This window comes from Acanthochromis polyacanthus, chromosome 21 (genome assembly GCF_021347895.1).
Source record: "Acanthochromis polyacanthus isolate Apoly-LR-REF ecotype Palm Island chromosome 21, KAUST_Apoly_ChrSc, whole genome shotgun sequence".
NCBI classification, from domain to species: Eukaryota; Metazoa; Chordata; class Actinopteri; family Pomacentridae; genus Acanthochromis; species Acanthochromis polyacanthus.
In genome coordinates, this window is record NC_067133.1 from 27222437 (window position 1) to 27365716 (window position 143280).

The 143280-nt window shown below is 40.3% G+C and overlaps 7 protein-coding genes across 14 annotated transcripts in view; 4 read left to right on the forward strand and 3 right to left on the reverse strand.

Moving 5' to 3' along the window:
• Positions 1-804: 804 nt before the first annotated feature.
• On the forward strand, positions 805-28921 carry usp7 (ubiquitin specific peptidase 7 (herpes virus-associated)). 5 transcript variants are annotated; one of them, XM_022213594.2, is made up of 31 exons: positions 805-1261; positions 5317-5421; positions 6218-6416; positions 8168-8306; positions 8690-8778; positions 8888-8996; positions 9429-9559; positions 10122-10176; positions 10259-10339; positions 10739-10829; positions 11042-11124; positions 11673-11782; positions 12838-13015; positions 14136-14280; positions 15447-15577; positions 16783-16917; positions 17508-17609; positions 18023-18128; positions 18551-18643; positions 18787-18854; positions 19093-19193; positions 20058-20211; positions 20626-20693; positions 21444-21552; positions 22323-22400; positions 22527-22627; positions 23570-23669; positions 24199-24318; positions 24418-24489; positions 24957-25047; positions 27821-28921. In XM_022213594.2, the coding sequence occupies exons 1-31, from the start codon at positions 1174-1176 to the stop codon at positions 27925-27927; spliced, it is 3339 nt and encodes a 1112-aa protein (XP_022069286.1). In that variant the 5' UTR covers positions 805-1173; the 3' UTR covers positions 27928-28921. The 5 variants fall into 5 exon arrangements, with proteins under 5 accessions (XP_022069286.1, XP_022069284.1, XP_022069285.1 ...); XM_022213592.2 differs by having other exon boundaries at positions 1035-1261; positions 21450-21552; XM_022213593.2 differs by having other exon boundaries at positions 1035-1261; positions 12838-12994.
• A 3489-nt stretch (positions 28922-32410) lies between these two features.
• si:ch211-157c3.4 (Lipopolysaccharide-induced tumor necrosis factor-alpha factor homolog-like) lies at positions 32411-40586 on the reverse strand. Its single transcript, XM_022213596.2, has 5 exons — positions 40528-40586; positions 36005-36054; positions 35538-35645; positions 35234-35435; positions 32411-33429 (listed from the first exon to the last, which is right to left on the reverse strand). Exons 2-5 carry the CDS (start codon positions 36048-36050, stop codon positions 33312-33314), a joined length of 474 nt encoding a protein of 157 aa, XP_022069288.2. The 5' UTR covers positions 36051-36054; positions 40528-40586; the 3' UTR covers positions 32411-33311.
• A 14981-nt stretch (positions 40587-55567) lies between these two features.
• slc2a6 (solute carrier family 2 member 6) lies at positions 55568-69543 on the reverse strand. The gene is made up of 8 exons (XM_022213595.2): positions 69179-69543; positions 66739-67010; positions 65624-65720; positions 61910-62009; positions 60767-60960; positions 60373-60548; positions 59904-60199; positions 55568-57454 (listed from the first exon to the last, which is right to left on the reverse strand). The coding sequence occupies exons 1-8, from the start codon at positions 69230-69232 to the stop codon at positions 57126-57128; spliced, it is 1518 nt and encodes a 505-aa protein (XP_022069287.1). The 5' UTR covers positions 69233-69543; the 3' UTR covers positions 55568-57125.
• A 2804-nt stretch (positions 69544-72347) lies between these two features.
• LOC110964771 (pentraxin-4) lies at positions 72348-79538 on the forward strand. Its single transcript, XM_022213586.2, has 4 exons — positions 72348-72571; positions 73773-73951; positions 74631-75592; positions 77189-79538. Exons 1-4 carry the CDS (start codon positions 72446-72448, stop codon positions 77866-77868), a joined length of 1947 nt encoding a protein of 648 aa, XP_022069278.1. The 5' UTR covers positions 72348-72445; the 3' UTR covers positions 77869-79538.
• Positions 79539-82496: 2958 nt separating this feature from the next.
• LOC127531601 (uncharacterized) lies at positions 82497-100619 on the reverse strand. Of its 3 annotated transcripts, none has more exons than XM_051941279.1 (19): positions 100244-100619; positions 94903-95273; positions 94718-94787; positions 94427-94530; positions 93981-94344; positions 93765-93832; positions 93438-93650; positions 93227-93292; positions 93002-93130; positions 92690-92764; positions 92484-92564; positions 92242-92319; positions 92068-92145; positions 91897-91980; positions 91398-91484; positions 90104-90171; positions 82922-83039; positions 82673-82804; positions 82497-82594 (listed from the first exon to the last, which is right to left on the reverse strand). In XM_051941279.1, the coding sequence occupies exons 2-19, from the start codon at positions 95020-95022 to the stop codon at positions 82526-82528; spliced, it is 2004 nt and encodes a 667-aa protein (XP_051797239.1). In that variant the 5' UTR covers positions 95023-95273; positions 100244-100619; the 3' UTR covers positions 82497-82525. The 3 variants fall into 3 exon arrangements, 2 of the variants coding, with proteins under 2 accessions (XP_051797239.1, XP_051797238.1); XM_051941278.1 differs by having other exon boundaries at positions 82922-83045; XR_007938736.1 differs by lacking the exon at positions 82497-82594 and having other exon boundaries at positions 82782-82804; positions 82922-90171; positions 100244-100423.
• A 4877-nt stretch (positions 100620-105496) lies between these two features.
• Positions 105497-130803, forward strand: clcn7 (chloride channel 7). 2 transcript variants are annotated; one of them, XM_022213587.2, is made up of 25 exons: positions 105497-105748; positions 107098-107175; positions 110678-110743; positions 111306-111371; positions 112044-112176; positions 113666-113775; positions 114212-114292; positions 114665-114727; positions 114819-114902; positions 115141-115234; positions 116500-116564; positions 116779-116895; positions 117008-117062; positions 118108-118168; positions 119940-120081; positions 121207-121300; positions 121450-121637; positions 123432-123483; positions 123598-123725; positions 124873-124958; positions 126037-126169; positions 128192-128251; positions 128330-128506; positions 128624-128704; positions 128836-130803. In XM_022213587.2, the coding sequence occupies exons 1-25, from the start codon at positions 105635-105637 to the stop codon at positions 128920-128922; spliced, it is 2415 nt and encodes an 804-aa protein (XP_022069279.1). In that variant the 5' UTR covers positions 105497-105634; the 3' UTR covers positions 128923-130803. The 2 variants fall into 2 exon arrangements, with proteins under 2 accessions (XP_022069279.1, XP_022069280.1); XM_022213588.2 differs by lacking the exon at positions 107098-107175.
• An 11031-nt stretch (positions 130804-141834) lies between these two features.
• The window catches only part of LOC110964775 (uncharacterized), a 3542-nt gene continuing 2096 nt past the window's right edge, over positions 141835-143280 (forward strand). The window contains exons 1-2 of the mRNA XM_051941520.1: positions 141835-141979; positions 142066-142353. Coding sequence (XP_051797480.1) covers positions 141883-141979; positions 142066-142353 — 385 coding nt within the window. The 5' untranslated portion in view covers positions 141835-141882. The remainder of the gene's footprint in view (positions 141980-142065; positions 142354-143280) is intronic.

Here is a 143280-nt window from a genome sequence, read left to right on the forward strand (position 1 = left end):
AGCACATCAGTTCGTTCCCATTTTGACACAGCGCGTTATGCAGTTCAAATCATTATAAATCAATGGTCAAGGCCCACTGCAGCACCAAGAGGCCAAGCCACATATTGTCATTCCTGAAATTTCTATTCGACTAATAACTGTTGTTAGTACTTATATTTTATTTCTCTTGTGTCTGATACACACGCCCGCTCCATGTGAACCTGGCCGGGGATGGGCTCGTGTTTGGATCTCCATGCGGATGTGACATTTCAGAAAGAAGAGCGCGACCGCCATTTTGAGATTTACCTCAGACTCAACACATCACAAACCACGGGAGGAGCGGGTCGAGAGCCGCACAGCTCATGCTAACATTGTATGACCGGGCACATTCCTCACAAGAAACGAGAGGTTAGCTTGGAAATGCAGCGAGGTGCCGTGTTTTGTCGTTTATCGTGTTAGGGGCAGTTTGGGGGAATTGGTTTGTGTCGGGCCGTGGCAACTCTTGTCTCCGTGAACTTAACGTTAGTGCTATTCCGTATTGGAAACTGGTTTGAATGGATAGCTTTTTCCTCCGCTCTCCCCCAGAAGAGGGACAATCGGAGGAGCACACGGACTGGGGATATCGCAGGCAAAGTTGTTGAATGTGTGTCTATAGCAAATGAGCCTTTGTTTTCATTGTTGTACCTATATCACCATTTGGCTACCTAGTGTCAGGTAGCTTAACGCTAGCTACAAACAGGGTATTTGTTCCTCAAGGTGCAAGTCGTGTTGCGAGTTCTCTTATTGCCCCATATTTCCCGGGGTAAAGCAGGGTTGATTTAGCTCATTTCAGCTGGCCTCCGTCTTCGGAGCCCCAGTCCATCCATCCCAACCCCCGCCGTCAGCCAGCGACTCGCACCCACCAAAGGCGCCGCGATTGGGCGAATAGCGAGCAAATACGTCCGCGTTTCTCTACCCGCTCCCCCGCCGACCTCCCCTCCTCACTCCCCGGCGCTGACAGCGGACAAGGCCGAGGTCGCGACAGAGCAGGCCCGGCCGCCGAGGCTCGACCTGTCCACCCCACCTCCGCATCCCACCACACCTCACCAGCAGTCCAGAAACCGGTTCCCCACCGAGCCGACCCTGGACAGGAACGAGGGTAACAGAGATAGCAGGGAGCACCGCATCACAACCACAACAACAACAGCTGCCAACATGAACCACCACCATCACACGCAGCAGCAGCAGCAACAGAAAGCCGGCGAGCAGCAGCTCAGTGAACCAGAGGACATGGAGATGGAAGGTAAAGTAATTGCTAAAGAAAAGGCAAACTGATTCTTTTCGACATTTATGTCATACTTTAACCGCTACACGAGAAATGCACGGACTTTTATTTGTGCAAGCTGCGCTCGACATTACAGTAAACACGAAGGCCTGAAGCTAGCTAGGATAGCCGGTTGCATTTTTGCTGATTGTGCGTCCGTTGCAGCATACTTCTGTGTAGCTGACCTCATTTTGCGTTTTAAGCAAACGGAGCCTTTATTTCTCTTCGTATGTTTGCAATATTACATTGCTTTTAGACTATCCTAAAGTACCGGCTGTACTCATTGATAGAGATTTGCCCCAGAAAGCATTCATTCGGATCGGTGGCTGTATATCTAAATAAACGGCTCAATTTGGCTCGCATTCGTTGCCATGCTAAGTTATCCGCTGCTGTTTGCCAGATCGTCGCCGTTTAGGATTCGCATGCAGCCACCGAGTGCCGGACTGACTGACTGTTGATAACGTAAATGTTTGTAAACAGTGTGGTTGTTAGTCTCGCAATTAACATGGATCCATCGCTAGGTAAATTACCGTAATCTTGCTACTTTGACTTCACTCCGGGCTTTGGGTTGATTTTGACAGTTATCGTTGCATGCGGTCATCATCAAAGTTAACTATACCGCTAATAAAGTGGCAGTATTTGTATTAGTCTTGCTGCTAACGTAAACTACAGCCCGTTTGTAACTGTTCGACAAACGTCAGCTTATAAAAAATGGTGTGTTAGCATCGTGTCTGACCGCTTGTTCATTAAATGCGGGTCTGCAAAACGGCTAAAAGTATCGGTTGATCGCAGGGTGAAATCTGTCAACCGGTCCGCTAAAAGTATTGTCAGTAAATTTGACATGTTGGTATTTTCTTGTAATTACGACACCGCTTAGTATCTGTTTTACTACCCAGTGTGGTCTTTAAGCTTGCAAAACGCAGTGCTAGCGGGACGGCTAATCGTAAGCTAGTCAATTAGCTCCAATGCTCATATCCTTACGTTCATTCGCTAGCTAGCATGCTAGTTAGCTGGTCAGCTAACGCTCACGGAGGGGGTGTGTGGCGTTCCAAAATGGTGGCTTGTATTTTGCATAGTTCGATTTTGGCTATTGCTCGAATGTTAGGCCTTGGATATTTGCCTCGCGTAAATGAGCTTTTTTCTCTTGTCCGTTAACTCTGTCTAATTGTATAATCTGCCACTTCTTATTGTTATTAATCTACCTATAATTCTTGCTTGCTAGCTGGCACAAGTGATTCAAGCTAATGTTGGCTAATAAAGGCCTGCAGATGATTCTGTGGCTAGTGTTTGCTAGGTAGCTAACGGGAACGCAGATGCGTCAATACCGATTTGCTAAAGTGCCTGTGGTATTACATGTTTAGCCATTCCTGTAGAAACAATGGCAATCTGAAACACCCAAAATAAATAATTCTGTCGTTTAGCTGTATATTCGTGTTTATGTTTGGCAGTATGTTATGTGAAACGTGTGGCAGTGCTGGCAAGTAACGGTAGTCGCCGCTGCGGTAAGCCAGGCCCGCACTGGAGCAGCGCGGGGATTTGCTGCTTCATTGTATGGAAGACCAAAAGGCATGGAGCTCGCCATTTTTAATGATCAGTGTTTTTGTTTGTTCGATTTGCAGTCAGGGCCATCTTTAAAGCGTGTAGCAAGCTTTTTGTACACAGAGGACCTGCAATACCAGTATTTTTATTAAGTTTTTACTGATGTCAACTTTAGACCGAGTAGAGGCTAGTGGGAGCCCTCAGCTTCACTGCGTCATTTAGTCCCAGTGATTTTATTATCTGTTCTCACACATAGTGTTGCTGGTTATTCCTGCAGCGTACAATAAATGAATGATCTTACACAATTATAAATGTATTTAAATTGTCGAAACTGTCCCAGGTGATATTTGTTTTATTTTTCAGACTTTCATTTTAATGCTGGTCTCAGTCATAGCAGGTGCATTTTCCAGGCTTCCTCCCCTTTAGCTGCTGGTTCACCTTTCTTGGGTTCTCCCTCAGTGCACTGCAGCCTTACAAGGACAGTGAAAACAAGTTGACATAATAAACTGCTCACTTTTTCGGACTGCTTGCAGCAACACACTCACTGCACTTCCTTTATATAAGAGGCTCCACACAATTGCAGCAGTTCATCCATCACCTGGTCTGCATATTTCAGTCATTTTATTCCACAGTACTGTAAATAGGATGCCAGGCTTTTCCTGCCACACAGTCAGCCTTGTTTTAACGCCTGTAATGGCTCTCTAAAAATGTAATATTAATATAAAACACACATTTTGCCATTTGCCAAGTTGCTTCTCGTACAACCTAATTTCTCTAAGAGGACATTACTAAAGAGTGAGATTAGCATTGTATTATGTTTTTAGGTCAGGGTTTAATTTTGTCAGTATTATTAGTACCTTATATTGTCCGGGACGTTGTATGCCTGTACTCCATCGGTCAGTGTTCTGAAAGTAGACGACCACAGCTTAGTGTGGTCTGATGCACCAAACTGCATTCTAGCCTCTTAGTGCCAAGTCATTGTAACAGGATGAACTGTGCTGTTATAACCTTGTTGATGTGGGTTAAACACACATCTGGAATTGTTTTTCCCTTTTGTCAGCATAAACTTGCTTCATGGGACAAAATTATGCATGATTGTAAAACCTTTATTTGCTACTTTCAGTCCAGAAGGCTGTGGACTTTACAAGATCAGGAGAGATTAGAATGCTTTCTTAAAACTTCTTACTTGAATGGATATTTGTGTTAGTGTTTTCTGTTGAAGGTCACTGTTGGAGCACAACTGTGGTGCTTGATGTAAACGTATATTTTTAAATAATCTGTTGAGATGGTTGTGATTTTTCCCTTCATAGTTAATGTAACAGTAAGTTCTACAGTACTACTCTTTGTGGCAAATTTTAAACGTACCTCCAGCCCAGACTCTTACAGATTTCACTGATGGATCCCAGTCGTCCATACCTCTCAGGATAGACTAACACAGTGGGCGGGACAAGAAGTTGTCATGGAGTTGACTGACAGACCCCATTAGCAGGGTGTAATCCACTTGGGGAAACGAGGTCAGTCTCCTGGAGGACTCGGTCAGTAATGTTACCTGGAGACTAGACACACAGTTTATACTGTGTCTGTTAGCTTAGAGGAAGACAAGCAACACAGATACACTTGAAAGCGTTTAAAATGGAGTGACACCGCAACACATTTGAGAACCTACTTGAGTGTTCATATGAATGCATTTATTCGTCTCAGTTCTGGCTTCTGTAGCATCATTGTCATCGTCACAGAATCCAGGCAGATTTCAGTCACTCCTTGAAGTCAACTCAAAGCTTCTTCTGATTCTGTCATTAGTGTGTTTTGATAGATTAGTCTATGTATTGAGCTATCTCGTTTGACTGGCATAATTGCTGTCCTCTGTGCGCGTGTGTTTTGTTTGAACGATGACTTGCAGCTTAATCCTGCATTGTATCCATAATTACCCAGCCTACTGTGGTGTTTCATGGTCTTTGTTACGCCTCACACACAGACACACATTCTCTTTCTGTTGCCCCCACTCTGTAATACACACAGATTGGGAAAGAAGACTCGTCATGCTGTTTCAGCAGGGTTTTCCCAGTAAAGGGGAGTAAAACTAAATGGGAAAAATAACTTGAGTAATCTCCTATCAAATTTTCTATAATTACTGTAACCAAGCGAAGAAACTATAAGACCAAAACATTGCAAGAAAATGAGTCTGAGTTCAAGTTGGATTTTTTAGAAGAAAAAAATAATCCAGCAGTTATTGCAGGTGGTGGATAATAATGGGTACACGTGAATTAAAATGAATGCAAAAGTCAGATTAAGCCTTCTGTGTGACATTTTATTGCTCCTGAAGTTATATTTTGTTGATCTTATTAGGATAAATTTCGAGCCCATGAATTGCGTCCGCTCATGTCCAGCAATTAACAATACAGAAGCCACAGCCAGCTTTACTGCAAATGGACAAAAGGCCTACTTGCTGCTATCATCCATACAATCTCATCATATTGTTTTCTCTCTCTGTACAGCTGGGGACACAGATGACCCTCCAAGAATCCCAGCCAATCCAGTGATCAATGGGAATGTGGCCATGGCAGATGGACACAACAATACAGAGGAGGACATGGAGGATGGTAAGGAGGATGTGTCCTTTTAAAAACACTTTAAACTCTAAGTTGTTTAAAAGTGAAAGTATTAGGAATGTAATGGAACACAGAAGTCACATTTTGGCATGTTTCTTGGTTTTGATCTCATGCTTCAGCATGTTTTTGGTACAGCTGAAAGAAATGCCAAAAATTACATTCATAAGTGTCTAATTGGCTATACCACTGACTGTTAAAGTAGAGGAACTGAAATGCTGTCAGTATCAAAAAATAAATTACAAAAATGTATGACACAAACATCAGTAATGCTCAATCATAACTACAGTCAAGACAGCAGTAAGACTTGAACAACCTTTATTGCAACTGACTGCAAGCTTTGAATTTAGCAAAGTTCAGCCTTTGTGAGCCCCACATGGTGACCGGCTAGTATGAACAGAAGTAGGAGGTCCTTGCAGTCTAGGAGGGCCAATTGAAATGTGTTTTGAGATAACAATTGTTGCAAGGTACAGGACTGCACAGTGTCACAGGATTCTGCTGCATCGCAGTCCTCAATTTTCAAAGCTAACCCCACTGGGATCTTACAGCGGAAGACAACAACTCTGCAGTACCAGAACGTATGGGGTGGAAGTCAACCTTTAGAATTTCTAGGGTGTGACTAGACCAAAAAACAGTTTGGACAGTAATTGTTTGGGTAACAGGGCATGCCACAGATAGGTGTCAGACTGGACTGAATGTCCTGCAAATCATCAGGTCATCTATTCTGATGAATTAGAGGGAACCTGTACTCACTGTTTTCTTGTTTTCCTCGCCCTCCATCTTTTCACAGACACTAGTTGGCGGTCAGAAGCGACTTTCCGGTTTGTAGTGGAACGCTTCAGTCGTCTGAGTGAGTCGGTGCTCAGCCCGTCCTGCTTCGTCCGGAACCTTCCCTGGAAGATAATGGTGATGCCACGCTTCTATCCTGACCGGCCACACCAGAAGAGTGTGGGCTTCTTCCTGCAGTGTAACGCAGAATCAGACTCCACGTATGTGTCTTTGTGGGATGTGGGATTTGGGGTTAGCTGTGCTGTGCCATGCTGTGAACAGCCAGAGTCAGCTGAGATGTGTTGGTTTGCTGCAAGTGTTTTTCCACCTCACAGTTGTACCTGAGCTACTAATGAATCTCTGAACACTGTGATAAAACATATTATATTTCCTTCCTATAATGTCTTCACAATAAAAGCATCCCACCATTTTTTTTAGTCGAAAGCTTTTAGTGTGATGCAGCAGCATTAAATATTCAGTTTACATCAGCAGGAATTTAATGCAGCTCCAAAATGACTAAAAATGGTCTGATTAGTGAAATACTGCTGATATTTGAATGTACAAACAGAGATGCACGAGTAAAACTAATGTCCAAACCACAGAGAGTTGCGTAGAAACAATCACAGCACTGATCTTAACACAGAGATACATAACAAACAGATTTCTTTCTAGTCTCCAGCACAGTTAATGTGCTGAGGACAGAGGAGGAGCCTGGCACAGAATGGCCATGATTTTCCCTGCTATCTAACAGGACAGAAGCAGTGCAGATCAGCGGAGCTATCCCGTGCTGAGGCTGCAGTGGAAATGCATGTCATCGCGTTTAGGCATAGTGTGGTCACTGGTCAACCCAGGCCAATAGAAAAGCCCTATTCATGTATACAGTCTGAACTGAGTAAAATTTGTAAATGTAGCCTTTATAATTAGCTTAGGATTCATTTTCTGTCTGCATAAACATACTGGAGTGTGCTATAGAAAAGCACACCCACTGCTTGATGCTGCACTACTACACATCATTCTGGCTATTGTGTTTTGCTTCTTGAGGTTTTGGTTTCATCAGTGTGACATGTAGTATGGTTTGCATCATACCATCAAACCATCTTCCAGTTTGTTACAGCCTCTCATGTGCCTTCTGGCAAACACTGGCCCAGATGTCAAATTAGTTTTTCAACTTTGTTTTTCTCTTTGCCACTGTACTGTAAGCTGACAGTGGAACCATGCCTCTTTTAAGTTGGCATTACTCTACTATGAATAATATGCAGTCAAGCTTTCCCTGATTGGTATATTACAGTAATTTTGTCCATTTGTTGGGATGTGTATGCTTAAACTGAGAGCTTTTGCACTCCTCACACATCAGTTGTCACAGCTTGATTACACAAACGTGATCTTCATGTTGTTTCTAATGTTGTTGATGAGCTGTTGATAATTCAGTTGTGTTGTAAGTTATTGTGCTTTCAGTTATTTTTTTTTTTAAATGTGTCTTTGGTTTACATCATTTTTTTTATTTTTATCAGTGACCCTGATGATCTATTCTGCCAATCAAGTAAAAGTGCTTTTTAAAGCCTCAGGGGCTCTGTAGTAGAAATTAATTCTTTAAAGTCACTATTAAGTGAAATGAAAGAAAGTAAAACTGGAAATTGAGGTCATATCATCATTCCACATATTCTTTTTTGCCAAGTAACTTATTTGGCTTGCCATTTCAAACAGGTTGTTGGTCTTGTGCAACATCACAGATGTAATGAGTCGTGCAATTTACTGATGTTTGCTGAACCCCCTCCCACAGTCTTCTAATGTGCTGCTTTGAATAATGCAATATGTCGAAGAAGTGTTCAAAACGCACATCATTCGGTAAATAGTCCAGTCAAGGAAGAGCAGTTGTTTATGAGAGGATAGTAAATTGTTCAGATGTGTCCTGTCTTAGCGCGTTAATAAATATTTAGCAACTATTTTAAAAAATGTCTTGTTGGTGTTTCAGGTCATGGTCTTGCCATGCACAGGCTATGCTAAAGATCATCAACTACAAAGATGATGAGAAGTCATTCAGCCGCAGGATTAGTCACCTGTTCTTCCACAAAGAGAACGACTGGGGCTTCTCCAACTTTATGTCCTGGAGTGTAAGTACACAAAATGATCACAATTAATGTAGAAGGTCTATTGAAAATAGTTGGATGATTATTATTATTGTTGTTGTTAAGATGCAGTTTTAGGTGGGACAAAAATCAATCAGAGAAACATTTATTTGGCTGTGGAGGCTGATAGAGTTGATACACACGAGAGACACTGTCAGCAAAATGCTTGTGTATTTTTTGATTGGTTCAATAAAACAGTGCTGTGCTAACAGGGTTGTTTTACTTTTTCACAGATGTATGCTTTTTATATAGAGTTTGTTTGGACCTCTCTGTGTTGTTTTCATAGTGTCTTAAATAAAAGCAAATGAAGCATTTATTTCTATCCATTGTTATAGATATTAACTATCTTGGCTGATATTGCATTTTAGGATGTGACTGATCCTGAGAGGGGCTTCATAGATGATGACAAAGTCACATTTGAAGTCTACGTCCAGGCAGATGCTCCACATGGAGTGGCGTATGTGATCTTTTCTTCCTGAGCTGTGTTTTATTCCCAGTCCCAGTTTACATTTTCTCTGTTCTGGTGTTATTTATTGCCCTAACATCAACCTTCTCTCTCTAACCAGCTGGGACTCCAAGAAACACACAGGCTATGTTGGACTTAAGAACCAGGGAGCAACCTGCTACATGAATAGCCTGCTACAGACACTCTTCTTCACTAACCAGCTACGGCGGGTATGGTTTCATCTTGTGCTTTCTTCATATAATGTAGATAATGTTTTCCTTGTCTGCTGAATGCATTGACTTTAGCTCATCAGCTTTACAGGTGTTGTATGTCGTGTTTGTACCTTTTATTCCAGTTAACATCAAATGCAGGCAAAACGTTGTAATATAATGTCTCAGAATGTGTGTTATACAGTTTATAATACTTTATTACAGCTGCTGCCTTTTGCCATTGATGCCTTAAACTCACCGTGATCTCAGTGTTGTTTTCTGGCCTTTAACAATATCACCCCTGACAATGTGGGGTTTTTGTGTCAAGATATCAAAGTTTATTTATAGTAAATGTAATTACAAAACAGTGAAAAATAGTCACTTTAATCTAAGAGCATTACTTTCTAAAACTTGTAATCCTCATATGTATCCTCATGACTGCTCTCTTCCCAGGCGGTGTACATGATGCCCACAGAAGGAGATGACTCGTCCAAGAGTGTTCCCCTGGCACTGCAGAGGGTTTTCTATGAGCTGCAACATAGCGACAAACCCGTTGGCACCAAGAAACTCACCAAGTCCTTTGGGTAGGTCAGGCTTCATTTTGACCGCATACCTGTCTTATGTCATAGCAAGGACAGAGGCTAGAATGAATAGTAAAACTAGCATTTAGCGTGGTATCATTGCAACCTTTTTTTTCTAGTGTTATTCTTGCTGCTCAGAACATTACAGAAATCAGGGCAAAAGTGAGATATTTGCTCAATTTGAAGCGATATGTTTGCTTGCAGCTTGATTTGTCACATTTTGTTGGTACAAATTAAACCTATTTTCACCTGTTCTCTGTCAAGTGCAATTGTAGGTGAGATTGTAGCAATGACAATTTGAAAAGATAAAGGGTTGTAGTGAGGTCAGGATGTAGGTTGTTAACTGGAGTTCAGAGTAAAAAAAAAGGTAAATAACAATTAAATACACTGAACACTGTTTATTTGTCTGCTGCTTCGATGTCAGCTGCTATTGCTGGCACAAAATTGATATTTTTTGCAAAGCCAATGCTTTAAGACTGAATCTTACTTTTGATAAAATGTCAAATAGAAAATGCGGTTGCTATATATAACTGACTTCCTTGTTTTGTATGCTTCTTGTGTGAAGGTGGGAAACACTAGATAGCTTCATGCAACATGACGTGCAGGAGCTGTGCAGAGTGGTGAGTTCCTTCATAGACTCTTAAAGAATGTGTTTGCATGCTGAATAATTACTGACATCCTGTGTGCATGTGTGTGTTCCAGCTCCTGGACAATGTGGAGAACAAAATGAAAGGCACCTGTGTTGAGGGCACCATCCCGAAGCTCTTTAGAGGAAAGATGGTGGTATGTTTTTCCCCCCTTTTCTTTGACTTGTGTGTTTAGCTCTAGCTATTCTTTGTGTGTTATGAAATGCTACTTTGAGTATTGTTCAACTAGACATGAATCCTGTCAGAGAAATTTCTGTTTCTGTACGTTGAAGTTAGGGTTTACACATTTATATTTCTCTCAGTAATGTCAGAGCAGCATGTATCATGCAGTACATTTTGTAAACCGAGTGATGACTTCAATTAGTCTAACTTAGCACAGGATGTAGCCTGGAACAAGGTCAGTTTAAGAATAGAAGGAGGTTAAATCAACATGTGACTCTCTGAGAAATCATGTTTATGACTTGCCTGTTGTATCATACAGTCTGACCCCTGAGTGTTTATGTGTGTGTTGTTCTGTTTCTGTGCTGCTCTCTAGTCATATATCCAATGTAAGCATGTGGATTACCGGTCCGAGCGGATAGAGGACTACTATGACATCCAGCTTAGCATAAAAGGAAAGAAGAACAGTGAGTAGCAACCATCAACACAACAACGGAACAATGCTGCTTTTGCTGTGATTTTTCACACAAGTAAAAATTAATCAGTTGATACCAATTGCATCTCCTGTTTTCTGTTAGAGTTTACTGAAATGAATCTGTGTTTTGACCTCTAATTGGATGTCTTTGTTATTAGTATGGATGTTTTCTTGACATCTTCCCTGTTCTCTGCTTATTTCCAGTCTTTGAGTCATTCAAAGATTATGTTGCAACTGAACAGTTAGATGGAGACAACAAATATGACGCCGGAGAGCATGGCCTGCAGGTAAGGCTTAAAAATGATTGTAATTAATGTATTTGTTTCCATTTATAGTTTGTCGCTTTTGTTAATTGTTTCATTTGCTTTATATTATCGCCACTGGTATTTAAGCTAATTTGAACTCAATATTTTAGTCAAATCTCATCATCTTATAAAGCAGGACTCTTCTGACAATTTTTATAAAATTTGAGAGTAGTCTTCAATTGGATAACCTGTTGTGCAAACATTTGGAATGTCCAAATACCAAGTTGGAATAGCTAGAATTTTTCCATTTGGATTTTCTTTAGTGGCTCCAGTCCAATCTCTTCCCCCTACATAGATATGGGGCTCTAAAAGGAGATCCTGAGGCTACCCTGCCTTCTGCTAGCAGAGAGGAAGTGTCTGTGTTATGAAAAGAATACAAAAAATGAGAAATGGGTAGCTATTGTAAGCATGAAAACTGCGTCATTGCGTTGTTAAAATGAGCGACTTCAATTTAAAAGAGTTCGTAGTTGGTGAATGAATGTCAGCGGGATGTCCTGACCAGATGCCTGATATGTTTGTTTGCTATGCAGGAAGCCGAAAAGGGAGTGAAGTTCCTTACCTTTCCTCCAATCCTACATCTGCAGCTGATGAGGTTCATGTATGATCCACAGACTGACCAAAATATCAAGATTAACGACAGGTAACGCACCAGGATTCACTATCACTTAACTCTCTGTTGCTACGTATTCATTCTTTTTTATTATGCTTCACTGATGATGACAGTCACATTTGAAGACTATGTTCAGTCAGAGGCCCTACGTGGAATTGCGTATGTTGTCTTTTCTCTGAGCTGGAGTTTCTGCAGAGGTCCCAGTTTGCATTTTTATTCTTCAGCTTTTATAGTTTATTGCTCTAACATGAGCTATCTCTCCGAGCCATCTGGGAATCTAAGAAACACACAGACTGTGTTGGACCGAAGAACTTTTGCTTGAAGTATATCATTCCTTTCACACTCAGTTACAGTGTGTCAGTGGATGGTGCATTTTGAATAATTTTAGAGTAAGTCTGATCCATATAAGCATACATTAAATGAGGAGTCTGTTATCCAAAATGGGACTCTATGAAAAGCATGGCCTGACCTCCTGCTCTCTAGACACTGAGAGGAGAAGTCACTGAGATTGTTTCCTGTAGGCTCGATCATCCTTTGCACAGCTTTGTGGGAGCTAATGGCGTTTTCATAATCCCGACAGAATAATGTGGCAATTTGAGAACACACACCAACCATCAAGAAAAAACAGTTTTCCTCTGTAGCAGCTCTGCAAACTGAGTCATCCTTGTGATGGTGCCACGGGCACCTGGGCCCCGAGGGCTTTGTATATCTATACACTATGTGCACACACACACGGAGACATCCAGTGTGTGGGTGGGGAATGGCAGTTGATTTGCATCATCTTTGAGTTTAAACTTGCTTTCTTTCTTGCATTTTATATGCTGCTTATTGTCTAATATTTGACCCTTTGTTCAATCATCTATCTACTTACCCCCTCTTCACATTTTTTCCCTGCTGTCGCACTCTTCGTCTTGATTTGCCATTGAAATTTATTTTGCCTGCCATCCTCTCTTCCCAAATCTTTCCCTCCATCCTTGTCTTTTCATCTTCCCTTTCTCCACCTTTTAACATTTCCGTTCAACTGTCCCTATCATCCTATCCTGCTCTGTCTGTCCTCACTGTCTCCCTCCTCCTCTCCTCTACAGGTTCGAGTTTCCAGATCAGTTACCTCTGGATGAGTTCCTTCAGAAGCCAGACTCCAAGGACCCAGCCAACTACATCCTTCACGCAGTGCTAGTGCACAGTGGGGACAACCATGGCGGTCACTACGTCGTCTATCTTAACCCCAAAGGAGACGGCAAAGTGAGTGTCAAGGAACCAATAGTGAGAACAATTTTTTTTATGCACCTTTCACCAGACATTTTGTGGGTTTTGGCGGGATTGATGGGATGCACACACTACTAGATCTAATTTTAAGAGACATGATTTTGTCTTTGCTTTGGACTAAGCCTTGAATACCCTGCTTCTTTTGATTTGATTAGGTGTCCTTCTGCACTGATCTTCACTGGACATTAATAAAATCTTAAAATTATTCATTGTAGTAGAGTTTACTATGGTATCAGGATATCAAACCCCACAAAAGAAATGTTTATGCAGAATGCCACAAAGGTCTTTAAGGTAACAGCTAAAATTATGAGTATGCAGAAAACCTCAGTGTTTGAAAATGATTTCTAACTACAGCTGCATACATCAAGAGTCAAGATACAAAATAAGTACCTGCCACTTTTTAACTGATGAGGCTTTCCAAAAATATACAAAGATGGTAAAAACCCAGAGGATCTACCCACTCAGATTCACAGAGGAAATGCCTCATAGTTGACAAACAAGCTTCCTAACAGAAGGGTATAATACCACCTAATGTCAAAATAAGGAATGTTTAAAGACCAGTGCTCAGTTAGATATGTGGTAGGATAAATATTACTATGTCAGAAATGAGTCATCACAAATATCCAGTGTTAATCTCTGCAGAATGCATGTTACATTCTTTCAGCTTCAGAGTTCAGCCACTGTATGACCTGTTTATTGCTATAATAAATCTGTAAATCTCAAGAAGTGCTGTGTCACTCATTTAAGTACATACAACACCCTCGGCCAGTCCCACTCATCTAGGAAACTCCTGACTCTCATATACATGCATAGACTGTAATAATCCTCCTTTTATGCAGGGGACAATGGGAGGTTTATGAGTGTTATAACATACAATCAGGAAAGTCTTTTGTGGGCTTTTAGTAGAATTTAACCATTGTTAAATAATTGTATGCATTTGGGGTCGATTGAAAGCATTTTAAAATGATTTGACATAAATGGTTGTCTTAAGTGTTCTCTGGTTTTCTCTTTTTCTTTCTCTTCTCCCCTCTTTTCCTTGTCCTCCTGTGGCTTTCTCATCCCTGCCTTTGACCCCATCCTACCACCACCATCCCTCTTCATCCGTTTCTCTCCGCAGTGGTGTAAGTTTGATGATGATGTAGTGTCACGGTGCACCAAGGAGGAGGCCATAGAACACAACTATGGTGGACACGATGATGACCTCTCAGTCCGTCACTGCACCAACGCATACATGTTGGTCTACATTCGCGAGTCCAAGCTCAGTAAGTAACCTACTCCCTCCCTCTGCCTCATCATAAAAAAAACAAGTGGCCCCAGAGAAATCGTCCCATAAACACACGAAAGGTTCCTCTCAAACACCCCAGCTAATGTGCCATTAACCTTCAAGCGACCGACTGGGGTCATTTATGACCCCAGCCATATAATTATATTTGCCATTTTCATATCTTTTATCCGAAAAATGTTTCCTACCATGAATTTGTCAATCTACCTGTCCTACAGCTGCTCATAGTTTTTTGTAGAGATTGGCCAACTGGTGTGACAAGGATAATGGAAACTTGTCTGGGGTCACTTATGACCCCAGAAAGGTGTATAGGTTTTTCACTATTGTAGGCCTTAGTTTTGTTTATTTATTTTTATCTCTAATCGCTATATTTCAGTGCGTTGCAGTGCACTATAGCTGGTAGACCTACATTTTTAGCCACAGCTGCCCTGGGGCAGACTGACTGGCTGCCAATCCACTCCTACAACCCCTCTGACCACCACCAACATTACACAGCATACACATTCATACACCAGTGTAAGTGGCAGCACTGGAGGTAAGGTGGGTAAAGTGTCTTGCATTGGACCAAAGGTTCTGCCCCCTGAGCCACAGCCGCCCCTAATCTAAATACTTCTCTGCATGTTACATTGCACACATACAGACAAGATGTTTGTGCAGATTTTGTTTTTATGTACTTTTGATTTACTATTGAGGAAACAAAAGGAATAAAGTTTTAAAAGAAGTGGCAGACAAAGCGTGTCTAAATAAATGTTATTGCGTTCTTACAATGCATCATATTGTTCAGATGGTTTTACTTTAGCTCTGAGTCAAAAATGATTAAAATCCATGAATAATTACAGAAGGTTATTTTAGAATATCCATCTTAAAATGCAGTGGAGTGGAATAGGTAAGAAAGCACAAAAAGAGGCACTAAAGTAGACATTCCTGTGTAAAATATAGTGGAGTCATAAATGACCCCAGTTGGTCATTTTAGTCGCTAAAATAGCTTGGTCGCTTGAGGGTTAAATACAATACCATTTAGACAGTATGAGGGGTCAAAGAAAATTTAATTCCCCTTTCATACTTGTGTGATTATAATAAACTCAAATGTTGCTGTTTCACATTGTTTGCCATATAGTTCTCACTTTACCGATTTCTGTATCCCAGGTGAGGTGCTCCAGCCGATGACTGATGTGGACATCCCCCAACAGCTGGTGGAGCGTCTACAGGAGGAGAAGAGGGTGGAGGCACAGAAGAGGAAGGAACGCCAAGAGGCTCACCTCTACATGCAGGTTCAGGTAAGAACGCCAGAAAGTTTAAGTACTCTCAGAGACTTCAAAGAGAGTTACAGCTGCTTGTTGCAAATAATTAGTCTTTACAATAATGTGTTCATGAAAAACCTGTCAGCAATTACATTACGGTGCAGTAGGAACTATACCAGGAACATGAAACTTCTTGTTTTGTTGTTGTGCTTACAATGATAGATAGATACTTACTTTATTAATCCCAAAGGTAATTCAGAGTAGCACTGATAGTAGCTAACAGACTCTGAGCTTACATACTGTGGTGTATATGAAGTGAAAGGGTGCAATTTCAAACTGAGATGGGACTTCATATACGGTTTCATCGTTGGATGAAAACTACCATTTATCTGACCAGCAGATGATGGTATGAATATCTAGTATCAAAGCGCGTACCTTTTAAAATGAGCAGATATACGTAAGTTGTTACATGTAGGATATACGTAACTGCACTTACGTCATTTATATTGGCACATAGAGGATAGTCCAGGTCCTGGTTGACAAATAGCCAGTTACTTCTTTTCATAAGATGGAGTCAGTTCTTCTTTTGTCAGACTGAGTGCAACTTCTAAGCAGCAGGCAGAACTGAAGGCTGCAAATCACTGTGTGGTTGAGATGCAGAAAAGAGCAGCGAGTGATAAGGAAACAACTTGTTGAATACACAAGGTTTGCCTTGTTCAGAGATGTTTATTGCATTGACTTTATTGCTTAGTCAAGTATTAAGTCAGCACAAAGGTTCATTTCTCTCATTCTCTTTCCTCTGAAGAGGTGATAAGAGTAACATTTATATGCTAGGGTGAGGATTTGTAAAACCCCACTGTGCATTTTGCCAGTAGGCCACCAGAATAGATTTTCTATTTAAGCAATCTCTGCAGTGGAACTCCTTCCAAACAAAATGCACTCTGTAGTAGTTGTTTCGGATATGACAAAACATTCTGCTAAGATAAAAGTACTTGGTTGGTAACCTACAGCTAATGTCTGTTTGATTAAAGCTGTCAATATAAAGACATTCCTTTTGCTGTTTTGATGTGTGACATGCCGAAATACATGCAGCAATAGGTACTTCAGGCCGTTGGAGCAAATGTCAGACTATTGTTCTGTGTTTTCCCCTGATGCTTTTTGTTCTCTTTTTGTATTGTTTTAGTTCTTTGTCTAGTTTCCCTGTCAGTCGCTAAGATTGTTCTTCTTCCTTCTCGACATAGATGGTGACAGAGGACCAGTTCTGTGGTCATCAGGGCAACGACATGTATGACGAAGAGAAGGTGAAATATACAGTCTTCAAGGTCCTGAAGAGCTCCACGCTGCAGGAGTTTGTCCAGAATCTCTCCCAGACCATGGTGAGAGACTCAATAATGTGTGTGTGATGAGGACAATTTGAAGGATGTGTGCTGAGAATTCCAGATTAACCAAGCTGTAGTATAAGTCCGCTGATTATTGTCTGTTGCTTGAAATTTTTGAAATCTAAATATATTTTTAGAAGGAATTTCAGTTCAGATTTGATTTAAAAAATTCAGTCGCCTATGCCCATTTAGGTGGCTCACTGAACTTGTTGAAGTAACCAGCATAAAGCAGATTTAAGTTTTCTTGAGAGTAAATTATCTTTAGCCACAAGGAAGTGATCTTGAGCAAGAGTAGGCTTGTTGACTTTCCTGTTTGCCTGCCATGTTTAATCTAGACTGCCAGTCTACAATACACACACCTTTACTCTACCACTGATCATTAAGAAATTGAGGAGTGCCTACCTCAGTGGCTTCAAATTTGGACTAATGAGTAAATAACAGTAGAAATGTTTTGCATCAGAGATTTGTGCCTGGTTTGCCTTTTCCTCATCCTGTTGCTGCTCCCACATTTTTGTGATTATTTTTTAAGTGCAAATTAAATCTGAAAATGAAGAATTTTTAGAAACTCACATGTTGATGTGCTGCAGGGTTTCCCACAGGACCAGATGAGGCTGTGGCCCATGCAGGCCCGTAGCAACGGAACTAAGCGACCCGCCATGCTAGACTACGAGGCCGATTGCAACAAGTCGGTGAGTGTTTGTGCCCTGGAGACCTGTTTGTGGGTGTGTAACCTGTGCCGATATTTTGGTGTTCAAGTTGTTCCCTGTCAGGTGACAAACATAACTCTGTATCTCATTATGGTGTTCATAGTACTCGTTTTGGAAATGAAAGTGCATTCATTGAAATATGTAATAATGCTGCCACTGTTACAAAACATGTAAGATGAGCGTAGTGTTTTCTGAAATGAATCCTCTCTTCCAGTAGTTGTGCATTTATCCCTTAGCAGTGCATCAGCCCCTTAGCATACATGTATTACTCATAAATACATGTTGGACACTAATCTGTACATATGTGCCACTCTTGTAAAATGATACTGTTGTACACCGAAGTTCTTGGTATCATTACAAAACCATTTAAATGCTTGTACATGTTTCTGTTTCAGATGATTGACTTGAGTGACAATGAGAACCCCTGGACAATATTTCTAGAGACAGTGGATCCAGAAATGGCAGCCAGTGGGGCCACGTTACCCAAGTTCGACAAAGACCGTAAGTTCTTCACGTCGGCACTCATTCAGTTTGGTGTCAATCTCAGCAGTGCCTCATACATTTAGTTGATTTCCTGCCTGAGCAGTATTTTTTCTCGAACACCTGTTCTCAAGGTGTCAGAGTTTTTCAGTCCAATTTGTGAGTTGCATTTAGTTTGTGTTGGCACAGTGCAACTTGAAATACAAGAAATGCTGCTTCGTCTGTTGTGATTACTGGCCTGATACTTCCCTCATGGTGGGAAAAAGTGATGGAATGCAACAACAGTAGTTTGGGATTTTGTGTCACGTCATAGCCGCATAATTTTAGCTTCCTTTCTGTGTTTTATTGTTTTCAATATTAATTGTATTTCTACCACATCTCACAATACTGTCACTTTTTGGTGATGCCTGCTGTGTCTTTAATGATTTTCTCTCTGTCTTTAGATGATGTCATGTTGTTCTTGAAGATGTATGACCCCAAAACCAGAAGCTTAAATTATTGTGGACATATCTACACACCTATATCCTGCAAAATAAGTAAGTAGAGGCAACATTGAGTTCTGTATTAAGCTTAACCCATTGACTTTACGCAAGATAAAACCTCATGAAGTTTCTCTCTGCAGTGAAATACTTTAAATTTCAAGATTAAATGATTTCTCTGTTCTTCTCTTTGTAACCAGGAGACCTGCTGCCAGTCATGTGCGAGAGAGCAGGTTTTCAGCAGGAAACTAGCCTTATCCTCTATGAGGTGATCTATTTATGTGTCACTCAACTTGCTGGCACATTCCTCTCTTTTCTCACTTGCTCCTTCACACTCTCAATTTCTTCTAATCTGGTAGACAAGCTTTGTCTCTCAAACTCTCCTGTGCACACTTTCATATGCAGCATCACTTTCCCCCCCTCTCACACCCTGTTGTTCACGTATACTTCATCAAATGTTCTTACTATTACTGACTACATTTCCCTCGGTGCTTTGTGTGTTACAGGAAGTAAAGCCCAATCTAACAGAGCGGATACAGGACTATGATGTCTCTCTGGACAAGGCCCTGGATGAGCTCATGGACGGGGACATCATTGTCTTCCAGAAGTAAGTGTTTGTGCATTCACTTCACTATGAGCAGTGTGAGATCATTTGTATCACAGTATGTTTCAGGGTAGTAGTAATATTTCACTTTAGTAGGATCAAATACATAGATAATGTGGACTTTTGTCTTGAAGTTGAAGGCTTATATGACCGTCTTTTTGGAGAAAGGAAAGGAAGCATATGCTCACAGTTTTTCATTTCCTGTCCATCATTTTTCTAGTGGTAACATCTGTACAGGTTAATGTGCAGTGAGTTTCCTTGATGTTTGGTTTGAAAATAACTTGTTTTAAAGAAGGACAAACATCTCATAGGACAAGCATCTTTCTCTATGTGTCATTTAGGCTAGTTACCCTGCCATGTTAAATGTCCTTAATATAACTCATACAAACCAATATATCACGGCTCTACACAGTTGAAACAGCAGAGAGACATTCAGACTAGGACTTAAATGTCTCTGGACACTTTGATATTTCTGATGAAATACAGAGAAACAACAAAGAGAAAGGACTGGAGGGGGGATTACGAGAAGTGTGTGTGTGTGTGTGCTGTGCACATTTGGAGGAAGATCTAGGTTAGAAATGTTCTCCGTACAGCTGAAGAGCTGTTCATTTTAAATATTTTGACGATGACATTCAGTGCTTCCTGAGTCGCTTTGTAGCTGCTGCTTGTGTCTCCCAACTTGCCTCGACCTACTTCTGTTCTGCTCCCTCTGTCCTTCACCTTCATCACTCCTACTACCTTTTCTTCCATTTGTCTTACTCACAACTATCTCTGTTCTTCCTTCTCATCGTCTTTTCTCTCCTTTGCTGTCAACACTGCACATTTTGTACTGTAAATTATATTTTCCACCTACCTCCATCAATGCAGGGACGACCCAGAGAATGACAGCAGCGAGCTGCCTACAGCCAAGGACTATTTTCGGGATCTCTACCACCGGGTGGATGTCATTTTCTGTGACAAGACCATCCACAACGACCCCGGCTTCGTGGTCACGCTCTCTAACCGCATGAACTATTTTCAGGTACAATTTTTTGGAACACTGACTAATTATTTGAAGTTTTAGGAAAGAAAATAACAGTGGGATTTCAATGTGTTTGCATCAGCTCAGGTAAAAGGAATAAAAGAAACTGAACTTTCAAACCTAGCCTAATATTTTGGAAATTATTCTTTCATTTAAACTTACACTGATATTAAGCCAAAACAGGGAAGTATCTGGAGAGTAGTTTTGCTAAAAATGTGGGATTTTGGCTCTACATTTCAGATGCATTCATAGAGTAAATATCTTTCAAAAAGATGCTCGAATGTGCCAAGTTCTCACCTTGACGTATCATGAATCTTGTATCTAGATGCCTTTTCTCCCCTGTTGACATTTCACTGAATCCTAAACAGTCCTGTGGTGTTGCCGCTTCTGATGTTCGTGTCGTCTGTTTGTCAGGTGGCCAAGACAGTAGCGCAGAGGTTGAACACAGATCCCATGCTGCTGCAGTTCTTCAAGTCACAGGGGTAGGAGGCTTGTCTCATCAACACACACAAACACACAATAAGTGCATGATGTATGACTGTAATAACACTATTAACAAATAATAGTCACCATCTTTTGTAGCTGCTGTGCTCACTGTAAGTCAAGAATGGATAAAATATGTTTTGAGCACATTCAGTACAACGAAACTTTGCTAAAAATGAAGCAAAATACAAGGATGGGAAACACGTAATTGAGTAACTATACTGTGTTTTAAACAGGAATCCACTGTGATGTTGTGATTTTCTTTGACAGACTTCATGATGCTAAAGATGATTTATGGTGTAATAAATATGACAATGTTTTTTAAGCCTGAATTTTTATTGTATTTACAAATACCTAAAATATTGTCTTCTTGGCTTGTAGAGAGAAATACATTTATACAATGTGTTGTAATTTTCATGGCTTGTCAGGTTTGATTACTTGCGGTTGTTAGTAGAAATGTTGCGTAACCTGTCCCCCCCACCTGTCTTTGTTGTTTTCCTCTTACTCCTCCCTCTCTGACTCCTTCTTCTCCTCTCTCCTTTCCTCTTTGCCTCTACACCCCTCTAAATCTCCTTGTCTTACCCTGCTGTTCACCTCCCTCTCCTCCTGTTCTCCTCTTATCCACTTGTCTGTTTTCTTTCCTCCTCTTTCACATCTTTTTGTTATCTCCTTTTCTGTTTGTTTTCTCTTTCCATCCTGCTCCCCTCCCCTTTGTTGTCCTCCCCCCTGCCTGGTGGTGTGGTGGCCAGGTACAGGGACGGTCCAGGGAATCCTCTCAGACACAACTATGAGGGAACGCTGCGGGACCTGCTGCAATTCTTCAAGCCTCGGCAGCCCAAGAAACTCTACTACCAGCAGGTAGGGATGGCTTGCCAGCTGTAGCCTTCTCAAGAGTTTTGAGTTTGTTTTCTTTCCCACATGCCCAAAGTTTTGACAGAGAGTAGTAGTTTGAACAAGACAGCTGCTGCCAGCCCAAAGGAGAGCTTAGTGTCTCGAGCAGCTCATGTAATGTTTGCTTTTCTCATTTTGTTTTCCACTCTTTCACGTGTTGCTCATCATCTTTATTTTCTGTAGTCTCATTGTTTACCTTTCAGTTGTTTTGAATTCATATCAGATTATTCTTTTTGTGTTCTGCTTTGTTATTGTTCTTGTGGGGGTTTTTTTCCTAAACTATTTTAGGTCATATGATGGCATGACATCGGATAGGGAAAAAGTGGGCCTTGCTAAAAATGTCGGTTGTGACCTTTTGAAACAATAACTCATACTGAGATGTAGGAGCTATACTGTTGTCATATTCCTCCATTGAGGAGTTTTCTCTCACCAGTCCAGCTGCTCTTCATGATGTGGTTTAGTTTGCTGTAGATGGTCCATGCTGTGCAAAAAAACACAAGAAACCATAGCTAGCTTTGCAGCATGGCTTTCTTACTACAGATATTCCCATATAAGAAAGATACAACATTCCAAAGAAGACCGGCCGTGCACTTAATATCTTCTGTTACAATATTATTTTCTTAATAAATCTGTTGGTATGTCCAGCCTCATAGTTGGTTTAAGGTATTTGTCTGTAGTTAAACCTACAAGAATTATGAAGCAGTATCTCATTTTCTCTCTCTGCTGTGTGTCCACAGTTAAAGATGAAGATTACAGACTTTGAGAACAGGAGGAGTTTTAAATCCATATGGCTCAACAGCCAGTTCAGAGAGGAGGTAACAACCACACACACACACACACACACACTCTCACACACTGACATTTTGGCGGTATAAGGTGGAGTATTTCATGTCTGCACATTCAAAGTGAAATGTTGAACTGTGCACATATGTTTGTTGCAGGAGATCACCCTCTACCCTGACAAGCATGGCTGTGTGCGGGACCTTTTGGAAGAATGTAAAAAAGCAGTGGAGCTGTCTGAAAAAGGCTCTGAGAAGCTCAGGTATCCACCCAGCCCGAGCATGCGTGTGTGTATGTTGTCATGTTTGATGTGTGTTAGAGAAATACTGCTGACATGCCTCCTGTCAAAGCTTACAATCAAAGCTTTTTGCATACCAACTCTGATTTCATTGCCGCCACGGCTCCCTGTAGTGACAGATGTCCAAACTTATGGAAAATTAGCATACAGTGGCATATGGTATATCAACCTCAAAGAAAATTTACCCCAAACATTGTCATTCAGTTTCAATCAAAGGCGAGCATGCCGGTTTTGTTGCTGCTACAGCCCAACTTCTAAATGACAGATATGCATTTTCTCGCATGAACGTGTGTTTACATGTGAAAATAACTGTCGCATTGAAGCCAACTGCTGGGCTGGTTGTCTAATCCTAGAGTATTTGAAATCACTTTTTCCTTGTAGTTTTTCACTGAACTCAGCCCAGAGTTCACCTGACTCTTTGATCGTTAAGTTGTAATTTTTTTCCTACATCAAGGGCCACATTCTCCTCAGCGTGTCTTGGGTACAGGACCAGTTCAGACAATGCAATCATGTCTGAATTTTGGAAGAATTTTTTGGGGGATATTTTACAGTTAATCTAATCTTACCCATATGCAAAATGTGATTCAGGACATGGAGGCATTTTTAGAGAAAATATGCATGTTTTTAATTAAAAAATGGTACTGGTTACTTGGGCTATTTCTCCTGTTCATACCCTCACAGCGACTCAAATCTCAGGCAGCAACCACAGCCTCATCTAATTTTTTATTTTTTATTTTATTTTGATGGCACTGGGATTTTTATGTCAGCCTCCAATTATCATTTTTGAATAATTCCTGTGTTATCCCCGGTGTAATGGGATTTCTTTATGTTCTGAAAGTCAGTTTTGATGTGTTTGAAAAGCTACAGCAGAGTATTAATCCTTTCTCTCTGTCTCTCGCACTGCAGGCTGTTAGAGATAGTAAGCTATAAAATCATTGGGGTTCACCAGGAGGACGAGCTGCTAGAATGTTTATCTCCTGCTGCCAGCCGCACCTTCAGAATAGAGGTAAGTGTGTATGCGAGGTGCTCCTGGTACAATTGTTTATAGTCTCGCCTTTCTTTTTAGTTTATTTTTAGCCGTTTCACTACTCTTGTCACTTCACTTAACAAGTGACTCTGTTTTTTTGACAATATCTACTGAGTTTGTTCTCTGTGCTCGGCCACTTTGGCAGCTGTTATTTCCAGGAATGTTACTTCTTCAAAATTTTCTGACTCGCTTGTTTATGATTAAACCCAAAACTGAAGCACTGGCCTCTTCTGGCTAAAAGTTTTTAATCATAACAATATCATGAGGGCTGTCTGGTTGTATCGGCTACACCCATCTCAACAGGATGGTGGAAAATTGTACCATCAGAAGCCAGCAAAAACACAGTTTGCTTAAGTTTCTCCCTCAAAGTGACAGGTCAATTTTGAGCTAACTGCGCACTGGTTACTTATTTCACATACCATAACCAGTGAGTAAACTGGTCTAACTGTAGAATCTGATGAGGCTCCATTCTCCCCTCTCACTCTTCTCATTTCCGTCCCTCGTTCAGGAGATTCCTTTGGACCAGGTGGACTTGGACAAGGACAGTGAAATGCTAATTCCAGTCGCTCACTTCCACAAGGAAGTCTTTGGCACCTTTGGGATTCCCTTCTTGCTCAAGATCAGACAGGTATGTTTGTGTATACATAAGTTAAAGTCTAACGACAAGAGGTTTATGTTTGGTAGTTCTCTCCTTTGATTAACTACCATGTCCAACTCCCATCCGCAGGGCGAGTCATTTCGAGAGGTGATGAGAAGGATCCAGACCATGCTGGACATCCAAGAGAAAGAATTTGAGAAGGTACAACATGATGCTTTATTTGCTATCATACTGAAAGCCTTGTGTGCAAGTCTTGAAACTCAGCAGCTATCTTGGTAACACTGCTGGCTGTTTCTACAGGTTACGTCTAAAGGAATGGTTTTGTTGGTCACTGGGACAGAAAAGCTGCATGTATCGAATCCCAAGTCAAATATGACTAAAAAGTTTTAGACTTTTACCCCAAAATTTGGTGTAAAAAGAATTTTGCCCTGCAGGCAATGGAGTGCAACAGCATGATTTATGATGTTATAAAACTGATAATTGGCCTTTTTGGCTGTTTTTGTTGGGCTTTTTCTCACATAGATTTTTGTTCATGATTCTTTAAGTGGTGAGTCCCTTGATTACAGTCAGTATGAAGAAAGTATTCTCATCCTGACACTTGAAATGGAGTTTAATTTAATGTTGTACACAGAATTAACTGTTAGGAGTGTGTCTTTGTGTGTTCCCAGTTCAAGTTTGCGATTGTGATGATGGGCCGGCATCAGTACATCACTGAAGATGAGTACGAGGTCAACCTGAAGGACTTTGAACCACAGCCAGGTATTTACTGCCACTGGTGCTATTAGGAGGGCTGCTAATGTAGCTTTCATTGTTACTGAGATTATGCTAATGGTAGAAATCTTAGGAGAGCAACAGGTTGTAACCCAACTCATAAATAAAACAAAAGAAGGCAAACGCACCGTAAGGATGCAGATTGCTCTTTGAGTGTGGTGACCCTCGCTTTTCATTCGGAGTTAATTAACCACTTAAAAACACCTATCACATTTTGGGTTTTTTCCCTTTCTTCTGTATGTTTTATAGCTTAATTTTACATCATCGTGCCATAGGAAGTTCTTCCTACTCTTTCTGAAATGCCTCGTTTTATGTCCAGGTTTTCCTTCGGTTACTTAAAATACTAATTCCAGTGCCAGAAAACAGTCAGTAATTTTGAAGGCTTCTTGAATGCCTAAACACTGCACATCGATTACACCACCCCGACACAATTAGATACAACGCTGGACAAAGGTTACAGCAGCAATGATTTCATCTTTGAGTGCAGCCATTACAAGGGGTAACAGTAGAAATATGCAACTACGGACACATGCTTGCATGTGTTTGACTGGCCTTTGCAGCACCTTACATGATGACATGGCTTCATAGTCAGGTGAAAGTTGAACTAAACTCAGTCTTTTTACCTTTTTTTCTGCTGCAGCCCTTTGTGTTCTCTCAAAACTTAGTTCAAATGACAGGGTGAGCTGTTTTTGTTCAGACTTAACGTACCCTAATCTTGGTTTTGTCTGTAATGCACAGAGGCCATCATACTTAAAAAAAAAAAAAAAAAGCTTGACTCATCTGAAATGTATAAACTGTGTTAGATTTACTGTTCCTAAAAATGCTTTCCTTAATATCATAGTGAGTTCTTTGAGGTACTTTTGTGTAACTTTCCTTTTGATGTCGAGCAGATTCTCAGGCAACACTAATGTATTTTAGAACAGCAGTAACAAGAAATGATCTGCATTCAGATGAGGGTTGTAGCAAAGTTTCATAAATAATCTGTGTCGCATGCAGGATTATGGGCATTGAGCATGCAGGTGCTGATGAACAGGGCTACAGACTGCCACCAAAACAATCGACAACCATTTCATGTGTGTGCGAGTTAAATGAAAGCTTTTCCAGTGTTCCAAAGATGAAGCAGTCTATAGCTTATTATTTTAAAAACAAAATCAGGAGATTCAGAAGGCTGCTGTTGAAAGAGAGTTCTGATTCAGACGTACCTGATAAAGACTATGGGGGGGGAAAAATCCCTTTTCAGTCACAGTGGATGATGCAGCATTAAAATTCCACGAATATTAACAGCGAATAAATGAACACAATCGACTGTGTTATTGACATTTAAGATGCTCATCGGAACCCATGTAGATAACATCACTTGGTTTCTGCTTGGGTAAACCTGATATTAGAATGTGTTATTTCACTCTTTCCCACCTAATTTTGGGTCACGCGCCTTTCTGTGTGTCCTTCAGTAATTTAAGTGGTGAGCTACTGCAGCCACCTAGCTAACTGGGTGTTGAGGGTGCGACAGGCTGGGAAAGTTGGTGGCAACAGTGCTACAAGTGGACAGATTAGTCTGGAGCCTCGTTTAATTACGAAGCAGAGGGCTGGTTGCTTGGTTGTAGAAAATTGATGGAAATGGAAAAGAAGAGCAGCAGAGAGGTAAGACCAGAGAGTTACTTAACGCCACTACAGCTGCTTGACAGCAAGGTTAGGAACACCTAACCTCATCCATCCATTCTCTATACACCGCTTAATCCTCTTCAGGGCCACGGGGGGGCTGGAGTCTATCCCAGCTGACTTAGGGTGAATGCAGGAGACAACCTGGACAGGCCACCAGTCTATCGCAGGGCTACATGTAGAGTCAAACAGTCACACCTACAGATGATTTAGAGTTGCCAATTAACCTCAGCATGTTTTTGGACTGTGGGAGGAAGCCGGAGTGCCCGGAGAAAACCCACGCATGCACAGGGAGAACATGCAAACTCAATGCAGAAAGATCCCTGGAAGGCCAGAACGTGAGCTGCAAGGCGACAGTCCTAACCACCAACCCACTGTAGCTTCATTAGTATCAGAATTAACCACTGGTGTTTAAGGCAGATATGTTTGTTTTCTTGTGGAAAACAGTCATATAATAGTAGTGTGATCACACGGGGAACAAACGTAGTGACACTGAAAGGGAACCTTTATCTGCGTTCTAATTTCCAAAAGATAATTTATTAATCCCGAGGGAACTTCAAGTATTCAACAGCTTGCATAAACTAAAAATATATAAATAAATAAAACAGACATATTAGTAACCAGATTAACATTAAAGGCTAGTGTATACTTTTTAAAAAATTTGCTCTACAATACTATAAATAAAACACTTCTAATTTTGAAATCTATAGAAATACTAAATGTATTAAAAGTCAATATGCAGTATTTGCACATTTCAAGGCACAGGGATTTAAAGTGGTTTCGACAGGTAGTAAGAAAACAATTGTAGTGAACTACATAAGGTGGATAGACATTTCCAATCACATTGGATCAGTCCTAATGGGATCATGACTGCAAAAGTCTCAGCTTCAGGGACCATAAAATGCCAGAGTGTTATACTGGGTGTAAACTTATCAGAGGTTCTGTGTTTAATAGTGTAGCCTGACACAGCCGTGCTGCCACTGCTACTGTTTATAAGGTTAATGTAACTCCACGACTGTTATCACTCCTGCTCTTAATTAGACATTCATATTGGCAGCAGGAGACGAGTCTAATGACCTGTTTGGCGTTGTCTCCACCGCAGGTAACATGTCCCACCCGCGCCCCTGGCTAGGGTTGGATCATTTCAACAAAGCTCCAAAGAGAGGTCGCTACACCTACCTGGAGAAAGCAATCAAGATCCACAACTAAAGCAGCCCGCCCTTCCTCTTTGTCCTCCTCCTCTCCTGCTCCGCCTTCCTCCCTACCTACTTTAACAAACCATAACCACAGACTGTAACCAACCGTGCGTGTGTGTGTACGTGTGTTTATGTGTGAGAGACTGAGTGTGTGCTTGTATGTGCGAGTGTGTATTCATCACTTTTAACACCCCGCCTGGACACCTCTACAGCTCTACACCGGCACTATGTCTTCAGTGATACGGATCTTGCTGCAGCTGACGGATTATTCTTCAACCACAAAATAAACTGCACCAACCACCTCCTGACTGTTTATTTTGTTGTATTTTTTTTTCTAATGGTCTCCCTCTACATTTGAGGTTGATCAGTTGTTGTTTTTCTTTTTTTTTTTCTGGCTTCTCTACCTGTTGACTGCCTGCTTTTTGTTGCCTGTCTGGAAGTGGGAGAAATTAATTCGGATTTTAACATAAAAGCAGTGAAGGGAGGAGAAGAATTGGGACAGAGAATAAATATAAGTATATATAGATATATACACACACACACACACACATGGGTGTATATTTTATATATATAATATATAAAGTTCAAGACATATTTTTTTCCTTTCCGACTTCACTCGCCAGTTTTTTGTCGTTCAGATTTTTGGAGGGGTTTTAAATAAAGCGTCGTTTGAAGAGGCGTCATGCTGCTGTGTGCGGAGTTTGATGGAAGGATGTGGGCGAGGACTTAGCTGACAGAAAAAAGAGGGAGAGGGGCTGACATACCGCAAGCTGGCATCCACCCTGAGGCTCACTAGTTGCCCCGTTGAAGTTCTTTATATTTTCTGCTCCCATCCTATAGTGCAACAAAAACCAGTATTTCCAAGTTTACACACAATTCTTTCTCACTTAGTTTGTTTGGAGGAAAAAGTAATGAATTTTTTTTGTCTCTTTCTGCAGATCTTGTATAATAAAATAAAAAAAAGTCTGCAAAACAGCATCTGTTTAAAAATAAATGGGGAAAAATAAGGAGATTTGTCTGTATTTCATCTTGAAGGCTGGCACTTAATGGTTTCTCAGGACTGGCAAATGTACAGTTTGGTTGCTTATTGATTTTTCAAGGAACACACAAACACACACACACATGCACGAACATCACCCCCCTTGACTTTCTCTTCCTTTTTTTGTTTTTTTTTGGGGGGGGGGATTGTTGTGTTTCTCAGTCATTCCTCCTCTAAACACAAACCCACACACAGGCTTCATCTTCTCCCTCCCATCTCCTCTGTTGATCCAAACTGTCGCCTCCAGGTGGTTGGGAGCAGTAATTGCGCTGTGCTTGGTAGGGAGCTGCAGACCCTTAGAGCCCCGCCGGTTTGAGGATTGTGTAGAGACAAAACCAGCATTGTAAGAAACACTTTAAGCCCTCTGAATTTATTTTTCTTCTGTTCATTTATTTTAAAGCACAGATGGAATGCTCCCCTAATAGCGCATAGCTGGCTCTGTAAAGACAACATTTAAGAATTGTATATTTAAAATTATGAACGTGTAAAATTTAAGAGAAACACACGCCTTTGTTGTTGGGTACAGAAGGAGCCAGATGTTCATATTTCTTGTGTGTAGGTTTCTTTTTTTCCCCCTTTTTTTTGCGTTCCTGATGTACCATTGACATTTTTTTTTTTGTTCTGTTACATTTGGATTGTTGTTTCTTTTCAAAACTAACTGCATCGGTTTGTCTTGTAAAAAAAGTGCAGTACAAAGATGACCTGCAGAATCACACCTTAATTTGATCTTTTCCAGTTTAAAATCCTCAGTGTAGCAGCAGTGTACGACAACTATTCCTGTATATTGCCTTTTTGCTGGAAAATGTATGTTGAATAAAATTTTCTATAAAAACAAACACAACTCTGCAACTTGTCAATGTCAGTGTTGGAAACACTGGTGAAACAACACTTTGACATTTCACTCTAATGTCATTTTGCTAAGTTTTAGATTATGGTCAGTTAGTTTGAAAACAATCTTCTGATCCTGAGCAACATAATTAAAAAAAATCTGTCTATCTGCATCTTTAAAGCTCACTCATTTATCTAGTATATATTTCAATTTCATTGATTCCAAACAACGAGGTATAAACACTGCTCAGGAATTATGTGGCTGAAGTGTTGATACTTTTAGACTCTAATGAAACAATCTTCATTTCAAACTGGAAAATGCCCATTGTGCCAAACTGAACCTGAATAAGCGGCTATAAAGCCCACAAAACCATCTCAAAGCACCTGCATGTTCTTCTGAAGCACCGCTGACAACATTTCAAAGAAGTTTAAATTCTTTAGGATGATAGCCAACCTCCCTGGAGGTTGGCTATCATCAAGACGAAAACTGACGCCAGATTTAAACTGCCCCAAATGGACAAATGTCCAAACAAACATTTCTACGATTCAAGACGAAAACACGAAGAAGTAATAAACTGCCTGTCCAAAACAAAGTCGCCATTTAGATTTAACAAAACAAATAGGTAAGCACCTACCATTGGATAATTACTACAGTGATGAATATGTTTCAGCTGCAACAACTTCTTTAACCCTATAGCTGATGCAGTGAGGAGCTTCTCATTTCTTCAACAACCATGTCAGAAGACATATCCTGTGGTCATGGAAAGGATGTTAATCTGTCTCAGAAGGGTCAGATTATCAGTCTGCATCAAGCAAAGAAAACAACTAAAGAGATTTCTGAAACTACTAAGGCCTTGCTAAGAACAGTCCAACACATTATTAAAACCTGAAGGATAGTGGAGAACCATCATTTTTGACGAACAAATGTGGTCGGAACAAACTCTTAGATGATCGTAGGAAATCAACACTCACGGCTATGATTAATAGTGAAAGTAAGAACATTTCCACACACAATGCAAAGGGAACTCATAGGATTGGGAGTAAACAGCTGTAGCTCTAAGAAAAACTTTGATCAGTGAGAATAATTGGAAAAAAAGGCTGCAGTTTGCTATGCAGCATAAAGATTGGACTCTGGAGCAATGGAAGAAGGAATGAAACGAGTCCAGATTTACCCTGTTCCAGAGTGATGGGGGCATCAGGGTAAGAAGAGAGGCAGATGAAGTGATGAACTCATCATGGCTAGTGCCTACCAGCCTGTGGGGGTTAGAGTTATGATCTGGGGTTGGTCAGGTTCAGCAACGTTATGTTCCCAAAGAATGAGGTCAGCTGATACCTGAAGATACTGAATGAGCAGGTCTTTACATCAGTGGAGTTTTTCTTCCCTGATGTTCATGGACATGTTCCAAGATGCTGATGCCAGGATTCATGGGGCTCACATTGAGAATGAGTGGATCAGGGAGCATGAGATGGATTGTCCTCCATAGAGCCCAGACCTCAGCCCCACTGAGAATCTTTGAGATGTTCTGGAGAAAACTTTGTCTGACTCTCTCATCATCAATATAAGGTCTTGGTAGAAAATGAATGCAACTCTGGACAGAAATAAATGCTGTGACATTGCAGAAGCTTATCAAAACGGTTCCACAGTGAATGTGTGTCGTTCTCAGAGCCAAAGGCAGTCCAATGAAATATTAGAATGTGACTTTTTTTGGAAGGGCAGTGTATGACTCTTTTTTAAGTGTTACCTTCACATTCTCGATCCTGGTGGGGAAGTTCTATTAGATCGAAGCGTTGCCTTTGAAGAGAACGCTTTAAATGCAGACTTAAATTTCTTATTTGCAGGCTGAAAGTGTGCAGATTTTTTTCTGCTCTGTAGTCTGTCTGGTGGAAAAGAAATAAAAGATTATCTCCAAGTTTAAGGGACAACCGGTTGGACCAGGCTAACCTCAAAGAGGAACATTATAAGCAGGACAGGTTGTTTGTTAAAACGCATGTTGACTGGAATAAAGGTGCTTTGGACAAATGAGCCAAAATGACTGAGACTGTCAACAGTTTCCTGTAGACGGTTGCATAGCAGGTGACAGTAGAGAGAACTCTGTCCACAGGAATTCTCTTGTCTTTCATCTGTACAGGACATTGATTGCTTTAAAACCGTGTACTGTTACATATAAGGGTTCTAGTATTTCTGTTCATTCCATTTTTATTTATTATTTGAAACGATACCTAAAAGTGAAGTGTATGTTCCTTTATGCATGGAATATGTATTAATGGAGCCCTAAAGTATGGCTGCCTATTGATAGCTTCAAATTATTTCAGAGAAAACTGCATTTTGTCTTGTGTGACTTTATTACTTGTAGTTGTCTTCAACCCAGAATTCGACATAGACATAAATTATTTTAAAAACTTGAGAAACATACAGGTCCCTTTAATGTGGGACTTCTTTAATGAGGTCAGAGATCATACAGAACACTGCTGAGCTGTAACCTTAACCTAACCTGTTGTCTTTACTACAGCTGAAGAGCCAACATCCACCATTAACCACTTTCACCAGACACTGTGACTCAAACATCCACAGCTCAGCTAGTTGACCTCTGACTTCTCTGAAGGAGGACAAGAAAACAGCAGCATAGGATTTGTAGTCTTTGATTACAATCTACTTTTATTAGAGAAATATTGTTATCAAATAGCTCACAATGGTGAATAACAAGTCAGTTTCATTCAGGAGGGGAGACGAGGAGGAATCACACATCATGGTAGTGTTATAAAGCAGAAAGTTCTTTTTTTCTCAACAAGTTAGAAGACAGAAATGTATTCCCAAAATAATTAGACAATTATGATATAATATATATATATATATATAATTATAGCTTTATTTTTGCATTGAACTTTGCAATGTAACAAAGGAACAGGTGTTTGTTTCAGATTGCTGAACTATGAGGGTAATTTTGAGACTGAACATATAAATATAACCAAAATGGTTTAATTTTACCTGAGGAAGTTTCATTTCTGACAACCAGAAACAACACAAATTTACTGTGCAAGTGCAGATGAGCAAATATTTGTGCTTTTGCTCTCTGCTCTGGTTTATTGTGTTGGTTTGTGTCAGACTGATCTGTTTAAAGTTCACATGCACAATCCCTTTAAACATAAAGCATTTATTAGAGTCTATATACATGCCTTCATTTTGACAACATTATGTATGCAAAGGTTTGTGAGTATAATGATATTCTAACAGTTCCAAAAAAAAATGCATGGGGTGTGCTTTAACTTGCCAGAGCTCTAAAAGATGGATATTTAAGCTCTGGCAACACAACAACACTCCCAGTCTGTTTGCTAATAATATGATACAATGCAGAAAGTAATTGTTGCTGCTATGAATCATCCATAGAGATGAGTGGCATCTGTTAGCTCTCTGTTAGTCTCAGAAAGTGGCACAAATGCTCCTTGTTTTAACCCGGTAACGGAAACTCAGACAAAGGTAACATCATGTTAGCTCTCATTTCTACGGTTCCATTTTCCTGCCCTCATGTCCGTCATTTACAGCATTTTCTCTTCTCGACGTGCAGGACTCTGTTGCAGCGGGGGCACGTGTGGTGAGCATCCTTGAACTTTTTCATGAAGAATGGAATCAGGCAGCAGCACAGAACCAACCTGCAACACACACACACACACATACAGAGTTGGTTTCATGCAGCCAGATCTTACATGTATGTTTAAATTTTTCTTTTATCTCCTCATGAACTGGGGTTCTGTGACATGTTTGACTCATTATGGATGCTAAACAATAAACACAAACATGAAACATGAGCTCAGATTGTATTTAAAATTGAAAAATTAAATAAACTGGGAAATTACAAACACGGTACTTTCTTTTTAACTGCCAGCAGGGGGCGACTCTTCTAGCTTCAAAAATAAGTCTGATTGTTCAGAAGAAATTCTGACTTGATTTGTTACATCAGTAAACATTTTCTTAATGAGTTTGTGGTCTCCAAATTCAAGTCTTATTCATGACAGCATCAATTCATTATTCCACCAAGGAGTTCTGTGACAACATGCATTGGTTTGTCTGTCTGTCTGTTAGCAACATTACTCAAAAACGGACTAACAGATTTGGATGAAATTTTCAGGGAAGGTCAGAAATGACACAAGAACCAAGTGATTAGATTTTGGCAGTGATGCAGCTTATAGTCTGGATCTATGGATTTGTTAAAGACTTCTGTATCATTGCCAGATAGCGGCACATTGTCACTGTAACTATGACAACAAGTAAACACTACGTCAGCTGCCTGCTGATGATCACATGATTGTAATCCTACCACAAATCAACTGCTGCAGACTTATCCATCGGAAATGATACAAGGAACAACTGATTAAATTGCGAGGGTGTTTCTGAGTCCCATCAATTCACGCCACTGGCTACATATTTAGGTCATGTGATTCAGTATCTGTACATAACGTACACATGCATAACACACGCCTGTGCTCAGCGCAAGGTAATTTTGTTTGTGGGTACATCTATATTGAATGGACACATTCTATGTTGGCGTGATTTCTGATCATCAATAATAAACAAATTAATTAAGCCATTAATAAACAAATGTTGCGTTTACTTCTAAAGATGCTGCATTTCTGACAGGGCCAAATGGGGAATGAACAGCCTTGGTGGAGTATTGCACTCTCTGAGTGCTTTTCTTGTTTTACAAATTATGATGACTTTGAAGATAAGGTTGTGTCTTGATGTTTTATTGTCCATCATAACATAATTAGCACTAATAGCACTAACAGTAAAGGGATAAATGCAACAAAAATCTTGCATTAAATTTATATGTCATATTTTGTAACAAATCTGTCTCCTCAACATCTTAGACTGTCTGGATTTAACTCATTGAAACACAACTTCAGTCAAACTCACAACTTCGTCTTGGAGCTTTGCAATCATAATCATCCTTTGAATGAGGAAAACTGCAAAATAATCAGTTACAAAGTACCTGTTATTAGCTTATTCTACGGTATTAATGAGCTTCATGTTTGGAATTGTTATTGCATTTTAATAACTGCACTGTAAATTCTTTTTATTGTTTTATTACATTTACTTCACATGTAGACAAGAAAATTAGATGTGTTTTCTTATGCCTGCCTGACTAATCTTTAAAAGCAACTGGAGCTGATATCAACTCTACGCTGAGGCTCCCAAGGTTACTTTAGGTCAACTGTTTTTGTTATTATTGGAAATTTTTTTAGAGATTTTGCACCACTGAATATCACCTAGCCTGAAAGTGTGGCCTGTTCTCGGGACGTAGTGCACAGTCTGTTGTGTGCACTGAGGTGCTTCCTGTTTAAGGTGGTCAGTGGGGGCCCATCAGCAATCGTCTGCCCCGGAGCCCCCACGCAGTTTAATGCAGCCATGTCAATAGAACCAAATAAAAACCACAATGTTCCTGTGCCAGACACTGACCCGCAGCAGATGAAGAGTAGGCACATCAGCCAGGCGTACGTCCCTGCTTTGTAGGTGACGTTTGTCATGACCTGCTGCTGACAGGAGGAGCAGGTCGTCATGCCGGGGGAATGTCCCAGCCCCGTTTCATAGCTCACAAACTTTCTTCTGCCGTCTCCGGATTCTAAACCTGAACCCAGGCCTCCCCCGCCGCTGGTGTACACTGGAGAAGACAGAGAGGACAGGACAGAAAAGTTAACTGACAGAATATAAATGTGGGTTTCTGCCACATTGTTTCTAAAAGCAACAGGATATGTGAGAATACCTGGCGTGCCATGAGTGGCGGTGGTGTGGTCCTGTGTGCTGTCTGGGGGGGTGAAAGGGGTGTGGAGGTGGTAGACCTTCACTGAATCTCCCCCACCCTGACCTTCGACTGGACCAGATGAAGAAGAAAAAAACAGACAGACACAAAAAGGAGTTCATGAGCCATCTTATAGAAAGCACAGCTATGTATTTCACAGACTAGCAAGCTTTTCTAAAAACATGTTTGTGTTCTGGGATTTGCAAGATACAGCATCCATAGTTGATAAAAAAAAAAACAAATTCATGTATTTCATGTGACTGGAGTGCAATCCACAGGTGGCCAAATAAACTACAACAAAAACAGTAAGATCGGAAAGTGTGCATCAGTCTATAGTATCTACATTTTCTATTATTTACAAGCAGTTTAGTGAAAAAAAAAGTCTTCTTAATATAGTGATGATGTGTGAGAGCATCTGTGTTTGGTCTCACCTGGTAAGATGTACGGAGGAAGCGCTTTTTGTCCGTCTGCGCTCATTATGCTGCCAAGAGAGAGAAGACGTGTTACGAAGGGTTCAGTTAAGGCAAAACATACTGCTGCCCTTTTAAACATCCCACCAATTTCTCCTAAATGTGCTTCCACCCAGCAGATGGAGCCAAAGAATCACGGTTAAGCAAAAGCACATCTGTCAGACTCTTGTCATCCGCAAGTGACACATATTTGGATGTTTCCTGTCAGCATCCCCGGTAAACGCCTGGGTGTGTCTGTTTGCTGGCATGCTTTAGGTGTGGTCATGCACTCTTTGTTCACAAACAAATGCTCTCTGAGGAGAAGCAAGGATTTCTTTGTTTTATTTGTTATGTTAAGATTATGAATCAGAAAAATCATGTGACATCCAGACTCCTTCTAATTTCTTTTTTTGGAGAAATTTGGTGATTTCTATACACCGAAAGGTTATTAAATACCAAACAGAAGTCATCTCAGAGATATCACTTGCTTTAAGAGTGACTTATTGTTCTATAACCATTCATAAAATAGCTTCACACCTATATTCTACATTAAAATTCCTCTGGAGCCTCTCTATAAAGCTTCCTTTGGAGGAACCTTAATTCAGGCCATTCTTACAAAAATAAAAGTTCAACAAATCCAAAAATAATACAGCTAGCTCCTCAGGTTTGTAAAATATTGGACTGCTGGCACAACTCCACTCACTGAATTAGTGAGTAAACATAAGAAAAAGTCACGTTGAACTTGAATTCAGTTAAATAAATCTCAAATTAAGGGTTTAATTTATGTTTATTATTCGTGCTCTGTCAGTCCAGAAACTCTCCATTGTCATTACTCAAAAATCCACCAGTGTGGGATGTCACATTAAGATCACTTTGAACTGCAAATGAGCAAATTTTGATAATTAGTCAACTACATGGCTAACAAAACAGAGTGTGAAAGACAATTTTAAGGTCAATAAGATCACCGGTATTGATATTTTATGAGATTTAGCTATAGTGTCTCTTGAAGGAAAATACAGTTTTATGCGCCGAATGGTTGATAAACTGCTAACAAATGAACACATCTGTTTTTTGACACTAAAACATGGCCCTGTGATTAGTGTTTATCGTAACCACGCAGCTCATTTCTGCCTCAGCTGCTTGTAGACCTTAATTATACACATTACTCCACATCTACTATTGTCTCAGTTCTGGTTCTTTCCACATAAACAAGCACCAAACCACACACTAGCATGGCAGATATTCATTTTCTCTTTCACACATGCACATAAAATAACAAACAATACATTCCAACTTCACTTTCATGTGACATCTTATCCTCATAAGCAACACAGATTCTCAGTTTTTTCTCCTAAACACACATCATTATGTTTCTATCACTTCACTTACATTTTCTGGTGAATAACCCTGATCTTAGACCGAGTCAAATATATTATAATTTACATTATGGGAACTTGGTTTTTTTGCCCCCAGACTAAAGACAACACTGGTAAAACACTTTCCACCTCACTGCCTTGCTGGACTTTCCTCCCTTCATTCATTACATGCACTGAGGTGAAGCTACAGTTCATCACTTGTCACTGGATTCACAGCAGATGATCGACTGCTTTGTCACTGTGTCTCACACACACACAGCGACACACACACAGCCTGTGTACACCCATATGCTGGTGCAGGAATGCAACCCAGCAGCATGTTTCTCTCGGTGTCACAGACTGAGGGTGTGTCGACCAAACCTTCTCATGATGAACTCACGCTGCAGACTAAACTGTCACCTTTCACAAATCCAGTCCAGTGAGCTGATTGAATGCCATCTGTGCTTTAGCGTGCTTCATCTAAAATGAGCAAAACAGCCTAAATGTTGGCTTAAATGCAAAAAAAGCTTAATTTTCCTATGTGAAAAAAACATATAAAACATTTTTAAAGCAAGAATTGACATTTTACATTCATTTCCTCTGTGAATATGACTGTAAATGACTAGTTGCAGAGGTTAATCTGCTGGTTGCTGTTTTGCTCACTGGCTCTGCTCCACTGTGAACCCAACAGCTGGAAAGTTTGGGTGTGTCGGTTCTGCAAAGATATTTCCAGTAGTCCTGTTTTTTTTTATTGTTATTATTCCTGAAGGTAGACAAATGCTTGACTTTGACTTGTTTCTTGTCTGAATAAGTGAAAGAATAGTCAGAGAAGCATTGCATTTTGGCTACAGGCTGGGTAGTGATGGTGCAATTAGAAGCCCTTGAAAAGAAGGTCTTAGCTAGTATAAGTCCAATTCGAATTTTGCTTTTATTACAATAAAAAGAGAAAGAATTAGATTTATAAAAGCAATAGAAAACATGTTTAATCGATATAGACAGACAGAGGCAGAGATCCACACTCCAAATAGCTACTAAATGAATGTGTCTGTCATCAGATGTTCCATGTGGCTGGTGATGGACACAGTAACTGCAGGGTGTGGCTTGAGAAAAGTCCATCCACTGCATTGTAAAGATACTTTTAAACCACAGCAGGGAAAGCTTAGTGGCAACCGATCAAACAATAAGTCTTTTGTAAGAGAAGACTGAAGTTAATGACCTCAGCTGAGACAGTGTCTGCTCTTGCTAGAGCTTTAAGTCGAGGCAAGCGCCTGAGAGGAAAGGAAAAAATGAGCAAGACAGCAAAACTGGAAAGGCAAATGAGCTGCCAATCTTATGGTTTGACCAAAAAAAAAAAAAGACCCTCCATTCTACAATTCTACAATTTCATTCAGCAGACACTTTTGTCCAAAGCGATGTACAACACAAGCAAGAATTCAGACATAAGGAAAAACCTGTAGTAAGTGCAAAAAGTGCTTCAAGTGCGATTGGTCAAAGGTGTTGCCATCAAGTTGCAGAAGAATTGCCAAACACCCCCCCCCCCTTTTTTTTTGTTTTTTACTTTGTCAGCACCCTAAGTTCCTCCTGATTGCAGCAGCTCCACCACTGGTGAGAACAGGTGATTAAGAAACACTCCTGAAAGCACTTTCTACAAATTTAACTACATCCAGTTGGGTTTGCAGCTAATTACGCGGCTGAAGGGTTGGATTTCCTCTGTGGTTGAACTGCATATTGGCTACAAACCACATGCTGAGTTCAGTGAAACTCGCTCTTTCTGATGCAGAGCAGGTCAAGTTAACACCCTGATTTGAAGTCAAAGGTGTGGCCGGCACTGTATGAGACATCTGTGGCGGTCAAACCTGCCTGAGCATGTGAGAGAAAGAGTGAGAATGTGTGCAGTCTGTTTCTGTGACGCCTTTCAATGACCAGCTGATGAAGGAAGGGAAATCATCCAGTTCATCACTCGTCACTTCACTCACCATAATTTACAGTCTGACCTGGTTTCTAATGTGCCAGTCAGTGGGAACACTCACAGAATATCATAGAAAAAAATAAAATTGTTAATTTTCCAAGGAAAAAAATGGATTGATCAAGTTACAACTCTTATATGATGTTAAAACAAGGAAGGAAATTCAAGCTTGTGCGTCAAGTTTGGTTCTTCTTTTTAACTAGAACATGTGATATAACATTTGTTTTTGAATTAAACACTAATGTTCTGTATGTGAAGGTCAGTTCAAATTGTTCTGATTTGTTCCTATTTCAGAGTTTGCTTAGCCTGATTTATAAAAATGACACATCACTGAATTCAGATCACTCAAACTGAACTCTTCTAGTCTCTAGATTTTCATTGTCTCACAATTTTTCAATTTATTGTATTCTAGTTGCTTATGTAGTTTACTTACTTGTTTTTGTGCATAAAACCCATTATTGTGTCTCTCATAAAAGTTACAGCCTGAAAGATACCATCGTTTTACACCTGCTAGTACAACTGGTCAGATCAGCCAACGACATATGTGCAAAAAAATAGGCTGTTGTTGAACTTGTTCTACTGCAAAAACTGCCAAAAGCAATAACTAACTACAATTACAGGAACTTTAAACCAGTTACAATCACATTAGTCAACATCTTGATCATTGGTTAACGTGGTATTACATAAGATTAGCTCAAGTTCATTCCAGTAATGTCCAAAATCTCATGAGAAGACATGAAGTGTAGGTGACGCAATCCTTGTCTCTTTAAAAACACTGTGTTAAATTCCGTGTTTTTGTGCACCATTCACATAAATGGTGCGCTCTCTCAAAATCTGGAAACACCAGAGATACAGAACAAAGGCTGGATTCCTCTGAGCTGCACCTGTGGCTGTACAAATAGCTCAAAGCCTCAAATGCCATTAAATAATGTCAATAAAAAAAATCCAAAGCATAAAATTCCTGAGAGAGGAAGCAGACTACAATAAACATCTGGTTAGAAATGTGTGAAATGCTCCTCCAGGCTGAAGTGATGCTTGCCATCACATTCCAGCAGTAAAAATATTATTTGTCACCAGAGATTCAACAACAGTCATTAATGTGAGACAATGAGCTTTCTTACAGGCACAAATGCCACATCTTCAGGTTTGCACATAAAAATAAATTCCATTTCCATCAGTCTTACCTTGGTGGAGTGTTGCAGTCGGTGTGCGTAGCTGTGTGTGAGATGCTGCTGATGTAGAGTCCAGACAGAGTGTGGCTGAGACGCTCACCTGTCTCACCTGTACCTGTACAAGCCTCTCCCCGCCCGCCCACTGCCCTGCCCTCACCAACAAAGAAGCCAGCATGCAGCTCCAATGAGTCACTCAGAGGTTTTGATGTCACTCTCAAAGGCTGTTCTGGTCTTCCTTTGCGACCTGCTCTTTGTTTCTTGGAGATTATCGAGGGAGTGTGTGTGCGATGTGTGTGTCACATGTTTGGGAATATAACTTGTTTCTCTTCCTGCGGAGACTTCTTTTTTTTTATCCAAACACAGATTGTGAAGCACTGCAACATTGTTTTCAGTCCTTGGAATGTGGCCTGAAGGCCATCGTCACACTCTGACTGACACACGTTGACATATTTTTGCACACAAAGTTGCAAGAATTCAGACTCACAGGAGCTGCAGGATGCTGCTGCTGCTGCTGCTGAAGAGGCAACAAATCCAACTTACCCGTACTATTTGCTCCAAGGGGAATAGTTGGGATCCATTACCACCTTTAGTCATCTATATGCTTACATCTATATAAAGTTGAACAATAACACAAATAAACAGAATAAACTGTAGTCATTCAGGGTTGTTTAGTAAGTAACTGTGAGGACTCCAAACATGATCATCACTCATAAAATAAATAAATAAATAAATTAACTAAATGGTGACAGTGGTCCAAACATACACAACCAATCAAAAGGTTGGGGTCACTTAGAAATAATAATATAGGGCAACTTCAACTCATTAAGAGCAACTTTAACTAATGTGGAGCAACTTTAATATAGAGCAACTATAATTAATAATATCAACTTTAGCTAATATAGAGCAACTTTAACTCATGTACACTACTGTTCAAAAGTTTGAGGTTACTTATAAATGTTCTTTTTTTGAAAGAAAAACATTTTTTTTCCAATGAGGATAACATTAAATGAATCAGAAATACAGTCCAGACATTGTTAAAGTGGTAAATGACTGTTCTAGCTGGAAACGGCTGATTTTTAATGGAATATCTCCATAGGGGTACAGAGGAACATTTCCAGCAACCATCACTCCTGTGTTCTAATGCTACATTGTGTTAGCTAATGGTGTAGTTCAATGCAGTCTCCATTCTAGAGTAGAGACCCAGCCCTCTCTCGATCACTGATGATTTCACCTGCACAACATGTGGTCAAGTGTGCAGATCCAGGATTGGCCTACTGTAGCTAGTCATAAAAGCAGGCATCAAACATTACCTTCAAATCTGCGGTAGTCAGCGAGAGAGAGAGAGAGTGTTAGCTGATGGTGTTGAAAGGCTAACTGATGATTAGAAAACTCTTGGGCAGTTATGTTAGCACATGAATAAAAGTGTGAATTTTCATGGAAAAAATTAAATCGCAAAGGTGACCCCAAACTTTGAACGCTAGTGTAAATATTTATGTAAGATTTTCTTCCAATAAGGTCATTTAAAGACAATGTAGTCAAAGCTGGTCTGTTTGATTTAAATAGGAGTGCCAGCTAACTATCCATCCATCCATCCATCCATCCATCCATTCTCTATACACCATTTTATCCTCAGTAGGGTCGCAGGGGGTGCTGGAGTCTATCCCAGCTGACTCGGGGCAAAGGCAGGGGACACCCTGGACAGGTTGCCAGTCTGTCACAGGGCTACATATACAGAAAAACAATCACAATCACCTACAGGCGATTCAGAATAATCAATTAACCTGAGCCACAATACCTGGAGAAAACCCACGCATGCACAGGGAGAACATGCAAACTCCATGCAGAAAGATCCCGGTTAGGCCAGGACACTAACTGGGGATCGAGCTGCAAGGTGAAAGTGCTAACCACCAAGCCACTGTGCAGCCCTGTCAGCTAACTACTAAAGTATTATTAAACAAATATTTTAATATACACTGTTCAGCCACAACATTAACACCACTGACAATGAGTATCATTGATTATCTTATTACTATGTCACCTGTTAAGAATTGCTCTGTATTAGGCGGCAAGTAAACAGTCAGTTCTTGTTAAAAAGCAGATAAAAATGACCAAACGATGGCATCTGAGCAACTTCTACAAGGACCAGCTGTGATGATCAGATGACTGACTCAGAGCCTCTCTAAAACACCAGCTCTTGGGTATTTTTTCCCCAGTATGCATTGATTAATATTCACCAAACATGTTTGGAGAACAAAAGGACAAAAGGTAAACTGGTGACAGGGTCGTGGCCTCTTAAGGCTCACTGATTCATGTGAGAAGCAAAGGCCGGTCATTGTGGTCAAATCTCACAGAAATCATAGAATAACACAAATTGTTGTAAAGCTGGTGCGCAGATATCACTGTCTGATTTATTAGAGTTTGGGCAGAAACTCCAGAGCTCAAAAACAACTGGTTCAAAGCAAGGTAGGCTTAGAGCTTCTAGCACAGTTCATACACAAGGCAATTTAAGGTGCTTCACAATGCCAAAGAAATACACTACCATTCAAAGGTTTGGGGTCACCCAGACAGTTTCATGTTTTCCATAAAAACTCACACTTTTATTCATGTGCTAGCATAACTGCACAAGGGTTTTCTAATCATCAATGAGCCTTTCAACACCATTAGCTAACACAATGTAGCATTAGAACACAGGAGTGATGGTTGCTGGAAATGTTCTTCTGTACCCCTATGTATATAGTCCATTAAAAATCATTTGTTTCCAGCTAGAATAGTCATTTAGCACATTAACAATGTCTAGGCTGTATTTCTGATTAATCTAATGTTATCGTCATTGAAAAAAACAAAATTAAGGACATTTCTAAGTGACCCCAAACTTTTGAACGGTAGTGTGTATTTCACCGCTACCAGTTCCTCTTTGTCACTTTCGAACACAATCATAAAGGTATAGATGCATAAAACGTTTTCAGTATATAAAATGCAACTAATCTTTTCACACTGTTTATCAGTGGTAAACAACAGGCTTCTGGAGGGTGATGATGGATGCAGTGTTGAGAAATTTGACTATTAAAACTGTTTCCATTTCAGTGGTTGATGGCACATTCAGTTCCTTTATGTCTTTGCCCGGATGAACAAGGACTCCTCATTATTGAAGTTTTTCTGTAATTTACAGTGCCTGTCTTTTGTCACATTCGCGTCATTAAAGTTCAGTTTAAAAGATGTCTGGGAAGATTAATCTTTTCTTTCACGCAGCTGGGAGCATGCCAGTTGAACCACATTTTTGTGCTGTTGGTCACTGGATCACTGAGAGCTGCTGGGGTTGAGTTTCTCATCTCAGCATACCTGACATGTATGTTGAGGGAGATCTGAAGTGATTTCTAGCATGTTTTCAGATCTGGACCAATGATCCTTCAACCCAGAGAACAACTAAAAAGGTCGATTACGTCAACTCTACTGACTTTTGACCTTCTATCCTTATCAGACGGATGTAGGACAAGTAAACAGTCCAAATCCTGAACGTATTATTCAGTTTTTTTTCTCTGTAGTAAAGACCTAAGATCCAAATCTTGTCATATGTAAGTCTGACTGAATTGCAGGTAAATCTGCATGAAAAAGACAAAATTTCAGGTGAACATTATCAATGATGCAGAGGCAGGTGTGGAAAACCGTAATATATAGAAAGATTCTTGCAGCACACTTTAAACCCTGCCAAATAGAAACATTTTATCTTGTTGGTAATTCTAAAACAATTTAACCGCCACATTTTAGAAAAAAACGGAGTCTAAAATATATTATTTCAGTATTTAATTTCTTTTCTGTCCTCCCTCCACACTACTACACTCGTTTTAAGGATCTACAGTGAAAAAGGTGTGTGTGGAACAGTGGGGTGTTGTCTTTGATCGATGTCAGCTGGGTGAGGTGGTGGTGTCAGTGTGTGTCTGTGTGTTTCGATGGGCCAGATGAACGACATTCCAGACAACAGACCATTCCCTACAGAGTTTTACAATCCTTAAAAAGAATGACGGGTGTGTGTGTGTGTGTGTGTGTGTGTGTGTGTGTGTGTGTGTGTGTGTGTGTGTGTGTGTGTGTGTGTGTGTGTGTGTGTGTGTGTTCTTGTACTTGCTACATTGTGAGTACCATTTTCTGCATTTAACTATCAAAGTGAGGACATTTTTACAAAGTGAGGACATTTTGGCCGGTCCTCACTTTGAAACAGCCATGTTTGAGGGTGAAGACTTGTTTTTAGAGAACAGGTATGAATTGAGGTTTGGTTAGGGTTAGGGTAAGGATTAAGTTTAGGCAATCAGTTGTGATGGTTAAGGTTAGGGTAAGGCTCTAGGAAATGCATTACGCCTATGGATGTCCTCACTAAGATAGAAGTACAAACGTGTGTGTGTGTATGTGTGTGTGTGTGTGTGTGTGTATTCTCATTGAAGGGAGTCTTGCTAAGATTGTATTAAAAATATATTGTAGTGACAGACTCAAAGAAAAAAAATTACAGAAGTTAATTAAAAGAAATGAGAAAAGCAAATAAAAAAAACTCTAAAAAATGTTATGGAATCTACAACAAATACCATTTGTAGAAATATCCACAGAGAATTATAAAGTGTAGATGTCCCTACACTGACAGCAGGTCCAGCTGCCACTTTTAGCATTTTGTCTTTTGTTTTTAGCCTCGAGCAGCTCGAATGAAGGACTCCTGATGTCTTACAATTGCTCACTAATTAACGAGGGGTTTTATACGTACTGAGACACTGACAGTTAGAAATTAAGTCTTAAAATTAGTTACTGGTCTTTGTCAAAGCCCTTGACATTGTCAAAAATGTGCTTCATGTGTGTTATTGAGGTCATATTTGGAGGTGGCTAATATTCTTTTAAAAGCATATTTAAACTTCAAAGATGTTACTTTACTCCATCAGTTATTGGCTTTCTGTGAACAAACATTTCTTACTCTTGTAAGGCGCTTCGGAACAGTACAGTTCATGGCAGACTAGTTGCATTAGATTGCATTAGTTTGTACAGTTGTACCTAATAAAGTGGATGGTGAGTAAAGGCATCACACAGAGATAGAAAACCTTCAGGTCAGTATCTGCCTATGAAATAAAACTGCAAATATGACAGTCAGTGAAAAGTATGAAAAATCTGCCATTCTCAAAAAAAATGATCTCTTGGGTTTTGTGGATATTTAATACAAATTGCAAACCAGTCCTGAGGAAAAAAGCAATTGGGGAAGTTTAGAAGTATTTGGTGTGTAGAGCTTCTAAGTTTCTCAAGGTCTTGTGAACTTCAGACAAGTTTTTGCATTTTATAATTTCAATTTTTTTTCTTCAAGAAAATACATGAAATGAACTTGGAAGGTTTGGTGAGTTTGAATTGAATGACCTATATGTCTATGACACAGGACTTTGGGTAAACTGCAGACATTTGCAGGACAACTTACACTGAACATTAATGCAATCTATTTTTTTTCTTTGTATTTATTTATTGTCTTCTTTGTTTTTAATTCTTGTGAAGCACTTTGTGTTGTTCTGCATGAAAAGTGCTATACAAATAAATAAAGTTTTTGAGTTTTTTTTATGAGTATAACTGAGTATCGTCTGCGTAACAGTTGAGCTACATAGATTTGATTTTGGAATTGAACCTTGTCAGACATGTTTTGTGATAATCTGAAAGGCAGAATCAGGAAATGCTAGCCTAGCCGCGCTAGACAACCCACGGCAACGAATTTAATTCTCTGCCAGGGTGGGTCTAGTTACCCTCCATAAGGCTCGAGGCTGGGTTCTCCTAAAACTGGCCGGACCAATCACCATGAAGTATAGAGTCAGAAGGCGGGCGTAACTAAATGACGACAGAGGCGCGACGATTCTGACAGAAACAACCAGCGCACAATAAACAGTTATCTTTCAACTCGGCTTTGACCACAGCCCTTAAAGATTTGAAGCTAAAATTCAACTTGAAAGATAAACAAAGGACGGCACTGAAGTGTTTCATTGAGAAGAAAGACGTATTTGGACTTATGCCGACGGGATATGGCAAATCCTTAATATACCAGTTGGCTCCGCTGGTTGGGAAGCTAATGGAACTTAGTCACAATCCACTGGTGCTCTAGGAACTACGTCAGCCTATTCGTTGCGTTGATTGGTTGTATACCTACCCAATTGCTGCAGAGGGATTTGATAGACAACCTTTTAGCCCACCTCCCTCCCTGTCAAGGTTCCCTAGACCCTTGTGCAGTCAGAAACATGGGTATAGCGTGGCTAGGCTAAGAAAATGCAACAATAAAAGCATTTTTCAAATAGATATATATTCATATTTTGTATTTTCTGCTGTATATTTCTCTTTTTGTTGGGTGGGGAGTGATTTACAAGTGCAATAGTGTTTTTATTGATTGACAATTAGATTATGGGTTCACTGATGTCACAGATGCTCCTGTAAAGGATTCATGCTGAAACCCACTGGAAGGTTTGTCATCAACTGCAAAGACATTCATCCAAAAATATCATCATATGATGTGAGTGCTGAGATCCTTCTTTTGCAACTATGTCTTGGAGACATACAGAAAAAAAAGAAAATATTTCTACAACATGCATGAGTAGTAATGATATTAAAAATTATATTCCACAATCTCTAAGCCCAAAACACTGGAGTTTTCCTTTGGTGGAAAAACTACAAAGTATTAATAATGAGTATATTGTTAAATAATTAGGTTAAGGGCAAATCAGCCATATTCTTGACACATTCCTCGACTCAATGACAAAAATATTTCCACTTTAAGATGTTGAGCTGTACAAACATGGCCTTTACAGATTCCTCTTTGATAATCCTGTTTTATTTATTTAAATTTATCAATGATATATGAAATTTTGTAATGATTTTAGATGGACAGAAGTGATTCGTGGTACTTTTTGTGTTTGACAGAGTTCCAAAAAAGTCTGGTTCAGTTGTAACATGCTGCCAGAAAGACTTTCTAGCTGATTGAGGCATATCAATAATCACTCAACAGGCACTGGGACACTGAGAAGGCAGAAAAATTCCTGTGGTCAGATCACCAGACTGGCTGCCCTGAAACATCCTGTGAGCTCCTGCAGTCTACAACAGTCTAATGCAAACCCAGTCTGAAGTAGGTGATACAGGAATGACTATAACAAATGTTTAAATGTAATGATTTAGTGAATCTATCTTGACAGTGGCAGGACATGTAGAAAAGCAAACAAACAAAGGCAGCATTCAGGTAGCAGGTGGAAGATGAAGAGTAATGAAGGCACTGATTAGATAAAGGGCAAGAATGGAGGCGGATATGATCAGAAATATAAAAATAGTGTCTGACTCACCAGGTATATAAATACTGAGGAAGGAAGAGAAAAGCTGTGAGACAGTCTCTGTGGCTCCAGCTGCTCTTTCTTTCTGTTCTGTTGTTTCTTTCTTTTTATCTGACTGTTTATTGATACACCTGAGTACCTGCTTGTCTTTTGCTTTACCATCTTACAGTATCTCACAGAAGTGAGTACACCCATCACATTTCTGCAAATATTTAATTATATTTCTTCAACGGACAACACAGAAGAAATGACACTTTGATGCAATGTAAAGTAGTCAGCATACAGCTTGTATAACAGTGTAAATTTACTGTCCACTCAGAATAACTCAACACACAGCCATTAATGTATAAACCGCTGGCACAAAAGTGAGTACACCCTTAAGTGAAAACGTCCAAACTGGGCCCATTTAGCCATTTTCCCATCCTGGTGTCATGTGTTACAATGTCTCATGTGTAAATGGGGAGCAGGTGTGTTAAATATGGTGTTACTGCTCTCACAGTTTCTCACAGTGGTTACTGGAAGTTCAACAAATGTGAATTTAAATGTTCAATGTTTAAATGTGGGTTTAAAAGTGAGGAGTGTACTCACTTTTGTGAGATACTGTATGTGGAAAACACATAAAAATGTCACTTTAAAAAAAATCAACACATAAATGATATGAAGTTTCTCAAAGTCCATCCATCCATCCATTATCTATACATTGCTTAGTCCTTTGTAGGGTCGTAGGGGGCTGTTGTCTATCCCAGCAAACTCAGGACGAAGGCAGGATTCACCCTGGACAGGTCGCCAGTCTATCAGAGGGCTATATATAGAGACAGACAACACAGCACACTCACATTCACACCTACGGACAATTTAGAATCATCAATTAACATCAGCATGTCATTGGACTGTGGAAGGAAGCCAGAGAACCAGGTGAACATGCAAACAACACACAGAACATGGAAACTCCACACAGAAAGATCCCCGGGCCGGGATACGAACTGGGGATCTTCTAGCTGTAAGATGATGGAGCTAGCAATCGAGCCACTGCAAATTCCACACACTCAAAAACATCTGATGATTAAATAATCTGATAACACCTCTGTCAGGGCTCCCTCCTCACCCCCGTCCTTCCCACCTGACATCCCCAAATACCCCTTTTCCCATTTGCTTCTCTCCCCCTCTCCTGTTCCTCTGCCCTGCCTGTCTCTCATCCACTCCTCTGCCCTGCCTGACCTGCCTATCTCCCATCCGCTCCTCTGCCCTGTCTTTCCCCTACAGCTCGGTGCCTGAGTGGAGTCTAGCTTCTCCAGCTGACTCCACTCAGGCAATCAACCTCCTCCATGGCTCCCGGGCAGCTGACAATCATCATGCTAACGACTCACCTCCATAATAAGTACCGGCTCAGCCTTCCATTCCAGAGTATTAAACAAGAACCATGCAGTTCGGTTTGCGCTCTAGCCTTTAACATTTTCTGTTTTGAGTTTCTGCCGTGTTCTGACGTTGTTTTCTCCTGCTTTGTTCAGTTCAGCTGCCCGGGATCCCCCGCCATCCTTCTTTCCCTCCGGCTCTCCCGACAAGTCCTCACCGGTTTCCCCTGCCTGGACCCCCACTCCTGCCTGGATCCCCACTCCTGCCTGGAACCCCCACTCTTGCCTGGAACCCCCACTCTTGCCTGGAACCCCCACTCTTGCCTGGATCCCCCACTCCTGCCTGGATCCCCCACTCCTGCCTGGATCCCCCACTCCTGCCTGGATCCCCCACTCCTGCCTGCACCCCCACTCCTGCCTGCACCCCCACTCCTGCCTGCACCCCCACTCCTGCCTGGACCCCCACTCCTGCCTGGACCCCCACTCCTGCCTGGACCCCCACTCCTGCCTGGACCCCCACTCCTGCCTGGACCCCCACACCTGCCCGGAACCCCCCGCTCCTACACCCTGGTTTTCCCCCACCTAGCCACCATTTTCACCCCCAAACAATAAACCACTTGCATTCAGCCAGCCCTGGTAGTGTGGCTTTCTGCTCGGGTCCACCAGCTCAGTCCTTGACAACCTCAGCTGCACCCAACATTTAACCCCGATCAATCACACTGACGAGCACATATCTGACATAGCAGCATGTATCGTTTTGAAGTAAGTATGTGCTGAGTGTCTTACCTTTCGGTGTCACCGGAAGTAATTAAATCAGGTATGTGTCCCGTCTAACAAGCTCATTAACACACGGGGAGGCGGCATTCGGTTACTATGGTCCCTGTTTGTGGAACAGCCTGCAGGAAAACCTCAGGGCTGCAGAGACTGTTGATATTTTTAAAAGAGGCTCAAGACTCATCTTTTTAACCAGGCTTTCAACTTGTTTTGATAATTCTTAACCCTTCTTCTTATGCTTTTTTATTGTTATTATTATTATTATTACTCGATTTTTGAACTTTTAGGGTTTTATGGTTTTACATATTTGTGACAGCCACAGGACTTGGAGTCAGTATGTTTGTTTTCCTGTGTCCTGTCTTTGCTTTTCATTTTAGATCCTGGCCTGCCTGCCCCTCCCTCCTCTCACCTCTGCTGTTCAGCAGAGCAGCAGATCCTTCTGCCTGCCCCTCCCTTTCATTATTCAAGATTGGCTTCACCTGCTGGGGGCCTTTAAAAGCAGGTTGAATCCAAGATGTTTTTTTCTCTCCCCTCCCGGATGGCAGGTGCCTGCCAGGCACTCTTCTTGATTTTGGTTTGGATTTGATTATGTTGGGTTTAGCTTGGGTTATTTCTTGGTTGAGTTCTTTAATAAATTAATTTTATTGTTTAAAAGTTGTCACTGTGTTGACCACCTTCTTTTTGTTATGCTCTACAACGAGCTGGGCATAACAATATTTTAACATTTATTTCAACTCATTTTTATATGAGTTTTTTTTATTTTATTTTATTTATTTCAGTTCTAGTGTTTTAATTCTCCAGTGTTTTCCCGGTGGGGGGGCTCCCACATGGGGAGATGTTCCTGTCCATGGGGGTGTTAACCCTTGGTCCCATTACCCCCTCCCCAATGCCACATCATAAGGCTGCCTTATGATGACACTGAATTCAGCACTTTCAGGTGCTATATTTTTCTGACTGACCCTTAATATTCACCGAAGTAAAAAAAAAAAAATCCTCCCTTTAACACTTTTAAAAGACACCTTGAAAGCTCTGTGTTTATGTTCAAGCTTTGGTTTATATAAGCCTATCTAGATAACCAGGGGATGGCAGATCGTTAGGGGATCACAAGACAAGGCCCCTTTCTTTTGGTTGCACCTCATTCACTGAGGCAAGAAGCTTAATAACATAATAAACCATAGCAAAGCAGGGGTGTCAAACTCATTTTAGTTCAGGTTCCACATTCATCACAATTTGATCTTAAGTTGGCCGGACCAGTAAAATCACAGCATAATAACCTGTAAATAACAACAACTAAAGATTTTTCCTTTGTTTTGGTGCACAAAAAAATACATTCTGAAAACATTCACATTCAAGGATTTTTTGTTTTTACAAAACATTATGAACAAACTGAATTTCTTAAGAAAAATAACTTCACTTTCAAAAACATTATGCTTCAGTTTATCATTTACACATTACAACTTCCAGATCACAGAGGGTCTACAGAGACAAAAAACATTTAGTCCCAGGTCTGGAACTGAACAATATAGTAGCTATTTTACTTTATGATCAAAACAGCAAAAGTCCGACAAAAAAGACAAAAAAAAAAAACAACAACAAAAGCAAGACGAAATATTACAAAAATGAGACACAAAGCAACTAACAAATGGACAAACAACACTAGCAAAACAAAAGAGGACACAAAACGACAAAAACTAAACAAAAAACAACGAATAAAGTGAGGCACAAAATGACAAAAATAAGACAAAAAATAACTGAGGCAAAAAGGAGACACAAACTGACAAAAATGAGAAACAAAACAACAAAAATGTAAGACAAACAAGTCAGACAAAAAACACAACAAAAACCAACAAAAGCAAGACAAAATATTACAAAAACAAGGCACAAAACGACTAAAGAACAATGAGCAATGTAGTAAAAATACTTTCTGATCAAAACAACTTGTCACGGTCTAGAAATTGTTCAAAACTGACAAATTTAAAATTTGCAGTTAATGTCTTCTCTGTAATTTTTACACTTTACAAAGTCGTCCCAGGGCTGTCAAACATAGATTTAAAATCTCAAAAAAGAACATAATGATTCACAATTTAAAATCCATAGTTTAAAATAGAGAAAGTACAAGCACGATATGCAGAAATGAAAAATAACACAAGTTTAAAAATCATTTCGCAGTCCTTACAGGGTAAAGTAGGCCGTGTAAAAAAGAAAAGCTTTTATCTTTTAGAGTCCAGGTCTGTACTGCATGACAACAAAATGCAACATGTTTTGTTCTGACTCTTGGGAAGCCCCAGATGTTCTCAGCATCTTAGTAGGTTCATTTGTCACAAACATTTCAGCCACAGATTAATGTACACCCAGTTAGCAAAGTTTGGGGATAACTGTAAATTGCCCAATCCAACATCACTGAGTAACTTCGAAACCGGGCTGATATATTTTTAATTTTTTGCCTTTGTTTACACAGATTAGCCACAGCATTAAAACCACACCACAGAGGCGTGCCTTTGGTCTGCTCCAGTTTTTGGGTGGTTTGTTGACAGAACATAACTCTGTAATGACAAGATTCGGTGGTTTTCATTTGTGGCTGATCAGTGTCTGCCTGCAGTAAAAACAGTTCTTTATATTTTTTGTTATTTTAGGAAACACCTCAGTCAAAACGTGACACATTATTCAAATATGTCAACTAGTTATGGAGCTTACTGCTAACTTCTTACTCATCTCAATCTTGTAAATCCTGTTTTTCACGGATGCCTGGACTCTACCCTTAATTACACCAACGAACAGCTACACTACTCATCGTTTTTAACCATCAGTGGTGGTTCAGTACGGGAGGAAGTGATCATGGAAAGGGTCGCAGGTACTGCTTGGACCTGGAAATGCCATTATATGAGGAACAAACACATGTGCGGAAGCCAGTATTCCTACACAAAATCATGGCTGCAATATAACAGTATAAAGTCAAATTTACACACTAACAAATAGTAGACACACAGGTATGTCACAATAATGTAGTTCCATAATAACTTTGCCAACTTTTGAAGATTACATTAGAGAACAGTTAGATTTTTGAAGGGTCAGTATGCAATATGATGTTATATTAATTGTTATGTTAGATAATGCTAAATTCAAAAGAGAGGGTTGTGTTTATGTTAGGGTTTCTGTGTTTATTTCGCTTTGGCATTGAAGTTTTACTCAGATATCTATGTGTCAGTTAATTAGGTCCATTCATCCTCAAGTAAGAAATAATAAAAATTTAAAAATCTGATTCGATTAGAAACAGCTGTAGTAAACATATGGTTTAGAACAGGACTTTTGAGCACCACAGGATGTCACAAACTTTCTCTAACAGCCACTTCTGAAGACTCATTGTTCCCTTTTTAAATAATTTCAGGTCTTTAACGGGTTTTTAGGGACTTAGATGCTCAATGAGGCGTCTAATCAGTCCCAAATCAACAACAACAAACCCCAATGTACAGTCAGAGTCAGTAAAAAGTGACTTCAGAACAGTAAATGGGGTAGCAGCTCAACGTGATACAGTCATCTCTACTGTGGCAAATTCTCCAAGATACTTTGAACAACATATCTGCCAGGTACCAGGAGTTTTTTTCTCTTAACTGTTCATGGTAACAGTTTTTAAATCATTCTCACTGACACTTTTACAGAACATTGTATATGTAATTGGATAACTAATTCAAATTACATATTCAGATTTTTCTCTAATGTTTTGACGTATCCACATAAGATTTTATGGCTCATAGCCAATCTGTACGGTGGTTAATAGCTATGATTTCACAACGTAATAATTAGTGGTGTACTTGTACTATCAGGGAGTCGCAGGGCAGTGATGTGCATCATCGGTTGTGACTCAGATCCAAACCTGCGACACTGAGAGCGGCATGTAACCCGTCCTGCTGAGCCTCCTGGCATCACTTTCTGTCCTTTGATGAGCCTGTTTTTATTTCCAAACAGCTTCCAACTTGTTTGATGACATGGTTGATAAGCTTTTTATGGATGTTATATAATAAGTTCACATTTAACTGCTTTATTTTTCTGTGTTGAGCTTGTGCAGCTGTTCTTATCGATACGTATCTTTCGGCATACATGTATGATCCATCATTGTCTTTCTTTCCCCACAAAGAAAACAATGTCTCAGTGTGCAGAAAATCCACATCAGTAGTGCTTCAAAGGGGTAATTAACTGCTCATGGATGCGGCATCTGTGTGCCACACCTCTCTGAGATCTCCAGTCTGTCACACAGTGTGTCAGAACTGTAGTTTATGTGCTGTGAATATCTCTTTTTTTTAATGCTTATGAACAGAATGAATTACTGTTGTTGCTGCTGGAGGCAAACAAGCTAGTATATATTGCATGTCTGTATGATACAATCCAAACTTTTGGCTTCATCTTTGAGTCTTCTTGTTTTTTTTAATGAAAAATAGTGTGTGATAGATACTGTGGGACAACAATATCAGCTAATTAAAGGAAATACATTTTGTGTATTGAGGCCCACAGTTGCAAAATTGCAACATTTATTTAAAGCTGTCCAACTGTACTATTTCTGACTGAATGTAGACAAACACTGCATATCCCAGCATCCCACTCTCTGAATACTGTAAGACATATCACTTTCCAAGTTCAACCAACATGGCTGTCTTCCACTGACCCCCAGCTCTTTCTTTTGGGACAATTTCAACATTTTTTCAAGATAGCATTTGACCTGTAGTATTTTTTCTTCATTCTAAGGATGTTTTAGTGATATAAACTCTTTTGCAACATGTTTTTAATGATCTTACATGTGATTTTTAGGAATTTCTTTTAATGTTGCAAAAAGCAGTACTGGGCTTTAATGGATGCTACTTATGTACACGGAATGTCCCATCACTGGGTCATTAGTAAATCTATCAATTGTGCCATCTATGGCAATATACTGTCTATACTGTATATATAGGCTAAGGGGTTTGTTTAACAGTATATTAACAGGTATGTACATCAACTGCATGCTGCAAGTTTGATGTTTGCTTGTGCCTCACAGATTTAAAAAAAAACAGTTTCCTTCAGTTTCGCATACTAAGGAGATGCAAATGAGAATGCCATCCATCAATTAAGAGTCCTCAGATACCAGAAACCATTATGATGTTCAAGCAAAATCCAATATGTAAATATGAACAAATTGTAGAGGATTAGTGTAATAAAATTCCAGTTTTGTAAGTTTAAAGAAAATTAAACGAAAGTTGTGATAACATCATTTTCTTACCGGTTTTTATTGTGAGGAAGTGCATTCTAGCATGGATTGCAATTATAAGTTTGCCTTGTTAAATTAATTTGAGTTTTATTGTGCCATATTCAACAATTTTATATCAATAAAATTCATTTTAAGATACATATTTTGATATTTTTGAATCATCAATTTCATTCATCTGTTGACTTTTTTGAAAATAAAGTGGTAACATTTGTATACACAAAGACTGGCTGTTGCAGTTTTGCAACATTTTCGCAAAATCCTGCAAAATTCAGAAAGCAAAGAAGTCTCATTATTGTACTGATTTAGGTGTGCTCAAAGGATTTTTATTTTATTTATTCATTCATTTTTGTAGATCAATAACATTAATGCTCGGGTTTCAGAGGGTTAAATCTTTAATGATACAATGTGCAGAAAAACTATACACACATAAAGGAAGCATCAAGTTTTTGGTATCAGATTCATTTTTATTAATATACACCATGTGCTACATATTGTCTGGTCATAAAAGGGATGTAGCTTTTTACTGTTAAGTCACTTTAATGACCAGACACTATGTAGCGCATGGTGTATATTAATACTAAATACAGTGCAAAACATATCAAGACAAGATTTTTCATTAAAGGAATCTTGGTGTATTGTAGGACAATACCTGAACACTGGAAAAGCTCCAGAATTTAAAAAAAAATAGGCAAATGTTGTGATGAAAACAACATCAACACAAGTTAAGCACTAGTGTAGCATCTTTTTTGGTCTAATTTTCCACAGACATACATGCCTGTCATGTTAATGCTGTCTTCTAATAGTAGCACTGTTACCACATGTTCTTTCACATCATTCATATTATGTCCCCTGTATGATTTATTTTATTTACCTCTTGTTTTTGCTCCTCCTGCCACTGAGGTTAAACACTACTAAGGATAAAAGCAATAAAAATTTGAGTTGCAAACAGTATCAGGTGTGTAATAAGGTGAGCGGACACTGATGTATGACTGTAAAATAAAGGCATGTTGTGAAACAGATGGATAAATGCATGACTTTTACATCCAAACAGCATTGTTGTGCTGTCACTGTCGCCGCTCAAGACGTGTTTGTTCAGTTTAAACCTTTGTTGCATTACTTCCACCTGAATGTATCACACTTTGAGGCTCACGTGTTTTTTCTTTTGTTTGTGCCTTGTGCACACATCAGTGACCCGAAGAGTGTCTGAGGTATGCAGTGTAAAAATGGGGGGAAAAAAAGACACACATATCATTCAAAAGTTTGGGGTCACTCAGACAATTGCATGTTTTCCATGAAAATTCACCCTTTTTTTTATGGTGCCAACATAATTGCACAAGGGTTTTCTAATCATCAATGAGCCTTTCAACACCATTAGCTAACACAATGTAGCATTAGAACACAGGAGTGATGGTTGCTGGAAATGTTCCTCTGTACCCCTATGGAGATATTCCATTAAAAATCAGCAGTTTCCAGCTAGAATAGTCATTTAGCACTTTAACAATGCCAGACTTTATTTCTGAGTAATTTCATGTTATCCTCATTTTAAAAAAAATGCTAATCTTTCAAAATTAAGGACATTTCTAAGTGACCCCAAACTTTTGAACAGTAGTGTACATGTTTTTTTTTACTGTTAAAATAACAAAAAGAAGTTGGAATGCAAGAAAATATTGCTGTTTAAAACTGTCAGTCATCTGTAAAGCATTTTGTTAAGCAGAAACCTGTTCTTTGACCTATTTGTAATTGTTTTCAGTCTGTGAAGAGCCTGAGATTTATAGCGCTCCATCTATACTCAGTAATTATTCTAAAAGTCATTTCACAGACAGCTTTACCCTCAACACTCATTCTTAGACCCTTTATATTGATCGATCAAAAATCAGGGGGGCTGCAGAGCTACAGCATGTGAATTACTCCCTTAAACTAGGGAGATAAGCTTCAGCTGTTCTGCACAGTGGAATAACTACGGTTGATGGTGAATGAGCGTCCCGTTCTAAAATAGTTTTCTATTTCCTCCAGCGAGCGGCCGCGAGTCTCTGGGATGCACACGGCGTTGAACAGCAGGCAGAGGACACACACCACGGTGAACAGCAGGTAGGGCGCGAACAAGCCGTAGCTGTCCAGCAGGAGTGTGAAGACGTGTGTGATCATGAAGGCCGTCAGCCAGCTGACAGTGACACACAGGCCTGAAGCCACGCCCCTGGCAACCAGCGGCAGCACCTCTGACATCAGCAGCCAGGTGATCGGGCCCCATCCCATGGCGTATCCTAAGAGACAACCGACAATGTGATGACAATGCAGGCAGCCCATTTAAAGTACATGATGTCATATTACAATAAACACATCGGACATCAGGTACAGTGCTTCAGGGCACAGGCAGCATGTTTTAGGAGTTCATCAGACTCTGGGACATTTGCTTAATGAGTCACAAACAACTATGTTTGAGGGAAAATTTCAATTCTGATTATGTACAAATGAGAGCAATATGTTTGAAAAGTTCGCCAATTCAAACAGGTGTAACAGCCTAATAACCAGTTTTATCAAGCAAGGTTTAATGAGTGTGAAGATATGAATGTTAATGAGCAACAGACAGCACTTAATTAAGCTTCAAATACAAAACAACTACTTGAAGACATAACAGGTTCTTTAACATGTTGGAACAAGACAGGAAAACACAGCATGATTGAGTAGAAGAACACAAGTCTGACAGGTTATCACATCTCTGCCCAGTAAACAAAGGTATCTGTTATGTTGTTTGTAAGTACTGGCCTCATTGTACACTGGCACTGTTACCTGAAATGAACCAAAAACAATAGTTTGAAGACCTGTAGCTGTGTGACACTGTAACACTGACTGAGCGTAAAGGTATACAAACCTTGTGTGAGGTTACCCATAGATCCTGAGAAGCATTTTTTCATGATTTATGGGTGCCATCTTGGCATTTTTTTCCCTCTATCTACCTTACAGCTAATCCAAAAAGAGGTGGAGCATTAATGGAACTGATTGGGATCATGGACTATCAAATGACGGACTATGATGGCTCCACCCTCAACGCGCCCACACCCTTTATTATCCATAGCTTAAAGCCTTCATACAACTTAAAGGAGAGAATTATGCAAAGATCCACTGCCCATACAGCTGTTGTGAACACAGAAATTAGCTTTAGAGACCAACACCACTTTTTGTTTCAGGGTGTAAACATTTTTCTGCTGTAAAAAGTTTTGCATTTTAACATAGGGCTTGACATATGGGGATTGACTATGAGCCAGCCTCTAGTGGCGATTTGAAGAGGTGCAATTCTGTGTTGGATTTTGTTTTTCAGGCACGGAGGTTGCTACTCATTCTCGCATGCAAGGAAAGCAGTAGATTGGCCAATGAATAGCTTTTTCTTGGAATCAGATCTAATCAGAAGTGATGAGAGCTTCAGTAAACCAGCCACAACAGGAAAGGAAACTTCCCACCTATCCTCATATTTTCCTTTAAGAAATTAGGGTTAAAGGGGTAAAGTGGAAAGGTAATGTACATTCCTGAGTCTCTGGAAATCAGCTTTAAAAACCAAAAACATATTTTGAGTAGCCGGCTGTATGTAAGCATTTTTATTACTCTGCCAAGGAACAGTTATGTGGCAATTGACGTATGTTTGTCTATCTGTTTGTCTGTCCGTCTGTCCGTCTGTTTGTCTGTCTGTCTCTGTCTGTTAGCAACATTACTCAAAAACGGACAAAAAAATTTGGATGACATTTTCAGGGAAAGTCATAAATGACACAAGGACCAAGTGATTAGACTTTGGCAGTGATGCAGCTTATATATATCCATTGTTTTGTTAACAATTTCTGCATCACCAGACTTGTCATAAGTGGGCCAGAGTGGGTTAGTAGGTCCAATTTTTACTGCCATAAAAAATAACTTTCAATGATTATAAAATGGACTTCCAGTAAATTCTTTTTCTCTCAATTAAAAGAGAACAAGATAAAAACTGACACAGAAATTCTTGTGCTGCAGTGGCTTGCTTTTGAAACCTTCCTCAAGTGGACATTAAAGGAAGTGCATTTCTTGTCACTTCATTTTTCAGCACCAGGGGTTGCCGCTTGGGGAACAGCGGTGCTCTGAACTGAAAGCTGACATGTTACCAGTGACAATACAAACATGTTGATGTTCAACATATATCATGTTTACCGTTTTATTTTAGCTTAAACTTTAGTGCTTTGACAAACTACTGGTTTAATCTGTTATTTGCTGGTAAATAAGCAAGTAATTCTTGAGGTGTATTTTTTTGTCTTCAAATGACTAAATGAGTGTTAATTCTTAGTAAATAAGACTGCACAACAAATATCTACAACCAGTTAGATTCCATTGCAGTACAGTGGTTCTTTCAGCTACAGTAAATGCATAACCATTTGCTGACATTTGTTTATATGTCAGATTACTAGATTGTTCTAAATGTTGACCTGCTATTGGAATAAAATAAAAAGTCAGTCATTACATGCCTGTAAAGTCGTGAAATATCTGCATCAAATTCCATGGTCCATTCAATAGTTGTCAACCTGTTTAACTTGTAGTGTTCTGGAACTAGAGGATCATAAACATCAATAAGACTCCTCCTCAGGAGACCATGAATGTATCCACCAAGTGCCATACAATGCATCGAATAGCTGTTGAGTTGCTGAGTCACGCAAGTGATCATTTTCAAGTAAATGAGCTGATGCCAAAACTCACCAAATATAAAGATGACGGTGCTGATGAGAGGGATGAGGCCTGCTGCAGACTGGTGGCTGGCTTCTAATGCATTACTGATGCCATGATGGAGGCCGTAGCCCAGAGTGGTGGCGTTTGGGGGAGCAGGGCCTGGTGGGCAAGGTGTGGTGTGGGAGTTCAAGGTCAGAGTCAGAGAGGCCACAAACATGAGCATGCTCGACGTGTACAGCAGGGCTTTGCGTCCTGCCTTGTCCATCAAACTGGCTGCCACAGCCACAGAGAAGAGGCGGACCACACCCACAATGGCAGCGTCATATCTGACGGATAGTTATCAGAACAAACAGATTTAGGATCAAGAAAGGAAAGCTAGGCATCCATAATATTTAAGACTTAATGATTTGCAAAGTGATATTTAATAGGTAGAGAGTTCATATATTAGCATGGTTACTGAGAAAAAAAACTAATCTACAAGTAAGATACGATTCCCAACCTGGGCTCTATGGAGACATTGCTTTTCTTAAAGATTGTCTGAAGGTAGACCAGAATGGGTGTAATGCCCGTCATTTGCTGCAAGAATCGCATCACAACTGAGATCATGATTGGCCGGTAGTTGTTGGGTGTGCCCAGCTGGGACAATGTGAGCTTAGTCTGTGTGTTGATGCTGTGCTGCATTGGAAGAGACAAAACAATGTACGTATTTATTCACATTTGTAATCCTGTAGCATGTACATTAGTAAAGCCATTGCAGAATGATATTTTCCACTTAAGTCCTCATCTGTGTCACACTGTAAAGCTACATTATTGTGCCTCTGTGGTTGACCTATTTAACCCAAATGGTTTACTGAGGTTGTTAAAACACATGACATCAGCTGCTCCTCTTCTACCTGTATGGCACTGAGTTCGATGTGTGTGTCGTACTGACTCCCCCTCAGCCAGCGGAGGGCCTCCTCAGCCTTCTGCTGTCGGCCCAGAGACAGGAGCCTCCTGGGAGAAGAAGGCATGAACACCAGCAGCACAACCATGAGCAACGCTGGCACCTCTCCTGCAATCGCCAGCCACCGCCAAGGTACCACCAGACCTGTACATCACACATATGTCGACAAATGTCACATCTTTAGAAATATCACTAGAAACATCATGGCATGAATCAACAATGCATTGAGTGGACAGTATCATTACACACAAAACACAGTTCTGCAACAGTTTTTTTCCCCCTGCCACAGTGCAATTGATGCCAGAAACAAAAACAGTATGTGAAATAATCCCTGGACAATTGTTAGTACATTACTAATTCTGTGTAGCATTCATATTTATTTATCAGAGTTTTACATTTTTCTATCACTCTCATAGAATGCTTTGCACTTCCTATTTTGATTGTTTTTTTTTCTCACTCAACACCAAGAGAACCCTACATGAGAATTCCTATGTCCCTAGAAGGTCTGTTTATGCACAAGTTGCAAACAAACAATCTTGAATCTTAAATTTCAAAATGACCCCAAAAACGCAAAATGCTTGACTAGCAGAGTTTCTTAAATGCTGTTCAGCTGTTTCTGTATCAGAACTGCACACAGAATGGTATATCTGATCATTCTTAAAACTAAATATATTGTGATGCTGTTTTTTATTCTACAATTTGTCCATTATTAATAATGTTGTGATGGATGTATGAGGAGGTCATACAGTATGAGGTGCTGACTCGCATAAATGTACTTTCTGAAAGCCTATGGGTAAAACAAGTCCATTCTTTTTTGCTACTATGAAACAACAGAAAAGTTACTCTACATTCTTGTTTGTGAGAGATGAAAACCTAATTTACTATTTAAGATCTTTGGCTCAGCACCTATCATGCTCCATAATGCTTTTTCACCTGAAGATGCCAGGTCTTCTGTATGATCTTTGCAGAAGCCGCTGTGTTTACTACCACCCCTTTAATGTCCCTGAGGAAAAAAACAGCTAAATGTGTTTTAAGTGGACATAGTTTTCATGTAAAGTTTTTATACAATGCAGCAGGCTTTGCATGTTCCTACCAAGTGCATAGAGCGCCAGTGCCCCAAACACAGCCGTGATCTGAGGGCAAGACCCAAGAGCGCCTCTAACCCCTTTGTGGGAGATTTCTGAGATGTAAACCTGTGATGTAAACACACAAAAGACAGACGTTAGGTGAACACATAAACACATAAAGTATGAATTAAAGCAGGCGTCTCAAACTCGCGGCGGCCCCCGTCTTAATATGAAACATTAATGTTAGTGCGGCCCGCAAGTTTGATGTGAATGACACTTTTCAGTGTTGTGCGCGGAGCTGAACGAATCTACCAATCACAGTGGGGTATATGGCTCTTGAGGGCGGGACATCGGCCAGGCTTGTTGCGACCTCGCGACATAAGCTTACGTTGCTGCTGAGCGGGACAGACAGTTTTATTCACAGAATGAATACCAAGTTACTATAATGCCAACACTGGCCAGAAACTCACAACCGGAGAGGGAGGGGGGAGACAGGCTCCCGGAGGGGCGGCAGTAGAGGGGGGAACGCGCCGGCGCTCACGGCGATCCGCGGAGCGCGGTCACGTTCTGCAACTCATCTCATTCATACAGATCACCTGCAGCGGCCGTGACGGATCAGACTGACCGCGGCCTTTAAAATGTAAAAATGCGCTCCCCTTTTAAAAGACGTAGCGCACTGACGTTGCTGTTTTCTCGGCTCACAGAAAACAACATATGGACAAAATCAATCGCTGTCATATTGGACTAATCTGAAATGAGGACACTTCATCTGACTCTTTTAAATAAGTAAATTTAAGTACATTTTGCTCTCACGGTAGTCTGATCACTCAGCCACTGAACAGCATGTACCATAGTCTGCGCTGTGAGGCGTTCAGGGAACGTCGGTAAATATCTCTTGTTAAGTAACCAGGTGGGACCAGATGGGTGCCATGAACTTACAATGCGCAGGGCCCTGTATTTACTTGGTATCGGATCAATATCAAATCTTGCAGTATCGCACACCACTAGTTTTTAGTGTTATTACGCAATGGTCCCATTTTCTGTTTACATTTTTCTGGCATTTTATGCACTTTGGTGAAATTATCATAATTTATTTACTTTGGTTACACTTTTTGTTATGTATTACACTTGAAAACAAAATCTGTTCAGTTGTGACGTGTACAACTGCAAAATTTATTTGAAAGCAGTGCATTGTTGGAATAACAACCGATGGAGCCCCATCAATGACAGGGAGGAAAAATGGACTGGTGGCACTTGTTCCAAAAAAAAATGGAAGAGGAGGGTGTGGAGGAGGCCATAGCTCTGCACTGCATTATCCATCAGCAGGCCCTTTGCAGCAGATGCCTGAAGTTTGACAATGTGATGTCTGTCGTTGCATCAACCTCCCTGCATCACCCAAATCAGATCCAGGGGCTTGAAGCACAGAAGGTTCCGTGCTTTTTTAGAGGAAATGGAGTCAGAATATGGGGATGTGCTCTACTTCACCGATGTACGTTGGCTCAGCAGGGGAAATCCATTGAAGAGATTTTTTGAGTTGAGAGCAGAAGTGAAAGTCTTCATGGAGAAGGATGGGGTGGCTGTTCCTGTGCTAAGTGATCCCAAATGGCTTATGGACTTAGCTTTTCTTGTTGATATCACACATGAGCTTAATGTACTGAACAAGAAGTTACAAGGCCAGAGGCAACTTGTCAGTGCTGCCTATGACAACGTGAGAGCATTCTCCACAAAGCTTGTGTAATGGAAAGCCCAGCTCTCGCAGACAAACCTTTGGCATTTCCCAGCATGCAAGGCACTCGTGGATGCAGGCATACAATTCAGTGGTGAGAAGTATGTTGAGGTCATTTTGAAGCTACAGGAGGAATTTGATCACAGATTTGCAGGCTTCAAGACGCACAGAGCCACATTTCAAATTTTTGCTGACCCATTCTCCTTTGATGTGCAAGATGCCCCTCCTGTGCTTCAGATGGAGCTCATTGACCTGCAGTGCAATTCTGAACTCAAAGCCAAGTTCAGGGAGGTGAGTGGAAAAACAGACAAGCTTGGACAATTTTTGAGAGAATTGACCCCCAGCTTCCCTGAGCTTTCCCGAATGTTCAAGCAGACCATGTGCCTTTTTGGGAGCACATACTTGTGCAAAAAGCTCTTCTCCACCTTGAACTACTAAGTCCAAGTACAGGTCCAGACTTACTGATGAGCATCTTCAAGCCCTACTGAGGGTCTTAACTGCTTCCTCCCTCAAGCCAAATGTGGCTCGGCTATGCAAGAAGAAGCGCTGCCAGGTCTCTAGCAGCAAGAAGTAGGCAAGAGAAGCAATGTTCAGAACAGTTCATTGTCAATGTTCCATTCATGTTCAGAAAGTTAAAGGTTAAAGAACTGTTAATACAGACATTTGAATCTGAATAAAAATAATTAGATTTCTCTAGTCAGCAACTATATGTGGTTTCTTCAGTCATCTATATCTGTTGTATTATTATTATTATTATTATTATTATTATGTTATTTACTTATTACTGATTGATTTATTTTCTTATTAATTCTTAATTCGTTTATTTATTTTTTCATCTTATTTTGTGTTAAAAAAATAAAGATATTTGAGAACATTGGAATGTTTTTATCAGAGCTTTTCTTGTGGAAAACTTGATGCGGCCCAGCCTCACCCAGCCTCTGTCTCCAGCGGCCCCCAGGTAAATTGAGTTTGAGACCCCTGAATTAAAGCAAGAAGTCATGAGATACCTATACTATATAGTCCCTAAAATGTAAAAAAAAAAAAAAGTGTTTAAGCAGTTACTTTAGCTGTGGTTAAGGTTTCAGTTTAACTACATCGACAAACTGACTTTATTTTCTTCATGGCATCTCATTAGTGCTTTGTGGAATTTACTTGAGAGCAGGTGGCTGATGTGCTCTATTCTGCTGAAAAATGCACCTTTTACGCTTTCTGGCCAATTTTTAGCCTACTTTCTTGAAGTTTGCATCCAGAATATGTTGGTTTATCTAAATTATTTTTAGAAAAACAGCCCTAAACCTCAACGTGCCAATGCCTGCTTCTAAGTCTTTCTAGATTTGCCTGGTCATCCTCTGCCCTCAGTTTAAGTCTTCTATTCTAATTATTCTTAGGACATCCAGGTAGCTCAGCTGGCTGAGCAGATAACCCATAAACTATTGGACTATTGTTTTGGATTCCACGGCCCTTTGCAGCAGGTCTTCCCCTCATTCTTCACCCTACTTTTCTATCTGCCTCTCTACACTAACCTGGCTATTAAAGCCAACAAAAAGCCAAAAATATCTTTAAATTTAAAACTCATCTGTTTTCTGAACTTCAATTTTTGTTGCCACGTTTTGGTTGATTTCATATAATCAATTCCAAGGTTATTTACAATGTTTCCTATCAGTGCCTCAGACAGAGAAACCATTGGTTCAGTTCATCATAAACATTATATATGTTGCACAGTTTTACAGTTAGAACTAGTGCAAATACTTTTTTTGTCATTTAGCTAGGTATGTTCATGCTTTCTCAATTGACAACATTTATAATGTAATATTCATATGTATTAATTTAAGCATAAAGAAATTGCGCCTAATGTGTTTTGAGTGTGTAACGTGTAATGTGATGTGTGTTTTGTGGGATCAAATACCAGTTAATTTAGTTTGCTTATAGTTCAGGAGTGTCTCTGACTCTGACTCTCTGACAGTGTGAAACTAGAAATTTAACAGAACAGAAAACTCTATAAACGGTAACCTACAGGAATGGATGCTGCAGTCATTCCACCAGCGACACCAGTTAGGAAACGTCCCAAATGCAGCATCCACAAGTCCACAGCTCCTCCCAGCAGCATGTACCTGACACACACATGTAAGGGAATTTTTCAAAAATGTGACTGCCGTGTGTGCACTTTGAAACACATAAAAACATCAGTGAATCTTCGAATAACATATAATAATATTTTTTTGTGTGGGTGGGGGGTGGGGTGGGGTAAGGGGGATTTCCACCTGAAAAAACATTTACCTATTTATTCATTTATTTCTATCGATAGGAGACTTTTGGGGGAATTTAGGAATACAATAGTCCTCATTAACCTTATCACCAGATCAGCGTAAGATTTGTAAAACTCCAGCAAAAACAGGAGTAAAAACCTGCCTTACAAAGATCAAACTCTGATGTTTTTGTAAATCTACTGAAGATGCTGCGTCCATTTAAGTTTTGCAACCAGGCGGCCGCTCTAGATATATGTTTGCAACAGATATTGATCCTAGTACACAGACATCCAGGTGACTTTTAAGGCACAGGAAAATGTAGTGATTAATGTGATCAATATTACAATCATGTTCTATAATGTAACATATTATTTTCCCTTAAATATCATACAATGCAGCACTTGAAAAGCTAAGCTGTTAGACTATTTTTGTGTTGTGATGACTAAATTAATGTGTTATGTCCCACCCAGAAATGGAGGTAGACATTCTTATATTGTTTTTGTATCGTAGCATAAAAATCATCAACGTCAAAACATTACATCTGCAAAGTGCGAATTATGTGTTACAGATCAGCTCCTGTTGGGACCAAGCTGCAGCTCTGTTAGAGGCATGTTGAAGGCAGGTCGGCTTTATATCTACTCATGATCACAATGAGGCTGGATTCACTTTCACTCACATTATTTCTCCTAATTACAACTGTAATTACAGAATAGGTTTAGGTTAGGATGTACAAAATATTCCATTGTTGGTAGTTGGTATTATAAAGTAATCAAAAACTGAATTTCTGAGACTACTGAAGTATCTTAACGTTGTACTTGAATAAACATACTCTTAGTTTCCTCACAACACACCGTGTTGACCACAGGCTGCTACTGAGACTCACCCAATAGTGGAGGGCACCGCTGACATCATGATGCTCAGCTTTCGTCCAATCATGTCGTTGAGCAGCATGGCCCCCAGCCCACCGGCCGCTGCACCCAGTGAGTAGATGGAGCCGAACCAGGCGGCCTGCACAGTGTCCATCTTGAGTCGGGGGTCGGCATCGTCACTCGTGAACAATGGCAGGACAGGAGACGAGTAGACCAGGGAGTAACCGAAGTTAAAGTTCCCCAGGACTGCTGAGAACACAGCCAGGAACAGCTTGGAGTTTTTAATCTAAGATAAAGGAGTGTGGATGAGTTAATAAAAAACCCAGCGGGCATCTGATGTCAATGCAACATCAAGTTGATGTCATTCATTGAATAATGACATCAACTTGATGTTGCATTGACATCAGATGCCCGCTGGGAAAGCAAGACAAACTGCACATAGTTAATGGATAAAATATGAATATTCATGACTATGTGCAGATCCAGAACAGTCACAAAGTGTGTGACCTCAACGATTTACATTATCATTCAAAAGTCTAGGGTCATCTGCACATTTTATGTTCTCCATGAAAACTCCCACTTTTATCCATGTGCTAACATAATTGCACAATGATTTTCTATCATCAGTGAGCCTTTCAACACCATTAGCTAACACAATGTAGCATTAGAACACAGGAGTGATGGTTGCTGGAAATGTTCTTCTGTAAAACTATGGAGATATTCAATTAAAAATCAGCCGTTTCCAGCTAGAACAGTCATTTAGCACATTAACAATGTCTGGACTGTATTTCTGATTAACTTAATGTTAACTTCACTGAAAAAAAATGCTTTTCTTTCAAAAATAAGGACATTTATAAGTGACCCCAAACTTTTGAACAATGTTGTATTTCCCTCATTTGAAATTAACGTAAATATCAGTGTTGTTGTGAATGGAATAAAGTGAATAGAAATGACAGATGACTCAGTCTGCATGGCTTGCAATCCAATATCACTTTCAAATTTTAAAAGAGAAACTCAAAAGTTCAGTAACAAGCAAACTAAATTCTGCAAAATTTTACCATAAAGTGGATGAAAGCGCATATTCTTTCACAATGGCACTTTTATATAAATCTACGGTTAAATCAGTCATTAACCCTGATTTTGCATTATGTTTTGTAACAGTCTGCAAAGATGAAATTGACAGACATATGAAAACTATCAGTATCAGGCATCACTTAGGGCAGGTTTTATGTTTTCCATTGCCAACTCTCGCTATCTCAGCAGAGCTACAAACATTATCAAGTACCCATCCCACCCCAGTCACAATCTGTTTAACCTTCTGCCCTCTGGTCGGCGCTACAGAGCATAGAAAACAAAAACAAATAGACTCAGAGACAGTTTCTTCCCCAGAGCCATCAGTGCTCTGAACAACAAGAAAACATGAACACAATAACATCACTGGGAACACGCATCATACGTGCAATCTTGTGCAATTTTCATTACACCTTGAATCTCCACTCACCTCCAAGAACAATTTGTAAAGCCAGTTTATCAGTATGTGCAATTTAAAGCTCATTTTCTCCCCATAATTTCTGCTCTTTCTCACTGTATTTTATTGTATTTTTATCGTATTTTATTCTATTTTTCATTTATTTCTTTATTGTAATGTATACATTTTTCGAAGCACCGAATGAAGCAGCGCTCCCAATTTCGTTGTGTACCCATATACAATGCCAATAAAGGCTTTCTATTCTATTCTATTCTATTCTATTCTATTCTATTCTATTCTATTCTATTCTATTCTATTCTATTGTTTTTTGGAGTCACATGTGTTGCACTGTATTAATAAATACTTTTATTGTTATTATGTCACCTTCCTGAATCCTATGGCGCCAGTGTCACAGACTTTGACTATTAGATCAAACTAAAAGTCAGCCTACGACAATGATTTCTTTATAGAGTTTTAGCACTTCTGCTAAATCACAGCTGACGTTCGCTTATTTGCCAAATATAAAAGTCCTGCTGAATCATATCCTTTCTCAAAATATTTCCAGCTGGCGATTGCGTGTTTCAAAAACCCCTTCACGTCATTCCTCTTTTCATTGTTATTAAGATGTTATTAAGAAGACCATTATGAGCTATATTTTAGGATTTGTGTTTTTATTTATACAAATGTCTGTGATTGTTGTCATGGAAACACTCGTTATCAGGTATTACTTATACTTTTTTACTGTTCCTTTTTCCTGTGTTATAAATTAGCCTGTGAGTAGGCTGATGAACTTTTTAGATTTGAAATAAGACAGTCAACTTGCATCAGACTAATCTAAGCAAAATTCAGAATGGACTAAGACAGAGGTGAAAACATACACTGGTCATTCTTTCTCTAGATAGACTGTACATATGAGTTAAAAAACCTGAATCAATGTACTATTTGTAATATTTTAAGTATATATAAAGTCAGTGAGAGTTTCCAACCGTGGATTCAGATGATGCTGGTCTTTTGTTCAGCAGTGGAGTCTCTTCATCCATTTCTGCAGCAGTCTGATGAGTTACAGATCTATGTTATCTGTTTCAGGATCTGTAGTGTTCCTCCAAGCAGATAAAATATCTATATTTTAAAAAAATAAACAGCTAAACTAAAAAAAGAAGAGAAAAATAAAGAAAAGTCCACCCTGTTCCACAGTCCACAGCAAAGCTTCCAACTAAAGAGAATAAGAACAGGGAAATTGGCTAAATGTACAGATTATTTGGTTTAAAAAGGTCATATCTGAGCTGTCCGAGTGCTAAACCAGATCTTTCCGTGGACAGTGTGCAATGCAGGAACTTCCAGAAAGGAAGCATGAATCTGATAGATGTTAGAGGCTACAAGTTGTCATAGCGAAACTGAAAACTGTGGTTACACAAGACTGTCATAAGTGGAACTGAGTCTGATTTTGGGTGGAACCTCTTAAACCCTGCAGGAAATAAAGAAGAAGGACACAAATGAAAATCGGCAAAGAGTACAGTCTCAAAATATTGCAAATTGATGAGTTCAAATGCATCAACGCTGCCTTTTAAATCACTTACTGGTCACACTGTGTAGTTAAAGTAACTCCACCACTTAATTCCACTTTATCTGTGTCAATAAAGTCACAGTGTTGCAACCTGGTCATGACCAGAAAGCAGAAGAGGGGGGTCTACAGTGAGATTCCTAGATTGGGCTGTTCAAAGAGAAAGCAGAAGAAGAAGAAGAAGAAGAAGAAGAAGAAGAGATTCAGATCCCCTGCCAGTTGAATCAGGGGAAGAGGAAAGTACAGGCTGTTTCTCTCTCAGCCCACACATCATGAGATTTACTGCTTCACTGCAACAACATGCACAACTAAGATAAGATAAGATAAGATAGACTTTATTAATCTCACAAAGGAGAAATTTAACATTACAGGGGTCTTAGAAACAAAAACAAAAACAAAAAACAGGAGTGCAAAAGTCACGAAAGTGCAAGAACAAGATAATAAATATTGCACATAATAACAACTACACAGTAGTGTTATACAGTCTGATGGCAGTGGGGATGAAGGACCTGTGGTAGCGCTCCTTCTTGCACTGAGGGTGTCTGAGTCTCGTGCTAAAGGAGCTGCTCAGCTCCACTACAGTCCGGTGCAGTGGGTGGGAGCCGTTGTCCATGATGGATGAGAGCTTGGTCAACATCCTCCTCTCACCCACATCCATCACAGAGTCCAGTGGGCAGCCCAGGACAGAGCTGGCCCTCTTGGTCAGCTTGTTCAGTCTCTTCATGTCCCGCTCTGTGCTGCCCGGGGCCCAGCAGACGACAGCGTAGAGGAAAGCAGAGGCTACCACAGTGTCATAGAAAGTCCTTAGTAGAGGTCTGCACACTCCGAAGGACCTCAGCCTCCTCAGAAGGTGGAGGCGACTCTGGCCCTTCTTGTACAGACACACACAGAAGAAGATGCACATTTTTGTCATTTAGTGGAAATATTGTTTTTTATTAAGGCTTTTGCTGATTGTTGTCAAATTGTTGTGTCTCACAAGAATATTTGACTGGATTGAAACCTGACAACATACAAGTTGGAGTTGTAATGAGTGGTGAACTGTCAGAGGTTGAAAAAAAGGTAAGGTCACCTAAAACTGAAAAATAATGTCAATTTCAGAATTATACAAAAAGGCCTTTTTCAGGCAGCAAGAAACGAATTCACGCATAAAGCTGTTCTGCAGCAGTAGAGGTTCATCAAGCCTTGAAAGTTGGTGCTACCAAATCCTGCAGGTGTCCCAGCTTTTCTTGATTACTTACAATTCCCTCTGTCTGCATAAAAGTAGTGTCGGAACCATACCCTCAAGAGCATTATTTGAACAGTATTGTACTGCAGAAAGTAGTATGTTGCTGTATACATGGAGAGGAAGAGGCAATTAACAATAGAAGAGAGACAGGCCATCATAACAGTTAAAAATGCAGGTCTTTCCGACAGAGACATTGTGAAGAAAGTCAAGGTGTCAGTGAGGTTCCTTCACCATCAAAAGACACTCAGAAACTGGAGGAAATTTGCAGGTTTGGCAGGTTGAATTGCAGCAAGAAAGTCATTGCTAACACATCAGAATAAGAAACAGAGGCTTATGAAACACTACCAATGGACTACTGAAGACTGGAAGAAGGTATTATGGACTGATGAGTCAAAATTTGAAATCTTTGGTTCATCAAACTGTATTTTTGTACTGAAAGTTATGGCTCCTCAGTGTGGAGCATCAACTTTCAAACATGGAGGATGAAGCTTGATGGTCTGGGGCTGTTTTGCTGGATCCATGGTCAGTGACTTGTACAGAGTGAGAGGAACCCTGAACCCAAACAGCTACCACAGCATTCTGCAGCGCCATGCAGTACCCTCTGATATGTTCCTAATTGGTCAGGGGTTCATCCTACAGCAAGATAATGACCCCAAATATGTCCAAACTATGCCAGAACTGCCTTAGGAAAAAAGAACACAATGGTGAGCTTGAAAACATGGAGTGGCAGCACAGTCACTCCAGACCTAAACCCCATGGAGCTGGTTTGGGATGAACTGGACAGAAGAGTGAAAGCAAAGCAGCCAACAAGAACCACACATTTATGGGAACTTCTGCAACCGAGTTGGGAAGAACTTTCTGAAGAAAATTTGATTTCCATTGTGGAAAGAATGTCACAAATGTGTTCAGCTGTTATATCTCCCAAAGGTGGCTACTTGGATGAGTCAAAAGTTTAGAATACAGTTTGGTTTCTAAATTGATTTTTTTTTATTTCATTTGTTTACTTGTTCTACTCTTTCATTTCAGAGTACAATGAGACATCAGCATGCATAATTTTCAATAAAAAGCTGGAAAAATGTGGGTGTTCTAAAACTTTTGGCTGGTAATGTGCATTAAAGTAAGTGTAGTGATGTGCCTCAGTAAACATGCATTTCAGTAAATACTTGACATCAGATTATTTGGAGCAGTTTTCTTCTCCTTCCGTTGTGTTTGTGTGCAGAGCAGCAGCATGATACAGAGTGAAGCTGAGAACCTGTTAAATCCATCTGCATTTCCTCTCAGCTCCCCAGTGATGCTGTGGAAAATGGAAAGTGTGTCTGTGGGAGTGTTTTAGTGCACTTTGTGTGTTTATACAGTGTGAATCAAGACCAGCCCTTTACAGCTGGATCTTTCTCTCCTCTATGTGTTCTATCACTTCTCTGCAGGAACCCTGACTCCCAGCTGCATCTGTCCCTGCTCTGCTGCACTATGGGCGGCCTCAGGACCAGACACCGGCTCCTGGTCCTGGTTCACATACTTCTGCTGCAGCTTCAGTCTGTAAAGGTTCAGGGAGTCGATCCTGTGTCTCACAAACTACGACGACTCAACGAACAGGTCAGTTTGAATGCAGCTGCGAGTCATGTTGTGAATCAATAGTGCAACAGTTTGTGTCACTTTGACTTTTATGGGCTTATTGCTTCTGCAAAAATGGGACTTATTGCACTTTGAGTTTTGTTTTTAATGATGTATTATATGCATGTAGGCAGCATGATAATAGAAATGGAAACTAAAGTGCATTCTTGTAAATTCATTATGAACAAAAACTATGCAGCACCAGGTTTGCTGCATTATTGACATTCATGTGCTAAAATGTATTGTCTAAGGTGAAATATTATGGCTATGCTATCAAATCATTTATTACAGAGCAATTATATCAAAGATTATATGGACTTGAGAGACTGTTTTAAAAAACAAACCACCATTTTGTCAAGAGGCAATATGTTCCATTTTAAATTTCATTTTATGTGTGCTTATTTTATTAAGACTAACTGAAAAATCATTTGGGATCATCCAAGAGTTTAATTACTGATTAACTAATGTACAACATTATTATAGCAGTCATTAAAGCTACACAGAAATTTAGTAAAGTACTGTTAACTCTGCAGCATCCACCTCCAATTTCTGGCTATTAAGCTCCCTTTAAAGCACATCAAAAAAAGGTGTAGGCGAAGCAACATTTGTTTTTGTATAAATATATATATTTCTGCTTTTTACATTTTATATGAAGCAGCAAGACAAAAAATAAAATTAAAATTCATATGGTATATTTATTGCAAAGTTTACCTAAAAGCCCCAGTTGTGTCTGTACTTCTGTCAATTATTATTACTCTTCCAAAGAGGCCGATGTGACGATCGGCATCGGTTTGTCTGCCTGTTTGTCTGTTAGCAGCATTGCTCAAAAACGGATTAATGGATTTTGATGCAATTTTCAGGAAAGGTCAGCAATGACACAAGGACCAATTAATTAGATTTTGGCAGTGATGCAGCTTATAGTCTGGATCCTCTGTTGGAAATCATACAAAAACTGAGCAGCCTTGTTGGAGTGTTGTGCTTTCTGAATGCTTTTCTAGTTCATTCTGCAAAAGCACTGACGGTTGGCAAAATGATGGCAAAACTCTTGCAACAATAAGGATGATAGGTTATGACAGAAAATTGTATGCAAAGTTCTTTAATTCTTCTGGAGATTTTGGGTATTTTCCTGACCTTTGTTTCAAACAGCTGCAGAATGACTCATGGAAATGTTCTACTCTGGTAGTTCCATCAGTTCCAGGCTTTGACCCAGGCTCGTTTGGACTTGTTGGTCCTGAACCAGAACAGGAACTCCTCGCAGGGGCTGGAGAGTCGTGTTAAGGCCCTGAACGAACATTACCACCGCGTGTCGCAGGACCTGGAACATCTGAAACACGGCACTGCACAGGAGGTAGACGGTCTCAGGTTAGAGCTGAATGTTCTAGATAGATGTAATAATGTGTGTGTGGGTTGATACAGCAGAGATGAATCCCTGTACACTGGTAGTATTTGACCAGAAAAGGCTATAAAGTAGATACCAGAGAGGAGACAAGAAGACGTGGGAGACTTGAGGTAACAGGAATGTCCAGTCCAGAAAATGTCAAGAATCTTCAGATTTTGACAAAATTGCACCTTGCAGTCTGACATGGGTCATAATATGTCAGAAATTTCTTTTGTTAGGGCATTTTAAGTGTTTTTCTTTTCATGTTTGTCCTCTTTCTTAGGTGGGAAAGTGCTAATTAACAGAACAAGTTCTAACAACAGTCTCTAAGTTTCACCCAAACTAGTCAGTATTGTTGATATGTGAAGATCTAATATGTTGCGGCAGATTTAAAACTGTATTTACAAAGCAATGTGGAATTTATACAATACTGTTTTAGCATACATTTCTGAAGCAGTTGATGTTTTCCATATATTAGAATCTCTGTGAAGATAGGGTATATTTTCAATAGAACTATCACATATGCAAGAATATAAAAAACTAGGTATGTCATCACTTGATTGATACCCATCATACATTTCAAGTGAGATACAAATACTACAGTTCAGGCCAGCAATAATACCTTAACAACATGAAGTTTTCTCATGTTGATTATAATCCCAGAGAGTGGACTACAAAGCTGGAGAAGAAGAATAAGCGGATGGAGAGTCGATTGGCTTTCATGGAGAGAAGTTTGTGGGACAACTGTTATCAGAAACTGAAGCCTGATCCTGGTCAAGACTTCTCCAACCTCACGCTGGAACTCCAAAGTCAAGAGGAGAGACTTGGTGCCCTTCAAGTCCAGCGTGATGAGCTGCTCATTGGACTGAAAGGGTTGCAGGAATCCCTGAAAAACCAGGCGCTGCGAGTTGCCCGACTGGAAGGCCGGCTCAGTGAGGTCCTTGTCCAGTGGAATGGAAGAGGAAAGGTCAGAGGGTCGGGGAGGGCGGGTCTTCCTGTCAGCTCCTATGTCACACCTCAGGAATACTATGAACCACGCAGGAGAAGTCAGACACAAAGAGGAGGGAGGCCTGAAAGGACTCTGGACGTACAACCCAGACTAGAAGGTACCGACCAGACTGATGTTCACTCACAGACCAAGCAGCATCAACAACACACAACAAACCAGCCTAAGCATTCAAAAGCCCAGAAGCCAAGAATTCAGGCACAAGTTCACTTTCCAAATCCTAAACCTCATTCTGACCCGTTCCATCCCCAGTCGCAGATCCAGACTCGGACTCAGACTCGGGCCTATCCAACGAAGCAGCCTCAGCACAACACTGTGTCTTATAATCAAGCCCAGGTCCAGCCTCATTCATACCATCAGAAACAACCCGACTCACAAGTCCACAAACGACCCCCTTGGACCCAGCAGCTCTCCGAGATTCCTCTCCATCCTGAACCCAACAAAGACCTACAGAACAGGACCAGTCTAGAGGATCCAAAGCCAATTGCAGGCTGGTGGGATGAAAGACAGGAGGTCAAAAGCAACACAAAGAAAGAGACTGCAGTGATCCACAACCTCCTGCAGATTCCTGTGAGGCACAAGATCCCAGCACAGCCGATCCCCAAGAAGGATGCAACCAGTAAGAAAACAGCACAACACTTGCATTTTCAAAATATTACATAATGTAAAAGCAGCACATTTTTTTCTGCCTAAATGCCAATTATATGTCAACCTACTTGTGCCGTGTATAGACTTTGAGTCTCATTCAACTATAGTTTGTAGTTTGGGGGTTTTTATTTTGCATTTATTGATTATTAAAACATTCCAGCTCTACTACTTACTGTTGTGCATAGTAGCTTTATGCCGTAGGTTCCTGACCAGATGGTGTGTTTCAAGGGTGTTCAGGGAAAAACTACAGAGTGATTCATCCATCTATCCATTATCTTTACATCCCTTAATCCTCATTAGGGTCACGGGAGGGGGCTGGAGCCTATCCCAGCTGACTTATGGTGAAGGCAGGGGACACCCAAGACAGGTCACCAGTCTGTCACAGGGCTACATATAGAGACAAACAATCACTCACATTCACACTTATGTACAATTTACAGTTACCAATTAATCTCAGCATGTTTTTGGACTGTGGGAGGAAGCTGGAGAACCCGGAGAAAACCCATACATGCACAGGGAGAACATGCAAACTCCATGCAGAAAGATCCCGCGAGCCAGGGGTCTTCTAACTGCACAGCAGAACTGCTCAGAGTGATTCAGCAAATTGAAAAAAAAAATAAAATGCAATACATTTACAAATTTGCATTCAAGAGGATAATCTAAATGCCTGTGGCTTTCAGAAGAGTTAATTGCAACAGCTCAAAGTCTTTGATAAATGTTTAAAAAAAATCAGTATCTATCGGCAAGTGGTATTACTTCATCTCTCCATCTAAACATGTAGCAGAATCAAAATCAGAATCAGTTGTGTTGGCCAAGTATGTACACAACATAGAAGGAATTTGGCTACGACCATTTATGCCACTCTAGGAATAAGGAAATGAGAAAAATAAAATGATAATACAAAAATTTTATAGATATTTATAAAAGTATACATACACTACCATTCAAAAGTTTGGAGTCACTTAGAAATGTCCTTATTTTTGAAAGAAAAGCATTTTTTGTCAATGAAGATAACATTAAATAAATCAGAAATATAGTCTAGACATTGTTAATGTGCTAAATGACTATTCTAGCTGGAAACAGTTGATTTTTAATGGAATATCTCCATAGGGGTACAGAGGAACATTTCCAGCAACCATCACTCCTGTGTTCTAATGCTACATTGTGTTAGCTAATGGTGATGAAAGGCTAATTAATGATTAGAAAATCCTTGTGCAATTGTGTAAGCATGTGAATAAAAATGTGAGTTTTCATGGAAAGCATGAAATTGTCTGGATGACCCGAGACTTTAGAACGATAGTGTATACACAGTGGTGCAAAATGACAATAGGTAGTGTGAGAATAGTGCTAAAAACTCACATCCACCAAAATAAACTGCATATAAAATGTATGTGCAAGGTGTGAGGCAGAGTCCTGAATGTCTTGGATTTGACCGGATTGAGTATGTTTGCCAGTGAACTGTATCAGCCTTGAGATGTAATTTAACTGTAAATCAAAGTGTTTTCATAAGGAAGGGTTGTTTTTTACATGCTAATTGTGAATGAATCTGTGATCTCTCTGTCTGCAGTCTGTAATGTGGACTCGGTGCTCTTGTTCCCGTCGGCTTCTGCAGAGAACTACGTCACCTTTTCAATTAGTCTTCCAGACCTTCCTGAACTTTCTCTCTGCCTGTGGCTCCATGTGGAGGCTGCACATGTTGGCACTCTGTTCTCCTACGCCACTGATGACAATGACAACCAGTTAGTTCTGTATGGACGCAGCTCCACAGACTCTTCTACACCTTTCTCTGCTTCTTCTTCCTCATCTACTTCCTCACCCTCACTGGACTTTGTCATCGGAGACCCCGTCTATCGTCGCCTCCCTGTGGTGACGCTACTGGACGCTCGCTGGCACCACCTCTGTGTCCTTTGGTCGTCCATTCAGGGTCGATTCTGGCACTACAACAACCGCCGCCTGGCCTCCTCGGGCTCTAACTTCAGGAAGGGCTGGGAGATTCCTGGAGGCGGATCTGTGGTGCTGGGACAGGAGCAAGACTCTGTTGGTGGAGGGTTTGATCCAGCAGAGGGCTTTGTTGGGAAAATAGCAGGGTTTAGGGTGTGGAACCGGGTGCTGAGCCCTGCAGAGGTGGAAGGGGTGGCAGAAGGGAGAGGGGTGCCCAGAGGAGTGGTGCTGGACATGGAGGATGTAAAGGAGGTGCATGGGGAGGTGCAGCAGGTGGCCTGTGAATGCTTAGAGCTCTGTGCCTGAGGTAGTTCTGGAGGAGGATTCCTGCTTGAGGCCAAATATTCCTTCTGTTAGACTTTTTATTTTTTATTTTCCATGTCCTTGGATGTAGACCCTCCAGTGGGTGTCAAGCTCACTTTAATTCAGGGGCCACATAAACCCCAGTGTAATCTCAAGTGGGCCACACCAGTAAAATCAGAGCATAATAGCCTATAAATAACAAAAACTAGAAATTCTTTTAGTGCAACAAAAGTACATTCTGAAAATCTTTGTGCAAAACACTGTGAACAAATGGAAATTTCTTAGAAAAAATAAGTGCAATTTCAACACTGTTATGCCTCAGTTTATCATTTATACATGTACGTTACGACTTACAAATCACAGAGTATCTACAGACGCACAACACATTCAGTCACAGGAACTAAACAATCTGGTATTTTACTTTATGATCAAAACAACTTGTCCAGATGTAGAAATTATTTAAAATTTGAGTTCATTTCCACATCTGTGTAGTATTCCTGACCACCACACAATACAAAATAAAGTGGGAACTATAAAGGAAGAAGATTAAGTTTTCCCCCTGCCTTGTAAATGTATTCAATTTATACATAAAAGTACACAAAAGTTGTGGCAGTGCAGTTTTTGTTGAAAAATTGCAGTTAATGTCTGTAATTTTTACACTTAGCAAAAACAACCTGTGTGTCGGATTGAACCCTCTATGGGCTGGTTTTAGCTAGCGGACCGTATGTTTGACACCCCTACTCTAGTGCATTATTGTTGGACTTACATACATCACAAAACTTCTTTATTCACCAAAACAAAACACTAGCATGGTATCAGTTTGTGCTCAGCAAAGCAGGAAAGTCAAACCTGCCACCACCCAAATTAGCCCAAATTGAAATGAGCCACTCCAGCTAAATGTACGAATGAGGCCTTGGCAGAAAGAAGAGTGTCAGAAAACCTGGAATTGATGCAGCAGAAGAGCAGTGGGCCTTTAAGGTCAGTAAAAATGGGGGATCTGGGTCTGCCTAAAGTAAAAAAACAACAACATTTTTTCAGTACAGTTTAACAGCTATCGAGAATTTGACAGTGTGTGTTTAAGTTTCTCTTCCCCCAAAATACATGAGACACAATAGAGAACACATGCTGTTTTTTCTGCAAAAAGGACTTCTTGAATCCCGTGATAAGGAAATGTGTCAGTGTTTTTTTTGACCCAGATAAGACGAGATCGATTTTTATTCACCCCGAAGAAAATTTATATGCCAGATGTCACTAAAAAATGACAACAGTATAAATAACAATTTTAAAAAAGTTGAATTTGTAAAAATTTGTCAACTTTAGAAAGGTAGAAGAGTAATATTGTGCATGATATGTGGAAAGTGAAAGTAGGAAAGGGGAGGAGATTGAGGATGCAGGCATCCTTATGGGATTTAATGTCCATTACTTTTAATAACTTTGTAAGTGTCACAGCAGTGGATTGTTGTTTGAAGCTTTTCAGATAGACAAGAAGAATTTTAAAACAACAATAATATGTATTAATTGAGTGTTAAAGGAATAGGAAGGCACCTTGTTTAATTCACTTTTGTTCCTTTTCTTGGATTTTAAGTCTTGATTGTCTGTCGGTGTGTCTTATGGACTGCCAGCGAAATCTAACGTTTTTTTATATGAATTAAAGCTCTGTGAATTTCTCTGTGCCTTTGTTTTGTCATTTTGTTTGGTGCAAAAGTCAAGTGAAATTCAAACACCATCACCTCTGGACTCTAACTAATATATTAGCTTCCATATTTTCTGGGATCGGATGTAAATCTTTAGTCGAACAGAATATGAGAATGTGTGGAAATTTTCTGGAGTACAGGTTATATGTTGTTTGTTTATCAAATGCAACACATGGTTAGAGGATAATATTACAGTTTTTACTCCACTACTAACTCTAATCTAATCTAATCTAATCTAAATGCTAACAACACTGTGAGCATCTTGATAAAACAGTGTATTATATAACATTATATAAATTTAATGTTAGCATATAGGATTATTGATATATTTGTAATGTGTATTAAGATAGAAAAATACTCAAGTAGAATTTGAAATGAATACATAATAAAATAAAAATATTAAGAAGTGTTATCAGTGTAAGATGTTCATTTGCACAGCAGATCATTAAAAAAGTAGTATTTCCACTTTTATTATGGATACTTTGTCCAGCAATATAAGATGACTTTAGCTGATAATATTATCTAATATAATAATAAAAATTGTAGATATAAAAAGACTGATGTTCTAGATTATAATTATTTTTTACAGTGATCATGACTAAGCCTGCATTTTGTAAATAATATTGGTAAAAATCCTCATATCTTGAGCATATTAGCATGTTAATGTTAGCATTTAATAATACAAATATATATAAATCTATTGCATTTGGAATGCATTGTATAACAACAAGAACAACAATAATAATAACAATACAATAAATTACAACTCTATAATGCAGTTTTCTTTATTGCACTGCATATGTTTATTTTTATTTTCTGTACAATGTACATTTTTAAAAATATTTTATGCTTGTATTTTTTATTTACATTTATATGTTTATGTGGCTATTTCTATTCATGTCTATATTGTATTTTTTGTACTACTTAAATTTCTGAAATTTTGAATGTTCTAGATTTTGATTATTTTTACAGTGATAATGAGTAAGCCTGCATTTTGTAAATAATGTAGGTAAAAATCCTCATATCATGAGCATGTTAGCACATCAATGTTAGCATTTAATAATGCAAATATATATATAATTCTGTAATATTTGAATAATAATAATAATAATAATAATAATGAAAACAACAACAACAATAATAATAACTAGACAATTCCCGCTGGTGCGGAAATCGTGGGAGGGGCTCGGGATGGGTGCATGTCCGGAGAGGCATATTTCGGGATTTTCCGGTCCATCACAGACTTTTGTTTTGAAATTGTGCTGGGCTTTTATTTTGAAAGGCAGAGACAGGAAGATCTCACCTGGTCAAAATTTGGATTGGAGTTACTATAAAGGCAGTGTGAAGCTGAGAGGTTTACCTGGCGTTTTCCAGTCCGTCGCAGGCTTTTATTTTGAAAGGCAGAGACGGGAAGATGTCACCTGGTCAAAATTTGGAATGGAGTTACTGTAAACCAGGGGTGTCAAACTCAGTTCCTGGAGGGCCATTATCCTCGATGTTTTAGATGTTTCCCTCTTCCAACACACCTGATTCAAATGATCAGCTTAATTAATAATGTAATTAGAGTAACAGGGTTGCATTTCCTTCAGACAACTCATAAGCGACAACCAATTAGCATAATTTACTTGTCTTAAATGTATTACTATATTGTCTGGAATATAAATTACTATTTTTTTCTTTTATTACTACCAGGTATCAAACCACTGCCAGGTGAAATGTATGCACAGAGTGGGGGAAAATAATTTCTTCTGGCCATTGAGGGATGATCTTCATTGGTATCCCTTTGAGGATGTGCTGTCCCTCATTCCTCCTCCAGAGAATGTTACCTCACGTTATATGGCCATTGCAAGAGAGGTGTGGGATGCTCTGGCCAGCCACGAAATTTAAACCTGGACATCAGCTTTCTATGACATTGATCAGTTCATGACTACTTTTGACATCCTCATTCATTTTTATAGTTGTCTGCCTACAGTACTACTGTTTTTCATGTTTGACTATTGAATATTTGATCAGATCCAGTTGCGGTCTGAGTGACATGTTGATGTATCATTCCTACTCACTGATCCTTTATTGAAAATATGTTCATATCATACATTCCAGCTTGTTATAGTTACACCTATATGAAAGAGAAAGCAGCAAAACCTAATATTTGAAATATGTAGGAAATTGAATGATAGGCATTGCAGGTTAATACACAGCATAAGATGTTATGAAACAACATTCCTGTGGTTCTGAGTATTTGTTTGTCACCTTAATGTTATGATCTATAATAAGAAATAATGGATCTATTCAACCCTGTTACTCTAATTTCAACCGTTACCAAATAATTTTTATCAAAATAATCTTAAATGATTTTCCCAAACTCATGAGGGTTTGACCTATTGTCCTTTTAGTGGTTTGAATGATTTAATTTGTAATAGATTTGAGCAAATATTTGCAATTTAATTAAAAAAAAACATGCAAATATTGAAAGGTTGGGCATGCCAGAGTTCAAACGTTGTTTAAATTAATAGAGGTTAAGTCTTAACTGAAATTAAATGATTATCCAATGTGCATGTGGCCTTCTTTACTTAATGGTAAAGGATTTATTAAACATTTTTGAAAAAAATATATACTTTTTCAGGTTCCAGAGTATTCATAACAGGGTTGCACTATGCATGGCGCACATCAAATAAAACATTTCATGAAAAGTGTAACTTTAATGCCTGAGCTGGCCGAATCACATTATTTGATGGCTTACTACCTGGTTTTCCTAAATACATGACAGAAAAATATGAAATAAAGGGTAGATTTTTCAAAGGTTAGGATGCCTAAATTGTCCTCCAATTCTGCAATGACCCATATACATAGAGAGAAGGACCAATATAACAATGCAATACAAAATACTGTACATGTAGTACTATTATAGCAACCAAAGAAGACACTTCAGACTTGAAATATTTTCATATATGTATACATTTTTTATTTTAACATTTATTTATAACATTCATTTGAAGTCCCATTTTCTCCAGCCTTCTGGTAGTCTTCTGTGTTGTCTGTGGGTGTTAAAAGATCAAAATTAACTGGGAAAATTGAAATGTGAAACAAGTGCAAATCTGTCCTGCGGTTTTTACCTGAGGCATGTCCCGTCGTAGCGGTGGAAGCAGATGTGGAGCTACAGCCGTTACCGGACCTATACAGGCCGTCGGCCGACACTGCACACTACACACCCCGCTTCCTCGACTACAGGAAGCCAAGTCCAAATTCTAAAAGGTGAAGAATCAAGAGTGGCAAATTAATATCAATTAGTTTGATATTTTTCTTTAATTAAGTAAATTGATGTGCACGATTAGAAAAAATATCTATTGAACACTTGTTCCTACCCGAGACATGCCTATGGGGAGGCTGTTGAGGACTTCCAAAAGGACTGGGCGTCCGAGAGGAGGGGACTTCTGGGAGGACGTCCGATCTCGCCACTGCACCTTCTGGACCCCCTCAGACCTGGAACTCAAAGAACAGAACAAAACATACCAAGAACAAACAACAGTAGCACAATGTGCCACAACACTGAGTCACATGAAAAATGTGTGACACAACTGTAAAATGGGACTGAACAGAATAGATTTCCAGCCAAGACATTGAACCAAGAAAAATTTATGTTGAAAATGTAAGGAGATGGGATGAAAGTGCGGCCATCATCAAATCAGTGTTGGCTGGTGAGGCTTTAGCCAGTCAAAATGCAATAGACCGGGCTGTGATAGCTATAATATGTTTGGAGAACACCTGACTGAACACATTTCTCAGGTTGGGAAATGTAAATGTGATCAATCACAGTGTTCTTGTCTGTGGTAGACTCTGTGATCAATTGGTTGTAGCCCCTGGACAGAAGTGCATCTCTTATGCTTTTTTTGCCTCTGGAAAGGAGGTCTTCATTGAAGTCACCACAAACAACAATGGGCTGGTGATCCATCAGTTCCAATGTGTCCAAGAGAGCGTTCAGGTTTGGCAGAAACTTTTGCAAACCAAAATCTGGGGGTCTATACACAGTTGCTATTAGCACTTTGACTGGGACCTCAACCTTCATGACCAGACATTCCAGATCTGTGACACGTACCATGCAGCTCGGCGCCTCCGCCATCAGAGCGGTCCTGCAGTACATGGCAACTCCACCCCCGGCCTTTGACGCCATGTCCCTGCACGTGGTGTAAGACGCCTGTCTGCTGCGGTGAAACACAGTGTATCCTTCCAGATCAAAGCATGAGGATACAGAGGACCCTGACAGATGTGTCTCGGTGAGACAAAGCACATCTGCCAACCTGAGTTCATGATGCAACTTCAGGTCCACCATGTGAGATGGAAGCCCTTGGGTGTTATGATGTACGATTGTCACCTCTGCATCTGGTCGCTCCGTCCAGTCCAAGCGGTGCAACAGCGGAGTAACACTCTGGAAACTCGCGCTGCGCATGTCTTCCAAAGCTGTCGTAATGGCAGGGTCAGCATAGATCTTTGTCTCATCAAAGTCGGTGATGGTGAGACCTTGAAGAGAAGTGGTGCGACTAAGCGCCACATATGCCATGCCCGGCTGAAACATGCGTTTCAGGCTCACGACAGCCGACGTCACCGTCATTCCCTGAACTTTGTGGGCTGTACACGCAAAGGCCAGCTTGACGGGGAACTGACGTCTCACGACTCCGCCCTTGCGACCGATGCTCTCCTCGGATCTCTCGACGTAGACCAAGTCGTCCGAGGGGCCCAGAAGCTTCTTGCGGAGAGTCTGTCCTGCTGTGGAATTGTCCAGCTTAAGTCCAAGGAACCTCACGACTTTGGGGTCACGTCTGTCAGGCAGAATGGTGGAGATGGTCCCAAAGGTTCCATTGACAAGGCCATCCTCCACGTTGAGATTCCTGATCAGCATAACTCTTGCTCCTTCAGCGGCCATTATGCTGTCAGGCAAATCTCTCTTGGTGCCTTTGATGTTGGGCACAGGCACCTTCCTGCCGGTAGCGACATCCTTCCTGTAGTCCTCTGCCGCTATTTTGACGTCCCCTTTAAGCAGGGAGGCCACGGTGGCTGCGTTGTGACCATCTACCTGCTTGTTGGTGGCAAAGACGTGTAGCGTTCCTGGCGGGCAATCTTTGCCGTCAGAGACGGCTCTCATGAGCAAGCCTCTGTCCGCAGCGCACAGAGGATCTTGCTTGCGCTTGACACGCAGTCGATTGAGGAGTTCGGCGAACGCTCGGTCATCCTTCTGGCGCATGATCTCCGTGAGGTTGACCATGGTGAAGCGCTCTCTCCAGAGATCGAACTCTGTCTCCTCGTAGACACAGAGCGGCTTGGCTCTGCCCAGCGGCGGCAGCTGGTAAAAGTCACCGACTGCAAGAACGGAAATGCCGCCAAAAGGTTTTCGGTTTCCTTTGAGCTGCTGGAATCGCCAGTTGACGTAGGCAAACAGCTTCTTGGAAACCATGGAAATCTCATCGATGATGAGAATTTCCACCGAAGACAAAGTTGCTCGAAGTTCATCAAGTGCATTGCCCAGGCCCTGGTACGGCGGTTCCAGGGACCTGGGAAGCTTAAGGACAGAGTGCAACGTTTTGCCCGCGATGTTAAAGGCTGCTGTGCCCGTGAAGGCAGTCAGAAGGACAGTGGGCTGGGACATGTCAGCTGCGTCCCGGAATCTCGGGAGCTGCCGCAGAATCCTCGTTGCTTCCTCATGAATGCACTTGATGACGTGGGACTTACCGCAACCAGCTCCACCAGAGACAAAGTAGTGGAACGGTTCTGGATCTTGGCCCCACACACGCCGAAGGCACCACTGGCGCACAGCGTAGAAGACGCACGCCTGGGTCTCGTTCAGACTCTGAAACATCTTGCGGACAAAGTCTGGACTTAACCGAGGCGCCTCGATTCGGGGGACGGGTTCACCGACATTCAGGTCTTCAAAGTCGGGCACGGCGTCTTCGTCCTGCTCCTCTGGGATCTTTTCACGGAGCTCAAGACATTCCTGCCGTTCCGCCTCAACCTCGGGTGCGAACGTGTTCCAAGCGTTGAGGACCGGACCGAACTGGACGTTCTGGAGTGCCTTTTCCATGCCTGCGCCTCGTCCCTCGAATCGCTTCCTGTTGTGGTCCACGATGTCCTTGACGTCGCGTCGCGATTTGTAGAACTCTTCGTACGAGGTGCGACCCCCGTCGTTGAGTTCATCATCAGATCGGTGGGGGAGGTACAGCTTTAGCAGTCGTCTGAAATGTTTCTCTGGCGCCTTGGTCTCAGAGAAGCGCGCATATCGAACGACTGCTGGTTTTCCGGCTGTCCTCTTGGCAATATGTCCTTTGTCACACAAAAGGGCAATGGCACTGGGGCCCTGTGCTTGTTCGCCGTAGACTACCCGGTAGTCTGATGCAAACTCAGCCAGGCACATCCCCTGAAACTCGGGAGTCTTTGGTCTGAACAGGTACTTGTCAGGTACCCCCAACATCCAGACCTCTTCAGAGTCAGGTGCCATGTCCTTCAGGCGACTCATAGGAAGACTCATCTTCATGGCTTCCTCGTCTGTGGAGAGGAAAATCACAGACCGCGAGCACTTTTTCAGGGGCAAGCTGCACGTGCGAGCCACTGCCTCCTGGGCGCTGACCTCTCGGTGCTTCGCATAGGCCTGCATGATCTTTCTCATTTCCTCACTTTGGTTGAAAGCAGACTCTCTGCTGGTCTTCACGACCGAGTTCAGGATCTCGGTCATCTCATGCTCCGGCTTGGTGATGTATGACATCATGTACATGGCACAGCAGTACTCGTCCAGGACGTACTGGATGTCCATGTTTGCGTTCCAAGCGCGGAGAAGGTCTGGGTTATAGGCGTTAACCCAACATTCGTTCGGCTGCCGCTTCAGCATGACCACGCTCCCGCTTGTCAGATTTTCGGCGCACTTCAGATAGGCGTCGTGTTCCAAGTCGCATCGACGGAGGAGATCTGACAAGCTCTCAAAGGAGGCCTTCGGATCCATGAGGAGCTCTCTCAGGTGCCGAAGCTTTTCCTTTGCTTCCCTTTGCTGCCGACGGATCTGCTCCCTCCGTCCCTTCATCACCTCTTCCTGTTCTTGACCATCTTCCATTTCCACATCGGCAGCAAAGGGCTCCGTGATCCAGGTGATATCAAACGGCAGCTTGGGGAAGCCATAACGACACACCACGTTTCCCTTTCGGCAAGAGCCGGTGTGGCTCCTGCTGTGTACCTGAACCTCCGAGACGATTTTGTGGAGCTCCGGGTCCTTCTCGGGGTCAGGCATCTGGCAGGAAATGTGGCGGTCAATGAACCTGCATACGGTGTGGTCCAAGTCCTCGCCGTACACAGGGGCGTCTTTGACCCACACTAGCATGTGAATGTGTGGGCTTCCGCGGGCCTGAAATTCAACGCGGTAAAAATAATCCTCCACCTCGCCGATCGGCTGCGCTGGTGAGAGGATCAACTTTGCCATAAGGGCATCCACGCGTTTTTCAAACATGCGCATTACGGTGACAGGGTTACTGCGCAAAATGTCACACTTGGCTTTCCAGTCCAGTTCGGAAAAGTCACCAAGTGTTTGTCCTTGCTGAGATTTGATGACCCCAATTATTTCAGGCCATCTCATCTCAGCTGCCGAAAAAGTCAAAAAGAACGTCGGTTTGCCGAGTTGCCTAAGCATAGCATGCAAATCTCTCAGGCTTTTATTCCAATATGCGGGCGTGCCTCTCAGAGGCTGCATAAATCGCATGGCCTCTTTGGCCTGAATTAATCTCTCCACCTCCTCTTTGTCCTGGAGCATGGAGTTTTTGATGGCACGCCCGTCTTTTGTGCGCATCTTTCCTTTGCGCATTTGTATCGACATACTTCCTCTCGCGAGGTTTGTCTCCGTTACAAACTGCGCAAAGAAAAGGTAAGTTTGGTCCTCGGCAAACCGCGTGTCTGCCCCGAAAAGCCTGGCGTTAAAGTATCTGCTGGGTGAAAGCTTGATGGGACGGTCTTCATCCAGCGTGTTCTCTCCGGTGGGAAACTGCACAGGGAACGCCATGGCTTCCAGTTTGGGGATTGCAAAAAATCCCACAGGTTTGTTTCCTTGGGCAGGGGCAACACTGAAAATGCCATCTCCATAGGAAAGTATTTCCTGCGCAATGTCTGGTGGCTGCATGCAGGTGTCCAGAGCAAGTCCAGGTCTTAGCTCCTCCTGCTGTTCGGTGGGTATGTCTGCAGCTAAATTGGTCTGGTAGCTGTCAGACACTTGTAGCAGCTCTTGGTCCAAGATGTCTTCTCCCCACTGGGCAGCATCCATGCCGTCATGCTGAGAGTCTATGTCGTCAGCAGACTCCTCCAAGAGGGTTTCTCTCATGACATCATTGGACAGGTTTTCCAGCTCAGTGCTTGGTGATGGCATGTCAGTATTGTGTCTTTGGTCATCTTCTGGCCGACTCGTTCCTGCGGCTGACACAAAATCGGCCAAGACTGGCTCAGTGTAGCTATCAGCCGCCTCCAGCAGCTCCTCGTCGAGCATGCCGTCTTCTCCCCACTGCGCATCATCCGTGCACTCGTCTGAGTCGTGGAGGAGATTTTGGAACGTGGCCTCTTCGTCAATGGTCACATCAGAATACTCAGAGTGCTGCTCTCTGAGTTTTTCCAGGGCAACCAGCACATTCTTCATGTTGACAGTGTAAAAGTGCTGGTAACCTTTGAATCGAATGTGACGCTTTAATTTCACCTGCAGTAGCTGTGCTTCTGGGAGGGGACGTGGAAGACTGTTGACAACACTTTCCACTTCCGATGGAACGCACACAACAGCTCCGTGGACTGCTCGCTGCTGTCCTTTTGGTAAGGCGACGATTTTAGCAAACGGGAGGATTTTAGCGATGAGCTGTCTCTCCAGCACGTTGAGTTCGGCCAACTCCGGGGGAATGGGTGCCAACTCTAAATTGTTTGCTACTGCATGTGTTGGCATCCTCCCACGGCTGAGGTGGCTGTCACAGTTGTGGCAGATCCACTCCTGCAGTCTCTCTGGTGGCATTGAGCAAGGGGAGGAGCACTCAGCGTCACAGACATGCACATATGTTCCAGTCAAGCAAGCCTGTGCCACGTCGATGTTGGTGGAGTATTTAACTCTCTTGCATGACTTGACTTGATTTGGAAACATAGTCCTGTGGCAGACGGTGCAGACGTATGTTGGTCCGTGGCTGATGGTCTCACGGAATGCTGCTATTGCCGCTGCCATCACTGAAGTAAGCACTGGCTGGCGAAAGGTTCCGAGCTGTCGGTATTTCCGCCTGATGCTCAGTGCTCGCTGCAACTTCTGACGCATGTCAGGATTGGCAGCCAACATGTGTCTTCTGAGCAGGCTACACCGTTGAATATGATGTAGCCTGAACTCTGGATCCTTCCTGTACCGGTGGACAAGATAATTTTTCTGCCTGTTCCGAAAAGCAGGATCTGTGTTGTACCTCTTGACAACATAATTTTTCTTCCTGTTCTGAAAGGCTGGATCCGTGTTGTACCTCTTCAGAAGATTATTTTTTTTCCTGCTCCGAAAAGCAGAATCTGTCATGTATTTGTTCTTTTGTCTGTCTCGCATTTTGACATTGAACTTCGCATAGTATTTTTTGGAAGACAAGAGCCGTTCTTCACGGTTCTTTTGCACACACTTACTGTGTGCCTGAATTTTCTTCCTGCGAAATTCGGCACAGCTGGCATACCTGATTCTCTCACAAGTTTTTTTCCCAATTTTTTCTTTCACTTGTTCCTTTTTTTCACATGCTCTCCTCTTGGCTTTTTGCCTCCGATCTTTGTTGAATTTAGAGAGCTTTGTTGCTTGTGGGACAGCTGAGGAACCTTTAACGTCCTCCTCAATTTTGATAGCTGTCCCACTGTCTGCCTGCAATGCGAGGAGAGCAGGTTCAGACACTTCATGTTGAACCTCGGTTTCTGGGGATTGTTGAGGATGTGGGGCACTGGGGCTGTCAGTCTGAAAAGATACCGGGACAAACTCGTAACTAGCAGAGTCTCCACGGTCTCTAAAGAGTGTGTGGAAGTGGTTAGCCAGGTCACTGAGTTCCGCAAAAGTCATAACGATCGCCTTACCGGAATGAGAGGGTAATCCTCTCGAGTCTCTGGAGTGGGAATCAAACACTCCATACCTCCCGGACTGATCACGGAAAACAGCGATAACCTCGGGTGAAATGACGATTATAGCCTGATTAACCTCTGCTGAAAGACACTCCAGCTGGTTGGCAAGTGGAAGCCACCACTGCTGTCTTCCAGGGCTCGATACTTTAGTTTTCAAAAAGCCACACCTGATGTCACGCATGTTGACATTATACAAATGTCTGTCTGTGAGGACTTGTTTTGGCATCTCCTCAACTGTCAGGTGATTGCTCTGGAAGGTCTTGTCGCGAATCAACTGCTGTTTGACTCCGACATACAGCGCGTCTCCCTGAGCCAGGACTCTATCGAGTGTAGTCCTGGTGAACTGACAGCCCTCAGTGTGGTATGCCAGAAATGTCAAAGCGTTACAGCTACACTGATGGTTGCGGGAAAATATCTTGTACCTCCTATCATTCTGAGAATGACTGGCCCGGACTGACTCCACACGGCGACTCTCGCTCCTGGTTTTATCCTGAAATTATGACAAATTGTGATCAGTAATTATTATATTTTCATTATTTATTCAGACAGCTTAATTTTTTGAAGTTCACCATTAGTACTAGCTTTTAGAAATGTGTTGAATGTGTCTTCAGTTAAAGGATCATATGATTTAATGTTTCAGTGACAACTTATTGTTCATACATTATGAACATCCTCTCACCAATTTATGGAAATCTTGTATTATTTTAGCGTATTATTGCTTACTATTACCTTTGCTAGTTTAATATACATATTTGTATGTTTATTGCAATCACGCATATTATGTATATATAACATATTAAATATATTAATAATATATATTTTATATATACTTTACACACACACTCTCTCTCTACACACACACATACACACACACACATATATATATATATATTTATTGTGTGTGTGTGTGTGTGTGTGTGTGTACATAGATATATAGGCGTCTGTGTGTTTTGTTGTATTATTGTATTATTTGTAGAATTTCCCTCCAGGATTTTTTTCCAGGGCACTGTAACATTTTCTTTTTTTCTTGGAATTACATTTGAACAGATCATAATGACTTACAATTTTTCTGAGACCATGAACACATAATAACCCTATGTCGCCTAATTTAATTTACTAGTTAGCTCCTTTTCTGTAGACATCAACACAGATTTCAACATGACATTACTATTTTAACATAATGGGACTTGCTTCAATGTTTGTGAGGAAGCTTAAGGAGGGTGCTTTGAGCAGACAACTTATGACTGCAGTATCAGAGTTGTTTCATCTAACAGACAGTTGATGGTCATGGGATCAACATTACTGTACAGACTGAAGGCTACTGAAGACTGCCTGGACCACATACTTTTCCGGTTTGTGTGAAATGCAATTACATAGCAAAGTCAATATTCCACTGACTTTTTTCCACCATGCCAATGGCAAGTGATGTAAATATTTTATTCACCAAAACCTTTTCTGCATGAATTTTGCCAGTGGCTAGTGCTAATGTAAAACCCTGATTAGAAACAAGAGTTACTTTGTGAAAGCAATGGCACACAACACAGCATTACAGGTAGCTTATTGTATTGTGACCAGCATAGTAACAGTTCTCTCAATTGGCAAAAAATATTTTTAACTGCAGAAAACCAAAAAAAACAAAACAAAAAAGAATCATGACTTTACAAAAAAAATACTCGTGCATTGTCTAACATGTCTATCATAGAGGAAGAAACTTACCTTGTCTGTTGGTGCATCAGCTGAGGTGGATGCAGCTGTCATGAACCAGGGCCACTGGGCTTGTGATGGAGTCGGTGTTCGGGTCATCTGATAAATGACAATAACAGTGACACTTAAAAAATAAAGCAAGACGATAGCTAGATAGTTGGCTAACAACTGAATAGCATCAGTTGTCTAAAAGCTAGATATCTAGCTATCCAAAAGCTATCTATCTAGCGAACGGCTAGCTAGCCCTTGAATAAGCTAGACTGCTAGCTGCCAGGAGTTTCAGTTGTCCCAAAGCTAGCTACCCGAAAGATAGAAAGCTAACAAATAAGCTAGATGGGTAGCTGATAGCTAGCTAGCTAGTAGCTTCAATTTTCCTAACGCTAGCGATTCATTGGAATTGCGATTATACAGTAAATGTGCCACAAAAAAAACAGGAACAACAAAAATGGCCACAAATGGAGATGCCTGCTTTGTAATGTTCTTTTAATTGATTATAGAGAGGTAAATATACCTTCTCAGGAGAAGGAGGCTTGCAGCCCGCATCATCAGCTGTCATGGCCTGTCCATCCGGTGAGGGGGTCATCATCTTGGCCATCTAAACACAGAACAACAAAACTTCAGTGAAATGACGATGATTTTCAGTCAGATGATACATATTGATGAAAAGAGGACTAATCCTTACCTTTGCAATGGGAGAACAGAGAGGGGTTTCTGTCTTGCCCCAACTGCAGGACAATCTGGCCGGGGGTGAGTCAAACAGCTGATGACAGATGAGAAAAAAAAACATAGCAAGTGTCAGTGTGGACAATGTAGATGCCTGTGGAATGGAGTCAGAATGTGGTCAGAGGAAGCTTACATCATGCACTGCAGTTGGGCAGTGGGGAGGGTGCCCGTCCGGGGTCCTGGGCCGTCTCACTGCTGCCCGAGCAGCCACCTGCACCATCAGAAACATCAATTAAACATTAATTACTGAGGTTTAAAGAAATGCATCCCAGAAACACAAGTGTTGTTACTGCCTCTTTTTAGCACAAACAAACTAACTGTGAAGTTGATTAATGTTTTCAATCAAAATCCAAACCCAAAGGAAAGACAACTTACCACCTGAGTTGCGGTGGTCAAGCCTGAAGGGGCGTCCTCCTCTGATCTCCAGGAACGCAGAGCTGGAGGCGTTCCAGGCTCCTGACAAATCAAAGCATTTCAGACAATGAGCACAGTCTACTCGCCTTGTTGTGACACTGTGCATGCTGCAATTGAAAGACCTCCAAATGTGCAGTGTGTGACAGTTGTGTCAGAAAGTAATGTACCTTGTTCACTGGAGAAGAAGCAGAAGGAGGGGTAGTGTTCCGCGGGCAGCCGCGCAGAACTGCAGGGGACGCCACCTGTGCCAACCAAATGAGATACCAATTAAATGGAGTTGAACAGCTATCAAACAATTTACAACTACATTTCTGTGTAGCTGATTCAAGTCTTATTATTTGTGGCTGTTGTTATGAAGTAGTTATACTTAATTGCAGATGACACTAAAAAAAATGTGCAGAATTAACTGTCAGGAATTATATGTTTGAGCATTCATACAATGCTTCTGCGAGAGATAAAATTTTGATCAATCAACTTACCTTCTTTGGCTTAGGAGAAGCCTTGAAGTCCGCCAGGCAAGACATATTGGAGGGAGACACTTTCTCCATGGCACTTAGGGCTGTGCTGCTGAACCAGACGGGGTTCAGCGGAAGAAAGCTCTCCTCCATCTGTAAAACACAAAGCAGACACGACTAATTACAGTCTGTCCTGTCAAAAAAAAACAACCAATATTATCCGAAAGAAATATCTGAAGAATCACAAACCTGCTGTTGAGCCATCCTGGGCTTTGGTGAACCTCTGGACCGGGGAGGTTCCCGAGGATGGCTCGTCTGCAATCACAGAAAGCGTCACAGTAAATTATAACTGTAATTTTTTTTAACCACAGTACACATATTATTACCATTATTATCACAATACATGATGTCACAGTTGTCTAAAAAAAGTCTAAAAAACATAAAGCAATTTATCAATTACCTTGCCGCCCTGACCCATTTTCCTCCGCTCACGGGGTTTCGGGCTGGGTGGAGCAGGGGATCTCTCTCTCACAACCAATTCGGGTGTAGCTTTCCGAATTGGAGGCTGAGGAGGGATCCGGGGCGAAGGAAGTGGTGTCAGCAGTTGCTCGTTGGCAGCGGACCAGAACAACTGGACGAGGATCCCCATCCCCTCACGATCACTCAGATGGACCTGCATAAATAAGAAATTTAAAAAAACACACAAACAGTTTTAATGTCAGTGAACATCTGCCGTGAACCAAACTTGTCCAATCAACAACTGTTTTTCACAACATACTACACTTACACCATCCTTGCTCCACAGCACCAAATTGCTCAGGGGGAAGTGCTCTGCAGTGTTGAAGAACTTCACACCTTGAAAAACAATTGAAAAAAAAAAAAGAAGTCATTATTGCACCAAAATATCCATTGATATTTGAGAATTGTTAAAATGTAGGTCACGTCTTTCTTGTTTGTTCATTCAGTGAATGGAATGGATGAAAAAAAATCTTTTTCCTCTTACCCATACGAGCAGCCACACGTCTGTATTCCTGCCGAAGCAGGTCCTGGTGTTGGACGTCAACGACCAGGCGGGGAGGAAAGTCGACCACAAAAACCTTGGACCAGCGGTTGCCACAAGTGGTGAGGAGATTGGCAAAATCCACCCCTGCCCTCTCCACAGTGGTGCTGGTCAGGTTGTTGCCGGGGGCCATGACGCAGACGGCATCAGGTGCACGAGGAACTGCAGCGTGCAGAACCTCAGTGCGAATTTCCGCAGCAGAGGCCCCCGGAGTCGACAGGAAGCCAAAGCTCAGCCGAGACTCTGGCATCCGAATAAAGCCATCTACAAGAGCACGTAGATGGGAGTCCCCAACAAGAAGAATGAACTGCAAAAGAAATACCACAGTTTTAGTATGAAAGTCAAAAGAACTTATTAAGAAAAAGAACAGCAACAATTAATAATTATACCTTCTTTCCAGGGCGCTCAGGAGGAATGACCAACTTGTGGTTGCGCCCAGTAAAGGGTGAAGTTGGCCATTTCAAAGCTTTGTGGCGGTAACCGGTGCCACGGCCTGTTCACAAGAAGACAGAGCAAAAGAGGATTTAAAACGGATTTCAAACAAAGAGAGCTCATACAACAATCAGCATTTTCTATTATTGTATGAGAACAGCAGAATCTGTGTTCAACGGGTAATTGTTGGTGGTACACTAAATATGATTTGTGAAGATATTCCATGATAAAAACAGCTGAGTACTTACGTGCAATAAAGTTTGCACGCGCCTGCCGCTCTTCCCAGAACCGTCCGGCTGGCAGGGTGGAACCAACCTTCTGTGAGCAAATAATACACTTATTTAATTCAACATCGTGCGGATGCCATGAATGTGTCCAACTTAGCACATTCTGTATTGCACAAGTGAGCATGTCAGTTCGGGTGTAAACATACCTTGTACTGGGGAGAGCGTGAGCTGTTGGGTGCGTCAATGGGAGGGGTGGGCATCTCAGACGCGTCCGGCTTCCTCCAGCGCTGCTTCTGGGCCTGGGAGCGTCTCCCCTTCCGAGGCATCCTGGAAGACAGCACAAGAGCACAACAGAGACAGAAACACACAGGGAGAGAGACAGAGAGAGAGAGAGAGAGAGAGAACAAGGCACACAAAACAAATGTATGTATGTATGTATGTATGTATGTATGTATGTATGTATGTATGTATGTATGTATGGATGGAATGGATTGTAATCTGAGGTGATGCAGCAAAGGTAGTTGACCAAAGGATATCAAAGGGCAATCCAGAGGCTCTCCAAAAAGGCGTCCAAAGGCTGGTGAAAAAAAACAACAACACCCAGTTATCTAAAACCACTGCTATGAAACAGTAAGCACCAATATGAGCAGGAAAACATGCATGTACAAGACACATCTAATGTCCTCACTATGTATTTTTTCATCAGAGGAAAAAAATCTACTTACACTGCTGACTCAAACTGAAACAACTAATTCAAAACACAAAAGGGCTAAAGACCAGACAATGGCTACTAAATACTAAAGCACTACTGCATGTTTTCTCAGAAAGAAGAAGAATCTCAACATGTCTGCAGCAAAAGTAGCTGAACTGGTCTTTAACACACCACAGAGAATTAATATGACACTATAATTAATGGTATGTTAACATTTCCTCATGCAACATGTCTTAAATAAACGATATTATACTCATCATGATGTCCTAATTGACTGATAGAACTGATGGTAACATAATGGAACAAAGCACTGACATTTTCTGTGTTTTAAAAAGCTGAAAAGGCAGAAATAATCCCACATCAGCAGATGCATGTACTGCTGCTACTATAACTGCCTGTATACAATTATTCAGCTGGAGTGGCAGTACTTTTAAACAGATTTAATGGTGATATTCTGGAAACCAAAGCTTCAAACAAAGGCTGCTGGATCATTGTAGTTTTGAAGGTGGATGATTTGATGTCTATCATTTGTAATGTTTATGGACCAAACAGAGCATTGCAAGCAAAGGACATGTTTACTGAACTCTCTTCAGCTTTGGACGATTTAAAGGAAAAATACAAAGATTCTACTATTATCATAGGAGGAGACTTTAATGATGCTCCAGATGATTACATGGACAGACATCCTCCAAGATCTGCATCATTACTGGGCTTTAAACCCACCTCATTTATAAGTGATCATCTTTTGTTAACAGATGTGTGGAGATTTATGAACCCCAATGTCACAGACTGCACGTGGTCTAACACCAGCAGAACTTTACAGTCAAGAACTGACCTTTGGTTAATCTCATCACAGAGTTTACAGTTTGTTTTAGATATTTCTCATATTCATGCTCCACTGTCTGATCATAAATTAATAAGTTTAAGATAAACAGGATCAAAAGAGAATTCTAACATAAGAGGCTATTGGAAATTAAACATTAATATATTAGATGATAAAAATTTAAAGAAGGGGTACAATTACTTGCTAAGGATATATTCGGTAAAAGAGAAATTAATCCAATTCAAAAATGGGAATACTTTAAATTTAAAATGAGAGAAGTTGCAATTAAACGTAGTAAAGAAATAAAAAAAATAAGATGAAAAAATGAATTTTCTAATGAACCAGCTAAAGTTATTAAGTTCCAAACATGATCTATCTGAAGAAGACCTAAGCACACTAAAAAAAAACCTCAGAGAAGAGCTTGACAGAATGTACATGAACTTAGCGAAAGGCGCCTTCATCAGATCTAGAGCTAAGTGGTTAGAAGAAGGCAAGAAAAACTCAAGTTACTTTTTTGCATTAGAGAAAAGAAACAGAAAAAGAAATAATATTACATCTCTTAATATAAATGAGCGAGTATGCTTGGCTCCTAATACCTATGGAGTCACAGGAGTGCCAACTCAAAATATAAATAAATAAAAAAATGTGGAAATATAAATAGAAATAAATAAATGTGGAAATATAAAGAAAAATAAATAAATAAATAAATGTGGAAATATAAAGATATAATTAAATAAATAAATAAAAGGAAAGACAGAAAAGGTAAAAGCAAAGACAATTTTTCTTTTTATTTATTTCTGTTTATATTTCCACATTTATTTATTTATTTATTTCTGTTTATATTTCCACATTTATTTATTTATTTATTTATATTTTGATTTGGCACTCCTGTGACTCCATAAATATCATCTCCAATTATATTACCTTGTTTTATAGCAACCTGTATACATCTGAATTTAATCAAACAAAATGTGATAAATTTATGAAGCACATACAAAATTTTACACCCTTGATTTCAGAGAGCTTTAAAGAGACATGTGAAGCTGACATTCTGGGTTCAGAAATCACTGATGCTGTACATTCAATGAGATTGAGAAAATCACCTGGAAGTGATGGCCTCACAGTCGAATTTTACCTTTGCTTCTGGGATTTGATAAAGGAACATCTTTTACTGATGTATAACGAATGCATTAGCAGACAAGAAATGACAACCATGAAGCAAGGTCTGATAACCTTGATTCCTAAGCCAGGTAAAGATCCCTTAATAATAGAAAACTGGAGACCTGTTTCACTTTTAAATATTAATTATAAAATCTGAGCAAAAGCCTATGCTAAACGACTGAAAAATAATGTAGAAGAGATAATAAGTGAAAATCAAAATGGCTTCATGGCAAAGAGTCACATTAGTTCTAATATCAGATTAATATTAGATCTAATTGATTACTTAGATTATATAAACTCAAAAGCACTGAAGGTTTTCATAGATTTCTACAAGGCATTTGATTCAATTGAACACTCTTTCATTATACAGACCCCAAAAATTCTTGGCTTTGGTGATAAATTTATTAATAGTATCACTATGTTTTATAATGACATAAATAGCTCAGTGATTTTATATCCCAGAATGTCTAGGAGGTTTTCTGTCTCAAGAGGTGTACGCCAAGGATGTCCCATTTCCCGTTTCTTGGTTTTGGTTGTGGCTGAACTCTGAACTGGCTGAACTATTCTTAAATATTTCCTGCAACCCAAATATTCAAGGTGTAGTCGTTTTCAATCGTGAGATAAAGATTTCACAGCTAGCATATGACACAGTTTTATTCCTCAAAGATAAATCACAGATACAAACTGCACTACAAGTAACTGGTCAATTTTCTGAAGCCTCAGGGAGTACAACATGGCTCACAAAAATTCATTTTTTCCTGTTCTCTTCCTGTTCCTGTATACAGTTGTGCCATTTATTCTGAATTTACAGACTTTATTTATTTTTGGGCCGAGTTAATAAGTTATTCATTCATTTAGTCCTGGCTTTAGTCCATGATACCCTGCTCCTGTGAGGTCCAGTCAGACCTGGTTTGGTCCTGATTTTAGCCCATGTAACCCTGCTCCTGTGGGACAGAGTTTAGTGTCTGATTGTAATTCTGTTCAGTGAATAGATAATTTAAGTTATAAAGATGTTTTGTTTTTGCTTAAGCACTTTTCATTCTTTAGTTGGCTGATGTGGTCAACTTGAAGCTGTTGAGTGCATTAGAATCCTATAAAGACAAATGTTACAAAGCGGTTGATGGAGTTATTTCAATTATGCATATATTTATGAAAAATACTGAAATGTGTTGTGCACATCCAGCCACAGAATCTTCATCCATATTTTACATGAAGAAACATTTTCAATATTGCCTGCTGTTACGTTTTTTTTTTGTCAGTTTTTTAAATCTCAATGTTTTTTATTATCCCTTAATGTTGTCTCTATGATAAGATTTTAACAAAATGCTGTTAAAATACACCAGAATGCAGGAAATAGGATCAATAATTTCCAAAATTTTCTGGGGGAGGGCCCCCAGACCCCCCATCAGCATCTCACATAAACCAAATCTCACTCTGAGGTCTGATCACAAGTTGGCAGCCCTGAATTATTGTGTTGTGAGCAAAAGTCATGGCCACTGTGGCCTAAAACATTTACACAGTAAAGTATCTCTGAAAAAAATCTAAATCGGTCCAAAAAGTGGAAGAGCAATTTCTCATGGGGGCTAAGCCTCCCCTGTCCTTAAAACCTAGTGACACCCCTGTGTGAGCCTGGCAGTTGGTTGCTATGGTGACCGCACCAGCTGAAGATAAGTTAGCAGTATAAAGTACATTTTACAAGACTAGGACACTTACAGCATAGTGAAAATCTTAAAAGAAAAAAAACAAACAAACACTGTGACTTGTCTGAAACCACTGCTATAAAACAGTTATCACCAATATGAGCAGAAAAACATGTACACACAACACATCGAATGTCCTCACAATGTATTTTTTTATCAGAGAAAAAAAATCTACTGTCACTGCTGACTCAGAAACTGAAACAACGATTTTAAAACACAAGGGTAAAGATCAGACAATGCCTACTGAATGGAAGCACTGAAACATTTAATCATGCAACATGCCATAAATAAACGATATTATACTCATCATGATGTCCTAAATGACTTATAGAACTGATTCTAACATGATGGAACAAAGCACTGGCACCTTAATTAATTTAAACATCAAAATTCCTGTGAAAGTGCACACAGCACCATTTTGCAAGACTAAAACAGTTATAGCAAAGCTCCTGTTTAACCACACTATTTTACAGAAAACACAATGAGGTAGAAGAGATATCACAGCACCATTTTACTAAGACAACCGTTCTACATAGATGCAAATTAAAACGTCCCAAAGCACATATAGCAACTTTAACATGACCAAAGCAAATACTACTACATCTTCTTTAATCATCATTTCTACACATCAGCGTCAAGTTTACATTTTTCTGCTCTGACCGTCAGCATCCCTATTCATTTAGAGCACAAAACCGAACTGTGCAACTCAAGTGAACAAACAAAGCTAGAAGTTGAGGGAGAAAGGCGCTTCACACTCCCTCACCAAGAGACTGGAAAAATGCATGAAAGCTCCGGTTTAACCACGCTATTTTCCAAACAAACATTATGAGGCAGAAAAGGCTATTTTATCCGTTGCAGCAACATTTTACAAAGACAAAGACAAAGCTATCGAGCTATCCAAAAGCTATCTATCTAGCTAACGGCTAGCTAGCCTCTGAATAAGCTAATGATAGCAACTTGAACATGACCAATGCAGACATTGAAATATACCAAAAATATTGTCATTTGTTTTTCCACTTCAGCATTCAGTATGCATTTCTACTGTTACCCTTAGCATTTAGATTCAGTTGGAGCATAATATTTAATAGGATATAGTGCAGAATCAGCCTATGCTAAAGCTAGCAGGGAGGAGAAAAAATACGCAGCCTTACCTCTGAATGGAACCGAAGAAAGGGCGTTGGCGGCCAGCAGCCAGCGGCTTTGTCTGAAAGAAGTGCCAATGAACGTGCACCGGGGCTTCCATGCCACCGCTGATTGGTGTTGCTGGGCTGTTGCTGGGCGCCTGTCCGGAGAGGCGTTTTTTCCAGAAGGTTCTGTCTGCAGTGTGTGTGTGTGTGTGTGTCAGTAGATAGCCGTACTTCCGGTTTTTGTCTCGGAGGTTTGAAATGCATTATGGGAAACGTAGTAGTATACTACAGTGTGAACAGTTGGCATTCTAATCATACTTATAGTACATAGTATACAGTATATACTCATTGAGTATGTAGTACGTTAGTATGCCATTTCGGACACAGCTAAAGAGTCATAGAAAGAGAGTATTACAACCATATGTGAACAGAAGAGGATGAAATTAACTAATGACTAATAACATGAATAAATTTATATATGGCTTCTGTGGTGCAATTGGTTAATGCATTTGGATATTAACCTGAAAGTGGGTGGTTCAAGCCCACCCAGGGATGACAACTCTGCTTTTCATAGTCTTATTTATAACTTGCATGCTCTCATGTTTTTTGTTTTTTCTTTCTTCTTACCTTTCATGCTGCTGGAACTGTGAATTTCTCTTTGGAGATTAATAAAGTATCTATCTATCTCTATCTATTAATAATATGAATAATATGTTCAAAATTAATTGGTTATGTTGCCTCATAAGAGAAAATGTTAAAATGTGGAATGCAATACCAAATTATGTATTCAAAAAAATAGGAGGAATTCATTTTTTACTTAAATCTAATTATAAAATTAATACCAAAAAAATACCAACTCAATTATCAAACTTCCATAAACAGGCGTTGCTCTCCCGGGGGCTGATGTAACACATTTAACTTCACCTTTTGTTTTCAGACTTACTTTATTATTATTTTAATGAAGTGTATTTTTTATTTCTTAATGTTATTATTTTGATACATTTTATTTACTTTACCATTTTTTGTTGTTTTATTTAATGATTAATTTAATTACATTTTTAAAAATATTTAATTAATATTTAGAATTTATATTTTTTCCTTTAATTTTATTCTTTATATTTTTCATTTTATTTTTGTGATTTAATATTTGACTTTTGGATTTTTTAATTTTACTATTTTTGATTTTATTGTGAATATTTTATTGTAGTTATTTTTTAATTACAAAAGTAATTAGTATTTTTATTTTGCACTATTGTGTTTTTTTTTAACTGTTTCTTACTTTTACTTTGTGTCTTGTTGTGATTTTTATAAAACTTATTGTATTTTCAGCTTTATTTTATTTCATTTCTGTTATATGCATTTTGGATTTGTTTTATCGTTTTAATATATTTTATTTATTTATGTATTTTGTTATTGTATTTATGATGGAAATTAATATTGAGCATTTATATTGCAGTTTTATTCATTAGATTTATTTTTCTTTGCAGTTTTACATGTTTGTGTTTCAGATTTTTATTTAATTCTTTTTTATTTTATCATGAATATTTTGTTGTTTTTTAAGCTTTAAAATAATTTTCATTTTGTTTTGCATTGTTGTTATTTTTATGTCATTTTAATGACATTTCTAATGAAGAACATTAAATTTTGCATTTTTATTTTTAAATTATTTTTGAATTTTTCACTTAATGTTTGCATGAATTATATTTTGTTTATCATTGTTTTCATTTACTTATTTTAACCTTTATTTTATTATTATTTTTAACTACAAGTATTTTTGATTCATTTCTGTATTCATTTAATATATTTTATTTACTTATTTTATTGTATTTTACAATTATTTTGATCAATTAATATTCATTTATTTGACAAACAGGCAAAGACATAGAGGTAACAGTCTTCAAGATTGCATTACTTCATCAGAAGATACAACTGCATTTATGGGGATCAAGTGTCCTCTGTTGCTGTGTCCCAAAAAGACGGTGGCCTGCAGTGAATATTGTAACTCTTTTGCTCAAAACTTTTTTAGTATTAATATACACCCCCATATAAACTGACTTGGCCCATCAAAGCAATATCATGATACCATGCTTTTTAAAATAAATTGTATTAGATACATTTTGATATTTGTTCTACTATCATGGTGCAGGAGCTTCCGAGACAGACACATGCAAGTGACTGTGGCATTTTTATGATAATGGTAAGCTTTCAAACATGGAACTTTCAAATTAGCTGAACATATTTTCAGTACCTTAACCTGTGTAATGTTTGTGACACAGTATGCCTGGTATCTCATTGTTGGTGCTCCATTTGACTTCACTGTTGTAAGTTGAACCGATAATTTGATCGTTACAGTTCCTGTAAGCTTGACAAACTAGTGTGGATATTTAAAGTAAGAGCAACATACATGTACATGAAGTTAATCATTGTGGATTTGTGGAATGTGCTCTTCCTATAAGGATGACATGCCAGTTCGGCAGAGATGGTGGTGTTCCGTTATTATGGAAAACCTAATCCTGGAAGGGTATGATTGATTGATTAGATTTCTTTGTTAGATAAAAATATTGTTATCTTGTATCCCTAGCTGGCCCTTTAAGCATTATGACGATTTTTCTTAGTTTATTTTTTGTTTTTTCAGGCATGGGAGAAGGTTTGCCCATTTCACTAAGGAGGGAAAGGACATGATTTCTGGCTGTGTTTCACCTGTTTTCTGACAGAAGCGGAAAAGAACAGATGATGAAGACACAGATGTAATATGTGACAACAACACAATGAGTGATATAATATGGCGACTTTACATGTATGTGTAATTAAGACCTTCTTCAAAGGACAGTGTTGTCACTAATAACAATAACAGGCAGCCTTGGTTTAAGGCCCACTGAATGGTCTCACTAGGAAGCACACCATAGTATTTGTCATGTTTGTCCTTTGTTTGATGTTATTAGAAAGTTTGAACCACCGGTCATAAGCCTGACACACAATAATAAACAGTGACACAAATATTATAAATCGTACATCAGCATTGCCGATCAGAGACCAAGGGCTATCGAGAAATAATATCAGAACTAACTGAGATCTGGACTTTCATAAAAAAAATCCCCACAGTTGAACAGAGACAGAGATGCATATTTGAAGACATATTAAGTGTTTTCTTTTTACAAATGTCACTTATTGTCACCATGAACTTGTGAAACTCTTGCTGCTTGCATCAGCAGCATCCTTTACAAACTGACAAAAAATGGACATTTGGAAGACCACCGACTATATCAATAAACATTTAGTGGAGTTTTGATATGTTTGTCTTGGAATGTTCCATCTATTTAGAAGCATGACTGGGAAGACAATGAGGGGCTGAAGGTTGGTGAAAAGCCCCCCAAGATCTATTGACCCACATTTTGTCGAATTATTTGTGAAAAATGAATTTTGAAATTACAGGAGGAAGTGAAAGAGGCACAGTGGGTGCGCCAGCTTCACTGTGTTGATTTTATTGACTGCAGGAAGGGAAGATCTCACCTGGTCAAAATTTGGATTAGAGTTACTCTAAAGCTGGGGTGTCAAACTCAGTTCCTGGAGGTCCACTATCCTCTATGTTTTAGATGTTTCCCTCTTCTAACACATCTGATTCAAATAATCAGCTCATCATTCAGCTCAGCAGAAGCCTGATAACGAGCCTGATCATTTGAATCAGGTGTGTTGGAACTGAGATTGACACCCCTGCTGTAAAGGCTGTGTGAAGCTGAGAGGTTGAACTGATTTCCAGGCTGAAATGCAGCTCCTGTGGAGGTATTGGGTGTGAAGGTGGGTGTGGCACACCAATGAGTCTGTGTGTGTGCGTGAGACCATGCCTGCGCGTGTGTAAGGGCGGTTGCTATGGGCCCCATAGCAACGGTGCCTGCCACAGACAGCAAAAAAGTGCTTCTCAGCAGCAGCGCGCAACGTCTCGTTCTGGCGCTAATTGTGGGCTAACCGTGAATGCTAGCTGAAAACCGAAATGACCGTGAGCGAGAGGAAGGCTGTGGCAAATCATGAATGTAATTATTTTCCAAATATTGTGAGAAATGACCGAGTTACAGCGATTTAAAAAACACTGTCCCTCCATGAGGCAGATGATCCAGTTTACATTGGTTCCTATGGAGAGAACGGTGCGACTTTGGTCTAAACTGCTGCCTGCCATTTCACTTCAGAAAGAGGTAGGTCTTCAAACTTGGATTCATTTGAATCCCAGGAAAATTGTTTACAATCTGACCAAATGTCATTCCCCTATCTCTTATCGTTTGGTCATGAGGGCGATGCGATCGGGAAATTTTCAGGCGAATTGTTCACCTCTCCTCCACTCTACCAACTGACATGCCGCACTCTAACCAGAGCAGATTTTGAGAATTTTCACTTTTTTGAGGACTCACTGATGAAAAACTGTAAATCTCAGCCTGACATAAACTACATTCCTGCGGAGATAAGAAAAATCACTGCGTTTTGATGATTAAATGAAGTTTCTAGGTGAACGTATGGCGAAGGAGTGGCGTTTGGAAAAAAGTGGATTTTTTCAGCCGATTTTTTTCAGTCCCCATTCATTTTCTATGGGACTTTTATCGCAGTTTTTTGCGAATAATTCTGCGAAAAAATGACGAATGTCTTAGAAAAGTCATAGCACACTATTCCCGATGAAGCCGCACGTTTTGATGTATAATTTGCTTTGGTTTTCTCAAAGGCCTAGGACGAGAAGCGAATCGAAAAACGGCGGAAACGTGAGGAAGAATAATAAACGCCAACAGGAGAACAATAGTGGCTCGTGGCTTCGCCACGAGCCACTCTCCTCCCATTGCTTTGCAATGGAGAGGAGAGTGGCTCGTGTCGAAGCCCGAGCCCCTAATAATGTATAATGTGTGACTTTGTTCTCTAGTACAATGCGCATTTAAAAAATATTTTATGCTTCTAATTTTTATTTATATTAATGTTTTCACATCAATATTTCTACTCATGTTTATCTGGTATTTTTCTACTGCCTAAATAAACTGTAAGTTAAGAAAATTTTCCTCGATAAGTCAGAAAATATTTCTGATTCTGGTTCTGAAATGCGTAACTGTATACATAATACATAACTTTTTTAAAAAATTGAGAATTTGTTAATATAAAAAGTGTTATTCGAGAGACACGTTCAGTCAAGAAAGTAATATATTTTTATACTGTAATATCACTACCTTTTAGCTTTACTTTTACAAACAGTAAAACTACAAATCCCAGCATCCAACGTGCCTGACAATTATTTTTGTCCCTCCACGGGAGCCTTACAAAGCGTCACGAGTTCCAGGAGTGATCATGGGGAGATGAGGAAGAATAACAGTGGTTAGCGAGCAGCTGCCGCTGCTATTAATGAAGTAAGTTTTTCCACCGTTTGAGCGGCGACTTAGCGGGGGCACCATGGCGAACATCACCAAGAAAGTGTCGTGGTCCAGCCGAGCCGACGAGTCCGCGGCGGCCGGGGAGTCAACACCGCTTCTCAACGGCTCCGAGCAGCCGCAGCACTCCAGACAGGTACAGCTAGCATGGAGGCTAACCCGGAGGCTAACCTGGCCTCTCACCTGTGACTGACGGGAACTTGCTGTGTCACGTTTTTATTAAGCACTATAAGGTTACGTTGAGTCATGTTTTTAAAATGCTGCATGAGTGCTTGCGGTGAGTTCAGTGCATCCTTCATTTTGGTTTGTTTTCACGTGTTATGGCTGGTTTGCAGTTAGTTGGGTACCATCAGATGCAACAACAAGCTTTGTTTGTGACTGAATGTTTCTGGAAGAAAGTAATTAAATTAGAGTTAATCACATCACGTACATTGATTCGGTTTAGTTCATCTAGAAAAATAATCGGGTTATAGAGAGTTTTGAAAAGCCTTCCAATAGCTCGTTACTTCATTATTTTCAAGCATGTTTGAAATTAGAGAATATGATGGTGACACATGAGGTTATAAAGGGTTACAGCTAGTCTGTTACAGAAAGGGGTGAATTTTAATCCTGCAGAAGGTACACTACCCGTGAGAAGTTTGGAAAAATCTTCTCATTCAACGTTCTTTATTTAATTATTTTCTACATTGTAGATTAATACTGAAGACATAAAAATTAAAACAGAATACATATGGATTTCTGTTGTAAACAAAAAAGTGTTAATCCTCAGTATTTATCTGCAATGCAGAAAATAGTTCAAATAAATTATAAACACTGGATGAGAAGGTGTGTCCAAACGTTTGACTGGTAGTGAATATGTATAATCTCTACAAATACACTTGGAAATCCAACTTCCCCTTTTCCTCCTATGCAGCCACCAGGACTAGTCAGTTCCGTCTTCCACACCACCAAAGATGGAAGAAATTTAAATCCATTTCTTCTTTCATTGTATTCAAGTAGCTTTTTATGTTCACAAGGTTTTTAACAAATTAAGTGACTTAAATGTTGTGTAGCAAAATACAGAGGATGCCTAATTTCCAGGGATCATAAAGTATCCAATTGTTGAGACACTGACAGATTTACATGTTTAAAAAAACAAAACAATGCCCAGTGGTTTATCATTGTTTTATTTACCCATGTTCCATTCTTTCGATTTGACACAGTTTGTTTAGTTTGTTTTGTCAGCTTTTATAAATTACAAGGACTGTGATAGCGTGGGTTTTAATCAAAAACATTGTGCTATAACTTTCATTTGACTTACAAAAGCAAAGTTATTTCTCCTTGAGTAAGGCTTTATCATGTTGCAGCGGTCAGAAAAGTGTTGTGTCCATTACATGCCATGTTGGTTTCTTGTACTTTTGGAACCCGTAATGATTTTGTGGATCTGTCTGACGTTAACACATCAGCCTGGACATTAGCCATATATATTTCTGTTGCTGTCTGTAGCTGTCTGGAGGAGGCAGTTTATTTCAGATAGGCAGACTCAGCACGGTGGATTTGGAAGAGGAGATAACGTCAGATGAGGTAAAGTCCAAGCTCCAAACGTCATCACACACTCTCTTTTATGTCTGTTGCTCCTGGCAATCAAGTCATTACTTCATTAGTAGCATTTTTAGACTTTTAGTTTAGAATAGTAGCACCCCACCTTCTTACAACCAAATCAACGCGGAACAGTCCATCTGTGACTAATGTGACTCAGCCTCATGCACAAATGTCTTTTTATTACGGTCGAGCAGAGTTCATTTATCATAGAACTTTAAGGTGTGATTTGTGAACTGCAGCTTGAGATACAGTTGAAGGTTCAGACAGCGTTTCTTCTAAATGTGGCCGAACCCTAATCTGGAATATGACACAGAAATGACCAACTTGATGGCCGAAAGGGGTCAGTGACAGTTGACTCATCCAGTTTTTTATGAAAGATACGTGTGTGGAAACTGTCTGGTGGTTTCCACTGTGATGCTGATGATATACTCAACCTTGACTAGTTATTACTTTAACAGATAAACGTTAGAAGCAACGGACGCAAAAATTCTGCAGCTCACAGAAAATTGTGAAACTTAACGATAAAAACAACACTGAATTAGCTTAAGTCAGCATTGTAAAAGTTTATTTGTACAGTTTGTACTGAAACGCTCACAAAAACACTTCCATAGAAATCACAGATGAGCTAAATCCAGTATTTAAGATGCAATCTGTGACCCAAGAAAAGAAACAAATGCTTCAGGTGTAGAATCAGTATTTAAAATCCCATTCAGGACCGTGTTACAGATGCTTGCCGTTTAGTCGTCACGTCTGTTTCCCTCCGTGACAGAAGTCATCAGATTCAGCTGTTTTCACTGGCTGGTGGGAATGTGACTCCATGCATGTGATCTGCTTGTTTTTTCTAAATAAAATTTGTTCCAGTTTGTTTTGTTTGTGTTTATGCCAATGTACGCTACTGTCCAAAAGTTTGAAGTCACTTAGAAATGTCCTTATTTTTGAAAGAAATGCAGTTTTTGTCAATAAAGATAACTTTAAATGAATCAGAAATCCAGTCTAGACATTGTTAATGCGGTAAATGACTATTCTAGCAGGAAACGTCTGATTTTTAGTGGAATATCTCCATAGGGGTACAGAGGAACATTTCCAGCAGCCATCACTCCTGTGTTCTAATGCTACATTGTGTTAGCTAATGGTGTTGAAAGGCTCATTGATGATTAGAAAACCCTTGTGCAATTATGTTAGCACATAATTGGTGCTATATATATATATATATATATATATATGGTGCTATATGTATATATACACACGTGGACAAAATTGTTGGTACCCCTCAGTTAAAGAAGGAAAAACCCACAATTCTCACTGAAATCACTTGAAACTCACAAAAGTAACAATAAACAAAAATTTATTGAAAATTAAATAATCAAAAACAGCCATTACTTTTGAATTGTTGATTAACATAATTATTTAAAAAAACAAACTAATGAAACAGGCCTGGACAAAAATGATGGTACCTCTATAAAAGATTGAAAACTATTTGACCAGAGTGACATGATTAACTCAGGTGTGTCATTTAATTGACATCACAGGTGTTTCCAAACTCATAATCAGTCAGTCTGCCTATTTAAAGGGAGACAAGTAGTCACCCTGCTGTTTGGTGAAAAGGTGTGTACCACACTGAACATGGACAACAGAAAGCGAAGGAGAGAATTGTCCCAGGACATCCGAAAAAAAATTATAGACAAACATCTTAAAGGTAAAGGCTATAAGACCATCTCTAAACAGCTTGAAGTTCCTGTGACAACAGTGGCTCATATTATTCAGAAGTTCAAGACCCACGGGACAGTAGCCAACCTCCCTGGACGTGGCCGCAAGAGGAAAATTGATGACAAATTGAAGAGACGGATCGTTGGAATTGTATCCAAAGAGCCCAGAGCAACCTCCAAAGAAATTAAAGGTGAACTCCAAGGCCAAGGTACATCAGTGTCAGATCGCACCATTCGTCGTTGTTTGAGCCAAAGTGGACTTCATGGGAGACGACCAAGGAGGACACCACTGCTGAAAAAAACTCATAAAAAAGCCAGACTGGAATTTGCAAAAATGCATGTTGACAAGCCACAAAGCTTCTGGGAGAATGTCCTTTGGACAGATGAGACCAAACTGGAGCTTTTTGGTAAGGCACATCAACTCTATGTTCATAGACTCAAAAACCAAGCATACGAAGAAAAGAAGACTGTCCCTACGGTGAAACATGGAGGAGGCTCAGTAATGTTTTGGGGCTGCTTTGCTGCATCTGGCACAGGGTGTCTTGAAAGTGTGCAAGGTACGATGAAATCTGAAGACTATCAAGGCATTCTGGAGAGAAATGTGCTGCCTAGTGTCAGAAAGCTTGGTCTCAGTCGCAGGTCATGGGTCTTCCAACAGGACAACCATCCAAAACACACAGCCAAAAACACCCAAGAATGGCTGAGAGAAAAGCGTTGGACTATTCTAAAGTGGCCTTCTATGAGCCCAGATCTGAATCCCATTGAACATATGTGGAAGGAGCTGAAACATGCCATTTGGAGAAGACACCCATCAAACCTGAGACAACTGGAGCTGTTTGCTCATGAGGAGTGGGCCAAAATACCTGTTGACAGCTGCAGAACGCTCATTGACAAATACAGAAATCGTTTAATTGCAGTGATTGCCTCAAAAGGTTGTGCAACAAAATATTAAGTTATGGGTACCATCATTTTTGTCCAGCCCTATTTCATTAGTTTGTTTTTTTAAATAATTATGTTAATCAACAATTCAAAAGTGATGGCTGATTTTGATTATTTAATTTTCAATAAATTTTTATTTATTGTTACTTTTGTGAGTTTCAAGTGATTTCAGTGAGAATTGTGGGTTTTTCCTTCTTTAACTGAGGGGTACCAACAATTTTGTCCACGTGTGTATATACATATATATATATATATATATATATATATATATATATAAAATTGAACTGAATTGCCTGGGTGACCCCAAACTTTTGAACGGTAGTGTTTGTTTCTTCATTTAGCGGCTGCTGTTACTGTACAGATGTGCCACAGATGTGTCAGAGGTCCTGCTAACATCCTTGCACGTTGCTTGGAAATGCAGCTCGTTTGTTTGTTTGTGTGTAGCTCATAAGCACCGTTTCCTCCAAATGCTGTGCAACAACACTGAAAATAAACTGTCATGCAATACCAGAAAAATGCCCTCTTTCATAGCTTCAGCAAGATTTTTATACGAAATGCTCTGGAGGAAACGCTGCTGCCTTATTTCAGTCACCTGTCTCATTATTGATGCATTAGTGTGCAAGTTAGATAAAGCTTGTCAAGCATGTCCTCTTGTTTTCCTTTCAAGTGTCTTTCTTTAGTATAAAAACATACAGTTTGAAATGCTTGTGAATAGTCCTGCACTGTCTGCTGTTTACTTTGAATTGTTCTTTTTTGTCTCTCACATGGTTCAGGTCAAAGTTCCCGAGACAGTGTTGGTGTGGTGACTTATGTTTTTTTTTATGTTTTTTCCACTGCAGGACTCTCTTAGGGGGCGGCCCAAAGAGATCCCACACAATGAGAAGCTGCTGTCACTTAAATATGAGGTAACACTCGAAAACCTGGATTACACTCAATGACATTGTGTTAATTAGAGGTGTTATGTGATCATTTTTAGTGTAATACAGTGTGAAACAGATTCATTTTGCTGAATAAAGTAACAGTCAAGTGGGGCTGAATGTTAAACAATGCAGTTACACTAAGTCAAAGCTTGCAGTGTAGGATCCCTGCTGTATAGTTGACTTGACAGTAAATGGTTTTATAAATTCACACCGTCCTCCTAGTGTGACAGTCTGGCTATTGATAGTGTTCATGTGCATGTTTTAGAACTCTTTAAATCACACTAAGAATTGAAAGGAAGCTTTCTAAAAATGACTTATGCTTTAAAAAAACAGATCACAATCGTAATATTTCTCAAATTATTCAGACCCAAACAGTAAAATGTTCCACGAGAAAATTGTACACACACACGTTTTTAAATTCTCTGTTTACCTGTTGATCTCAGCTTTTCTCTCTTTTTTTTAATGAAGAAAAGCCTTTGTTGTATCTTTATTTGACTAATTCATGTGTTTTATTTGGACAAATGTTATTGTGTATGTGCTATTCCAGAGTCTGGACTATGATAACATTGAAAACCAGCTGTTTCTTGAAGAGGAGAGGAGGATGAGTTATATGGTGAGTCCAGCAGGCCCCTCTGTTTTTACTCCAACAAGGAATGCAGTGGAGTTATGTGACGATCGGCATACATTTGTCCATCTGTCTGTTATGAACATTACTCAAAAATGGAATAATAGATTTGGATGAAATCTTCAGGGAAGGTCAGAAATGACACAAGGACCAAGTGATTAGATGTTGGCAGTGATGCAGCTTATAGACTTTGTAAAGATTTCTGTATCATCGCTGTCACTGTAACTATGAAAACAACTGAACCCTACGTTAGCTGCCTGCTGACGATCACGATTGCCATCCTACTACAAATCGACTGCAGCGGACTTATCGGTACTTATCCATCGGAAATCATACAAGTAATAATTGTAATTTCAATGGAGTGTTTCTGAGTCCCATCAATTCCCGCTGCCCGCTACATATTTAGGTCATGCGATGTGGTATCCGTACATAACGTACACATGCATACCACACGCCTGTGCTCAGCGCAAGGTCATCTTTTATAAAAAATTTCGTCCGTCGCAAATGATACAACCGAGCAGCCTTGACGGAGTACTGCACTCTCTGATTGCTTTTCTTGTTCTGTGTATGAATTCCTTCTCCGTTGTTTGTTTCGTCTCTACCTACTTTACCAGCATCAGTTCTCCTCATGTTTCCCTTCCTCTCATCTTGTGTCTTTAGGGTTTCCGCTGTCTGGAGATCAGTCGCTGGGTGGTCTGTGGTCTGATTGGCATTCTAACCGGCCTCATCGCCTGCTTCATCGACATCGTGGTGGAGCAGTTGGCTGGGATCAAATACCAACTGATTAAAGAGAGTATCCTGAAGATTTGTACATGGTATACCTTCTCAGACCAGCGTCTTATCACCAGGCAGCGCAAGATATCAACATACTGTGTGTTATGATGCTAATTCAGTGCTTCAGTCAAAGGCAACTGCATTTCCTGTTTTGCACAGTTCTGACTGGTGGTGATGTATTCAGTCTCCTCCTCAAACTACACGGTTCACAGCTTGTTAATGGCTTGAGTCTCACATGGCTGAAGTTTTTAATGATGGAAAAACTGCCTGGGGAAGAATGTCAGGACTACATTTTCATGCAGTGAGGACTGAACTTGCCTGTATAGTTAGGAAAGACTAAACAAATGCTCCACAACACAGAACCAGCTCCTAAGTACAGGACACAGCAGTTCACTGCATCTAAAGGATAAGAAACACTCCTTTAGAGGACAGCAGTGGAACCGTTATCTCTCAGTTGGGGAGGTTTACAATACCACTTAGCAGGCTGTTCTGAGAGCCCTCCCTCATCAATTTCAACACCATCCACACCTTTCATTATGTGAGTTTCAGGTCTTTAATGAATCGTAACCAATGTGATATCGGAGTACTTCTAATATCACATTAGCCCAGCACGGCTCGATATCTCTAGCCAGACTCTTTTCCTCTGTTGTTCCCAAATGGTGGAACAATCTACCAAACTCTGTGCGTTCTGCTGAGTGCCTTTCTACTTTTAAGAGACAGTTGAAGACTCAATTGTTCAGAGAACACCTAGGCACCTAATCTGACTCCACCTTAGGGGTAGAATAAGTCAGGTGGTCCAAAACCCAGCACTTATTTAGCGCTGACAAAGTATAAAAAAAGGGGGGGTTGGCAATTTCTTCTGCAACTTGATGGCAACACCTTTGACCAATCGCACTTGAATCACTTTTTGCACTTACTGCAGGTTTTTCCTTATGTCTGAATTCTTGCTTGTGTTGTACGTCGCTTTGGACAAAAGCGTCTGCTAAATGAAATTGTAGAATTGTGGAATTGTAGAGGAAGCTTCCTGGATTCGAGATGATGTTTCTAAGAACCAAAAGAAGTAGTCCAGTTCCCTTCTGCTCAATACACTATATTGCATCCTCATGTATACAACTTTAAAGTAAGCATGAGTGGTTGAGGATGGAATTTCCATTGAGGAACTTCATTGTTTCATTATTCCTCCTGCACAGTACACACTTCTTGGACACTACTGAACACAGATTTCCTTTCTCATGCTCTTAATTATGTTAAGGAATGGCATGAAAACTTTTTGTAATTTATTTTGTAATCCAAGTTATTATGCAATTTGTTTGAATATAGTAGGACCCTGTACTTTATGAAAGTGTATGATGGTTGTTTATCTGGTCACTGATGACTGTCTCAGTGCTGTTCATGTCCTGACTATGTGTCTGACTTAAATGTTACAACAGGCCACTAAAGAGTTAGATGAAAGTGCTTCAGGTGCTTTCAGGACAACCAGACTCTTCCTTGACTCTGAACCTTCCCAGACATTGAAAAGTTTACAGAGACGGGTGGACTGTCCATCTCTCTGATCCTCTGGGCCGTCCTCAACTTCACCTTCGTCATGGTGGGAGCTATCATAGTTGCTTTTTTTGAGGTAAGATTGAAAGCAGAAACATTTTAGTGATTATTGTGACTTGCGGATTTTGGTGGCACAATTTCAATTTCTTCCACTTTCGTTTGTTTCGGAGCATTCCTCAAGCGTGAGAATGGATTTTGGAAAGAATCACACACTTATAAATATTCAGAAATGTGTGGAAATGAAAACTTGGCAACAGCATGTCTGTATGTTGTGGTTGACCACAGTTTGTCAGCTTGTGAGAAGTCACAACTGAGATTTTGTGAGTGACAATAATTTCCACATTTGCAAACAAGCTGGTCAATAAAGTGGCCTTGTGAGTGACCTTAGTTCAGTTTCATTATGAATTGTGTGTCACATCCACAGATTTGTAATGCTAAGTCACATTTTCAATCATTCATCTTTTCCTCTATGATGTAACTCTTCTTCCTTCTTGTCCTTCTGTCTCCTCCAGCCCATAGCAGCAGGAAGTGGTATTCCTCAGATAAAATGTTACCTAAATGGAGTCAAGATTCCCAGGGTTGTACGACTCAAGGTAAAGATGCATGAAACACACACACACATTTATGTACACTACCTTTTACAAGTTTGGGATCACTCAGGCAATTTCATGTTTTCCATGAAAACTCACACTTTCATCCATGTGCTAACATAACTGCACAAAGGTTTGCTAATCATCAATGAGCCTTTCAACACCATTAGCTAACACAATGTAGCATTAGAACACAGGAGTGATGGTTGCTGGAAATGTTCCTCTGTACCTCTATGGAGATATTCCATTAAAAATCTTTCAAAAATAAGGATGTTTCTAAGTGACCATAAACTTTTGACTGCTAGTGTATGTACTGGAATTACAGCTTTTAAACAGGAATTACCATCATGTCTTCACGTTTTGTGTCCTCCACAGACACTGGTGATTAAAGTGTGCGGTGTTATCTGTTCGGTGGTTGGCGGTCTTGCTGTCGGGAAGGTAAACATGGGACCATTTGAGTATTTTACAAAATATTTAAAGTTTTTTGTTGTTTTAATTCCTTTCTTACTTACTTCTTGTTTGCCCACAGGAAGGTCCCATGATTCACTCTGGTGCTGTTGTAGCTGCAGGAGTCTCCCAGGGCAGGAGCACCTCTTTAAAGAGAGACTTTAAGGTCAGAGAGTTGACTACTCCATTGGAAGTTGTACTGGATTCCAAGCATATTTGTTCTTTTAATTGCATTTACTTTGTTACACACTACCCTGTACATGACACCATGTGGCATTCCTCAGCTCTGAACAGTACTGTTATTTTGTTAAGCAGTCTTATGTGCTGTTGATCTGTATGAACACATTTAGCTGGAGTGTGTTTGAGAATGATCCATAATATGAAGTGTGCGTGTGTGTTTGTAGATCTTTGAATACTTCCGGAGAGACACAGAAAAACGGGACTTTGTTTCTGCTGGAGCTGCTGCTGGAGTTTCTGCTGCTTTTGGAGCACCAGTTGGTAAAAATACAACAATCCTGGCAAAGCGCAGTGAAAATGTGCTTTGTTATTAATCTGCTTTAGTTGTACAGGCAGTTTAGCTGCTGTAAAGCTATCTGCACAACAGTGTGGCCGCATGCCAAAAACCAAAAGCAAAGAACTCTGAAAACCCGTAAGTTAAGACGGAGAAAATGTAACTTTTCTTAGCTTAGTGGATACTGCTTAAAGAGCATGCATTCATGTGCACACTTGTCTTGAACAGGGCTCGTGCCGTCATCTTGCAGGATATTTTCATCTTTCAAAACAGCCTGGAAAAAAACCTTAATTTTGTGTTTCTCAAAGTTGTCTAATAGAAGGGATTAAGAAGTCATGTGTTTATGAAGGTCATAGTAATAGGTCTGTAGTCAATAAAAGAAAATCTTAGTTGACTGAAATCGTAGCGACTCTTTAACCAAATGATTTGTTACTGGAGGGAAAAAATCTGCACGTTATCTCTGGATTAACAAAATTAGCCACAGTGCTCTGAGTGAACTCTGCATGCTAAATGAATTATAAACAAACATAAATAGCTCGTATTTGCAGAATATTATATCATTTTAACGTAGTTATTCCACAGTTTCCAACATGATGTAATTTTTCTGTTTAGATGAGAGAGAAGGCTTGACATGCTAGTCTAGGTGTAGTTGCTAAAAACCAAAAAAAAACTAAAACAGCTGCTGGATGGAATAGCCATTATAAAACAACTGTAGTTCAATCACATTGAAACATGCTAATTCTGATATGTTTGCACTCAAAACCTCGTGCTAAAAATGACAGTTGGCGGAACATCCTAAGACAGAAAACTTAGCCTAGTGTAGATGATGCACCATTGGTAACAGTAGTGATTGTTGTGCTGTGATATTCAAAACCATCTGTTTTAACACACTGCAGCACTGACAGCTCCTTTAAAATACTGTCAGTTAGCATGGAGCTGGTTGATACATGCTAGCTGTGGGGGATAAAAGCTGCTTTATTCATATGGAGGCATTTTTCATGCTTCATAAACCGTGTCTCAATCTGTTATGTGTTGCTGTCGTCACGTGAAAAGAGTGCTGTTACACTTGCATGACCCCGGTGAATGCTTGACTCCTGCACAGCTCAACCCACTGTGAGCAGGATGTCATGTGATGGTACCTGCTCACATAGCGTCCGATAGAAATCACCAGACATGTCAGAAGTGGGTCAGATGTTTTAGTTCCTGTACTACTGTAGTTTTTTCACACTGATTGTCTCTCTTTGGTCGACAGGCGGTGTTTTGTTCTCTCTGGAGGAGGGAGCTTCCTTCTGGAACCAGATGCTGACATGGAGGATAGTAAGTCACGTGGTCCAGTTTTCACCGCCATAATAAAATCACTTTTTATGATCATAAAATGGGCTTCCAGTAAATTCTACTTCTCTCTAATAAAAGAGAACAAGATAAAAACTGACGTAGAAATGCTTATGCATCCCCTGTACTTCATATTTTTTTAATGTTTGTCCTCCCCCTTTATCCTTTCTCATCTCCTCTCTTTCTTTTTCCCCTGCAGTTTTTTGCCTCCATGATCTCCACCTTCACTCTGAACTTCGTCCTCAGTATCTATCACTCACATGCAGGTGACCTTTCCAACCCAGGTCTCATCAACTTTGGACGCTTTGAAGGCGACGTGAGAAACTTATATAGATTATAGTTTTTAGTGTCCATACTTATGTTGTTTGTTTGTTTTTTTTAAGTGAATGCGAAAGATGACGTGTAATCTTGTCCTTCTTTTTTTCCAGAGTGTGACCTATAACCTCTATGAAATCCCCTTGTTCATCGCTATGGGAGCTATAGGTAAAAGCTGATTTTTGTTTTTAGGGATATGCATGAGTCTTCACATGGTGCACCACTTTCCTCATAACATTTTCATAAGATTTTCTTACTCTGCCAAGGAGCACGGAGGAGTTATGTGACGATTGGTGTTGGTTTGTCTGTCTGTGTGTCTGTCAGCAACATTACTCAAAAACAGACTAATAAATTTGGATGAAATTTTCAGGGAAGGTCAAAAATGACACAAGGACCAAGGGATTAGATTTTGGCAGTGATGCGGTTTATAGTCTGGATCCATCGATATGTTAAATATTTCTGCATCATTCAAGATGGCTTCACGGTGTCACTGTAACTATGACAACAAGTGAACACTACATCAGCTGCCTGTTGACGATCACATGATTGTGATCCTACAACAAATCCTCCACTGCGGACTTATTTGGACTTATCCATTGCAAATGATACAAGGAACAATTAATTAAATTGTGAGAATGTTTCCAAGTTCCATCAATTCCATATTCCAAACATATTTTGGCCACATGATTTAGTATCCATACATAACATCCATCCATTCTCTATACACCGCTTTATCCTCACTAGGGTCGCAGGGGGTGCTGGAGTCTATCCCAGCTGACTTGGGTGAAGGCAGGGGACACCCTGGACAGGTCACCAGTCTGTCGCAGGGCCATACATAACATATACATGCATAACACACGCCTGTGCTCAGTGCAAGGTCATTTTGTTTGTGGGTACATCTATATTAATTGGCCACATTCTATGTTGCCATGATTTCTGATCATCAATAACTAATAAACAAACGCTAGATTCCTTAAAAAAATGCTGCATTTCAGACAATGCTATATGGGGCAGTGAACAGCCTTGGCGGAGTACTGTACTCTCTGAGTGCTTTTCTTGTATTGATGAAGGCCATTTTTAATACAGTGCAGGTATATCTGGATTGTTGCAAAGATATGAGAACATTTAAAGGGTTTTTCTCTACTCTTTCTGTAATTTTAACATGACAGCTCATGCATGTGCGTGTTCTGTTTTTTATTCCTTTCCTTTGCAGGTGGATTTTTAGGAGCGCTCTTCAATGTTCTCAACTACTGGCTGACCATCTTCAGGATTAGGTAAGGTTTAGAAAGGAATCAAATACTTAATACATTTTCATCAACGTGGGAAGGTTCAGGCATGAAGACATGCTTTGTATGTTTAGCGTGCCAGCAAAAACAAATGTGTGTTGCCTGTCAAAAGCAGGGTGGAGCGCAAGATGAGGAGGTTTTCATGATAATTCTTAAAACTGTGCCTCTGGATATGAACGTCTTGTGATTAAAGCATGTAAAAATAGGCACAGCTGAACAGTTATGATTACTGAAAGACTAATTGTTGGGAGGAGACGTCTGCTAAGACACAAATATTTCCTGCTTTACAGTCTGGAAGTGGCTTTTATATGGTGTATGTGCATAGTTCAGGATAATGATGTTGTCACGCTGCTTTATAGTTATTTAAAAAGTTTGATCAATCAGCCACAATTTAGTAGTTCATAATACTTTGTATCTAAATGAATTGCAATTATATTCTAAAAAGCGAGCTCCCATATTGTAAAGCAAATAATTCATAAAACAGGAAAAGAGTTCCAAAACTGTAGTGTAAATTTTGTGGACCTATGAATTCGATTTGGAAACATGACATAAAAGGAATTATTTTGTTTGCATTTGCTACCTTTACCTGTCATTTAATGATGTCAATAATCTGACTTTTCCCACTCAGACATGTGTTTTGCCTACTCAGTGAAAAGCTGTGATTTTTATTTTCTTTTTTGAGCAGATGGAAAAATATGGAAAGGAATTTCAGAACTTCTTTCTGAGTGATCAGCATACAGCCAACCTATAAAGTCTTCTCCAGCAAAGTTTCTCAGAGCGTGCAAAGCAAACTTAAATAAATAACGCAACAAACATTATCCCAGAGCTCATAAAAAAGTCATACACTTCAATGTATAATCCGCTATAGTGTGTGGATTGGAACAAAATAATGTTCTAATCTACCTCTATAACATCTGTACTGAGTATTCCTCCATTTTATAACAGGCTAGGAATGGCATTGTTCAGAATATATATTTCTAGGGAAATCTGTGCTCAAATGGATTAATAAATGCTTAGTTATTGTCTGAAGATGAGCGCTGTATCAGTCTATCGAAGTCATCCTTTTCATGGCTTCCTAAGCGTCATATTATGATAGCAACTGGAGGATGAAGTTGGTTTCTGGTGTCCTACATCTGGTCTGATGTTTATGGGTGCCTGTGCTTTGTTGGATGTACCTGATAAACATGGACACTGGTGCCAGTTTGATGCCATTGTTCTCTTAATACTAGGTCCTGAACAAAGGTGAAGTTCTAAAAATAAAGTGGGTTATCAACTTACTGAAACTAACCTAGTGAGGGATTGGGGTTGAGAATGTAGACTACACCAATGTATGGATTGTAGAAAGATGTATGGGTACTTGAAACATAGAATTGTAATATTAAAGGTAGCTTTGGCCAGGTAAAACATTTTTTAATCATTCTTGTATAAGATGATACAAAACATTTGTTCAGTGCATCATATTTATTACCTGTCGGGCCAGTCTTGTTTCTAAAAATACCATCTGTTACCTGGCACAGTGAGCGAGACAAGGAAGTCTGTATTTGTGCCACATTTCACAACAGTAAATCCACCTGACATTTATAGTCAGTCGCCCGAAGACACACAATGGCAGATTTGGCAGAGAAGCTTCGTGTTTTCAGTGGGCTGTTTTTACAGCACTTGGGGAAAGTCCGTACCGAGGTCAACATTTTTGCACTGAGTGGTAGACTAAAGAATAGAAAATGTCAAACCTGAACGCCGTGTGATTTATGTGCATTAGATACGTTCATCGGCCGTGCTTGCAAGTGATGGAGGCCATGCTGGTTGCTGCGGTGACCGCGACGGTATCATTCACTATGATCTACTTCTCCAATGACTGTCAGCCTCTGGGACCAGAAAGCACTGAGGAATATCCACTGCAGGTACACAAACACCTCACACACCTCTGTCAGCTGTCTGAAAGCAATCTCTGGCACACTTCTATTATTTTTTTATGATGTATAATAAAACTAAAGCTAGGTTACATGGTGGCAAAAGCACAGTTGGGCATCATCACAATTTTCGGATGGATTGTGGTTGAAGCATATGAGGTCATCATGTGCAGATGCAAATAAGTATGCCCTTGTCATAGTGATGGTGCTTCAGATTGAGTTTTATTGCCATTTAATTTTTCACATGTGAGGAATTTGATGTTGTGTTTTGTTGCATAACAGAGAACAGTGAAAGCATTTTTTAAGAAGGATGAATAGATTTTAGAAAGCAAGTGTTACAAGTTGACAAATATTTTCTATACCCATTTTTTTTTAGCTGTGCTGCTATCAATATAGTAAATGACAATGTCGCCAAAAGATCTGAGAAGAGGACAACGTTTTGATATTTATGGTGCTCAGAAGATGAATCCTCATGACTTCCGTGGTTTTATTTTACAGTCAGATATTCCGTCAGATGTATTGAATAGATTGCGTAACGTTTGTTTCGTTCAAATCATCTTGAGATTGAGCATTAATAATTTTGATGATCCTTCGTGCCAGTATTGGGTAAAAATGTTTTCTAAAGGGCCTTATGTGCATTTAAGTGTAGTGCAAATTGGGAAATGTTAGCCTGCAAAGACACTGAACTACGCTGAGGAATGCAGTACACCGGGTTATCATGCTAAGTTAGCGTTTAGGTTAGAGCAGGGTTGTGTTGCAGTACAAACTCACAAAGGCTGCTGCCGCGGCTGCAAACACTTGTTCAAATAATAGAGCCAGTGTTGTAATTAAATTCTGAATACCACATCTGCTGCTAACTAGTTTTAGAAGAGTTTGTTTTGACATATTTAAATATTCAGAATGGGGAGAGACGTCACATGTGGCATTTTAACGTTTAATTTTGGTCTTCACCTTAACAACAAATATGATTTCTTGATCTGTATTATTCCAAATACCCTGTACTTTGCTATACTATGACAGCTGGGAGAAACATGTAGAAGTTTTTCTAAGGACAAGAGAGAGGAATTGCTTTGTGTCTCTTTGTATTGTTAATATCTTTTCTGTTTCCTATTGTAGTTGTTCTGTGCAGATGGGGAGTATAACTCCATGGCAACAGCCTTCTTCAACACTCCTGAGAGAAGCGTTCGTAGTCTCTTCCACAATCAGCCAGGTACATCTATGCACACTTCAATACTAAACAGGACAGCACCACTCACTCATACAGGCCAGTGCACCTGGGGGCCAGGTTTATAGAAAAACACTTGTGGAAAAATTATGTGCTTACTTCTAATTTTCTGCCATTTTTTGTGTGTTTTAAAGGAACCTACAATCCTCTGACACTGGGTTTGTTTACTCTGACCTACTTTTTCCTGGCGTGTTGGACCTATGGCCTGGCTGTGTCTGCTGGAGTCTTCATCCCGTCTCTTCTGATAGGAGCTGCCTGGGGGAGGCTCTTTGGCATCCTGCTGGCCTCCACCAGCTCCGGTGGTGCACAACACAGCAATGCGGTATTAATTAATACTATTAAACATTCAGATATAGATATTGTCTGGAAGTGACTTTTTTATATTATTTAATCTGGATTATTTTTTTTCATTTATTTTTCAGTTGTGATTTTTTTATTATCACCTTCTGCCACCATGCCATCCCCTTCCTTCACCTCAGCACCTATCTTCTCCCATTTTGCACTCCTCTCACACAGACAGGTTGAGGTTCTCATCCACAGCATGAGATCCTCAACATGTCCTCTGGACCCTTTTCCCACTGCTCTCATCAAATCAAATATCTCTTCGTTAAGCCCTCTCATTACCACCATCATAAAGTCTTCCCTGCAATCTGGTTACCTTCCAGCCACTCTGAAAAGCGCAGTAATCAACCCCCGGCTAAAAAAAACCTTCCCTCGACTCTGACATTTTATCCAACTACCGGCCCATTTCCAACCTCCCTTTCCTTTCCAAAGTAATAGAAAAGCTGTTGCCTCCCAAATCCATAATCACCCACGCTCACACAGTCTTTATGAAAAATTTCAGTCTGGTTTCCGCACTGCCCATAGCACAGAGACGGCCCTGGTCACCAATGACTGGCTGGTGGCGTCTGACCAGCGCTGTCCTTCCCTCCTTCTGCTCTTGGACCTCTCAGGCGCCTTCGATACTGTTGACCATACTATCCTTCAGTGGTTTCGGTCCTACCTGACTGATGGAGCTGAGTATATGGCCCCACATTGTCAGCTGTGGAGTGCCTCAAGGGTCAGTTCTCGGCCCTACCGTATTTTCCATCTATATGCTCCCGCTGGGCCACATCATCAGCAGGCATGGAGTTGCCTTCCATTGCTATGCTGATGATACTCAGCTCTATGTCAGGTTGGACCCCACATCCCCAACATCATTGTCCAATCTCACTGAATTCCTGGGGGAAATGAAGGTGTGGATGAATGACTACTTTCTCTAGCTGAACAGCTCAAAAACGGAAGGTCTCCTCATTGGAACCCCACACCAACTCAAATCCTCTCCCCTCACTGTTTTCTCTTTTGCCGGCCATGACATTCCCCTTACATCCTCTGTTACAAACTTAGGGGTACGTTTTGACCCCCACCTGTCATTTGACACTCATGTTCAACACATCTGTAAAACCAGATTTTTTCCAAACTCCGCCCCTTCCTCTCCCTCCCTGATGCTGAGAAGCTTGTCCACGCCTTCGTTTCCTCCAGGCTGGACTACTGTAATGCACTCCTCATTGGGATTCCTGGCAGGAGCCTCTAGAGACTGCAGTGCATCCAGAAATGCGCTGCCAGGATCCTGATGAGGGTGCGCAAGTCCCATCACATCACACTGATCCTCCATAATCTCCATTGGCTTCCAGTTAGGTTCAGGATTGAATTTACGATTTGTCTCCTGACCTATCACTGTGTCTACGGCAGCGTGCCAGTGTACCTTAAAGAACTAATCGGTCAACACAACCCGACCAGGCACCTCCGCTCCTCCGACAACCACCAACTCCAGGTTCCAAGGTCCAAACTCCACTCCATGGGAGATAGGGCCTTTCAGGCGGCTGCACCACGATTGTGGAATGCCCTCCCCAACCACCTGAGGGCGCCACAGTCGCTTGAAGTTTTTAGAAAACAGCTGAAGACTTTTGTTTTTAAAAGCGTTTTCTTGATGTGCTGTATTTTTATTGTTGATGTTTTTATCTGTAGCACTTTGAGATTTGGTTTTCAAATGTAAAGTGCATTATAAATTAAATTTATTATTATTATTATTGAACTAAACAAACAGGCCTGATGCTAAGACTCACTGTTTTCTTAGATTTGGGCTGACCCTGGGAAATATGCCTTAATTGGAGCTGCAGCTCAGTTGGGTGAGTAATTCTATCCATTTATCTTTATTGTGTACTTTAAAATAAACAAATCGTCTTTATTGTAACACATGTTTCGTTAATAGTATTTATATTGTCATGCACTTTTCTCGTCAGGTGGCATCGTGAGAATGACTCTCAGTTTGACTGTCATCATGGTGGAGGCAACAGGAAATGTCACATACGGCCTTCCCATCATGCTCGTCCTCATGACTGCCAAGATAGTAGGAGATTACTTTGAAGAGGTGAGTGAAGAGGCCAGGACTCACACTCAAACTTGTGTCCCTTCATGTGTCGTGCACATAAGCTGCATTGTTGTACAACAGTATGGAGACACACACACTCAGTGACAGACTGGCTTCATCCCATCTCCACACTAAGGCACTAGTTCTCTTTATGTAAGGCATGCACACTGCAAAAGTGGCAAACTGATGGGCACTACTGTGCCACAATTTTGTGCAGTGAGAGAATGAAGGAGCTACTTACAGCTGCAAAAAGAGTAGGTTACTCCTGATGGTGGTGAAAGAGCTCAGGAGAGCTGTGGAAAACAAGACACTTTATCTTTATCAAATTTTAATTTGCAGTGTTACACCAAGCCTATAGGGGTTACTTGAACGTAACATGAAATACCGTCCTTCACAGGTCTCAAGCTGCCACACAGAACAGTAATAATGTATTTACAATAAATGTGATATGGTAAACGGAGGTTGTGGTTAACACAAACAAATGAGTGGTGATGTATTAAATTTAATTAAGAGTGAGCTCGATGCCAAAATAACAAACAAAACCACACTATTCTTTGGGAGTCTGACTTGCCTAACAAAGTAAAAGAGGTAAAATTAAACACAAAGTCTTCCCTCCCTCTCAAACTTAACTCTACTTAAACAGGAGAAAACGGATTTAACAAAAAGTAGCAGCTCACTCCATACGTCTACCACAGTACTTTCTTTTACTATACAAAGAACTGTGCTTGAGCTGTGTGTTCTGGTTGGGATGCAGTGAAGGATGGCTCGCCCATCTGACCCTCTCTGACTTCCGGTAACTTCATTCTTTCGCCTTAAGTTCCACTTTCTTTGGTACCTGCGCCAGTCCTGTCGTCAGAGCGCAGCCCTGTTTTTTAATTTTAAATAGGTACATAGACAGGAAGCGCACAGAGCAGAAGAAAAACTACACACATATACGACTGCAGTCCTAACAGCAGTGTTGTTTAAAAGTCACAGTTGAAGTCTGCTGGCAGAAATATTATAATTTACTCTTAGTCTCAAGGGGTGAATTTATGTTGTTTTGTTCTGCACAGTAACTGCAAAATGAGTGTCATACAAGTATGTAGGAAATGCTATATGGAACTGGGGCGGGCACCTGTACTGTCTATAACTGCTCTTCCTGCTTTAGGGCTTGTATGACATTCACATCAAGCTGCAGAGTGTTCCCTTCCTGCACTGGGAGGCTCCTGCCACCTCCCACTGGCTGACCGCCAGGTATGTCCTGTTAGACTTGTTGTTGGCTGAGTCATTTTCATTGAAGGGCCTTTAAAGCTTGTGTCCGGAGTTTCCGTTTGTTTTCAATTTATGTATCATTGTTTAACAAAGCTTAAATGTGTTAGTCTAGTTCGATACTATAATATAATGTTAGTATGACGCGATATGAAAATTTATTCCTAAGCTCCGCCTTCCTCTCATAGACCCCCGTGTTATTCCAAAAAGTACTGGTCGCTGCCGACCAATCAAGTTCGAGCTTCAACTTTGTCATGCTGTCAATCAACAGTTACACGCACAGCAAGCAAGCCCATGCAGAGGTGGGCGAGCTACGCACTACGCAACCGCGCGCACATTTGTTTTGCTTGTGGAGGAGAGAGCATCAGGGATCAGCAACTTCCAGAAAAGTTACCAATCCCACGGCTTGTCAGGCCAAGAGACTGCAGGACGTTTTTTGGCTCGGGGTGCTCGCGTCGCTCCCCGACCACGGCCTCCATAGCCCGCCTGACGGCTTCGTTTAGATGCCCGACCTCTGGAGGAAGATGTTGGGGCGTCTGGGACATACTCTTTGTCAGAGGAGTCATGCAATTCTGAACTCTAGATAGAAATAAATAAACAATGTAACACATATACAAGCGTAAATGCACTAAGTTTGATAAACAACGTCATCGAGAGGGATACACGAGTGTAATCACATATTGAAACTTTACTCGTTCGTCCTAGCAGATTCATGTTATTTTGGTATTAGGACAAGTTAGACTCAATACAGAATTCTAACGTAATTCCTTTATTATTTACTAAATGTACTAAATGTAGAGGAGTGGAAAACAGCAAAACAGGCAAGATTCTGCAGCACTTCTCTCATGTACTCCGCGCGTGCACAAATAAAGGGGCGAAATCAGAGGGAGGGACCAACAGTGTTTTGGGAGACGCTGCGATTCAAACTCCGGACACGAGCTTTAAGATCATGTCTGAAACATTCAGCACTAAGAATTAATGTCATTCTGTTTAGTTTTTCACCTCGATTCATTTTCACCTCTTGCCACCTTTATCCTCCTCGCTGTCTCCACTCACAATCTAGAGAGGTGATGAGTTCTCCGGTCACCTGTTTGAACAGGATAGAGAAGGTGGGAACCATCGTCGACATCCTTAGCAACACATCAACCAATCACAACGGCTTCCCTGTCGTCGTGCAGGTTCTTGAGAGTGATGAGGTACTGTTTGATTGTATGATTGGCCTCTGTTCTGTTAAAAATGTGTATTGTGGGGCTTAAAGTGTAGATCGACTGTGAAACAACCTTTCTGATGACAAACCGTTATGTTGCTGTTTCAAATACAGGTGCAACTGAGTTTGATAGCAGAAAATAACAGAATTGAAATGACAGAAAATTGCACATGCAAGTATAACACATCAACAGAAAATGTAGCTTTTGTGTGTCTCAGTTATGCAGGTTTCTGATAGTAAAGAGGTACTTGGGACATTTTTTTTATCAACAATCAACAGTTAAGGGAGAAATCTTTCATACATAGACACTGTATGCATAGCAGTAAAGGCAATCAAATTCTCATTGGTCGGACAATTGCTGGTGTTTCTTTCTTAAGGAGAAAGTGCTACATCAATAGTCTACCAGGATTATTCCATTATTTTTGACAATCAAAGAAACAAACTACTCCTTTACTGAATATTTATTGGAGTTGGCTCCAAGCTAATTGAAAACACATGAAAGAAGACATCAGTGTGGCTGCATTTTGTGAAAACGGGTGACTGAAAAGTAAAGTATGAACTCTGAAAACAGCAGTTCGCACATCACAGCTCAGCAACCAACTTGGCATATCATCTTAGAGCAGCAGGCTAACTTGTTTCTGTTATATTTCTCATTGCAGACACTACTCTTCACGTTCAAGTTTGGGGTACCTTAGATATGTCCTTATTTTTGAAAGAAAAGCTGTTTTTTTTCAATGAAGATAACATTAAATGAGTCAGAATACAGTCTAGACCAGGGGTTGGCAACCCGCGGCTCTGGAGCCGCATGCGGCTCTTTCAGCCCTCTGTTGTGGCTCCCTGTAACTTTGGAAAATAAATTGTTCTGCCTTTCAGGCGCGTTTCAATGCATTTTAATATAGACAATTTTATTGTGAAATTACCGCTCTTATTTTGACGTGTCACTCCACCGGATGGGCTGCTGGGGTACTATTGCCAGAGCCTATCTCTAAGGCTCTGACTATTGCATGAGAGCGCAGAGTTGAAGCAGAGAGACAACACGGAACTTCCAATTCCCACACGTTTCATGCCTTTTTTTTTGTTTTACTCCTGGAGAAGCAACGCCTGTAGTTTCACATCGTTTTGTACTCAAGAATGGCAAGTCTGTATATTAAAGCTCCACTCCAAGAAAGACACGTCTTGTCTTTGAGTCAAAAATACTCATGATAGGGTAATACACGTTACTTGCAAGAACACGGCTCGATGTCCAGGCAGCAGGTCAGAGAGTCAGAGGAGTGTCGTCTTGGAAAATAGGGCAGCGACTTACCGGAGAAAAGTTATGAGCTTAAGATTAATAGATTTTACAAGTTAAATAGACATTCGCAAAATATTGATTTCCAGCTAACGTTATGTAACATATGAGGTCCAGGAGCAAAAATGACATTAACCAAGTAAGATAAATATTAGTGGAAGGACACGATTAAAAAATGAATCTATCTAATTAGAGGCTGATTAACAAGGGCATAGAGGTAAAAAAGCGATATATGTAGTGTTGTCTTCATTTTAAATGCCAAAAGGATTTTGCGGCTCCCGGTGTTTTCTTTTCTGTGGGAAACGGGTCGCCGACCCCTGGTCTAGACATTGTTAATGTGGTAAATGACTATTCTAGATGGAAAAAGTTGATTTTTAATGGAATACCTCCATAGGGGTACAGAGGAACATTTCCAGCAACCATCACTCCTGTGTTCTAATGCTACATTGTGTTAGCTAATGGTGTTGAAAGGCTCATTGATGATTAGAAAACCGTTGTGCAGTTATGTTAGCACATGAATAAAAGTGTGAGTTTTGATGGAAAAAATGAAATTGTGTGGGTGACCCCAGACTTATGAACGATAGTGTACCTTCACGACTGGTTGAAGAGTACATATAAACATGAGACTCATCACTGGGATGGGATTTTACTTTAAACTTGAATGGCAGTACAAACAGACACTGATTTTCTGTAATTAATCACGCCCTCTTTCATCCTTCTCAGCCAGCAAAACTCTGTGGCCTCATCCTTCGTTCTCAGCTCATTGTTCTTCTCAAACACAAGGTAACATCCGTGATTTCAGATACATTGTGATAATTCAAGCAGAATCAGTCACCGCTGGTTTCTGCTCTGTCCTGACAGGTTTTTGTGGAGCTAGCCCGATCACGGTTGACCCGGAGGAAACTCCAGCTAAAAGACTTCAGAGACGCCTACCCTCGATTCCCCCCGATCCAGAGCATCCACGTCTCCCAGGACGAGAGGGAGTGTATGATGGACCTCACTGAGTTTATGAACCCAACGCCTTACACAGTACCACAGGTAGCAGACACACAGGGACAGACTTTCTCTCTAAATCGAGCATCTTCAGGTTTGTTTGTGATGTTTTGTACGGATGAAGGTGATCTTGAAGTGGTTTTTTTTGTTTTGTTTTTACAGGAAACGTCTCTGCCTCGTGTGTTTAAGTTGTTCCGAGCTCTGGGGCTCAGACACCTGGTGGTAGCCGATGACGAGAACAGGGTAAGGGCTTGTGATATTGTGTTTTATTGACCCGTGTGGCCTTTTCTTACCAGTCAGATTAATGCTAGTGAATCCTGCGATGATGACTATTGTTCTAATGTACCATTTTTTTGGCTCTTGATGCTCTGCAGGTGGTTGGACTAGTGACCAGGAAAGACTTGGCCAGATATCACCTGGGCAAACATGGACTGGAGGAGCTTCAGCTGGCCCAGACATAGAACACAGACACGCACATACAGACTATGGCCACCTGTTGCCTCAGAAGCTGTTGACCACCAGCTATGCAGCCCACAAGGAGGTCTTTCTCTTTTCTTTAAATATTTATTAAAAATAGCTGCCCTTCTAATAAATCTGACTGAAGTTCCTCTGATTTGTTATTTGTCCAAGACTTTTATAATTATTCACCACTTTATCATGAAGCAACAAACGATACTTTATTATATTTCTTTTTTTCTTTTGGCTGTGTCTTTCGCTTTTACTGAATTTTATCTGGATCAGTAATGTCAGAATGACAGCATCACTTAACCTTTCAACCCATTTGCAGGCTTGCCAACAGTTTGATCTGCTGGTAAACGGAGAACTTTCTGCTTTGTTTTGTTCACAAAAACCTTCACACAAACAGTACCATTAGAAAGTTTAGGGTCACTTAGAAATGTCCTTATCTCTGAAAGAAAGCCATTTTCTTCAATAAGGATGGAATTAAATGAATCAGAAACACAGTGTAAACATTCTTAATGTGCTAAATGACTATTCCAGCTGGAAACGGCTGGTTTTAATGGAATATCTCCATAGGGGTACAGAGGAACATTTCCAGCAACCATCACTCCTATGTTCTAATGCTACATTAAATTGCCTGGATGACTCCAAACTTCAGGACGGTAGTGTATGTCTGTCTGTTGTTGGTCCTATTGTGCCTTCTCACCATCATTTAAACAGTTTGTATGACGTTTTGGAGATACTATGGTAGTGCAGTGACACATGAATAACAGACTAAAGGTCCAGTGTGAAGGATTCAAGGGATTTCTATGAGCAGAAATGAATGATGTTTTCATCAGTGTATAATCACCTGATAATTGGAATGACCATGTTTCTACAGTAACTCAGAGTGAACAAAAAACAAAAACAAAAAAAACAACACTGGCTCCAGCAAGAGTTTTTTTTAAGTTGTCCACTGTAGGTTCTTCTACATGCTTAGAGGCAGACTGTGAGTTGAGAGGTATTCAGTTCAGGAGATGCAACTAAATCCTGCACACCGGACCTTCTGATTACATTTTAAAATGGGTGAGATTGGTGCTTTTCATGTCTTGCTATTAAACAACATGAGACATTTAAAGTGGTTTGCTCTCAAACAGATGTTGAGTGGGTGTTCATGTTAAAGAGTGGGTTTGTATCACATTCTGTGAACAAAATCAGGTTTGCCATGTTTGTGTAGTTTTGCACTGAGTGAATGCTGTTATTTATTGTTGATGCTGAATGCTTGTTTTAATTTAAAGTGTATGGGTTGGGCTGACGTGTGGTCAAAATTTAGGTTTTACGCCCCATTACTAAGCAGTCTGTTCATGTTTGTTTTTGAGTGAAAGCGAGAAAATTGAATGTCTGTCTACCCAAACGCAAAGGCAGACCCTTCCTCCCTCTCTTTCTGTCAGCTTTGTTTTATATAAACATTTGTTCTACAGTCGGTACAAACCAGACTGGTACTCAATGAGTGTTTTTTTTGTTTTTTTTATCACCTTCAAAGTTTTGCACTGTGACCTGCTTCTGAAAAGTTTGTTGAGATGTACCCACAAGTGTCCCTCATGAAGCTCTAGATGAATGTAAACCGTTGTTTACCACGTTTGTTCTGTTTAAACTAATCAGTTTACCTTAGCTTTTCCCTGGCAGGGACACTAATTAATTCTTCAGTCAGTTTGTAAATCTAACATTTCTTCAATTCTCAGTGTTAATTTTTTTGTGCATTTTGTTGGTTTTACAGTTTGATTTTTGTTTCCTGTTTGGTCTTTGTTTTGTTATACAGTTCTACATGGAAAAATGTCAACTTGTCTCTATTTTTTAACCACTGGATAAACTTTTTGTGAATTAATAAAGTCGAAATGTCTCTATTGTTGTGTTGTTGTAGTATTGGATTGTGTGTTTGATTGGATGACATTTAGATCTTTGTTTTTGGCTTTCTGCACTATGTACCTTCAGAAAGCTGAGCCTCCAGAAGAGTTTCCTTCAGGAATGAACTTTAAATGAAATGTTTTTGATGTAACTCCAAAACAGGTGGATTAGTCATCATCCCTATTACATTTCCTCTTGGTCTTAAAAGAATATAGCGTTATCCCCGTTGTTTTGATCAGTATTGCCTTACAATTCTACAATTTCTTTAGCAGACACTTTTATCCAAAGCGCCACACATCTTAGAGTAGATCCAACACAAGCAGGGATATAGTCAGGAGAAAACCTGGATAAAAGCCATAAACAAGTAAAAGTGTGATAATAGGACTGTGGTGTCTACAGGCAGTGCAGATGTAATAGGATTTTTTTTATTAGCAGTCTGTCAAGTGCAAAGGTGTTCAGTGAAGAGCCGAGTTTTTAGTCTTTTCTTAAAGACTGAGACTCTGCAGATCGAACAGAGTCTGGTAACTCATTCCACCACCAGGGGACCACGGAAGAGAGTAGTCTAGCTGTCGACTGGCCCTGTTGTGGTGGTTGGCTCAGGAACCTTTTGTTGGCCGAGCGTAGAGAACAGGAGGGAGTGTAGTCCTGAATGAGAGAGTTCAGGCAGGAGGGAGCTGTTTCATATTGTAGTTTTGAATGCACTTGTAAAAGCTTTGAATTTTGCAACTGGAAGCCAGTGAAGTGATCTGAACAGCAGGGTGATGTGCTGTTTTTGGCTGATTGAAAACTAGATGTGCTGCTGCGTTCTGGATCATCTGCAGAGGTTTGACAATGCATGTGGGGAGGCCTGCCAATAAGGAGTTGTAGTAGTTGATGCGTGATATTACGAGCCTAGACCAGGGGTTGAGCTGCATGTTCAGGCAGAAAGGGTCTGAACTTCCTGATGTACAGGGCAAATCGACAGGACTGAGCAACAGAGGCCATGTGAGCCTTGAAGATGAGTTGGTCATCGATCATGACATCCATATTTCTGGCAGACTTTGTGGGTTTGAGTTGGGTTGATAAAAGTTCCATCAATCACAGCAAGTCGTCCATGTCCTGACGCATCAAAGCAGCCCCAGACCATCACACTACCACCACCATGTTTGACTGCGGCTGTGGTGTTCTACGTCTGAAATGCTGTCTTACTTTTACGCCAGATGTATCAAGACACACATCTACCAAAAAGTTCAACTTTCGTCTTGTCAGTCCACAGAATGTTCTTCCAAAAGTCTTGGTGATCATTCAGATGTTTGTTTGCAAAAGTAAGATGAGCCTTTATGTTCTTTTTGGTCAGCTATGTTTTTCACCTGGGAACTCTGCCATGGATGCGATTTTGCCCGGTCTCTTCCTTGTTGTTGAGTCATGAACACTGATCTTAACTGAGGTAATTTCGGCCTGCAGTTCTTCAGATGTTGTTCTAGGTTCCTTGGTGACCTCCTGGATGAGTCCTCGATGTGCTCTTTGGTAATTTTGGTCATTGTTCCACTCCTGGGAAGGTTGACCACTGTTCCATGTTTTCTCCATTTGTGGATAATAGCTGTCACTGTGGTTCGCTGGAGTCCTCAAGCTTCAGAAATGGCTTTGTAACCCTTTCCAGACTGATAGATATTGATTACTTATTCTCCCATCTGTTCTTTCTTTGGATCGCTGCACTTTGTTGCCGCTTTTGAAGATCTTTTGGCTGACTTCATTTTGTCAGACCGGCTCTATTTAAGTGATTTCTAGGTTGAACAGGTCTGGAGGTCATCAGGCTTGGATGTGGTCATTGGTATCAAACTGGCTTTTCCAAAAAATGTGATTAGCCACGGTGAATTCATGATTTAACAATTACTTTGTCACATACTCTCAGGTAGGTGTGGGTAGCTTTTTCCCTTACAACATTTGTCAGAGTGTAGCTCCGCTGAGAGCTCCCACATATCATATGAAGATATTCACCGAACCAGAAAGACACGGAGACTGTAACTTTTTACTTGCAAGGGTAACAGCACGGTGTAACAAGACACATTAGTGCGAGCTACAAAGACTGCTCCCATACGAAGTTTATTTTATACACAAGCAGAAACGAAAACATAGCATAAGATAAGAAATAGCTCGAGTTACACAAGGGGGTGTGCTAAGCTGTAAGAGTGGGAAATATACTGACTAGAAGAGCAAGATGTGTGTGTGTGGGTATGTAATGAAGATTATTATATAAAGACACTATATACAATCAGTTAATGCCCTAGGGCTTGATTATGATAAATGTATTTACAAATTCAACTCTAACATTCCCTCCTGTTTATCATGATCAAGAAGTGTGAAGCTCAGTTAACAACATCTTGTAAAAACATTTTCTGCTGTCACGTCATTAAACTACACTTCAACATCATCATTCTCATCATTAAAGTCACATTGTGGTTCTTCCATTTCAAGTGCAGCATAAGCAATAATAGAAGTAGTTATCATTTTAGAAATCATGGATCTCAAACATGGTAAAATGCAGGTAGCAAAAATGCAAAATAGTAACAAAATACATATACTTATAATTACAAATCTTTTAATAGTCTGAAAAATACCACCAGATGTAAACCAAGAGGTAAAATCCCAGCCTGGAAAAATACCTTTGTCTTGGTTTCTTAAAATGTCTATTTTAATCTCATCCAATTTCAGCCTGATTAAAGTGTAATTGCCTTTGTGATCAGGGATGTATGTACAACAATGGTCATTAACAACTTCACAAACTCATCCTTGTGCTGCTAAAAGGTCTAAAGCTATTCTGTTTTGGAGTGTCATTTGCTTGATAGCCTTAAGTTCAGGATCGTTTTCTAGCTGATCAGTTATGTCGATTAGTGCGTTAGTGAGATTATTGAGAGAAAACCAAAGTTTATTTACACTTGCGGATAATCTTGATGTACCATATGAAGGAACTAAAGACATAAGAAAACGTTTTGGTTTACTGAAAGCAGGTTGTTGTTCTTCTTTAGTTTCACGGCTTTGGATTTGGTTTGTGTGTATATATGTCCTGTTCTCTAATTGTTGGTCAGTAATGACAATTACAGCAGGTTGCAAATGAACTAAGGTACAAGTACCGCACCAATCAAATGGCAAATACCAATAAAGAAGTCCTCCACACTGCCACATCATTTCGGGTGGAGTGGAGATTTTTGGTCCGAGATTAAAGGTTGTTATGTTCCTTCCAATCCTATATTTATCTTCAGAAAACCACCAAGATGTGTTAAATCCTGCAACAAAGGGAACTGATGATAAGATAGCAGACGAGTTACTGGAAAGTGATATTATATGGATGCAATTAGGTGTTCCTGGTAAGTGATGCCTGTACATATCGCCACAGGTGCGTTGGAGACACAATGGGAAAGGAATGTTAGTTCGTAATGGTGCAATTCCTACTCCTAATGTGGTGTTCGTAGCCTGTGAAAAATTAGTGGGATCCAGCCATTTTTCCTCATGAATAGTACAATTTGGAAACCAGTATGACATGTTACCAGTGAAATTTTTTAGCATTCTGAGTGTGCTTTCACCAAATATACACATTGTTTCTGATTTATTAAGTCCTACAGGAGTGAAAATGGTCTGATGTGTAGCATGATGAGGTAATTGTGAGCACATGTAGCAATTAGTGACATTATTCTGTTGTGCTGTAAAATTCATAGCTTTATACCAGAAGTTCTGTTCCCAAGTCGCTGCCATGGAGTGTTCATGGGTCCTTTTAGTCCTGTGAGTTCCTGTAGAGGGGACAGAGAGGAAGAGGAGCCACAGGAGTGACAAAGTCACCCCTGCGACTAGCAGAAGTCGCCAGAGAGCCATTCTAAAGTTGGGTGCGGATTAGTTGGGTTCTTCACCGGATTGAGACGTCAGCACCCTATTGTGCTACTGACCCCTTTGTATCGGACTTCCACCGCTACCCCGTCGGTTGATCTGGCTCCGCTTCCAGTTGTATCAGCTCACAGTGCGATTGGTGGATCCACGAGGGCCGTTCAGCAATTTTTATTGCCGTGGGTGTCGTCAGCAGTATTTGATATGGCCCTTCCCACCGAGGCGACTTCCAATTCTTTCTCCTCAGGACTCTGATCAGGACCCAGTCTCCAGGCTGGAGCTTCTGTGTAGACAAAGGAAAAGAACACTCTGGCAGATTATGGGAACTCTGAACTTCTCTCGTTTTTAACATATGCATCATCCAATCTGCTAAAGTTATTTCTCTCTCACTAAGATTCAGTGGATTATTGTTTTGTGGAAGTGGAAAAGGTCTCCCATCCACTATCTCAAAAGGTGTTATTGTTGTGTCTCCTGTAGGGGTAATTCTCATCCACAATTTAACCAAGGATAAACAATCTGGCCAAGGCCTCTTGGTTTCTTCCATAGTTTTGGCTAGCCTGTTCTTTATTGTCTGATTCGTACGTTCTACAAGGCCGGCGGATTGTGGATGATATGTGCAGTGATTTTTTAGTGAAAAACCCAATGCCTGTGAGCAATGTGTCATGATTGCATTTACAAAATGTGTACCATTATCTGATCTAATTATGGCGGGAATACCATAAGTTGGAAAGTAATGGTTGCAGAGAGCAAAGAGAAAAGTTTACAGCGAAAAACTGTCTCTGTACCATGTATACCATCCCTCCTGTTGAGACATGGGTGAGACCATGGCTCACGAGGGCGGCTGTGGGGAACAGAGAACGCGGAAGAACAGGCTTATTATGAATATGATAAAGGCCATTTTGCAAAACAGCTCCACGTCTGAGCCAAGAAGTTTGTTCAGCCGTGGGAGCAGTGTTTTGTGCGTCCGCCAAGATGTTTAGGTCTACTGAGAGGAAAAGGTTATTCTCAGAACATTGTGTGCCAAATGAAGCTTGTTTCGCAGCAACATCTGCAAGGTTATTACCCCGTGTTATGGCGGAGTCATCCTTTTGGTGAGACTTACATTTACACAGCGCTAATTTAGCAGGAAACTGAATTGCTAAGAGAAGATTTTTCAACAGAGAGGCATGTGTAAGAGGTTTCCCACCAGAGGTTTTCATGCCCCTGTTATTCCAAATTCGAGCGAAATGGTGGACAGAAGAATATACATATTGACTGTCTGTGTAAATGTTAAGTGATTTCCCTTCAAACATCTTACAAGCGTTAATGACTGCTAGAAGTTCAGCCGTCTGTGCAGAATACGTGTGTGGCAGGCGTTCTGCTTTTAGGACCGTAGTTACTGTTGTTATTGCATAACCTACACAATTATTTCCTCGAATGTCTCTAGAAGCAGAACCGTCCACAAAAATATCAGTAAAACCAGATTGTGGGAGATCAAAAATGTCAGGTCGTGGCTTTGTTTCTTCATTTGTCGTAGTCACACAGCAGTGTGGATCTCCATCGTCTTCAGTGGGCAAAAGCGTGCTTGGATTTAAGGAGCTACATCTGTGCACAGTTATATGTGGCTGTGACAACAATGTAGAAGTATAGGTAATGTAACGGGCATGAGTCAGAAACGGAAGATTTGCATGCAGCAGGACTGCAGCCACAGAGTGTGGAACATGGACGGAAAGTGGGTGACATAAAATAATATCTGCAGAGGCAGAAATCGCAAGAGCAGCTGCTGCACAACTTTGTACACACTGTGGGAGACCTGCTGCTATATTATCTAAGCGTTTAGAATAATATGCCGCAGGCTTAGGTGTATCACCATGTTTTTGTGTAAGAATAGAAGTCATGTGCCCATTTTTCAGTTAACAAACAGGTCAAACAGTTTGTTGTAGTCAGGTAGACCCAAAACAACATCAGTTTGCAGGGCTAATTTCAGATTTTTTTTAAAAGCTTCCTCAGCCTGTACAGTCCAAATAATCTCATCTGTTAACGACATGTTCTTGCCATATATTAAATCTTGCAGTGGCTGTGATAACACTGCGTAATCTGGAACCCAGGATCTGCAAAAATTACAAAGTCCTAAAAATGACATCATTTGTTGTTTTGTTCGCGGCTTTGGAGCATTTTGGATTGCAGTTTTTCTGTCAGTGAGTAAAGACTTCCCATGTCTTGAAAGATTATGGCCCAAATACACCACCTGCGGAGCCCACAACTGAAGTTTGTTTAATGAAACCTTATGACCTGTTTCATGTAAGTGTCGTAACACTGCCATCGTTGTCTGTTTACAGTGTTCCTGCGTGTCTGCAGCCACAAGAATATCATCAACATACAACAGAATTTGGCTGTGTTCTGGAATTTGAAATGTTGACATGGAGCACCTGAGAGCCTGAGTGTATATGTGGGGGCTTTCTGTAAAGCCTTGTGGTAATCGTGTATAGGTGTACTGTGTACCTTCAAATGTAAACCCGAACCAGTGTTGCGAGTTTGAATGTAGTGGTACAGAGAAAAAAGCATTACTTAAATCTATAACTGAAAACCACTTTTTATCTGAAGTTACTTCATTTAATAATGTATTTGGGTTTGGAACATCAGGTGTAGTTTTCTGTACAGCATCATTCACCGCTCTCAAGTCTTGAACCATCCTCCATTTTCCTGTATGTGCTTTTTGAACAGGGAAAATGGGTGTATTGCAAACATGCTTTTTTGTTTTCACAATAATCCCTGATTTTTCCATGTCTGCAATAACAGGTCTTATACCTTCTATCGCTGCTTGTTTCAGCGGATATTGAGGAATTTGTGGTCGACAAGAGGTGGCTGCTTTTACTTCAACAGGTGGAAAATCTCTTATCAGTCCAACATCTGTAGGGCTGTTAGACCAGAGATCTTCGGGCAGATTTTTTAATTCTGGGTAATCCTCTATAGACAGACAAATTAAGGATCAGGTTTCTTTTTCATCCAAATGTGTGGATGGTGTGGTTTTCACACGCCACCCAAGAGGTTGTCTCATGAACCGCAAAAGTTGTAGTAATTTGGGTGTTTAGCTCTATTACTCTGGTTTGCAGGTCTGCACTCTCATGGGATAGAGTTTGTTTGTTTTTTTCCGTCCATTAAGAAATATGCAACCACATCCATATATTAACATCTTTATATAGTAATACATTTATACTTTATTACATCTATGCTTTATCAACATGAAGTTTTATTTTAGCTTGATCTGTTGAACCGTGTGATAATTGTTCCTGTGGTCTTAATACTGCATACAGAGGGAAGTGTTTGAAATATACCAGGCTGAGCTGCATTCCAGAGATAAAAAGAACCTTGAAGCAAGAGCAGCTGAAAGTAAACCATTTTAAGCACCGAGTTCTCATTGTGGTATGAACTAACAGCAAGAATACAGTCTTGGTCTTACAGGAACAATTACCTCACACACCTCATAACAGCTCGTTAGTGAAAAATCTCAAATTCTCGAAACATATGAACAACTGAAAATTAGATTCCTATTTCACTGACCCTATCGCAGGTGTCTATAATCAATGTTACAAAGCAAATCTGACCATAAAGAAAGAGGTCATTTATCTGGTGCTTCAGCTGCCGCGGCGCCTTCGGCCTCTGATGCACCAGGCCATCGTTGTTGTTGTCTTTGTGTTTTTGTACACTATCTTATCACCTTCTGCTCTGGCTGCACAGGCCTCAGTTTTTTATTTGTTGCTGTATTTCTTTTTTCCTCTTTGTGCTTCTTTCAGCCATATTTCTGCATAATGAAGCTGTTTTTCAGTTTCTTTTGATTTCTTTTATCAGTTTGTTGTTTTGCAGTTAATTTTGTAAATAGCTCTGTGCAGCCTCCTACTATTAATTTGCTATTAAATTCATATTTCTTTTCCCAATCTGACAAGAATTGTATCGAATCTGGATGCTTCTGTTCTGTTCTGCTTATTTTGCATCGCCTTATAGTGAATTTTTTTCCTGATTATTTCCCATTTTTGTTTTGTTTTGTTCAAAATTATTTTTATTTAGAATTTGTGGTGTTTTTCAAAATTATTTTATTGAGAATTTGTGAAAAACAATGCGTCATAAGCCAAAATTCAGCCCTTGGAAAACAAGCTTCTCGGCCAGCTCTATTAGCTAGTCCGGTTTTCCACTGGGGGTCCAATATCAGGACTAAAGGTCGTTTTAGAGTTTTCACAAAGTCCTCCTAAATCTTAATGACTGTTCACACTCAGTGATTTACTTCAACTGACAACAGCTGCACGTTCACACCGATAGGTTTCAGGCTGTCTGCTGCTTCAATCACTGACCAGTCCTTTCACACTCACAGTTTTACACATGCACACATTTTGTAAGTTTTGGCTTCTCTTAGCTCAGGACTTCACTTTCCTACTGTAAGTTTTGGCTTCTCTTAGCGCAGGACTTCACTTTCCTAAAGCGCTTTGTTCGGATGCCGTCAACCTGGAACCCCGCAGAACCCGGACAGGGTTTTAACCGGCCGACGTGGAATTCAACCACGGAGGGCTTTCGTCCCCAAACCTAGTTTCAGGGGGCTGTGCACAGACTTCGGTCTCCCTCGAACAGCTCCTTAGGTTCCCAGGTGTATTGGCATCCTTTCTGCGCTTTTTTTTCACTCTTTATCTGAAGGATTTCAGTTTTATTTTAATATGGAGTTCTAAGATATCTAATTTGCCTGAGAAAGTATGTTTCTTTCTCCGTCTTTTTTGACTTATTTTTCCTGATTCTTCCACATATCCTTCCATAAATTTCTCATCGCCTTCTAATACGCTTTGTTTTTGTCCCATAGCTGCTTGTTGTTGAGTTCTCTGGCACGAGACAACGGGAGGACACTAACACATCCTTCTACTGCAGATAAGCTGCAGCGGTGTTAGTTTTTATGAGTCTAGCTCGCCCTTAATCCCCTTGTCACCAGTACGTCGTCAACAACAAGGAAAATAATAAATCAGAAATTCAGCAAGGTACTCTAGACCTTATAATGTGCTTGAAGTTCTCAATCACTCTTCACATTCACACTGTGTACACCTTGCCGACGGAATCTCTTTCCTCATGTCGGCTGAATCTATTTTATCATGCCATTACGGCGGAATCTCTTCACACTCACACCTGTGTACACCTTGCCGGCGGAATCTCTTTTATCATGCTAGCGGAATCTCTTTCTCACCCATGGTTCTGATCGGTGTCACTTCCTGGATCGGATCCTTAGATTCACACCCAGCGCCGAGGGACCGCTTTTCTTTTCACCGACCTGGCCACGAATTCACGTCCCAGGATTTTCAGATCTCGCTGCTTGGCGACGATCGCTGTCGACAGACTTCGGTGTCGGCTCTCCTCGACGTCGGGAAGGAATCCTCGGATCCGGCTCGAAGGACCAAGTTATATGTCAGAGTGTAGCTCCGCTGAGAGCTCCCACATATCATATGAAGATATTCACCGAACCAGAAAGACACGGAGACTGTAACTTTTTACTTGCAAGGGTAACAGCACAGTGTAACAAGACACATTAGTGCGAGCTACAAAGACTGCTCCCATACGAAGTTTATTTTATACACAAGCAGAAACGAAAACATAGCATAAGATAAGAAATAGCTCGAGTTACACAAGGGGGTGTGCTAAGCTGTAAGAGTGGGAAATATACTGACTAGAAGAGCAAGATGTGTGTGTGTGGGTATGTAATGAAGATTATTATATAAAGACACTATATACAATCAGTTAAGGTATCCGTAGGCCACAGGCTACGGGTACGGGTCCGTATCTGTAGACACTACCATCAGTTAATGCCCTAGGGCTTGATTATGATAAATGTATTTACAAATTCAACTCTAACAACATTAAATCATCATTTAAACATTGCATTTTGTGTTTACTTTGGTTATCTATGTGTAATATTTAAATTTGTTTTATGGTCTTAAACATTTAATTTAATTACTAAATGACGAACCAGTGAAGCTTCTTTAACTGTAGGAATGAATCATTTCACATCACTGCTCTTCTTGACACTGCAGGTGGTAAATCATGTCAGCACACATGGTGTCTTTGGTGACTTTATAATTACAGAATAAATCCGAATTCCTCTTTCCAGACAGTCGCTGTAGCTGTTTGACTAATGATGCTTGTTGGGTTTGTTTTGCATTTATCAGTGAGATAGTTAAACTTAAGCAGGTTGTGGTAGTGAAATCCAGCTGGTGGTTCACAAGTGCTTGAGACATTTTTCTCGGAAATTTATATATTTCTCTGCATATGATGGAGTAAAAAGAACTGGTTTGAAACTGCTTTAAAGAGGAAACATAAAATACTTGATATGTCATTAGTCTATTCTTAATAATGTACTGTTAGACAGATTTAAAGTAATTGTTCATGATATCTTAGTAATTTAATTAATTTAAAGAAGGTTTTGAGAAATAATCATGCAGATTTATTTTTATGATGACCAAGAATCCAACCAGGTGACATGACAGGAGAATAAAGTGGCTGAAATATTACAAGCAAGAAGTCATCAAAAGTTAAAATTCGCCAAACTCAAATCAGAATTGTGCTCCACAAGAAGGAAAAAGAATCCAGAACCCTGCTTTTTGCTGTTTTTGTTTGTTAGCTTTACAAAAAACTACAGCAGCTAGTTATTTTCACAGAAATCACCAGAGGGCAGTAGGAGATCAGAAATATAAAGAGCTGTATGTGAAATGATTCTCAGTGCAACAACATTAAACAATTCAAATCATTTTGTATTGATTTACTTCTTGGTTGGTAATATTTTTCTGAGCAAAGCAATGGTAAATTACTGAGAGACTTTTCCCCACTGCATGTAACTGTCTTTTTAAGGCTTCCCACACCTTATAAAAGATGTTGTTTGATATATTTATCACATTTTCCCCATTCGGTAGTTACTAATAAAGGGTTTTGATGTAACAGGGAATAAAAGTCATTGTCCACACTGAACTGCTACAATAAAGAATATAAATTGCCTTTTCTGACCGATAGGCTCAGACCTGAATTTTTACACCCAGAAGAACAATCACAAAATCTATCCAAAAGGAATAATTACAGATTTTGGTAGACATACTTGCTGCATAGAAATACATTTCCTTTTCTTTAACATAAACTTCTATAGAGTTCTTTTTATGCAAAGTGAACTTCCTCGCAGACTGATATAAAAACTTAAGCACCATGCTGTCAGTGCGATCAGACTTGACATGTTGCTGTCAGCAGAAGAAGAGAAGCTCCATCAGATCAGCTTCAGTACCAACATGTTCTCTGTAGCTCTGCTGCTGCTGCTGGCTGCTGGATCCTGTGAGTCTCACTGACTGTATGATCACAACACACTGACTGTTGACTGTGATCACACTGATCCAATGTTCAACATGTTTCCTTTACAGGTGTGAAATGTGAACAGTTGACTCAGTCACAATCTGTGAGTGTGCAGCCAGGTCAACGTCTCTCCATCACCTGTCAGGTCTCTTATTCTGTGAGCAGCTACTGGACACACTGGATCAGACAACCTGAAGGAAAAGGACTGGAGTGGATCGGTGGTGCACGTGTTGGATACAGCTCATACTATAAAGATTCACTAAAGAATAAATTCAGTTTCAGTTTAGACTCTTCCAGCAACAGAGTGACTCTGAATGGACAGAATATGCAGCCTGAAGACTCTGCTGTGTATTACTGTGACACAAATGATCAGTAGACCTGAACAAAACCCCCTCAGTGTCTGAACACTTGTAACATGAAGCCACCAGAGGAGGAGCCCTCAGACCAGGAATGAATTCAGACAAATTAAATGATAAAAGTATTCTATGTACTGTATATAACATTGAAAATTTGGAAATATTATGATTCCTTGAGCTAAATTCTATTAAACTGCTACTAAACAACAATGGAGTGAAATAAAATTAAAGTGACTTAAAAATGTGAAAATAACAGGAAATGATAAAACCTAGAACTCTGACTTCAATGGCAAAAACAGACCATCAGTAAATCATAATTTCTGATTGAGGGAAAGGTTTTTCTGAAAATACCATCTGCTAGCTGCTCCTTGTTATTTATTTTTTCATTCTTTTCCCTTTATGTCATGTTATGAAAGTGCCCAAAAATGTTCTTTATTTATATGTTCTATTTGTGCATGTAAAGCATGGATCAGTGATCTGCTACATCACAGTGTAAATACAGAATCAAAGGTTGATTAAATGAAACTAGAACAGACTGTCAGTATATTTGCTGCTCCTCCCTCATGATGTCCTGATGCAAATCTCCAGTCTGTCCAGTGTACTTCTGTCCTGCTGACTGATCTTGTTCTTTGTGTGGAGCATCAGAGGTCACATCTCCACACTCAGGATGATCAACACACTCACTCTGCTGCTGGTTGCTCTCTCTCTGTCCTGTGAGTTCTCCTGATAACTTGACATGAGAAAACATCAAGCCATCAGTGATTCCAGAAAACTTGTGTGATAACTGTGTGACTTTCTTGTGTGCTTCCTCTCTGCTTTCATCTCATCAGGTTGTACAGGTCAGAGGATGGAGTCTATTCCTTCCAGTTCAGTGGTGAAACGTCCTGGAGAGACTCTCAGTCTGTCCTGCAGAGGATCTGGATTCAC

Excerpts from the sequence above, each read along its gene's own strand:
- slc2a6 (XM_022213595.2), bottom strand. The coding sequence starts at position 69,232 with ATGGATGAAGAGACTCCACTGCTGAACAAAAGACCAGCATCATCTGAA. Across the intron at positions 60,961-61,909 it reads ACTGGCGCTCTATGCACTTG|GTCTGGTGGTACCTTGGCGG; the intron begins GTAGGAACATGC and ends TGTGATGTACAG. Across the intron at positions 60,200-60,372 it reads AATGTCTCCATAGAGCCCAG|ATATGACGCTGCCATTGTGG; the intron begins GTTGGGAATCGT and ends ACTATCCGTCAG.
- LOC110964771 (XM_022213586.2), top strand. The coding sequence starts at position 72,446 with ATGGGCGGCCTCAGGACCAGACACCGGCTCCTGGTCCTGGTTCACATA. Across the intron at positions 72,572-73,772 it reads TACGACGACTCAACGAACAG|TTCCATCAGTTCCAGGCTTT; the intron begins GTCAGTTTGAAT and ends CTACTCTGGTAG. Across the intron at positions 75,593-77,188 it reads CCCCAAGAAGGATGCAACCA|TCTGTAATGTGGACTCGGTG; the intron begins GTAAGAAAACAG and ends CTCTGTCTGCAG.
- si:ch211-157c3.4 (XM_022213596.2), bottom strand. The coding sequence starts at position 36,050 with ATGAGCGCAGACGGACAAAAAGCGCTTCCTCCGTACATCTTACCAG. Across the intron at positions 35,646-36,004 it reads TCCTCCGTACATCTTACCAG|TCGAAGGTCAGGGTGGGGGA; the intron begins GTGAGACCAAAC and ends CATCTGGTCCAG. Across the intron at positions 33,430-35,233 it reads CTACTCTTCATCTGCTGCGG|GTTGGTTCTGTGCTGCTGCC; the intron begins GTCAGTGTCTGG and ends TGTGTGTTGCAG.
- clcn7 (XM_022213587.2), top strand. The coding sequence starts at position 105,635 with ATGGCGAACATCACCAAGAAAGTGTCGTGGTCCAGCCGAGCCGACGAG. Across the intron at positions 114,293-114,664 it reads CCAGGGTTGTACGACTCAAG|ACACTGGTGATTAAAGTGTG; the intron begins GTAAAGATGCAT and ends TGTCCTCCACAG. Across the intron at positions 128,705-128,835 it reads TAGCCGATGACGAGAACAGG|GTGGTTGGACTAGTGACCAG; the intron begins GTAAGGGCTTGT and ends GATGCTCTGCAG.
- usp7 (XM_022213594.2), top strand. The coding sequence starts at position 1,174 with ATGAACCACCACCATCACACGCAGCAGCAGCAGCAACAGAAAGCCGGC. Across the intron at positions 6,417-8,167 it reads AACGCAGAATCAGACTCCAC|GTCATGGTCTTGCCATGCAC; the intron begins GTATGTGTCTTT and ends TTGGTGTTTCAG. Across the intron at positions 25,048-27,820 it reads GGACTTTGAACCACAGCCAG|GTAACATGTCCCACCCGCGC; the intron begins GTATTTACTGCC and ends TCTCCACCGCAG.
- LOC127531601 (XM_051941278.1), bottom strand. The coding sequence starts at position 95,022 with ATGCCTCGGAAGGGGAGACGCTCCCAGGCCCAGAAGCAGCGCTGGAGG. Across the intron at positions 92,565-92,689 it reads CTTCTTCTCCAGTGAACAAG|GAGCCTGGAACGCCTCCAGC; the intron begins GTACATTACTTT and ends TTGATTTGTCAG. Across the intron at positions 92,146-92,241 it reads GCCCAACTGCAGTGCATGAT|CTGTTTGACTCACCCCCGGC; the intron begins GTAAGCTTCCTC and ends ATCTGTCATCAG.